At 42.3% G+C, this 144,179-nt stretch overlaps 4 protein-coding genes across 5 annotated transcripts; 2 read left to right on the top strand and 2 right to left on the bottom strand.

The window, feature by feature from the left end:
- The first annotated feature begins 39,601 nt into the window (after positions 1 to 39,601).
- Positions 39,602 to 53,065, top strand: pitx2 (paired-like homeodomain 2). 2 transcript variants are annotated; one of them, XM_079557516.1, is made up of 4 exons: positions 39,602 to 39,981; positions 44,270 to 44,337; positions 49,885 to 50,084; positions 51,779 to 53,065. In XM_079557516.1, exons 2-4 carry the CDS (start codon positions 44,292 to 44,294, stop codon positions 52,334 to 52,336), a joined length of 804 nt encoding a protein of 267 aa, XP_079413642.1. In that variant the 5' UTR covers positions 39,602 to 39,981; positions 44,270 to 44,291; the 3' UTR covers positions 52,337 to 53,065. The 2 variants fall into 2 exon arrangements, with proteins under 2 accessions (XP_079413642.1, XP_079413641.1); XM_079557515.1 differs by lacking the exons at positions 39,602 to 39,981; positions 44,270 to 44,337 and adding an exon at positions 48,756 to 49,213.
- A 22,151-nt stretch (positions 53,066 to 75,216) lies between these two features.
- On the bottom strand, positions 75,217 to 75,774 carry LOC306963174 (histone H2B 1/2). The gene has a single exon (XM_079556658.1). It carries the CDS (start codon positions 75,709 to 75,711, stop codon positions 75,337 to 75,339), a length of 375 nt encoding a protein of 124 aa, XP_079412784.1. The 5' UTR covers positions 75,712 to 75,774; the 3' UTR covers positions 75,217 to 75,336.
- A 6,024-nt stretch (positions 75,775 to 81,798) lies between these two features.
- elovl6 (ELOVL fatty acid elongase 6) lies at positions 81,799 to 114,457 on the top strand. The gene is made up of 4 exons (XM_079557310.1): positions 81,799 to 82,079; positions 112,414 to 112,545; positions 112,721 to 112,872; positions 113,924 to 114,457. Exons 1-4 carry the CDS (start codon positions 81,997 to 81,999, stop codon positions 114,379 to 114,381), a joined length of 825 nt encoding a protein of 274 aa, XP_079413436.1. The 5' UTR covers positions 81,799 to 81,996; the 3' UTR covers positions 114,382 to 114,457.
- A 5,878-nt stretch (positions 114,458 to 120,335) lies between these two features.
- Positions 120,336 to 141,498, bottom strand: egf (epidermal growth factor; the record flags this gene model as incomplete). The annotated part of the gene is made up of 22 exons (XM_079557181.1): positions 141,365 to 141,498; positions 140,137 to 140,333; positions 139,850 to 140,031; positions 136,858 to 137,085; positions 136,578 to 136,747; positions 136,047 to 136,160; positions 135,046 to 135,168; positions 133,199 to 133,318; positions 131,777 to 131,914; positions 131,571 to 131,707; positions 130,311 to 130,459; positions 129,809 to 129,913; positions 129,504 to 129,727; positions 128,177 to 128,344; positions 126,513 to 126,662; positions 126,252 to 126,371; positions 126,063 to 126,179; positions 125,643 to 125,793; positions 123,513 to 123,677; positions 120,753 to 120,849; positions 120,596 to 120,680; positions 120,336 to 120,526 (listed from the first exon to the last, which is right to left on the bottom strand). Exons 1-22 carry the CDS (start codon positions 141,471 to 141,473, stop codon positions 120,336 to 120,338), a joined length of 3,240 nt encoding a protein of 1,079 aa, XP_079413307.1. The 5' UTR covers positions 141,474 to 141,498.
- Positions 141,499 to 144,179: the final 2,681 nt, after the last annotated feature.

Genomic DNA, 144,179 nt, shown 5'->3' with positions numbered 1-144,179 from the left:
ATTTGTGGTTGTGACCCCATAAAACCACTTTGTGTATATCCTGGACACAGCGGCGTGTGTGGTCAGTGTTGACAGCCGTGCCCTATAGTAGTTGCCCAAACAACTGCAACTCCAAAGGGCAGAACCTTCACACCCTCTCACTCCGAGCTGTCTCCATAGCGCTATGGTTCATATCCGGACACTGGGACACAGTCACGCGTCAGCATAGAAGAACCCACAGAGTTTGACTTGACTGAGAAAGTAGATGGGACCACATAATGCCTGGCACATACTGCATGGTAAGGCGGGTAGTCTTGTATATTTCTTTCCTAGACAATCAACCCCCTACATTTTCCTGATAAATCCCTACAATTTGTTGAGGTAACCTACTTGAGTTATGCCTACCCTGGGATCTAACCATCAAGCTTCAGGTTTGGAAAGTTCCACTACTGAACCACTGTGGCGACTGCAATATATTATTGTAACAGCTTGCAAAGTGCAGGCTAAAATGGAAAAGTCTGCAATGCTAAACAACCTAGTACAGATGACCGCTTCAGAAATACAATAAATATTTCTCCCTAAAAGCTGTGAAACATGCATGTATAAACTCATCTCGGTGAAGGATTGAGTTTGGAATGTTTTAGGAAAGTCAGGAACGATCAATCGTTGAGGTTTCAAATATCGTCGACTGGCCTGTTTTGGTTGAATTCGGGCATTCTGCTCTTCCAAAATTTCATCCAATGGGCGGGGGAGCGACTGAATTTTGCGTTGCATTATGGGTAGCATTTGACCTTGCAAATAATCGTCCTTCATTCGGACGTATGGGCTGGATATGTGCTTAAATACTGGGGAGATCCTCGCGTAGACCATGGGTATAGCTATAGTTAAAGATCCATAGGAGATGGACTTAAGCAAAGAGAGACTAGTTAGCCCCAAAACAGCAGTTATTTTTCAGTCAAGAGCTCCTTCGTACGCTTCAGAACACTGTTTTGTATAGCCCAATATCACAACAGGGTTGCACCAAACATTAAGGCAATAAATCAGAACGTTCGTCTGAAGGCAGTGTGCTAGCAACAGGAAGTGCGCAGAACTACAAAATTGTCCAGCAGTGACCAGAGTACAAATGGCTACACCACTAGCATGTGTGCTCATATAGTCCTATATAATGACTGCAAGACAGAAAAGAAGCTTCTGAAGAAAGAAGCAGAACTTCTTAAATTGAACTTATATTAGTTATTATATTAGTTATATTTGAAAATCTCCACTACAAGTATTTTTTTTAATGAAATTGTCCCATGGTGTGTGATGGGTTCTATCCCTGTCCAAGTGGTACAGCTTCGGGACCCACAATGTAGGATAACAAGCTGCAAGCAAATAAAAATGTAACTTGTCATATATCGTGTAAAGTATTGTATTAGTGGATTATGGCTTTAAGACTTAAATAAACAAAAACAACAAAGAAACATTAATTTGAACAGACTGGTAGTGTTTAACTAAATGTTCCCTGGTATAGGCTCGCGATCCTCTGAACATGGTTCTGCGACCCGACCCACCAGTTGACAATCACTGCTCTATACAACTTGTTAGACCTACTAAACCTAGATAATGATAAAACAGACCTGGAGATGTTTTCCGAGCAATTAGCACATGTTTGAGTAATCTTTTAATCTTCTCCAGTGGTTGTTCTCAGCCGTGCGACGTCAGCTCTCAAAAAACCCTCCTGAAGTCATGCCTATATCTAGCAAACACTTTTCTCACCCCTCCATCTCTTACTAAGATTAATCCTCTCATTGCGAAGTCAAGAGACTCGCCATCGCTACACTACAGCCGCACTATAATCAGCAAAAGGAAGTTTTGGATCAATACTGCATTTTATAAGTGTTAGATTGTGATAAAGCTACATAGCATTATTATAAAATACCTGCAAAAAGTATAATACCTGCTCTTTAAAATCAGCTTTTGGCAAATATGGTGTTCCACAAACAGACAGACAGGGATATGCTCCTCTCTGCTTTCATGCGCCTTGTTTTGAATGTTTGTTGAGGTGAACAGGTGGCTGCTTTAGTTCCATTAGGGCCGGGGGGGGGGGCTGTGGTGGGCGATGAGGAGTTGGTGGTGGGGGTGGCTTTGTGTCCCAGCGGGGGCAGCCACATATCAGAGGGGCTGGGGGTCTGAGCGGCGTGCCGACAGCGTATGGAGACACATGAAAGCCTCCTCCGTGACCTTCCGAGACACCAATACATATCTGGCCTTTCATCGCCGCCGCGGTCACATATTGCATTAGTGCCCGGGAAGAGATCGACGCTCCTCCGGCCGGGAATTGTTTCACGAGGTCGTCGGAGAGCTGTATTATATTTAATATCGCAAACATCGCCGTGGGTCGTGTGATGAAATTGCTCCGGAAATTAAGTTGCACATTTGTAAACAGTGAAAAAGGCGGAGGGTCAGCGCACACATATGACTTTGATATGTCGACGCCAGCTTCAATTTTGGTCATACTTGATATTTTACTAAAGCAACTAGGGCTTTATTACTTTCCTCACTGTCCATAACTGATTAAAGTCCTTTCCAACACTTCTCTATGGTTCGGTCGAGCAAGCCCAGTATAGCCTGTACCGCGGGACTCCTTGCTCTATCACTTCGGTTTCGTCTAATCTGGTCGAAAAACACCCAAAACAGACAAACAAAACAGGCCACACGAAAACACTTGATTCAGTCATGAATGAGCACATCTGCACTAAAGCATGGGTCGCTACTCCTCATGGTGCACTCTTGAATCTTCAGGTCAGGGTCTCCTGAAGGTCCCAAAGATTGGTTTTAACAGCCCTGTTTTTTCAGGCGAGTGCCACCAGACTATATGTCCCAGTCCCTCTGACTCTGAAGATACTGCTATTTGAGAAAGGTCTTAGATACCGGATTGTTTGTTGCATGACATTATTGTCAGATTGTTCCGTGCTCCATAGATAACTGACCGACCAGACGCTAGCTCCACTGTCTCCTGCCTGCTGAAGGACCCCATCAGCCCCTGGTCTATCTATCCGTCCATGTGAGTGGATCTCTCCTTCTTGTGGTTCTTCTCGAGGTTTCTCTTTCCTCCCACTTGATTTTTGAGTTTGTCGTTGCCGCTTTGGAGGGTCTAAGGTCGGGGGACATTACATCGGACTGGGCCTTACATGAAGCAACATGGTGTGATGATGGGCTACACAAAAACAACTTGACGTCATCTATTTCACCTCATTTTTTTGTGCGCACTTTGCAGTTTCCATGTGAGTATTATGCACAATTAACTCTTGTATGACGCTTTTTACTATGTTACAATGTTGTTCTTTCATCCAATTTTGAGCCATGTTTGAGTAATCAGTATCGCTTTAGACTAAGGTGTGCTAATTAAGTATTAGTAAGCATTGATAATCTTTTTAGGGTAAGGGTTGAGGAAGTGCTCTCCTTGTCTCCCAATCCGTAGCATAGCTTATCCCAACTTCGTAGCGGAAAACCCCTCCAAGGGGAGCACGGGGAGGAGGGGCTTAGGGCCAGAGTGCAGTTTGAACCCGGATGAAGGGCCAAAAGAAGCTTTGACTAAGCCATTTTAGATCAATATAATAATTTCTAACAAAGACTGTGACAGCGATGTGTTTGAAATTATAATCTACCCCAGAGTGATGATGTAAATACCGTATTTTTAGGTCTGTTACTGATGAATGAGCAAGTGAGCAATTCCTAGGTAGGTTGCCACTGCAGATGAAATAATAAAAGAAATACGCTAGAGATTTACAGAAAGCCATAATGCTGCACCAACTCTGAAATACTCGATTTCTCTCCGTCGTCCCTGCGCCTTTTATGGAGTCGGGAGGTTGATCGATTTGTTTCTCCTAAAGATCCCTGCAGTTGAGCGGGATCGGTGACAAAGCCGCGGTTCTGTTAATATGGGCCCCCTGTGACCCGCGGTATTTGAGCTGCCCTCCGCCGAGATGATCAAGCCGACGCTCCGTGTTGGAGCCCGCGAGGATCCGACGAAGGGCCAAGCCTCCGACACACCCGAGGCTCTGCGCTGTCAACCCCTGTTAAACTCAACCACTCCGCCGGACGATTGGAGATATCAATCAATCATTACCTCGCGCCCGCCGCACAATCAACGCCAAATCCAGCCCGTAAACAGCTTTCGATTCAGAAATGAGAGTGGGAATCTTAAAGGGACACTGCCACTGCTGCTCTGACTTTTCGGGAAACACATAATGTATTACAAGGAAAACCGCCACCTAAAGTGCGATCTTTGTGTCCTTGAGCAAGACATGGGTTCAGACCTGCCCTCAAGCAAACATCACTATAGTCGTCACCAAAACACAGCGTCATGGCTCAAATGTGTCTCCCAAACCAACATCAAACTTGCCCGGAACTCACCGCTGAGTCTGGTGAGCGCGGCATCAACAGAACATACGAAAAGCAAACAGGAAGTGGAGTGAACCAATCGGCGAAAGCAGGGCTTCTGCTGTTGATGCGGCGTTATTAGTTCTATTAGTTCTTCTAGTTATTAGTTAATACAGTTCTTCGTAAATATTCACACAAGATTATGATTCACAAAACTCACCTACTGTTGATGTATTTCATTTAACAGCGATTGGAAAAAAAAGCTCTCTCCCATGTGCCATCCTTAGATTGTTATTGGAGGGACTTCCACAACCCAAGAGTGATGGTGCTCGTGAACACGTGAGCGCAAATAAACAAATCTGATGGCATGCGCTCGTTTGAGTTTTCTATACTTTTACTTAATCAATCAATCATTTGTTTTGTACAGCCCAATATCACAACAGGAGTCACCTCACAGGGCTGTACCAGACATTAAAACAATGACACAAAACAAACAATGCAATGTCCAAGCAAACGTAGTGTCCAAATAAGCGTCAGCTGCAGATGGAACTGATTCAAGGGCATCCTCTGTCCTTAGACTCTCTTACATTGCAAAGAAAAACTCAAAAAGGGAGAGCCACAGAAGGAGAGATCCACTCCCATGGACGGACAGGCTATTGATAGACCCAGGGCTGATGGGAGTCCCTCAGCAGACAGAGCCAGACCATGGAAGACCCTTGTTGGAGCTGAGGAAGGAACAGCGTCTTATATTTTGTGACGGACAAACTGTGCATTTTCCCGCTGTCCAGTAAGTCCTTGTTTACGAAACATTCGCCACTAAAATGCCGTGCATTTTGGTCCAAAAGACGGTCACCACCAGACAAACTTAAAAATTATGGTTTCTCCTTGACACCCAAATAAACATATTCCTTGTGGAGACATTTCAATAATCCAGAAATAAAAAGTAGCTGTTAAACATGTGCACAGTTGCAGCAAAGCAGTTAGTGTTGTTGTAATCCAGCAGCTTGAAGCACGTTTGTTTTCTTGAATGAGCAGTGTGAGAGCAGGCCTGTGCTCTTCCTGGGTACGCAGGGCGGGGACATAGTTAGGTGCAAATGGAAATTTCCAGAGCACCGAACACACAAAGGCAGAGCGGGAGTGAATCACCCATAAAACCACTACAAGTTCTAAACCACCACAATAACTTTAAAGGCTCGGAAAAGTCCTTTTGCCTAATATATCACCTTTGCAATAGAGTATGGATGTGTGTGTGTGAATAGGTGATGAAAACTTCTTTGAGTCATCAATAGAAGTGAGAGGATTTACTGCACTTCAGGTTTGAAGAGCCGCATTTTGTAACAATACCACATTATATATTAACAGTTCTGGAATGAAACCACATTTTGTGAATAATGTGTGGTTCTAAAGCTGATTTTCTAAAGCACCATGGTTCTGATATGCTTACATCCAAGTATTGCATGTCCACACACTTTGAGACTACATGTCCATGGTCAGTTTTCCAAAGCGATACATAAGTCTAAATAAAGCCTACAATTCATTTGTCAATATAAAGTGGTAATGTCGAGATTTTCAAGTTTCACTCTCTGGTACTTGGCTGATGAAGAGGTGTGAGGTTAGTAGTGAACAAAAGATGCCCTGAATCTAATTAAAATGTGAAATAAAACTTACTTACTTTTCATGTGTTGATCAGGATAAAATGATATTGCCTGAATTACATTGGAATGAGTCCAATGAGGTCGCCTTTTCTTGCTTTAGGCACTGCCAGAGAAAACACTTAACATTCAATAAATCTGTCGCTGGACTTGATCTCAAAACAGCCATTTTCCTGTAATAAAGTTTAGTGCCAAAAAAGCACTTAAATGTGTTTGTCATGGTGGATTCAGGCTTGTGTAGTTAAAGGGTAAACTGGTCAACTTTTCTTTCTCGAACTATTTTGGATATTACTAAATATTGCATTTACAGTAATGCAATATTTCAATATTTCATTTACAGTAAAATACTGTAAATGCAATGTTTACAGTATTTTACTGTGTAAATACTGTAAATATTGCATTTGAATGTTTGTTGAGGTGACCCTTTTGCTGGGGCTTTATATGTATTTTATATTGCAGATGGACTTATGTTAGAATGCTCATTGTCCACCGTAAACACCTGCTGTCACTTTGCCTCTGCCCAGGGACTAGAGATCAAAATTAGCTTCTAGCTATCTCTGGTGTGTGCACCACATTTGTTGTGCAATACCCCTGTCAAATTAATAAATAAACAAATATCATCTTGGCCATTTACTGAAATACCAAGTGTCCAGAGTGTACGGCGCAAAAGTCGCTCTCTTTATTATAAATTTAACTCACGACAGCAAAGAACACTTGAGACTCCTGCCTTAACACCTCCTGCAGATATTTTAATGTGTGGAAGTCAAATGTGGGAGTATAACTGCTGAGTAAATAGAAATGCGGCGATGTCATCGAAATCAAACCTATTGGCCGTACGTTTGGCGGGGCAACCAGATATAACACTTTTAATTACTTCTATCAACGGTCAGGGGCTTTCAGCATCGATGCCAATGCTCTTCCTGTTAGCCCGATGGGGTCCGTGACAGCCTGGGCATTAATTGAAACATTAGAGTCGGGGGAGGAATGCTCGGTGGGCTGCTCTGGCCTTGGCTGGCGTCGCGTGCAGCACAGATACCCGGGAGAGCTCGAGCCTCGCGTGCGGTGAGCGAGGTAGCTTTATAGCCACGGCTAACCCTGGACTACAGACGGAAGCAGCCACTCAGCGTTAGCGCGGCCGGGACGATGTGACGAAAAGCTAACAACTATAACCCCTCTCAAGTCAAAGTGCCGGGTGTACCAGACGTGAAGTGAAAGTATCAAATGTTGGGTGTAAATGAGATTTATCGCTTTGTTTATGCTGTGGGTGATATTTCCAGTAATCCCTTGCCCTTCAGATGGGGGCTTCCCCTAAGCGGGCTTGGAAGCGTCCTGGGGTGAGGGACTGGATTGTCCCATAACAGCTTCTAAATAGTCGACAGAAATTAAGCTTTTGAATTAAAAATAAGAAGCAATACTGATACAGGTTTTGTCCTTGGCTTTCAATAGCCAATACTGTCTGACCCAAAACAAGAAAAACGTCAAACGCAGTATTATGAATCTTGTATTGTTATCTTGGGAAGAATAAATCCATTGACTCGGTGAGCTGGTCTTTGTTGTTCAGGTTGTCGGTTGCTCTCATTCTTTGGGCACATAGTGTTGCTGAACCTAAACCTGACCAACTGCAGCGACCCCAGATCAGAACAGTTAGATACATCCAGGTAAAGGACTCTTTGTTCATGCAGCATATGTGCTCTGTGTGTGCAGGTTTTGACAAGAATTGGCAAAAAAAAACAACAACAATCTGTTGATTTGGGAATTTGTGTCTCAGCTCACCCCTATTGTTATGAGGAAAAGAAAAAGATTGGTTTCCTGTTCTGTTGTTGTACTCGAGTGCAGTGATGCTCAACCTTGGGGTCAGGACAACACTTGCCATTCAATAAACATCATATTTGTTCCTCAAAGCTTCTGCGCTGTACTTTGCAAACTATTCTATAATATCAATATGAGCCATTTTCACTATATTGCATGTTTGTCGGTTTGGAAAAGGGTATTGGGGTCACCAATGTATCCGCTGTTAGAAAAGGGTTGGAAGCCATTGTAAGCCTGTTGGTGTTTGCGGACGTTTATTGAACAATGGTCAGAACATTCATTTTAGTAGTAGTTGTAATAAGACCTCACCGTCAGTACCATATGCTGATATCGCAGATTCGTTTTTTTTCTTCCATTGAAACACAGTATCGCCAAAGCATTAGCACGAGGATCAGGGTCACGGGAAGCTGTCACGGAAACGCTTCTTTTTACGACGCGATTATTACTTGGCCGAAGCACTGTTTGGAAGACCTGACACTGAATCTATGAGACGGTGAAATAATCGCGTCTACTTTTGGATGTTCTTATGATTTATTGACTTGTTTATGGCGGCGTCGAGACGGACGGGGCGAAGTTCCGACGAAAGAATAAAGACGCAAACCCTTATAGGCCTGTATACGAACTCCAATGACACACGCGGGGCTTGCGGATAGAGTAAATCTCCCCGTGTCCGCGAGATATTAGATAGATATAAAGATAGCCGTGCGCCGTGTCCCCGTATGTTGATAATAAATTGCCCTTGTCAAGCAGTCATCTTAAACATCTTCTAAATTTAGCTCCTCGCATGTAACATTTGTGTCTTTTCCAAGTTCTTTGTAGTTTGAACATCGCTGTCCCCAATTTAGCCACGCGCCTCATCTTTCCCATTGTGTGCCCCCCCCCCCCCCCCGTCTCTCCGTCCGTAGCATTACAATGGAAAACTGCTGTGTGACATTCGCCGCATGCCAGGGGTCACCAAACTGTCGTGTCACTCAAAAGAGGTACTTGGAAACAATCTTAAGCATTATTTATGAGGTTGGCAGGAGGCGGAACAATGAACTATGACATCACCCCGGCTTAGGCCATTAGGCATTTATTCGCAGCAATGTGGCACCTCACACATCAAAGCTGTCCCGTTTGCGCTGTCCCGACCGCGCCCCGGGCCGGGAAGCTCTCCTCTCGACGGTCGATCGGGACAGGTCGCGGCGGTTGCATGGGGGGGGGAGTTGCCACGGAGACAGTAAAACGTGGCCCGTGCAAGCGATAACAACAGCTGCCTGCGCCCTTGAGCAACGTGCTAAACCTGCAACTGTTTGGGTTGTGCCGGTCATGGGCAACAACTGGGCCACTTTTGCCCCGGGACTACAGTAAGAAGCGTTAAAGTGAATAGGCGGTTAGTAACAGGCAAGAGGGGTTAGTCACATGCTTAAGACTATAAATACAAAACTATAGAGGACAGCACTGGCCGAGCTGAGCAGCAGGGCAGTGGTTCTCAACAGTTGTAGTTTAGGAACATAACTTCAAGCGCAGGAATCAGTTTTATTCAAAAGTAAAACAAACTGTGGCACTCAAATAGTTGGCTTATTTGTAACATTTTTGATATATTTTTATTAGAACAATAGTTTCCTTCAAGAGTTCATCTTGTCCTCTCAATAAGATACCTCAACTGCATGTCTTGTTCTATAATGATCATTTGAAATCCTGAACTGATGAAGAATATGTTTTTTTAGGTGATCTGTCAAAAGTGCGTGATAGGAAACACCAGGACATTCCAATCTTTGCTGCCACTGACACCATCCATCCATCCATCCATTTTCTTCCGCTTTATCCGAGGCAGCAGTCTCAGCAGAGATGCCCAGACTCTGGGAGTTCTGGGGGGACCCCGAGGCGACACCAGGCCAACTCATAGTCCCACCAATCTCGAAGGGTGCGCCCAGCCACCCTGCGAAAGAAACTCATTTTGGCCGCTTGTATCCACGATCTTGTCCTTTCGGTCATTACCCAGATCTCATGATCATAGAGGAACGTAGATCGATCGGTAAATCGAGAGCTTTGCCCCCGACTCAGCTCCATCTTCACCACAACAGTCCAATACAGCGACTGCGTCACTGCTGACGCCGCACCAATCCGTCTATCAATCTCACGCCATTTTCTCACAGAGATCCGCTAACTGAAGCATTGGTCTTTTCCTTTCATTACTTTCGCAAAAATACAGGCTGCATCTAAAAAGTGGCAAAATAGCTCCTTTCTACTTCTCCTTCCTCCTGTTCCTTAACCTTTGAGACATATGTCATGATGTCGACCATGAGAAACCTTTTGCAGTTGGGAACAGGACTTTCAGATGCTGCTGTGGCTCTTATCAATGCCATGACCTGCTGTACACTTTCATATATTTAGGACATACAGTAGCTCATATTTTATTGAATGAAATGTCACGCAGCAAAACTGTCAATCATTTGCCACTTGTGTGGAGATCAGCCGAGCTCGGAAACCTTCGGGAGACAGAGCAGTGGCTTGTGGGATTGTTCTTTGCTCCATATGGGCAGATGAGGAACACCCCACTGTTTCTATGCTATAGGAGGTATTAAATGTCGTAGTCGCAGATGGATGGGAAAGAGCAACACAATTCGATGGAAGAAAGACAGTTTTTGAAAAAATTCCCCCACAAGAAAATTGACAAATGTTGAATTTGATCATTAATTTGAAGTCCTTTCAACTGACGAACATCACGCAAATGTTATTGATTATTGTCACCACTTTGGGACACCATTATGGGACAATAATTTGGCCTTTGTTATACTTTCTGACAGATAAGACATTACACTTTGTGACGTTTTTTGTTTCATGTAGATTGCCCCATTAATTCAAAGTCAAATAAAAGGCCGAGCTTCAAAAGAGTTTTGCAAGCTCAGACCACGTCACAACAGCGCGTAATTGCCTCCACACCACTTCATCATTGCACGTCTTATTTACCCGGCAACCGCTTCACTCATCACTGTTGGTCTCGTTACTACTAGCTTCAGCAGTTTTATAGTTCAACATGTGGGTGTATTGTGACAAATAAAGGATTTTACTACTAGTTGGGTAAATAATTGCTCCCACAATTGTGACGATGACCTTAATCCCTGTTGTTTTCTTTATTTCTCTAACATGGAGAGGATTTCTCGTTTCTAGTCTCACGAACTCTTCTGCATACCCCGTTTCTTTGCAATCGATAACAATGTTCAAAGTTAAGGGGTTTTCCCTATAAAAAAAAATAGTTTGATATAAAGCCTTTAAAGGTATTTCGCAATTTCTTTAGTCATCATGGCAAATGTCTGCATGGCTGCTTACACATAAGAAGAATGGGAAAAGCATCTTGAATTGCCAGACTACATCATGCAAGCCCATACAGTGCCTGACCAAATAAAACAAGTTGCCACCTGAACCTAACTCACTGTTCTGATGTGGGGTGTCTGCAGTTGGTCCAAGTTCGAAGTTCTCTGTTTCTTTATAGGAATAGGCCACCGTTTTTACATACTGAGATATGTTCTTACCTTAGCTTTGACGAGTTCTTTAGGACCTGTCTGGTCCTGGTAATAATACCAGGAGTAGTTCGAAATCCTCGCAGTAATCTTCACTTTACTGTGCGGATAACTCCTGGTATTATTACGCCTTACAATATAGTTCCCCCTTTTATCCGCTTAGAAAATCCATATTGTTTAATTTTGTGTAATTATACTTTGTAGTGGAACACTTCACGTAACCATATTTAAATGGGGAAAACGTGGAAGAGCTTGGTAGCTTCTATCTTGACCAGTTTTGGAGCTATAGAGGAGAGGGGGAGAGGCTAAATGCTAACGCTGTCTGTGCTGTGTTTATGTGACTGAAGGCGCGGGTGAAGACCAGACAGGTCCTAAAGAACTCGTCAAAGCTAAGGTAAGAACATATCTCAGTATGTAAAAACGGTGGCCTATTCCTTTAACAAATGCTGAATTATGAATATTTTCGACTAAATTAAGATACAGAGACACAGAGAGGAGTAAAGTGGTCCAACAGCTCATAAATACTTAAAAATCTTGCAATGCTAACCAGGAAGCTAATGTTAGCTTCATGCTAAATATGCTAATGTTAGTGATGAGGGCTGTTTTTTTTGCTTCTACTGAACCATTTGCTTATTTAAAAAATCCATATGGACTTGATTTTTGTTTCACTTCATTTTTGTGATTAATATGTTTATAGTGCGCCAGAAAACGGCTAAAAAGAGTGAAAAATTGTGATTCTGATCAGAGGTTTTCTTCCACGCCCCCTTGTATGATGCATTGCCGTCTGTGACTATGCACCCAGAGCATGAGATCAGCTGGTTACCTGAACATCCGGAATGACCAGGTTATTCCATCAATGGATTTCTTCTTCCCTGATGGCACAGGCTTATCCGACATGACAATGTCAGGATTCATCGGGCTCACGTTGTGACAGTGGTTCAGGGAGCACAGGACATCATTTCACACCATAGAAACCAGATCTTAACCCCACTGAGAGTCTTTGGGATGTAGGCAAGGCAAGGCAAGTTTATTTGTATGGCACATTTCATGTACAAGACAACTCAATGTGCCTCACAGTAGCACCAAACATAGTAAAAATAGAATAAAAAGCATTAAAAACACAAAAAAGCATTAAAAACACAATGAAAATCAAGAAAACAAATCATTAGTTACAATTTCATAAAATAAAATAAATAAATAAAAAGTTTCAATCGCCATAGGCTGCAGTAAAAAGGTGTCCTTTCAGCCTGGACTTAAAAATGCTCAGGGTTGAGGCCTGTCTCAGATCCTCATTGAGGCTGTTCCAGACTTTTGCTGCATAAACCTGAAATGCAGCCTGACCATGTTTATTATTGACTCGGGGAACCACCAGGAGGCCCCTCCCTGACGATCTCAGGGCCCGAGGTGGTTCATACGGCTGTAACATGTCAGAGATGTACTTTTGTGCTTGACAATGAAGGGACTTATACACAAGCAGAGCTGTTTTAAACTCTATTCTCTGAGCAACAGGAAGCCAGTGCAGAGACCGGAGCACTGGACTAATATGGTCGTATTTCCTGCTTTTGGTCAGGACTCGAGCCGCAGCATTTTGGATGTACTGCAGTTGTCTAACAGCTCGTTTAGAGAGGCCAGTGAACAGGCCGTTACAATAGTCTAACCGGCTAGAGACAAAAGCATGAATTAGTCTCTCCAGGTCTGGTTTGGACACTATGTTTTTTATTTTGGCAATGTTTTTGAGGTGGTAATAGGTCGCTGATGTAATGGACTTGATATGACTGTTCAAATTCAGGTCTGAGTCCATGATTACCCCGAGATTTCTAACTTGACTTTTGGGTGCCAGTGAAAGAGCTTCAAGATGACCAATGACAACCTCTCAGTGTTTTTGTGGCCAAAGACGATTATCTCAGTTTTATCTGTATTCAGCTGGAGGAAGTTATTTTGCATCCACGCACTAATCTGTTTGATACAATGACACAGTGAATCTACAGGCCCATGTTCACCCACTGTCAATGAAACATAGATCTGCGTATCGTCTGCATAATTATGATAAGATACATTGTTACCTGATATTAATTGACCTAGCGGAAGCATGTACAAATTGAACAAGAGGGGCCCCAGAATCGACCCCTGGGGAACACCACAGGTCAATGCTATTAGGTCTGAGACACAGTTTCCGATGGCGACATAGTATGTTCGTTCCTCAAGGTAGGATCTGAACCACTCGAGAGCCTTTCCAGAGATTCCCACCCAGGTTTTTAACCTCTCTACTAAGATCCCGTGGTCCACTGTGTCAAACGCAGCGCTCAGGTCCAGCAGAACTAAGACTGTGACCTTGCCTGCATCTGTATTTAGCCTGATGTACAGTGATCACACTCTCCCGTCAAGATATAAGAGATACAAGATCTTGGTGAAAAATGAATCCAACACTAGAACCTTTGACGTTACAGAAACTCACTGACACAATGCCCCAGTGAATGTGCTGTAATCAAAGCTGACGATGGCCCCAATGAAATATTAGACGGTGACCTTTTTTGTGTGTGTATCAGACTGCCCACAGTACTCCACATCCGTACAAACATTAATCACTGTATGGGTGAGAAGCCATGCCCAAGGACACAACAGCTCTGGACTCTGAGGGAGATGTAACTGCTGGTTGGGTTTCGCCCTCAACAATCTTCCCGACGGTGCTTCGGCTCTCCATAATTGACATGATTAAACTACTTTACATGGCATAGGCAGTTCTTTATGAGATGTTAGCCGCGGGAGCTAACAGATTAACTCGGTGTCAAGCACTTTTTGATATGTTCCGCGAGTGCAGTGTCGCGGAGGGTCGCGCGCAGTCCACATGCCGTCCCCTGAGAGAAGAATCAGATCTGTGTCGGCTTACCAAATATAAGAGCTGTCAAACTGTTCCGTAACCACATAAGACCCCTGTGTGCGGTGCCAAGGCCCATCATTCATTTTGGCGGCTGATGGAGAACAAAAATAAAGCACAATCATTTCTATATCTGTCGGCAGATATGAAAAGTTACTCCTAACGTGTGGCGTGTTGAAAAATTAGCATTCAAACAAAAAGGGTAGGTCTATATTGTCATTACAAAATTAATATTAACATTCTCTCTGAGAGCACTCCCTTGTATAGCAGCATGAAAATCACACAGGCTCAGTCCCTTCCCTTTATTAACAGCAACTCTCACCTGTGGGTAAACATCTTTGTAGTTCTAAGTCCTAAAAACCTAATTCACACCTTTTAGTCTGAACGGCCTTAATATCAGCTGATCACTGCCTATTGGTCTGTCCTGGGCTGAGTTTCAGCCTCATTAACATGACAGAGCTCTCCAGGCATGAGCAGTAAGAGGCTACTGTACAGTGGAGATGGGTGAAATCTGAGTCCGCCATTCCTGTTCATGGATGGATTCTCCTTCACAAAAATTGCTTCTTCGTCCCCTCTTTCAAACAAACGTTTTTCTTTCAATAACATTTTTTGTGGAGGCAGTTTTTACACTTCCTGAAGTCACTAACAAGGTCCTTTGTCTTGTTTGCATTGTATCATCCCCAACCATATTGCTACACGTCAAAATCGCTATTCACGGTCAGAAAAAAACACTATTAGTTTACTGAGAATAATGTAACCAAGGTGACATCAAAAGAGTGTACAATGGCCAGTACAAGTATGAAAAGGCGGCTCGTGTCCACTGGTCTGGAGGTCTGGAACAGATCGCCTCCTCAAAACTTTTCGTCAAGCACTTGGTTTATTTTCATCAACAAAGTTCTGCCACTTCAAAACTCAAAGATCTCCATTGTTAAATTCGGGTCTGTGGTGTCTCAAAAAGAGCTTGAAATTATCATTCACGCGTTGGTGTCCTTGTGGTTGGATTACAGCTACAGCCTATTGAAGGAACAAGCCACCGTTTTTCCATACTGAGATATGTTCTTACCTGAGCTTAGACGAGTTGATACGTACCTGTCTGGTCTTTGTGCGTGTCCGTGGAAGAGCGTGGTAGCTTCTCCCCCGTTTGGAGCCATAGGAATAAGCTGGGAGAGGCCAAATGCTAACAACATCTTCGGTCATTGTGCGTTACTGAACGGGGTTAGAGTTATGATTAAGGTTAGGGATGGCAAATATGATAAGGTGTGATTCACTCACATAGATCACACACATATTTTTGGAAACTAGAAGGTGTGGGCTTTCAAATGAGGTATCACACTGGAATATATCCTCTCAATACGCTTTGAGATTTGGATATGCAAAACTGCGAACCCAGAGCTGGCAGATTACTGGTAAATGGTTCCACAAACCTCCTTTAAAACACAGGGAGTCCGATCCTTTAAAGCTGTCGTACCCCGACTTTGGAGTGAATTTCTTCTCGACCTGCGCTTTCTGGACCTAGCAGATGCCTTAGTATTTGTTTAGGCAAGCATTCTCGCCCACACCGACCGAGCATTGTTGATTGTATTTTGTATATTTTGTAGTATGATGAATTTACTAACTGTAGTCCACAAAGATGTCCACCACAAAAACATCCCAGGGACATTCAGAAACACTGCGATTTATGAGAAAGTAACGAAAAAACACCTTAGTTTTGGGGGAAACGTACTAATATTGGTAAAATTCATTCATGCAATGGTTAGAGCAATTGCAATCTCAGTGGTCGCAAGGGGCAAAAAAATGACCCACCAAAAAATGGCCAGTTAGATATTTCCCACATGGTCCAGCCTTATTATATAGCTGTTTATGTTTTGCCACTTATTGTTAGGCATTACCTCAGGGATCAGTTCAGAGAAGGCGGGCCCAAATATAGGCCGTCTTTGATGTGCCTGTAGAAGGAGGCAGCAGTTTTGAATAGCTGTCTTGTATTGAAAGCCCTCAAAGATGTTATATGGCGCGGGAAATGGATGCTGTTTCACTTATTTACGAGCAGCTGACAAGAGCAAACAGGACGGTTGGAGGTTCGGTAACAGGTGCCTAGAGGGAACTTTCATTGTGCCAAATATAAGTGGATAGACTGAGCTCACAGCACCGCATCGCCCCCATGTCTTTTCATAGCACCAGAACAAAGACTCCGGGCTAAAAATAGAGCTAGAGGCTAACATTGCATAATGTTTGATCAGATTTTCAAAGTCGCAGCTCTGTTATAGTGTAAGAGGAGGAACACTGAAATTGCAAACTTCAGAGTCATTTCTAAAGCCGTAATAAATCAAGCTTACAATGTAAATTTTTTTTTATTTTTTTTTACTCTTCTCTTGTACCACCATGTTTTAGCCAGTGTTGTTGTTGTCAAGGTACATGTTGCCAAGTCATGCTCACGTCCCCTTGCATCTATCAGAGTCAAGTCCACCTTCAAAGGGCTGTTTCATGAACCAGGCTCACTCTGAGTCTGTCTAACTTACTATGGAATCTTAGCTGAACACTGAGGATAAAAAAAACTTTTATTACTGACATTAATGTTTTATCTTCCCTCAGAAAGAAAAGTTTATTTATTTGACATAATGTGTTGTAAATTTTGATTTATTGATGGGCTCATTAATCATTTCATAGTTATGTATATGTCTGTATTTTAGATCAGGTCCATTGTCACTTTGTTCTTAATGTTAAATTATAAAATCAGATTCTTAGATGAGGGGCAATTCATGTCTGGGCCAGAGTGGGTCTTCTCGAAGTGCCTCTGTGCTTCGTAACAGTAAAACACTTGTGTACGGCGAGCTTCCAGTGGTAGTGTTATGAAGTTTTCCCATTCGCTTGTTTCATTTCTCTCTTCACATCTCAAAGAACGAGGTGGGTGTTGGCGGAGGTGGGCGTGTCCTCGCTGTAGGCTTATTGTATCTTGGCTCCTTTCCCAAGGCGGTAGGTAGCATGGCTCATTCAGTCGGACTGGGCTGAGTGCGGCTGGAATGAGCCAGAGCAAGTGTGCGGTGAAATGGACTGAACCTGAACTTGTGTGTTGATGCTCAGTCAAGACAGAAGTCAGGCTGTAAGCGTCGCTTCTCTGAGCCAGTTTTATGAAACAGCCCTCTGGTCTTCAATGTGCAAGTCTGAGTCCAAGTCCTCAATAAAGAAGTCTGATTCAGTTACTTAACCGTGTTGTTTTAGGCATAATGGTATGCCTACATTGAAACAAGACACACACTTACTTCATCAATATAAATGGGGCGAACGTGGCGCAGTTGGTAGAGCAGGTCGTCTCTTGATCGGAATGCGTATGTTGGTGTATGAATGAGAGAGTGAATGAGTGGTTCCTTACTGTAAAGCACTTTGGGCCGGATAAAGGTAGAAAAGTGCGATATAAGTTTGAACTCTAGGTGTTCGGCGACCCACCGACTGCAAAACAATGCACTCTCCCAATGATGAGAAAGACGAGCATAAAGATGTTTCTGCCAGCGTGGCCAACAATCCAACACATGGAGCCATGTGCAAAGTCACCCCATTCTTACAGACAAAGCACAATAAACTGATATGTTCAGATGCTCTGATAAAAAGCCTGCAGTGTTGCATGTTCTCTTTTGTGTGTGAGGAATGGATAACACTGTTCAGCCGTTGACATAATAATGATTTGCTGATAATAAGTTATTGGGTTATTGACTGGTTATTACATAATTGACCTTTCACGCAGAAAATCCCTCGATAATCTAATAACTGCCGCCAATAATGTAATAATACATCACGTTTGAGTCAGTTAAAGCTGGCCTTTCATGTCACTATCAGTGCGTGCGTATAGTTTGACACACGGCTTCACGGCACTGCCCGTCTGAATTCTGATGAGCCCACACACCTCCAGGCCACGGGCCGCGTCGTCATTGTGTTGAGGGAAATCAAAGAATGGCGGCGCAAAAGGGTGAATATGTATAGCTTTAATCCCTCTTATCCTGCTGTTAGGCCTGGGAGTGTCCCCCGCTCGGCTATAATAGTCTGCGATGAGAAGCCTGAGTAAACACAATCAATGGAAGACACCACGGAGACTTCCTTCGCTCTCCCCCCGTTTATTCTGCCTGATTGGATCGTTCCAAATCACACGTGAGACAATGGGACTAATGCCGCGTTACAGGTGGAATGAATGAACAATGGGCTGTGTTCACTGCAAAAAAAGGGGATGCCCAAAGATGTTTGAAATCGTCAATTGAAATCAAGTGGTCTGTGAATGGTCAAGTCAATACTTTAATACTGGATGGAAGGTTGGCCAGAATGTTGCCATGAGGTTTGCGTGTTAGGGCGAGAAACTGCCGGTGAAAGAAAAGTTATAACTAGTGATAACTATTAGAACTTTTGCTGTAGATTACTGATGCATTTCAAGTTCTGCCAAAATGTCCTTTATTTTCAGCGACAAAATCTAAAAAATGGATAGAGCCAGGGTAAAATGTTTTGTTTTATTTTATTCATTAGTTACAATTACTTTTTCAGAGGGGATTTTGTTTCTGGTTTAGTTTTTTTAACAAGCTTGTTATTAATGGGAAAAAAACATCATAAATCAGGCTAGGGATTAGATATATAAAAAAAAATCCACTGAAAAAAAAAACCTTCAAATGATTGTTATGCTAAAGACCGGAGAGTTTGGAGTCTGTAGGAGCTACTAAAGCTATTAAGCTAAGATTGTGAGAAAAACCTAACTACCAAAGATGTCAGTATTTGTAGATGAATGTATGTGGGAAATGCCGTTAATCAGTGACGACGATGCAATTGTTCAGTCGTCCAATTGAAATGATGACACCAATTTCTTGGAGCCAACTTCTTTTTCTTTTTTTGTAGTGCCGTGGAGTGCAGCGGGAGTCGAATGCCAGGGGCTGTGTGCGGACGCTCCTCTCGCCTTGCTCTCGTGCTCCTTGGATTACAATCTCTTCATCCATTATTAATGAAGTTAAACTACTAGTGGCATGCTGAATGTGCTGCATGGGAGATTTGTAGCTAATCCAGCGCAAAACAGCCCCAGTCACATAATGAAGGGAAAAAAAGCACAAATGTCAACAGTTTCACACTGGGACTGGATTAGACCCCCCCACACACACACACCACCGCCCCCTCCTCACACACAGACACACACTTCAGCCCAACACCCGCCTTTCAGTCACAGAACCATCCTAAGCTGGTGTGGCACGAAGGTGTCAGCTATGCACAGTATGTTTTTACTCCCAATACAATAGGGCTGTGCTGAACAAATACCGCATTGCCAATACAATGTGAAGTACATGTGAGACATATCGATATGGAAGTCACGAGAAATAGGAGGAAAATAGGAAAAAATGCAACCATTTTGAGCTCGTTTGACTATTGTCTTAAATGAAAACACATCTAAACACACATCAAATCGTGAGACACTTCACCTACAATGTTTTTTAGAAAGGTAGTTCAAATTGAAAGTCCCAAACAATCTCTTTCGACTTCTCCACCTTTTAGAAAGAGATTGGTCAGGCTGCTAACCTCAGCTCTCGTCATCCGCAAACTTGATGAAGAGGTTTGAGCTTTGCATTGAAGTGAACAGGAGGGGGCTCAGTGTACAACCTTGGGGGACTCCCCTTTTCAGTGTTATGGTTTTTAGTTTAGTTTTAGTTTAGTTTATTTCTTATTTGGTGTCTTGCACCCAAAGGTGCCCAGCCCGCATGGGCTTATAAGACACAAAAATGCAGGCAGACGTCGGAAAAACATTAAACAAAGAGTGTCCTCTTCCGCGTAAGCCAAGCGCTTAACAAAAACTTAGACAAATGAAATGGCTTATACTTGAACAAGAACTTAAGCCTTTCCTCATCGGAGATTTCAAACAAATGTACAGCAACATCAGACAGTTTACAAAATAATTGCCTTCTCGGTTCATAATACAAAGGACAATAAAACACAAAATGTAATTCATTTTCAATATCATTTAACTGACACAAACAACAAGTCCGCTCCTCCTCTGGGACCGAGTGAAATCGTCCCGTCTCCAGTGCCAGGGGCAGAGTCCCGGACCTCAGCTGAGCACAGACTGACCTCTGACCTCTGGATAGGTTCATGGTCACATAGGGCTCAGGACCAAAATTATCTTTAATCAAAATATAAGTTCTCAACTTTGGCTTAAACAAGACGTCGTTTAACCATTTAAGTTTATATTTTTCAAAGTAAACTTTTTTAATTTCTCCAACGTTACATCTTAACTTGTTTCTAAAAATAAATTGGAGATCAGCATCACCAAAAATGTTCTCCATCTGCACACTCCAAATGTATCTATTAGACAGGTCCCATTTAAAGATGTGTTTGGACAGTCTTGTGTCAGACATGTTGATAAACCTATTCCATAACCTTACCATGTCACAAACATGCCTCACTTCACATGGTTCCCAACTCATGTCCCCGTACAGAGCAAGCTTAGGGGTGTTTTTGTGAACACCTAGAAAGTACCTTAGAGCTCTGCATTGAATTTTTTCACTATGGGTTTGTTTACAGTAACCCCAAACCCCAGCGCCATAATCCAATACAGGACAAACACAAGATCTGTACAGCTCAGTGTAGGTCTTATAACCAAGATCACGACACGCCTTCACTTTATTTATAACAGCGCCGAGAGCTCGACCTGCAGATTCAGACAGTGATTTGATCCCTTCGTCAAATGTGAGATGTTCATCTACATTAAATCCAAGATATTTGTACTTTTTAGCAAAAGAAAGAACTGTAGTGCCAAAACAGAATTTAGCGTCTGATAATGCATGGGTACGTGATCTAAAATGCATAACTTGAGTTTTATCACAATTTATCATCAGTCTCATTTTGTTGCACCAAGCATGAACAATATTCAACATTTTCTGAAGATCTGATTCCTTTTCGGCTAATAGTACAATGTCGTCTGCATACAACAGAATACAAAGTTTCAAGTCTCCCACATTAATGCCCACATCTGCCTCTTTAACTTCATTTACTAAATCATTAATGTATATGGCAAATAATGTGGGAGACAGAACATCACCCTGTTTCACGCCGTAAGGTGTCGGGAACCAGTCAGTTAAGTGGTCATTTACTTGAACACAAGAAGTTGGATTTTTATAAATAGCCTTAACTGAGTCATAAAATTTACCGTCAATCCCCATTTTTAATAACATATAGCCAAGTAAATCTCGATTAACAAAGTCAAAAGCTTTCTGAAAGTCTATGAAACAAGCAAAGGTAGACTTTCCCTCTTGTTTTCTAGCATTTGCTATGGTGATAAGAGAATAAACCCGTTCTGTTCGTCGGCCAGTAGGTTAAGGGATTCCAGGTAGCAAGTCAACCTCTCATTAAGAATACTGGTATACAATTTGTATACACAACTAAGGAGACTTATTCCTCTGTAGTTCATCGGCACTCGAGGGTCTGAACCTTGTGACTTTGGAATAGGTTTGATTACAGATTTATGCCAGTCTGAGGGGACCAAGCCCTGCTCAAAGCAAGTAAACAACAAACTATAAAGCACTGGGAACAAACCAGGCTGTTTTAGCAATTCATTAGACAAGTTGTCAAATCCAGTCGCTTTCTTAACTTTGAGTTTATCTATTGCCCCTTTAACTTCCCTTTCTGTAATGTCAAAATTTAAATATGGATTAGATGAAAACTTTGCAGAGAGTTCCATTTGGTCTTTTAGCGCAGATATCATTTCAAAATAAAAATCATCCCACTCAGGGGACACAGAACTACCCGAGAATAACGCTTTAAATTCAGTTCAGCTTTAAATTCAGCTTTAAATTGGTTCTGGAGGTGTTGCTGCTTATGTGATCTTATGTCATCAGTCATTACCAATGGAGGTGCATATTAGCCATTATAATTTAGTCAAAAATAATACAATTTATAGTCAATTTAGGAATAGGAATATTCTGATATATGTATTATGTCCAATGCTCTGGTTTTTGTGCTTTTATATCAGAATAATGGCAAGTGATGTGCTACACCTTCGCCCTTGACTGGGACACACATGCACCATCAACCAAGAGAGTAACGAATGTAATGTTAGTACAGGGACAATACTTGTTTGTGATACAATACGTATCACAATACAATACATTTTATTCTATATTGTGTACAGCACTTTAGTCAACTTTGGTTGTTGTTGATTGATTGATACAAAGTGCTCAATACAATGTGTATTGCGAGTATTACATGTATGATTTGTCATTAAAAGAAACTGCAATAGTTTATCCTGAAGGAATTCAATGAGAAACCACAAGTTGAGTTTCCAAAAGTCATAAATTAAATAGAAATCAGTCAGACATTGAGTAAAACATTTAGAAAAAGTGCAGCATTTTAAAGGTGTGTCTCTGTTGTTTAAACCAAAACTGGTATTAACGATACTGTCTAATAAGTCAAAAATATTTGTATTATTTTATTCTATGCCTGAGTTGATTAGCGTATTGCAATATATAGCAAAACAATATTTTGTCACAGCCCTAGTAAATGTTTATCAAAGAGGCGACCGAAAGCGCGGTTCTATTACACAGTAAAGAGATGAAGGAGCTTTTCCATTTTCCCTGACATCAGTTTGACAGACCTGTCAGGTAGTTGAATATTGGGCCCTTAAGAACTTTGTGACACATGCTACACAGCCATAGTTGCGTTGGGATAACGGTACTTAAACTACAGCATCATAGTCGATTTGTTTTGTCAAATGTGTGTGTTTATTTCGGCCTATATTAAAGTCTTGAGCTACCATACCAATGCAGCAACTCCATGTCAGTGTCACTGTATCACTGCATCCATTTTATCCATGAAAGTGGATTTAACCTTCAACGAGACCCAGTTTACACACCATTTCAGACACATCATGCCGTACGGGTCAGTTATTCTTGAAGACAAGAAGGTTTTCAGGTCACAAAAAGCTTTATATGAATTTAGTTGCTAAGGTTGAAGCACAGTGGAGAGAATTGCACTTTATGAGAAAATGCCTCAGTCCTGTTCAGAGCACTCGTGTGGTAAGGGTTCATGCCACTCACGGTGTTAGCCATGCATTTTGGCAGTGAAGCGGGGAAAAAAGCACAATGTATGATAAACCAGCGGAACTAATCAGAACACGCGGCACGGGGCCAGCATCCTGATGGCAGATTAGACATGGCTCCTCCCTCCCCCGCCCGTCTCAGGCCAGCCACTAGTTTCTTTATTGTATTGTATTGTGTTTGATTACTATTGATTGCCAGTGTCCACACATGCGAACGTCCCAAATGCCAGAGTTTGAAGAAATATTTGCATGACATGTCATGGCGACGTGTAAACAAGCAGCAACCCCCCCTCTCTCTTGGTACAGTGGCGTTTTTGCATTTTTCTGCAAACTGCATTTGTAGTTTCTGTGTCCCACGTTGTTTTACTGGATAATTTTGTACGTCTTTGCTGTGTTTTTGTGAGGTTCAGTGGATTATTTACTGCAGAGAGTTCTTACTAGCCATGAAGCCTTTTTTTAAGTAAACAAAGCGCTAGCTTCTGAGCTAATGACATTTGTGACCTACATGTTTCCTCTTCTGAAACACTGAAGAGGCACCAAGAGCCCCCACACCTGTTGCACAGTGGAGGCATCACAAGAGGTGCAATAGCAAACACAAAAGGGACAAACGAGGAAGTGTCCGGGCAAGACTCACAGCTATGACACAACAAATCCTCTATCCCAACTGATTGTTCTCACTGATTTTCATTCATTGGAGAATAAGATGTGTATGTGGGAGCTGCACAGGAGGAAGGGGAAGGTGGTGGATCTGACCAGTGCAGGACATCACGCTCTGAAACAGGGACAAACCCAGGAGGCGCTGCACCGTTTCTGAGGAGCTCTGAAAGCAGTACTCCAGTTTCCCCAACATCCAAAAACATGCTGGTCTGGTTGGCCCACAATGGCGGCGCACTCAGTCGCAACGGCTCAGGACTAACCCAACACCTGAATGCAATTTGGTTGTACAATTGCACAATGGCAAATAAAGCACTTACTTACTTGGATTCAAAATAGTACAAGTCCAAACACCAAACCACAACATTTATTATTAGTGGAGTAGATTTATCCTATTTTATGACCCGTTCACTTTGTGATATAAGTTTGACAGAATTGTTGAGTTTCAGATAATTATCTTCCTTTTAGGGCAGCTAATGTTTTTTGTTTTTTTTATATTGCCACCATATTAAAAAAGGAACAACATTCCTCATATTTTTTGTTTTGTTTTCTTTTGCTTTATCAACATATTACAATAAGCTACAGTTATGTTGTGGCTCATGTATCCATATCAAAAGCTATTATGTTGCAATACTTAAATCACATCTTGCACGTTCATGAGACTGCAGTGCTACACTGCTTCACTGTCAATAGTGGACATACAGTTTGCACCAGGACGGGAGCGAGCACTGCACATCTATGTAAGTACTTACTCCGCCAAACACAACAAGACATGATAAAATATAAAATGGTGTTTTGTTTTTGGTGACTCAGCTACAGACAAAGCTGGTATTGGTGTCAGTTAATACCAGCTTTGGGGCCGAATGGTTTTAATCCAGGAGCAGGCAACGTCAGGCCTGGAGATAAAGTCTACTGGCCTTGAGCATATATGATCTTGCCTCAACATGATTTTGAGAAATTACACCAAATGGTGATTAGAACACTTGTTGCAGTGCTACAAACATATTACCAAACTATCAATTCCTTTAAAATCAAAAACAGGAACTTTTAAGTCCATTATGATACAACAGTGTAAATGTAAATGTGGTCGCGGTGGGGAAACTTGCCTTGAACTTTTTTTAAAGTGCAAGGCCAATTCACAGTTGTACCAAAACTAAAAATGTAAACACGCACATTACCGTTATATTTATTTACATATATTGTTTTCTTTCAATAATCAAAAAGCCAAAAATAAAAGATAGAAATTTAGAACGACTTAGAATGTAAAACACATTTTGAATTATTTCACCCTTTTCTTACATAATGCCATGTGTTCATTCATAGTTTAATGTCTTCAGTGAGAATCACACAATGTCAATAGCGTACAGTATGTAAAGACTTCATTGTCAGCAATAAAACATGGACTGGTCATGTTTCTGAACAATTTACAAAAAATTGTACTTACACTACCTCTAAATGTTCGCAGCATATTTTCCTCTAAATTGGCCTTTTCCTTTGAGCTTTGAGCGCCTCACCGCTCTCGCCCTCTCGCCCCTGCCCGCCCTCCTGTGCCACGGCCACCCAATTAGCCCCCGATCTGATTCCTGCGCTGACCTCTGGGCGCTCCCGCTCTGCTGACGGGGAGCGTTAGCCCGTTAGCTTGCTGTTTTACATGTTATCGACATCATAGTCATTTCATCACAGCAATTTCATTCTTGGCCGATTTCCCCTCAGGCGGGTTAGTGGCAGCTTCCCATTGATTTTTCATGTAATTGATCAGAGACTGGCTGGCGGCCCCTCTCCCGCACCTGCGATTAAGGCGGCGGTGTTTATGCATGCGGGTGCGACGACTGTGGGTGAGATTAGGAGAGAGAGAGAGCGGGGGCTGTCAAAGTAATGGATGCCTCCAACGGCTTAAGTCCTGGGGATAGTTTTAATCACGGCCGACCAGTGCCCTGCCATGTCCAAAGTCAAAGGTAAGGACACCTGCTCGTCACCACATGCACCGGCTACGCTGCAAGAAAGGAAAATCTGGGTTTAATGACAGCAATCAAAGTGGGTCGTTTCAGAGTCTCGTCATGATGAACACATGACACTTTTCGTCAATGAAAACATAAAACTTACAACTACAGATTATTGAAATTAACAGCATCACATCTAGACGGAAGCCGACATTTCAGGATTAATCAAATTAGCAAAATAATAAATGTATTTTCAAAACCAGAATGGGCTGTTTAATGTTGTTTCATCGGGACACGCATTTTTAAGTGTATAACACGTTATACTGGATTCATTTAGCAGAGGTTTGTATGGCTTGGAGATGCTTAAATGTCTATGAGGTGACAGTGGCACAGATGGTACAGTGGGTCGTTTCATGATCGGATGGTCGGGGGTTCGAAACCGAGCTCCTGTAGGCCCATATTGACCTTTATTTAACCAGGATAGTCCCACTGAGATCAAGAATCTCTTTTTCAGGGGAGTCCTATTGTACATGTTTTTAGTGGTAGGAGAAACCGGAGGAAACCTACGCAGACACGGGGATAACACGCAAACCCCACACAGAAAGGCCCCGTCCAGGTGGGAATCGAACCCGGGACCTTCTAGCTGTGAGGTGTGAGCACTAACCACTGCGCCACCGTGCCGCCCACCTGTACGTAGACACTCGAGGCTACAAACCACACTCTGGACATCAAGTGCCCCCCACACCTGCAGCACAAGGGACAAGCGAGGAGGTATCCAGGTGAGACTCACAGCCAAACCACACATTTATTGTTCTGGCAAATGGACGTTCACTGGAAAATAAAACAGATTAGCTGCTTAGTTCTTCCCAGAAGATGGTGAAAGACTGTTGTGGAGCGGAGTGAGCTGCGCAGGAGGAAGAGGAAGGAGGAGGTGCAGGAGCTGACCAGTGCAGGACACCACGCTCTGAAACAGGGACAAGCCCAGGAGGCAGTGCACCCAGGCAGCCAGCCCAGTTTCTTTTCCGGTCAGGTTGACCCACAGTGGCAGCACAGCTCAGCTGCAGCGGCTAAGGACTAACACCTGAACACTATTGTACTATGTACGCTTGTACAATGACAATAAAGCACTTGCTTACTTACTTATACTGTCGTTGTGTCCTTGGGCAAGATACTTGAACCACCTTGCCTCCAGTGTCTACGAACAGACACTGGAGGCTACAAACCACACACTGGAGGGGGCTCTTGAAGAGTCGTACACCGGTGTATGAATGAGAGTGTGAATGGGTGAGTGGTTCCTTTTCTGTATAGTAAATGCCTAATGAAGGTAGCAAAGCGTTAAATAAGTTGAGAACATTCATCAGTATTGCGAATCAGCCGCTCTTGAACGTGCCCTGATCCTGTTTAAAAACGGGAGGAGATAGGGTTTTTAGTTTGGCAGTCTCTCCCAAAGCATCAGAGGTGCTCGAACCTTAGAAACGTTTAAAACCACTCTTAAAACATCTGTTTCTCTTGGCATCCCATTTAGTTTGAGCTGAATTTGGAGTCTATTGTGTATTTGTACTCCTCTTATTGTTTATATTGTGTTTTTTGTTTTTTTTTACCTTGTATGTGAAGCACCTTTGGCATCTAGCGTTGTTGTAAATGTGCTACACAAATAAAGTTGACACTGACCATTTATATTTGCATAAAATTAAATGTCCCATCTCTGCCAGCGTGTGCCAACTCTGCAAGTAGCCTTAGGGCCAAGGAAAATTGGTCTGAGGGCCACATTTGCCCCCTGGGCCGCACTTTGGTCACCCCTGCTCTAACTATTGTTGTTTTTGTAAAGGTAAAATACAATAAAATTTAGCTTGAGTAAGTTTGTAAAGGCTGTATTCATTTGTTCAGAAAAGGGTGGGCATTTAGTGGGATATTTGCTGCTGATTGGATCACACGTGCCTCGTTTTAGCCAATCACAGCTAAGCCTCAAAACATAGCTAAACAGCAAAGCACAGAAGCACTGTTATTTGTGTTTGTAAGTCTGTCACACCATAATCTGCGCTTTTTTTAAAACTTATCTTGAGAAAAGAGGTTGTTGGTGACGCGCTGTTGTTCTGAACCACCAGTGGCTTTGAGCCCGAAAGAATCCGCTTCCGCCTTTCAAGTTATAAGACACAATGTACAGTAACGCTACTTTGTGCTCACCGTTCCTGCCTCTGCGCCACATGACCGAGACCAGGAGCTGACAGCACTTAACGTCCCTCCCATTAGAAACGCAAACCTTTACTTTAATTCAATTTCTGCCTCGTTCATTTGGAGGCGCTTCATGCACGGGATTAATAGCGGGGGTGGCCAAAACCACAATGACATCAGCTGAGCGTTTTCTTTGGACGCGGGCACGGCGGGTAATTACAGAAAGGCAGACAAAGATGGAGGGCTGAGTGCTTTTTAAGTATACAGCGCGCAGGTCTGGGCAGCGCGAGTGAGGCCGCCCTGTCATGTAAGTCATCCGCTGGCCTGGCACGCGGCTCGGCTACAAACCGCACGCCGGAGGGGGCTCTCGAAGAGTCTTGGCGTTTTCGATCGCGGGTGGAGCTTCAGGTCTGACATCACAGGCTGTAGATTTTCTCGGGGATGGACTATGTAAATGATTCCAATCGCGTTTTGTCGGTGGTGCATTACGCAACTTTTTATGTGAAAAAAAAAAAGTGATATTAGTGCTTGTTTGACCTTTCATTGACCCAGCGCCTGTATGGTTGGTTAGCTTGCCACCTTTACTTTCCATGCCGGTTTAGCCTCTAGGGTGCTCCAGGACCAATTGGTTGCGTTCATGTTCCAGAATTCTATTTCAGTTGAAGGGCAGGCGCCAATGTCCATGTGTTTTCCCGGATCATTATTTGACAAACCTGTCATATTCTTATGGCTGAAAGTCCTTTCTACTGACCATGTATTTGAATGTTGTCACCACGTTAGGACACCTTTATGAGGAACTAATTAGACTATAGTTCATATGTGCTGAAAGAGATGACTTTAAGCGTTGTGACAGTTTTTGTGTCATGTGAATTGGCCCAATAATTACAGAGAAACTAGCAAAAAACTAAGACTAGAAACCCTCATTTTGACAGTTCCCATAGTTACCGGCCATTGTATTTTCAGCTGCCTTCCACCTCAGTTTTTGCACACAAATGCAACCTATTGTTTTTGAGCATTTCTGGTCGGTTTTCCCTGCTGATGTATCTGTCCCTATGGTTACCTATACATTACATCCTGAAAACCTACCAGAAACTTTACAAAACCTGAATTAAAATATAATCCTGAAGGATCACCGGCCGCTGAGAACATTTGTGCAATGCAGAATCTGATACATATTTCTGTGTCAGGTCAGGTTTATGTGTCCAGTGGGTTTCTCGGAGGATTTCTAACTTACGACACCAAATCATTAAAGTGTCTTTCATTCAAAATTGTCACCCACACAACTGCGAGCACAGCTGCTTTGTGTTCCAACATATTTGCACAAATGCAAATTATGTTACAACCAACTGTGGACAGACGTCGCCAGGACGGAAGACATTATAAAGACAACACCCTTCGACAAAATTTGGGAAAAAGATTTACCTGATTTTTAGATTCAGCACATCAAAATTCTTCTACTTCAGCTTAAAAAACAACTTTTGGAGGCATAGGAATGTATTGGGAGAGGCCAAATGCTAACAACATCTTTGGTTGTTTTGCGTGACTGAGCGCATGCACAAAGACCAGACAGGTACGTATCAACTCGTCTAAGCTCAGGTAAGGACATATCTCAGCATGGAAAAAACGGTGGCCTGTTCCTTTAAAGAAAACAAGCTTAAAGGTGCATTGTGCAACTTAACTTTTTGTGGGGAAAATAAACCTTGATGTCAGTGCATGTCTACAATGTGGGTGGTTAGCATGGCTTCTCTGCGTTCACTGTGGCCTCTATGACGCACCAGGATCAATTGTTTTCAGGTGTCCTAGGGTTTCTAGTAGGTTTTCTGGAGGAAATGTATGTGTAACTATAGAGATGGTTCCATCAGCAGTGAAAACGTAGTGGTGACCACTCAAAGGTCACATACACATGAACATCAACATTATCTTTGCAAAAAATGTTCCATAATGCACCTTTCACATTTATAGAAATAAACCATTGGTAATATTAGAACTTTTTGACCTTGACCTTATTTCCATTTGATGAGAAAACAGAGATGACGGCTGAAGAAATGCTGTCTACGATAGCACAGCTTGGCCTGCTGCCAAATACAGATCATTAGTGCTGACGAAGCGTTTTGGAAAACCTAAAACTATCGAGTAAGGGGAGACCGGGGCTGACTGACACTGTGCTCATCAACAGAACATCCCACAGGAGTCACACGTGCATTAAATGGAGGTTTACAGACTCCTATTGCAATTAATAGTCAAAAACAGATTGTTCGGTTTAATGGGTAAGTCTGGTTTACTCATGAACTCGAGGGTCAGCGGTACAAAGTGCAAAAGTACCATCGTGTCCTTCTGTAAATACTTCTGGCTTTGTTTGTGTGACTGTGTGATTGATGCCGATGCACAGATTGGTAGCTCCTTTTCACACCACTCCTATCCACGCCCGCGCTCGATCCGAAAAGCCCACAACGCAGTGAAGTCTCCAGGTCTTGGTAGTGCTTATCCGCCTGCACTTCCTCCGCCACTGTGACCGAACCCGGAACAGAGAGGATCAGGCGCAAAGCCGCTCAACGAGCTCAAGAACCATCCAAGAGCCTGCCTTTTAATTTGCTTCATTTACAACCGGCTTCGGCGCTAATAACGCGGCGGGAGAGGCACTTGGCTAAAACCTAAACACACACGGGATCATAGTCTTAACCAGATAATGTTATGTTCTGCGTCTTTCTTACCCCAAATGTTTCTTCAAAGGGATTAATGCGCGTAGGAGAGGTTAAACTATTACACAACAGGGACTCAACACAATGGATTGGATTTAAGATTTTGCTGGAAACCTTTACATTTTTATTGGACATTTGTTTCGGTTTGACATCTTCAGCAATGTGACCATGACAACCACTGTACATACACACGGCATCTTCAGGAATCGTATTTTCTATCTTATAAAGATACAGAGACACGGCGAGGAGCAAAGTGGTCCAACAGATCATAGATACTCAAGTAACAGAGAATGCTAACCATAATGCTAATTTTAGCTTAATTTTCTTGATTTTTTTTACTTCTATATTTATTACTTATTTATTACTTCTGTATTTATAAGGACCGCATTTTCCACAGACTTTATGTGTGTGAGCTAAATATGCTCAGAGTTAACCATAAAACATCTAAAAAGAGTGGAAAAATAATAATTTCCATAACTGACTTCCTTACCCCTTACTAGGCCACGCCCCCTCCGGTTTGACACATTGGCGTCTACAAGAGTGAGTCCCAGTTCTGTCTTTGGAATGAGGAATTCTCCCTCTTCGCATATAGATACAGACTCTGGACTCGTCCATATATGGTCATGTTTGAAAACAGATAAGGGGGGAAACTATTTGGTGAAAAATGTAAACTTTCGTTATTATTCCAAAACTACTTTATGCTGAAGTATGATTATAGTGTTAGAAATAAAGAAAGACATGGAGAGGAGTAAAGTGGTTCAACAGACCATAAATACATAAATGAATGCTAACATGATGCTTCATGTTAGCATCGTGCTAAAGCTAGTGCTAGCTACAACTGCTGTTTTTCACTTCTACTGAACAATCTGCTGTGAATAAACATCCACATGGACCCCTTCTATGACATGCCACGCCCCCTTCCATGACGCGATGCCGTCTGGATCTATAGAGCTCCATAGTCCCACCCACTCCCGGTCACGTGTCGGGGTCCGACACAAAAAATCCCATGTATTTTTAGCCATGTGCTAACTACTGACCATTGCGGGTATTTTACAAGAAAGAAGCAAACAATACTTGAAAATAAGACGAAAATACTTTTAGAATTTTGCAGCTCATAACGTTTTAGACAAATCTTCAATTTTACCTTGTTTGTTTCATGTCCGTGAGTTAGCACATAGCTGATTAGCCGAAGCCGTGATGTAAACTCTTAATAGTTGACTTTTTCGAAAAGTCAATGCTAATAATACATGGGATTTTTTATGTTGGACCCCGACACATGACCGGGAGTGGGTGTGACTGTAGGTTTCACACTGTAAATCACCCCAGCCCTAGCATTCCATTAGCAAAAACAACCTTCATGTCATGCCATCTGCCACCTGTAGAGGGCACTCCAGGCCAATTTGAAATCCAGATCAACACTGTCTCCACTCCTAAAGTGTCTGTTCCATATTTATGACGAAAAATATAAATTCTGACACACGGTTTGTTCAAAATGAGACTTATAATTCAGAACAGTAGGTGGTGCTGCACAGGTGTACTGGTAATGTCACTGTCTGAAAACACGGAGGGTTTGTCCCTGTAGTTTTTCTGTACAGGTGGTCAGTTTGGGCGTAATCTTTTGAATCCGCACATTTTTTATTCACACACTTACAGTATCTACGGGTTTCTACTTATTACACGGTGACTGAATATTTTAATATATTTTACTGCAAATACTACTACAGTACTTTCACTTAAGTAAAAATGTAGCCTGTGATGTTTGACCAGTTGCATCTGTAGCTTTACGCAAATAAAAAAAACAAGCACTTTGAATTGACTTTTTTAGAGCTTTTTACCATGTTACAATGTTGTTCTCTCATCCTAAACAGACGTGGCGCTGTGTTTCAAGCCACTCGCGCATATTTGAGTCATCTTTGATTCTTCTCTAGCTATTCTTGGATTTGCGGCAGCAGCTCTGACAATTCATTTTTGTTTCCTCATTATTGAAGGAGACCAAGAGGAGGTGGGTGGGAGGGGCTTATGGGTGGATAGTGTGAAAACCAGGAAGTGAAACCACTGTATATTTGCTGTTTTAGATCAATGTTGCATTTCCCAAAGAACGAAAAGTAAGATAGAAAATGGATGTGTTTGAGTTGATTGGAGGCGACTCTATGGCGCAGATAGTAGAGCGGGTTGTCTTGTGAGTTAAGGGTCAGGGGTTCGATTCCCACAGACTGTCGTTGTGTCCATGGGCAAGACACTGTGTCTGCGTACACTGTGGTATGAATGAGAGTGTAAATGGGTGAGTAGTTCCTTGATGTAAAGAGCTTTGACCATTACCAAATACCTTCAAAAAGCGCAAGTAACCTTACTTCTGGACACTTCTATCATCACTAAGTGTTCCTAGACAGACACCCACATACATACAGTTAAATCTTTGAAATCTTGTACGTTTATTTCCACTCATCTTGTGCTCTTTGACATTTCCAGATGCCTGTGCTCCTCCCGTCTCCATGTATCTGCATATTACATCGCAAAAGGCCTCACGCCGACACATCCAAAGGGAATGAGCCGCGTTCGCTTGCATTTTTTATTATTCCGGCATCCTTTGGGGAAATCAACCCTAAGTCTATATTATGAGACCGATATTCAGATATGAAAATACGGCCGTCCTTAAACGCACCACGAGGGACGCACTTTGCATGTAGTTATGTTTTCTGCTCGAGCGATGGAGCGGAGGAGGAGAGCGGTTCGGAGAGTCTTTCTTTTCCATCTTGAAATAACTTCAGAGTGAACGAATGTCTGGGAAACGGCTTGTAAGGCGAGACGCTGCAGGTTGAATAGGGGAAAATAATTGAATTTAGTGATATCAATTGGTAACTGTAGCTGTGGATTGCTGACGTTAATATGAGGGGGAGAAAGCAGTTCAGGCTCTCTGTCGTTTTATCTTTTTCAAAAAGAAATGAAGGCATTTTACACATTAAGGCGAGACACTGCAGGCGAATAGGGAAAAAATGTATATTTACAGATATCAATTTGAAACTTTTGATGTTGATCACTGGCATAAACGTAAGAAAAAAATGCATTGCAAGTTTTCTGTCATTTTATCTTTTCATATAAGAACAAGGTGTTTTATGCCTAAAAATGCCCCAAATTTCCCATCTTTTCGGCGACAAAATCTGAATAATGGATAGAGCTACATTCAAATGTATGGTTTCATTTTATTGATAAATGAGTTACCAAGACTTTTTCAGAGGGGATTTAGGATTTCTTGTCTAGTTTTAAAATAAGCTGTTTTTAGTGGAAAAAATGGTAAACATTTAATTTTCGCCTTCTTTTTTGACATTCAAAACTCAATAAATGGGGCTTAGGGATTAGATCAGGGGTGTCAAACTCAAATACACAGTGGGCCAAAATGTAAAACTTGAACAAAGTCGTGGGCCACCATTGAACAAATAAACCTTTTAATATGGACCCAAACAAGATTTGCTTTAACATTGAATATGGAACAAGCAACACTTATTACAATACAATATATAGGCCTAACTTAATAGTCCAGATATGCAAAATCTGAAAAAATAAAATGTATAATACCGGTGGGCCAGCTCGAGTAGTCATTTGGTATAGCCTCGCGGGCCAAATATAATTATATTGCCGCGGGCCAGAGTTTGACACCTATGGATTAGATCATAAAAAATCCCTCTGAAAAAATCTTCCAAATATTGTTCAGTCCAAGGCTGGAAAATGTGAAGTCTTTAGGTCCGACTGACGTGAACATAGTGCCGCCACAATGTATATTGTATGTATGTTTTGAGAAAAAGGCCCTTGAAATTGCATTGTCCCATATAAGTCTATGGGGGAACATTGAATCAGCGCAATATTTAAACATGTTATTGTGAAGATTAGGCATATTTTCTGTTTCCGGGTGAAAGCTTATATGATCAGAGACCAATTTGGCCCAAAACCTGAAAACTGAAAAAATTGAGTTTTGCCTGTAGTGTCTCCCCTTAAATGGACAAAAGCGGCTTTATTTTCAGCGACGAAATCTAAATATTGGGTAGAGCCAGGTGAAACATTCTCGTTTTTCTCATCAGGAATCAGAACAACCCTGGAAAGTTTGGAGTCTGTAGGAACTAAAGTGGAAAAGTCTTTGCAAGTATTGAAAGTGACCTAAACTTTTGTGGTCTCTTTTTTATTCTGCCATTAAAACTAAAATGTAAGGGAGAAAACTCTACTTTTTTGTCCGGCGGGTGGTCCGGTGGGGCACAGACCACCTCTGTAACCTGATGTGCTGGTTCAGCTCCACTCAAGACGGTCTGAGGTAGACTGAAGGTTGAGCTTTTTGGTTCAAGAAAATTTGTCACATTATGACACCAAATATTTATAAATACGTGCATTAAGAAATCTCCATTGAAAAAAGCACAAGTTATAGGTGACATGGGGATAAAATCAAAAACCCCTATAGGGCCTTTGGACAAAGCCAAGTAGTTCTTTACTTCTTGCCTTTGGTCATAAAGTATTGTAAACAAGTGCCAAGTGTATGTTCTGACACGGTTATATAATCTCCGTTCTATATATGCACTCAAATCAAGCGTAAGTCAAAGCAAAATATGTGTAATGTGTAAGTATTATTTTTCTGCCATTTTGTTTAAAGTGATAGTCTGTAAGTTTGCAATGTCCTCCCCTCTTGGACCAGAAAGCGACTCCTATAGTTTGGAAAATGAGGAGAGCAGGAAAATAATTTTCTAAAGTAAACCATCAAGCTCCTCCCCTGTCCCTCCTGATTGGACCTCACAGGCCGGTTCATGGTGAGAGCTCGTCTCATTGGTCAGAGTGGCATCCCGGGGTTTGTGATTAGTGTCTGAAATCAGAAAACGGAGAGACTTTAGCATCTTACTCACGTTACCTCAAATTCCAGACCCATGCGGTCAATTATGCACAGTACATTAAGTTTGTAAAACATTTAAATTTACAGACTATCACTTTAATTTCATAAGTGGCCTCCTAGAATCTGTGCAAAACCATTTGGTCCTCTTGCAAATATTGGTCGGCCTTGGTGCCACCCAACAGCCACCCTAGTTAGAGAGATCCGGACACGCCCCTGGGTTCGCACTTAAAAAAGAAAGAAAGAAAAAATGGCATTGCTGTTTGTAGCCTTTTTTTCTGTTTACACAATACGTTTAAAAACAGTTCTGCTTCAAGATTGATTTTTCAATAAAAAAAACAAAAAAACAAAACAAAATCAACCTAATAACGACTCAGCCTTTCAAACGTCTTTTTACCATAAACAATACCCAAAGATTCGGCTCCCAAAAGAGCCACAAATCCCATCGCTATGCAGCAGTAGCGCGAGCGGGAGCAGAATAAAAGAAAGGAGGAAGAAAAAAAAAAAAAAGTTGATGTGTCCATGTCCAAGTGCGCGCGCGCCGCTGCTGTCTGCTGCTGCCTGACGGGCTCGTTAAGAAGCTGCGCAGGTCACCCCTCGTTTCTCACATCACAGCCCCATCACAAATTTCTTTCAAGTGTCCTTCTGCGTCGCCGAAGATGACAACGGCGAATCGATAAGCGCTTGAAATGAAAAGAAGCCGTCGGTTTGGCCCCCGAGGCGAGAGATTTCACAGCAGCCGCCAGTCTCTCCCCCCTCTCCCTCTCCTCTCCTCTCCCCTCTCCCTCTCCTCTCTGAACTCCTGTCGTTCGTCTTGCACCTTTTACGCGTGAGAAAAGCGAGACTCCATTCTCTCTTTTTTTTTCTTTGTATAAGAAGAAGAAGAAGAAGTTAAGGGTGGAATATATAGCTGCCTTCATGCCTCCCTCCCCCCTTGTGTCAGTGAGGGCTGGGGACGGACGATGGAGACGTAGCGTGCGCGTAATGGGGCGCGTAATTACCAATGAATGCGTAATTGGACGCGTAATTCCTGTCATTTGCGCGCGAAGGCAACAGCAGAGTTAGCCATTGGACAAGTGATGGCAGAGATACTGAAATTACCATTCATTTGTGGGCGATGCATCCACACAATTGAATTTAGCAAGTTATTCGCTTAATTATTCATTAGGGCGAGCAGGGGTTGGTTTAAACATGAGCAAACGTACTAAACACTGGCTGACCTCTGTTTTTGGGGCCGCCTCATGGATACTATTTGATTGACGCTATGGCCACTTCGGTCTGTTGAGTTTATTCATACAGATTGTGTGTACAGTAAGAAAATGAACACGGCGCGCGAGTTTTACAATCATAAAAAAACATCAATACATAAGCTTTTATTATGTCATAAACATATGCCATCAATAAGTCGTGTCTACTAAAATCACGACGTGGCTTGTCATATTTGGGAAACGTTTAGCTGCAGTGGACTGTGAGCAAAAAGGTGAGTAACAATATATATAAACCAGATTACCGTTTCAGCCACAACACGTTTGTAGCTGATGCTTTGTCAAAAAGAGTGCACAGTTTATGCAGCCATTTAGACCTTTGTCCCCCCCGTCCCACTTATAATGTCCCACTTTTTAAATATGGTTAGATTTACACAGAGAATGACAAATGATCCTCCCGTTTTCGGAGTCATTAAAGGTATTGTGCCAAAATGAAGGCCTTAAATGCCACTGAAAATCACTGTACAGTTGTTTCGTCAATCCAAATGTCTTTTTCTTTTGCGCCATAAATTCATGAACGATGCAAAACTGAGTTCCAGGCACATTCTGCTGCATGTTTTGATGATATTTTCAGAATTTTCTTTGGTCTATTTTACACAATTATTTTGCCCAGTTTGTTGAATATCCAAATTTGACTCAATTCCTTTGAACTGATAGATGCATTTTTTAAGGCATTAAAAAGAAAGATAAAAACAATAATAATAATTTGTATTATGATATGCAATATTATGTCCTAGCTGTCCGGATTTGAATATTGTGTGCCCTGTCTCTATGTGTATGTGTGATTTTGGGTATAAAATAGCAAAGGAAACGCTTCAAAGCTCCATGTCCCACCATCACACAACCTGTCCCACTTTTACTACGATTTGAAGTGGTCACCCCGTGAACAGCTCGTACTAATTACCCTCCCTTGGCTGGGATTTTCTACGCTACATTGGGGATACTTCATAATACAAACCCCTCCTAAATCTAACTTATTTACCTATATACTGTAAATTGGATGGAGCAGTGACACTAGATCCTTTCACACCATGTGCCAAGTCACTAAATATTCGACCTTCCCAAAACCATGAGGCCTATCCAGAAAAAAAAATTGTGTCTAAAGTGTCTAAACACGCTCATTATTTGTCATGCGCTTGTATTACTAGTATTTCCCATCGTGTATTGTGGTGAAAACAATCAATAATCGATTGGCCCGCGAGGTTAGCAATTGCACACAACCACCCGCACACCTTTTTTTTTTTTTTTTTTTTTACAACTATTTCCATTTTACTCCCCGATATGTCTTGAAACGTATATGTGCGCGCAGAATGCGGTTAAACAAACATGGCCTTTATGCCAGGCCTTACGCTTAATGCCGTGGCATCCGTGGCGCTCACCAAAAACGCGTAAAAACCCGTGCCATTTTTACGCACGGCTTTGCTCTGCGGGTTTGTAGTGCCTCCCCTGGATGCGCCCCCTCCCTCCCTCCCTCCCTCTCTCTCTCTCTCTCTCCCTCTCCCTCTCCCTCTCCCACGCGCGGAGGAAATTCCCACGTGGACGCCCGCATTAATTAGCGCTTTAATGGGAGTATGACTAAAAATGTAAAACGCGGATTACGCAGGGCCCCCGTGCAGTTTGGGGACCGGTCCACACGTGCGCGCTGAATTGGGATCCAATGAAGAGCATTTGCATGGGAGCCAGCTGTGCACTTTAACCCCCAGCGAAGACATTATGGGCTACATTATGGTCCTGTATCTGTAATTATTGAGCGTGTCGATAAGTGGATTATCATTAGGCGCGCGCTACAGTGTTCATATAGGCCAATACAGCAATAGATAGGCTATATATATATATTTAAAAAAGGCATTCCCGAGGCCACACCTTTCGATACATTTTGAAACAGCGATTGTGAGTGTGAGGGCTTTCGATGTGGCCCAGTTCGCATCCATGTTCATCTTCATCCGCTGCTGTTGTAATGTAAAACGTTTCTTTTTCCCCCCCCACTTGGCTTGATTTATGAACGGGTTTTAAGCCCACAAACATCCAACATATTACACATGTTGTCATTACAAATAGTGTTATCTAGCCCTATATCATTATTCAACGCGTGGAATTGGAATAGCAGGCATGACAGGACTTAATATGATCTCTGTAGCATCGTGTTCTTTCGCTATAGTGAAAGGTCGTTTTGCGAGGTCTCCGGTTGTGTTCACGTTTCAGCGCCGGTCCAAGCAGGTGTCAGTCCTCATCTTTAGTCCCGGTTTAGTGCTGGTTTGCCCTGGTTCAGTCTTCATATTCAAACACAAGCAAAACAAAACCCACAATGGTTTAAACGTGGCCTTGGGAATTTTGTATTTGCGGAAGGAATAGGCTCTTCGGATGCAAACCTCTGGCATAATCAGTAATCTTTCCTCTTCAGTGCTCCAAAACGTGCCCCCCAATGGAGCGAGGCTTCTTTTATCACAAAGAACGTGCCTCTGTAGCGTAACCTTGCATTGAGAATTAGGTTAAAACACCATTTGCGCGTCGGCCTCCACTGAACGCCTATGGCCCTATATCCTTCCCCCTCCTATGTGCTTTTCCTCTTTAGATGTCACTTTGTTTATTTGGTTGCCTGCTGAAAGTTGAGCCCCACTCGGAGCTCCGCGGCCACGCTCACTCGCTCAGTCACTCGCGCACGCGCACGTCCGCACGCACACGCGGGCGCACACGGCGGCAGCAGCAGCAGCGGCGCGCGTAGACAACAAACACACCCCCTTTTAGCAGCCCGGCGTCCCCCTCTCTCTTCTTCTTAGCCGCTGCGCGCTCTAAAAGACAGCGAGGGGCGGAAAAAATGCGCCTCTTCTCTTGGAGCGTCTTTCAAGAAGGGAAAAGTTAACGGGGGCGAGAGATAGAAAAGAAAAAAAAAAGACACCACGGCTTCGAAAAAGTGAGCGGTTTAGATTTTGGTTTTTGTTTTTTCTTTTTTAAACGCGGCGTGGAGTCCCGTGTGCGATCTCTTCTCCCCCCCGCGGACTTTGATGCGTTTTGTGCCCCTAAAAAGTGGTCTCCTTTTGGATTTAACATTTCAACCTGAGCGTAAAGCGGCGTTGACAAGGGGGGGAGAAACGGGAGGAGAAGAAGAAGAAGAAGAAGAAAAAAAAAAGTCAAGGCGCCGCGTTTGGAGAGACTGTGTGGTAAGTTCAGTTCAGCGCTTTTGACAAAGTGAGATGTGACTTTATGCCAGTGGGAGAATTGGTTACGCTTGAGTTTTTTTTCTTCTTCTTCTTCTCCTCTCTCCCCCTCTCTCCGTGACTTTCAAAGCGGCTGAGAGCATAAAAAGGGGAGCGTGGAGAGATGTTAAAGGGGAAGGGTTCGGCCCAATAATGATGTATGTGTAGTTACATGGCAGAGAGGGGGGGACGGATAGAGCGGGGGGGAAAGCGGTTGTCTGGTGTGTGGGAACAAGTGGGCTTTGGAGTGCGTTTTGAGTTTGGAAATAAAAAAGGATATCCCGTGCGTAACAGAGATGAGACCCGTTTGCTTTGTATATTTATTTTTTGGGCGATGCAGCGTCCTCCATATCCAAATATACGAAGCGCCATCGTAACCGCTTTACGCGTTAGGGTGAACTCGCTATTTCTTTGCATTTAAAGCCCTCGGTTCAGCGATTCTCCAACATTTCTCACCAGTCAAGTCACAGCGTAACCTTTTAAGTACCACCGGGGTCCAAATCGAGATCAAATAAGGACGAAACCTGGTCTGAATTATGCCCAAACTGGGTACAGCAGCACCTGCACAAACGCGTAAATAAGAATATTTCAAATTAAAATGAGTGAAGGAAAAAAAAAGTGCAGATGATAGTGACGCACCACCGTTTGAGCACCACTGCTTAAGGTCTATTTTAAATCCACCGCAAAAATATCATCCCCACGCGGTTTATTTGAACCCTGAGCGAGTTATCCCCGTGCGTAAAGTTCGTGCCAACGCACTCCTGACGCGATTTAAAGCGACCACTCACTTTCTGACCTTAAAAACTTGTCGAGTGTCAAAGTGCTGTAAGTTCCACGCTCTATGAAAGAGAAGAAAAAAGGGAGAATAAGAAGTCCACGGCGTCATGAATACAGAGAGCATATGGCGGAGGTTAGCGGGCTCGACTGTGTTAATTTCCAAAAGCGCGTCCCGTGCCAGCTTTCTGTCGGCGCTGGGCCCGGTGCCATAATACGACTGGCTGAACTGCTCCCGCGCTGCCTGCGCCTGCCTTGCTCCACAAGTGAGGGCGCATGGACGGGCAGGATTAGCAGAAAGAAAGGAAAAGCGGCGAGCCTCTCAGACTTTAGGGTTTCTTCTGTTTTTTCTCTGAGGGGCTTTAGAATTTAAAAAAAAAAATGAGAGGCGGTTGTGCGCGTCCACCCGGTTCGGTTACAGCGCGCTCTGGAAATGGCGTGTGATCGGTGATTATTGTGGCGATTGCAAGTGTGAATATGGCAAGGCCCGCGTTATTCCTTTAGGCCTACAATTTGATCCTCGCGTGATTTACGGTGAGCCCCCTTCAGCCGCACTGTATGGATTTGGGGGAGATGGCCATTTTAGTTGCCTTCGGGCAAAAATGTGCGAAAAGCTAAGACCCATTTGTCAAAATATATGCTAGGTCTACGTTTTCTCACTACATTTTATGTATATTTTAATCTGTATTTGAACTGGCCTGGACGCACGGTTTGACAAATGCCTTAAATTCATTCACTTTTGCGCAAGGCTTTTTTTTTTATGATTTATTGCTGTCTACACGTACATACTGCGCTTTAGTCGCAATTATTATGCCATATTAGTTTTCACATATGTGTGCTACGACTACTACTACTACTACTACTACTACTACTACTACTACTAGGCTACTACCACTGTACAACAACCACTAGCCTACTATTTCTACAATACTTTAGTTTTTTTTTTAATCGTTTTATTGCTATCTAAACTTCTGCGACCTTGCCATATTAATTGTCCACAAATTTTTACAACTACTACTACTGCTACTACTATTTTCATTATCATTATTACTACAACTATTACTACAACTATTAGCCTAGCATTTTTACTTTTGAAATGATTGTTCCTTGAGTTTCACGGGCAAAATGACTTGCTATAATAGTTTTCCACATATTTTTAGTACTACTATATCGACTGCTGCTATTTCTTCTATTACTACTATTACGACAACTACTACTGCTGCTACTGCTACTACTACTACTACTATTACTATTACTACTACTACTACTACTACTAATACTACTAGTACTACTATACTACTACTACTACTACTGCTATTACTACTACAATAGGTCTACTTGCGCATAGCGTTTTAGCAGCAAATTGCCTTGCTAAATTAGTTTTGACATATTTATTCTGCTACTTCTTCTACTATCACTACGGCTGTACCACAACTACTACTGCAATACTTTTGAATGTATTCAATGGCCATTGCGATTTACCTAAATGTAAACAACTCAAAATAGTTGTAATCAACTTAATTTGCAAACACCACTGTAATTATTTCTAATGACTTGAATAACCTCTGGAGTCCATGTATCTCAGGAGCTGCACAATTTTCTGCCTTATCTATTTATTTTGATTACATTTTATTTGTATTATTTGTATATTGTAATTGATTTATTCGCGCATGTTTATCGTCCGGGCTCATGCGCACATGGCACCAGGAGAGCTTCATCTCCAAACACACGGCAGCACGGGCGTAAAAAAAACAAAAACCTACATATCCTATACTCGAGTGACCAGTGAAAGTCCAAATAGCTCCCATCACTCCGGCTCGCGCTCATAACGCCCAAGGTCCGCACTAATATTGCGTCGGGAGCTGTACAGGCCCCCCAACCCCCCCACCCCCCACCACCCCCCGTTGAGTTATATCGAAGAGCTCTGCCCCCCCCTCGTTAAAGCGCGGTGATTAGATAACACGCCGTAACCTTCCGCCCCCCTGCGCCTTGACCCCGCACTATTTCACCCAGGTACCGGCCCGTGTTTTAACTTAACCTTCCTCCCCGAAACGAGCTCCGCGGCATAAGCGAGTGCGCGTCTCCTCCATCTTCATAAAGGAGAAGACTGAAGGGGGGGGGGACGAAAAAAAAAAAAAAGAAGCAATGTAGAGCAGGTGAAGGGAAGAAGGGAAAGTGGTTAACAGCGCTGCCGACTGCATGCAAATTCGCCTTTACCCCCCCCCCCCCCCCCTCCCTCCCTCCAGCTCCCCCGACTTTTTGAATTATCATAAGCAAACAGTGTGAGCCTCGGCTAATAAAACCCCCCATCTGTGTAACTTCATATCGGAGGCGCTGTGATAATGAATTTTGTAATATCCCACCGACAGACATCTCAATCAGACGCTAATCCCCGTGATTTTACTCGGGGAATCAAGCGAGCTGCCTTCGCCTTCGCCTCCTCGCCTTCCGCCTCTTCTCCCCTTTTCTTTCTTTCTGTCTTTTTTTTCTCTTCTTCTTCCCCTTACACCCCCCCCCCCCCCCCCCCTTCTCCTCGCTCTTCCCGAACCCCGGATCAGTTGATTCCAATGAACACGGCGCTATAGTCTCGCTTCTAAACAACACGAACAGCGAATATTAAGATGCTGTAGGTGACGCGGGTGTAACGCGGCGTCGTAACAAAGCGCGCGGCATCTCAATGACAAGAGTGCTATTTTTACGCGCGATTGGAGACCGGGGTTTTCTCTCTCTCTCTCTCTCTCTCTCTCTCTCTCTCTCTCTCTCTCTTTTATTTTCATATATTAACGCAGGCCATGGGGGATTCAGGTGACAGAACAGCAGCCTATACGCGTAATAATAACTATTGATGTTGCGCAATGTAGTCGTTTTGTGGTGTTGGTGCGTAAACACTGGACTTCAATCATCAGGAATGACTTCTCTGAATAACAATTTCCGTTTTTTTTTCTCACTATACGTCACTCAGTTATTTCCAGCGTCAAATCGAATTCACTAACTCAGCGCTGACAACATCTGCATACCCTCTGCCACGCTCTAGAACTCGAAAACTGTAGGATGCGCCGGTAATAACAAAGCACAGCGTCAATCACGATGCCTATTTTACGCACCGCTGGTCATTTATTATAAATATCAGCCCAGCAGCAGATCACAGGGCGACTTCTTATATGATGTATCGATATTAGGGAGCATCAGTATATCAGTGTGTGAAAGTAAGCGCATGGCAACGCTGTGCTGGGATTAAACGCAGAGTTAGTCGCATTATTAGCGGGATTACAAATGTACGCGGCCCTTTCACGCACGAGCAACACGCAGTTTTGATGATGCACCACCGTTTGCGAATTAAAATATGATCATACAACACACTCACGAAGGCTGATAATCAGTAATCATGACTGAGAAATGCTTATTAAAATGTGCACGACTATATGTATATATTTTTTAAAAACTACCCAACATTATATGTATTTTCCTCTCTTTTCAGATTTCCAAACAACACCGCATTGATGGAGTCCCACTGCCGCAAATTGGCGTCAACGTGCGCACAGATAGGTGAGTAAATGATGCGCAGAATCACCAAAAAATACTATTTTTTGTATGTTTTTTTGGCCTGTTTTAATAATGATAATTTAGATGAGGCGTAATTAGGACAATGCACAGTATATGCCTTGTAAATGATGGGGTATTTTGTATTTTTATTTTGGATATGTATTACTGGCCGTTTGGTGATTCCTTCTCCATGTCTTTATCCGTGGATTATGAGGACATTATTTCATATTGCAACACAAAATCCAGCTCGACTTTGACGCAGACAAAGGAGCACGTATTTGGGAATTAGGGAGATGTGTGGTAAAATAGGCAATTGGATGACACACCAACTGCAACAAAATAGGGGAAAGATCGTGAACAAATTGCGACATTTGACCAATTAGGATAAAAGGTGACCAGCGCTGGCTTGTTTTGTTGCGGGTTTGTCTTTTTTTCTCCCATATTTATAGGCATCTTTTTCTGGATTATTAGACATCTTCGAATATAAATGCTTTCAAACAAATGTGTCTGGTTATTATTTTTGCTTTGTTGCCGCGTGGACAATTCCATTAACTCCATTTACAAGCCGAATCCCGTGCTTTCACTCGGAACAGGCCCTAAATCAAGCGCCTCCGGTTCTTGGTGCTGGAGAGACCCCTGCTGGCCGGTGTGGTAACTGCACCTTTACGCACCGAGCACTAGCTTTCCAAACCAATATATTCCATTATCTTCCCATTAACATTAATTCGACTATTCTCTTGACATCAACATGTTTTCCCCCCCTTTTCCCACCCAAACATTTTTGCGCCATTCTGCTTCGTCCTTATTCCGACGGGGAGTTTTGAAACCTTTAAATTACGCACACAGAGACCCCCCCAAAAATAATGCGGCAAATAGCCTAAATTCTTCCTCCTGCTGAGTCCAGATTGATGTTAATTGCGCCTCTGGAGCGCGTCTGTGGAAACCCCTGCATCTCCTTTTATTAGACTCCGAACGAATTACCAATTTGGGCTCATTTGCTTCCATTAAGTCGCCATTGACTGAATTACATCGCCGCATCCACGCGTAACAGCGGCACGTATCGATTCAAAATAAACCAAACTTAAAATGACACGGGACGTTACGCGCTGTCTTCCCTCTCTCACTCTCTCTCACCCTTTTTTTTTTTTCTTTGCTTGTAATCTTTGGGGAACGACTTAAAAACGCGTAATGGATGCCTCTCTCAGTGAGCTGGAATACATCCTAATGGAGGAATGCACTGCTTGGCTTTAATCCTATGTAAGAAGAAGAGGAAAAAAAGGAAAGAAAAAAAAAAGCTTTGTGTCGCCGCTGCTGTATTGACTGAATTGCTAATTAATGGCCCTCTATGGCGGGAGGAGGCCTATTGCGCCGGGTAATCCGCGTAAGAGAGATAAAGCATTCAAGAAATGAAGAGGGGAAGCGCGTAATCCACTTCAAGTTTGGTTTAATGCGGGGGGAAAGGAGCAGCGCGGGGTTAGGGGCCGCGCAATGCAGCCGTGGGGGGGTTAGAGGAGGCGGTGCGTGTGGATTTATTATTTGTGGGGCGAGAGACTGTTTGGGTGTTGTCTTCATTAGGGTGTTTATTCAATATCCATTCGTAAATATGGACGAATGCGCCGCGCAGTTCGGGTTTGTCTGTGTTTGGGGTCACGGATCATTGGGCTACACGTATGTTTTTTGCAGGTTTTCGGAAGACATTCGAGCGTGCAGGTCTATACCGAAATTGTTCATTGACAAATATATGAGGGTAAGGAACCTACCTAAACCTGGAACCTTGGAACCTACAAAATAGATGACAAGAGCATTGTTAAAGGGACAATACTTTTATATTTGTATCCCTTTTAGTCAAAATGTGACAAAATGGGTATGTTTTACCATCGCACCGTCCTTCAGAGTCAATATGTGACAACAAAGGTAAACCCAAATAGTCACATATTGACAATTGGGTTTGACCATACACAACATCAGCAAATCATAATACAGAGCAAACTTCATGCATCAGGCTGTTTTTCCCCCCCCCACAAATGACTACGTTTACAATGTACTTTCACGGGTCAAAATTCATTTTTACCCTACAAAAAGAAAATATGTATATATCGGGTATGGCTCCTCTAAGAAAAAGTACAAAGACCCTAGATTTTATTGGTCTTTACTTTGTTGGTGATGTTTAATATTGATCCTTGGGCACAGGAAGTGACCTACGAAGAGATAGAATTTCTGAAAGTGTATTCAACTCAACTGCTCTTCTACATTTTACTTTAAAATAAGTACTAATCATTGGTTTTATCTGGTCAAGCTATGTAAAGGTTATATTTAAAAAAAAAATGAATTGTACGAAGGCTATGTATAGAAAACCAACACGATTACAAATATTTCAATGTAAAGTATAAGCACCGAAATGAATAAGGCAATATGGCTTACAATCAGTCGACAAATAGCGGTATGTATGTTTACTTGAGTACAAAGTTAAGATTTTTTCTTTAAATCTTGAGCAACCATCCCACTATCAGTCATTTATCTATGGCCGTGTTCCCAAATAGATGTCAACTTTTGTGACATTTGGAGCAAAATGCGATGCGCAGCTTGCGTCTAAAGTCGTGCGTAATTTGACATTTTACGCACCGATTACGCGCCGCTCAATCCAGCTGCATTTCCCCCCCCACACACACACTTTTGGCGGACTGCGGGATGGATGGACCTCCGGCGTGTTGACTCTCGGTGCTTTACGCGTGCACGCTGTATGATGTCCCACGCAGTCGTGTTAGTATTTATAAATGAGGGGCTTTAACTGCGGTGCGATAAGCGCAGTCACTTCTGCACTGTGCCAAATCCTCCAAAAATGCGCTCCTCCACGACCCACGTGCACCAGAGTCGATTCCAACTTATTTTTTGTGTTTATAAGAGGTGTTCTGCCTGTGGTGTGTTGATAAAATATAGCATTTTCTGGAAAACGTGTCCCAAAATGGCTTTTCCAGCACCATAAAAGCCGTCTCCCCTGCCCTGTGCTGTTCCAAGTCCTTGTTCAATCAAGTGTTATACCAGGTTTAGTCCTGCTTTTACCTGACTGAGCCACGGTTAAGTCATTAAATGAGTGAGTCACTAATCAAGTCCTCTTATAACCCCAGCTCAACCTTCGAAAATCCAACCTGTTTGCGCGTACTTTGGATATCAACGGGGGAAGAATGAAAGACGTGGCAAATTGGCTCAAATTCTGATTAAAAAGGAGGCCCCCCCTTCAGGAAAATTCTCAGGCAAATGAGAGACTTATCAGATTAAAAATAACGCCAGATGAGTGGATGGGGTTGGCGGAGAGGGTTTGCGCGCAAGAGGGCGCCCAGGCGGCAGCGGCAGCGGCGGCTGAGCGCTCGGATAAACTAATTCCGTCGTCAACAAACCAAAGTGTCCGCGTTCAAGCGACTCCGGTGGGGGGGGGGGGGGGTGGGGGGGGGGGGGGGGGGGGGGGGGTGGGTTCGTTTTAACGGCCACTTGAAGCGTGTCCACAGGGGTCACGGGGAGCGCGCGGCATTTGACAAGAGGCAAGACCAAGGAGTTTTTTCTTTCCTCCTCTGGACATTGGAGTATGGATGAAAACATGAATCATTTTTACCTTCAAAATGCGTTATTACGGATAATGGGCGTGATAAGACTTGAGGTGCCAAATGGCCAAGCATTAATTGAATTGGAACTGTTGCAAAAATGCCCAAAGATATATTTTATTAAGCTATACCACCCGGTTACAAAAGAATATGCGTTAGGCTAACTTCATTCGGAATTAATGCAACAAGGCTTCAAACTGATCAGAGACCGTTCTTGTGACAATCTCAAATCGAGGTGTGTGGGTAATCACTCCTGAATTCTCATACAGAAACAATAATTGATCATGTGGTTTTCAGTCTCGCCTGTCCTGTGTTTGACAAGCACACTCCCTCGCCTTTTTTACGCGTTTGGAAAACAGTCCGCTTTATTTTCCGCCTTATTTGTTTTCATGGGAGCATCGCCGCCGCAGTGTTTGATATTCAGACTTCTTCAATAAAAGCCTTTATCCTCGCGGAGCCCCTGTGTAAACTGCGGCGACAGCGAACGCGTACGTATCAATAGACGCGCCCGGGCCGCTGGACGCAGCTCATAAAAGCGAGGCCAAACTGTGTTATTTTCATTTTTATTTGGTCTTGGGCTGCTGCTGCTGCTGCTGCCTCCTCTGCCGCCGTGCCATCTCTCTTTACATGCTTTTATTTGGAGACCGAGCGTCGGGGAGGCATCGGTGGACACGGTTAGCGCGCTGCGGTTGGCTGGACGCGGTGTCATCTCCGCACACGCACGGAGGGGGCTGTGAGAGAGGAGAGGTGCGCGGGGGCTGCGAGAGAGGAGGGAGGAAAGGGGGGCGGGCGCAGGGCTGTGACGTGGAGCTGCGGTGGAGAGGCGCGGTGGGGCACGGGCGGCAGCAGTGTGTGGACGCCTCTGGATCTAATATCACCTACCTGCCCTTGTCACTCTCTCCAGCGGCATGGAAGCGCTCAATGGCCCGCTCTGAGCGACCTCTCTTCTTTTTCTTTTCTTTTTTTTTTACGCACAAAGGGACTTCAATCTCCGCGCGTTCCACCCAAGGACTTCCTTTTCTTTCCGCTTCTAAAGGGAACTTACGCTCGCTGTTTCTGGTCTGACAGCCCGCTACTCGTGCGCGATCTTCTCCTCATGAACTCTTTGAGGGAGCCGATCAGCCTAGAGCCGCAGCACGTAGCCGGGAATAAACTGGGCTCATCGTCTCACCACGCGGCTCTGGCCATGGCCTCGAGCCTGCAGCCGCTGCAGCGCGCGGTGGATGTCAAGCACCGGCTTGAGGTGCACACGGTGTCGGACACATCCAGCCCGGAGTCCGTGGGTAAGAGCAGCAGAGTGCGCGCTCCCATCTGGACAGCATCTGGCAACACACCGAGAGTTCTTTCGGCGGTGTTTTGTCATGTCCAATGCAGTTTTTTTTTTTTTTTTTTATGGGATAGAGACAATTTTTGCGCAGAAACACGCGAGGCAAAAGTGTTGTTTTAGGTGTTTGAAATGCAACATGTTTATGCAAATGTGCTGCTATTCAAATGCTTCTGGTTTGGCAAAGGGCGCTTCTTGACAGTTCATTAAGAAAAACAACAATCTAAATATGTATGACTGCAATTATAGCGTGCGTAATGTAAACACATACGCACTGGCTTTTTTGAATAACAATTTGCCTTGTGCGTAAAATCTAAATTCCTTTGACCTAGTACTTAATAATAATGATAAATAACACACAGCTCACCCATATTTAATAGGCCTATTAAAATACAAACACAAACACGAGTTTTTGTTAAAATATTCGTTTATTGTAATGAAGACTTTACAAACAAAATTCAAAGTTGTTTCCAGATAAACGAAACATAAATGTACTATCAAACATGCAGCCCACTCCACACACATTCCCAACATTCCTTAAATTCCACACGTTTCTTTTCATTTATTCCCATCAAAAAATGTCCTCCACGCAGACTTTTACTAAACGTGTGTGCCCTCGCCCCCCAACAGAAAAGGAGAAGGGCCTGAGCAAAGCCGACGACTCCTCGGACGACCCGTCCAAGAAGAAGCGTCAGCGGCGGCAGAGGACGCACTTCACCAGCCAGCAGCTGCAGGAGCTGGAGGCCACTTTCCAGCGGAACCGCTACCCGGACATGAGCACGCGGGAGGAGATCGCCGTGTGGACCAACCTCACCGAAGCCCGCGTCAGGGTAAGGACGATGGGGGTCCCTGAAGAGCAAATAAAATATAGTTTTCTTCTTCTTTTTTTTTAGGGTCCCAGGGGTGTTTTGGATTTTACGCGCTGACGTCAAACAAGGATACGCATTCAGATTAACATAATAAAGGACAGCTAATTTATCTGTTACGCAAATAACCACGCTCCTGCATAAATATACACTCACGAGAGCCCATTTATAAAGGCCCTGTATTTGCTTTTTTTTTTTTTTTTTTTTTGTCTGGTGTTGGAAAAAAATGTGTTTTGTCCTAGTTTTGCAAAAGCAGACATTTGTAGGGAAACTTTATGGTGACAGTAATCTCCCTGAAACTTGTGAAACGTGCTTTTAGTCTCGTGTCTGTGAGGAATTAGGATGTGGGAAACGTGTGAGGAAGCTGGAAATGAGCTTGGACCACATCTAACAATTAAACAACTTTACTGCGCTCCTTCTTTTCGTTGTTCGTAAACAGACACAAAACACGGACACGGGGCCTTTAACACGACACGGGACATGCTTTTTATTTTATTTGTCACACTCCTGCGTAAACGTGCGCTCCCCGTGACCCACATTTAACTTCGCAACAACATTCGAAACGCAGCGTAAACGCATCTGACAAACTCTCGGCAAACTGTGCTGTTTTGCTTGTTGTTCGCGTGCAGCCGGGAGGGGCGTAATTGCGCATTAATGAGCTCGTTAACATTACGGGCGATTGACATGTGTCGGTGACAGATACCAGGCGCGCTCCCGTGCTCGTGTGAAAGAGGTGCAAAGCTTGTATTTTGCGATTGTCGCCCCGGCGTTGCGTTTGCGTGTGTGTGTGTGTGTGTGTATGTGTGTGCGTGTGTGCGTGTGTGTGTGTGTGATTCTGAGGTCAGTCGCTGTTTGTGGAGCCCCCCCCCTCTTCACACACAATACACATCCAGCCCTGATGCAGCGGCCCGTGTCACGGAGCGCACGCCGGGACAGAGCGTGTGTATTCGGGGGATGATAAGAATAATCAAAAGCCAGCTAATTATCAGGGAGATTAGCGCGTGTTTGTTGGCGAGTGAATTCAGGGTGTGCGCATGAATTGAGGAAACGGCCATTTGTAGCCATTTTACGCATCGGATTCATCGCCATTGCATTTTTTTTTTTTTACGCTAAAATATTTTTGACTACATTTTTTTTTTTCCGGACGGGAAATAGAATCACTGTTGTGCCCTACCAACACGAAACAACGTCACCACAATTTCAGGCACAAACTGACCATGCGTAATTAGAACAATACTCGCTATATGTGTGACAATCGCTTTCCAACAGGGATTCGGCCACGCTTTTGTTGCCATTATTTCTTGTGTTGTCGGTATAAAATGTTTAATGCTTATACAAAAGTACAGGTGACATAAATATACGTTACACTTTGAATAGTTGTTACTTAAAGAGTTTGTATTCGCGCAAATGTAGCCACATTGGACAAAAGCAGACGTGCGTAAATACTGGACGTATGGATTTAGAGACAGTTTTTGCGTTGTCAGCATACAACGGCATTGTTGGATTTGTGTGCGTTCCAGTTGTAACCGAAGTTGCAGCTTAATTAGACAAGAGCAGACCGTGCGTAAAGCCGAGTTACACAACGACGCGACTTAGGTTTGTTATTATGAATCATGCCGAAACTCACCAGAAACACTGTTGCCTTTGCCTCCCTATAGGTGTGGTTCAAAAACAGGCGAGCCAAGTGGAGGAAGCGGGAGCGAAACCAGCAGGCCGAGCTGTGCAAGAACGGCTTCGGCCCGCAGTTCAACGGACTCATGCAGCCCTACGACGACATGTACCCGAGCTACACGTACAACAACTGGGCCGCCAAGGGCCTCACGTCGGCCTCGCTCTCCACCAAGAGCTTCCCCTTCTTCAACTCCATGAACGTCAACCCGCTCTCGTCCCAGACCATGTTCTCCCCGCCCAACTCCATCTCCTCCATGACCTCCGGCATGGTGCCCTCGGCGGTGACGGGGGTGCCCGGCTCGAGTCTGAACAGCCTGAACAACTTGAACAACCTCAGCAACCCGTCGCTAAACTCCGGGGTGCCCACGTCCGCCTGCCCCTACGCGCCGCCCACGCCCCCCTACGTGTACCGGGACACTTGTAACTCCAGCCTGGCCAGTCTGAGACTCAAAGCCAAGCAGCACTCGAGCTTTGGATACGCCAGCGTGCAGAACCCGGCCGGCAATCTGAGCGCGTGCCAGTACGCCGTGGACAGACCGGTCTAATGGAGAGCCGCACTGCAGAAAGTGACCCCGCACACACACACGCGCGAGTGCCGCGTAAAACAAAACAAAAAAAGGCGTGGAGCGAGTGAAGGGATAGCTTGAAGGGAGTTTTTTTTGTGTGTGTGTGTGTACAAATGTGGTTTAACAGGCACGCTTTGAACGGTGAGGATCCTACAGGTGTAAAATGAAGTTACGAAATTTGCCTTGTTTAAACGAACTTGGTGGAAAATTTGCTAAAATAGCGCACAATATGGAAACGTAACATGTCGACAACGGGTAAACACTTGACGGTGTGCGTGTTTGCCATACTTTTCAGGACAGTGTCATTTCACAAAAAGTTAGTTCAAAGTGTGGAAAGTCTTTTATTCCCCCGTGTGCCTTTACGCACGTCTGATTCTGAGCCTTCCCATAACCGCGTCTCCATCTTAGAGAAACGAGCACGACTTAGGCGGGCTATACCCTACCCCTATTTATCTGCTAATCACGATATCATTTCACCAAAAGCCAACATAAGACGCCGGTGGTTGCTGCTGCTGCACTTGTACAGACACATTTCCCCCCCACACACACACAAAGTGCCACGTCTTGAGCGCGCGTTAATTATACTTTAAAAAACAAAACGTAATCCACTCGCCTTGCGCATTCTGGTTCTAAAGTTACACGCCTTGTTAATAATCAAAAGTCTAAACTGTAGCACTCAAATTCATCCACACGCAGTGACACAGTTGTACGTTTGACTCACCCAGTGGAAAAAAAAAAAAAAACTGCGCAAAAAGACGAAAAAAATCCCCTTCAAAGCTTTGAAATCCCGCTATGGCGAAGTTTAAACGACGCCTCTCTTCTCTGTTGTCTCTGTTTGGGACGATCTGGCGGCGAAGGCTGTGCGCGTTCAGTCGTGGTGGCTAATCCTGAGTTGGACCTTCTTTTTTTTTTTTTTTTTTTAAATGAATACTGGAGCTAAAGATTTAGGCAGCTTTGTGTTGCCGCGTGGAGATCCTTTTTTGTTGTTGTTGCCTATAACACTAAAGCAAGCGAGCACTTTTAGAGAAGCACTCTTATCTCTCTCTCTTTTTTTTTTTAAACGGCCATTACGATTTTCCACGCGCAGCCCTGCTTAACAAAAGCAAAACAAAACAAAAAAACGCTGAACTAGGGGCGGACTGTGGCGTCGATAAGGCATTGGCGGGTCACTTTATTGCAGTGTGCGCTCCATTACGCGGCCACAGGAACAAAGAGACTACTACCACTACTTTTTGTGTTCGTTTTTTTTGTTTTTTTGTTGTTGTTTTTTGCAAAAAAGGGGGAAAGCGCACTGGCAAAAGCAAAGCAGAGTGAACCCTGTTGTTGCGTGGATTGGGACAAACAATTGTTTATGGAGATTTTTTTTTTTTAATGCCTGTTGGACACTATGAACCGGTCCGAGCAACAGGCAGGTTTTTTTTTTTTCTGTTCCCCTGTTGTTACTGTCCCAAACATGGCGCCGGACTGTGGACTATAATATTGACTCCAAGAAAGAAAGAGAGAAAGAAAGAAAGAAGAAGAAGAAAAAAAGGTTGTATATATATATTTGGAAAAAATCTCATCTCCTGTTTGAATGCCTCTCCGTCTGTCTCCTCTCTATTCCTCCGACTTTATAGACGCATGTGGATTTAAAAACAAAACAAACAACAAAAAAAGTGGATTTTTGCTTGCCAACAAAGGGAATGTATATACTAAAACGCACCGCCCGCGTGTGTTTCTAACATATAAATTTATTATTAATGTCTGTGTGACTCTAGACTAGCCATTCTGGATTTAAAGAAAAAAAAAAAAAAACGAAACAAAAAATGATCCTGCGATTATTATTTTTTCCTGTGTATACTATTTGGTACAGAGCTGTTTTGTTCCCCCTCCATTTTTTTTTTTTTTTTCCAAGAACCTCCTCCCCCCCAAAAAACAATTGTGTTTTATTTAATGGAAGTAAATATATTGTTCCCAAAAAAACAGCGTGCGTTATTGAATCTTTGTCCAGAGGAGAAGTGTGTATATGTGTGTGTGTGTGTGACAGCGGTCCTTTTGAGTGTGTCTGCGCCCTCCCTCCCCAATCTATAGAGACAAAACAAAAGGAGCGGCTCCAATACACATACCGCCGGGATGCTCCGTCAGATTAACTGCTGAATACACGGCGCTGCCAAAACACTGGGCTGCTCAGTGGGGCTTGAAATAACATGGGAATCAACAAACAGCTCCTTTGGACCGCACAACAATGGCGACGCTCCATTACAGGGGGGCGTTTGAAGTCGGCACTTTCAGGTAGAAGTGTTTTCTTTACGCGCGCATAGTTTGTTTTTGTTGTCCTTTACGCGTTTACCGGCAGTTCGTTTTACGCACGATTTCCCCACACAGAGAGTTGGGATACTTTTAATTAATACTTTTAATTTATTTTTGAAAAGTAAAACTTTCTGCATCAGGATATTTGCACGCTCAGCAATTGCGCGCACATACTTTGTTTACATTGATGTGCGTAAATGCGACGTTACGCACAAAAACTGAGATTAGGTGCGTTTCTTGTATCATAATGTCAAACTGTCTTGGATTTCACATCTTTGCTTATTCCTCAACAATGGGAAATAGTAGTCAAAGTTGTTTTCTAGTTTGCGTCAATTACGCACGCCGGTCTGTACGTAATTATTATTATTATTTAAATAGCGTATATAGAAACATATGAGAACACTATTGTTTTAGGCACCGCCCTGCAAAGCTACACACGTTTCTCTAAAGACTCTACTCTGACATGAGGTAATCACACCCGAGCCCTCGTGCGCCGCTGCAGTTCGTCCGTCTCTGTTTGCATTTCGGTGCCACGTCTTCGCCCCGATTGTGCCGCGTCCAAACATATACAGTGCAGTGACATTGTTGTATCTGTGGCTCAGACAGGCGTGAACAAACAAGCCGTGTACTGGAGGTATGCGCGGCGAGACCTGCCCTGGTGCTGCTATTAGCTACTCCTTGAGATGAGTGAGTGTGGGGCCCAGGAGAATGCAGGTAAAGCAGCACGCCGACTGCAGCGAGCGGCTCCTGGGGTTCTGAAGGACCTTAAAGGTACACTGTGTAACATTTTGAACTATACTGTTGCCGGTAAAACAAAACATGCTCCTAATGACCAGCTCGACACAGAAAATGCTATTACTGCACTGGGTAATCAAAAGAATGGATTTGGATGAGGAACTAACCTGTTTAAATCTCAAATTCTTCTGGATCTTCACATCTCCATGGAAACGAGCTGGAGACGTGCCCACAGTTTACAGTCATATTCTAGGGGCGGTGAGCCTCATAGATGTTTGTTTGTACATTTATGAGGTCTTTTTCAATCGTGAAAATATCTGTCCTTAAATAAATGCTTGTATTTCAATTTTATTTATTGGGTAAAATTCTACGCGGTGTGGCTTTAACTTATAACTTAACTTGACTTAGTTTGGGAGTGAGTAGGTATGGTATTATAGTAACGTTTTGTTAGTTATTCATATGGTTCTACATGTCTTGTGTGCATGTAAATTAGTTATATCACGTTTCACGAAAGATATACCGAGGCTACATCATGTGGCATAAGAGAATTTACATTCACGCTTTTTCAACTTAAAGCTGCATTATATAACTTCAATGTGAAAAAACAACCTTGATAGTTGTGCATATTTGACCTTTTAGTGACTCAGTGGCGTTATGGGTGCAGCCTGGCACTTTTGATTTCCACAATCAATTGTTTTGGGGGTTCTGGTCAGTTTCTGGTACGATCCCAAAAAACAATTGATCCTGGAGCATCATAGAGGCCACTGTGAGGGAAAGCAAAGGTGCCACCCATAACGCCACTGAGTCATTAAAAGGTCAAATATGCACAGATATTAAGATTATTACATTTTTCCACATAAAAAGTTGCATAGTGCAGCTTTAAAGTGCATGCGACACAAGAGATAACATTAAATATCACAAGAACATTGGCGAGCTACATCCTTTTTCCCCCCCCCTGGTTAGACGCTTTTTGTGACGCTGATTTTTTAACACGCAGGAAGTAGAACAGAAAATCCATACCATAACTGTGACTGCGCAATCGTCTTATTGAACTAATGAACCTGAAATGATCCTTCCTATTTTCTAACTTCTCTACAAATTGCCACTTCAATGGTGTAAAACCATGTGCAACAGGTTTAATCACGTGAAACTATGAGAAATGATTGTGAAAAGGCCTGTCACTTAAAATAAACAAAGAATAGGGTACATTCTGTGAATTAACTTGAAACAATAGCTACCAGAAACATCTAGACCTACCAACTAAATGACGTGAGAATGAGGCAAAAGTACAAATAAACACTCCTAACTGAAATCATCTTATGTTGTTAAACTACATAAGCAAACAGTAATCGATCCCTTAACACTGTATCCCGTAAAAGTCTTGCTACCTTTGAGGAACAAAAGTCCAAATAAACTCCTCGACACAGTAATGGGGCCTGATTTAGCATGTTCCGTTTGAGCGGGGGTCACCTCTCGGGGGAGCCTTATTGCAAAGGGAAATAAATCACAGCGAGCCCTAATGCTGTTTTCACCTCCTTGGCTAAATATATAGCGGCAGGAAAAACCCGAGGCAGCCCCTCTATTTATCCCACAGCTCTTTGAAGGATTCCCAATTGTCTAAAAGAAAAAAGGGGGGGAAAGAAAAAAAAATGAGTGTGGAGAGATGATGTGGTCTCTTGCGCACAGCAGTAATAATCAGCTGACGACGAGGAGGAGGAGGAGGAGGAGGAGGAGGGGGATAAGCCAAGAGGGGGTTGATGCTGCTGCCACTGCTGCCGCTGTAAGAGGCCAATACGCACGTCTGCGCCTCAATACACATCCAATCCACAAGTGCGTGCATGGCCTGGTGAGGGGCGGGACGGGGGAAGACTTCATCTGGAGCTAACGAAGCGGAGGAGTGCTGTCTGGCTTCTTCTCCACGGCAGGCACGAGGTAAGACGTATGGTGCATGCAGAGGGTTTTTTTATTCTGTGTTTTCTACTCAGACCGGGGTGGAGATAAACCAAGTAAAAGACTAAGGACTGTGAGAATAAAATCAAGTCTAAATTGGCAAACTATAACCTGTAGGACTAAACTGGGACTAAATCATGCATTAGAAATCGGTCAACAAAGAAGACTAAGCACTGACTAACCAAAAAAGAAAAAGTAATGTGGGCCCACGCCTGACCCAGAAGTAGCAATGTGCATGATACAAACTCTACTTTACTTTACCAAGCTTCACCCAAACCTAAAAACTTCTTGACTTGTGGGCTTACAGTCTCATTTGAAAGCTAAGACCCACAAAAGTCATCTAAGCTTCTTCCTTGTCATAATTGTCGCTTTTAGTTGTGTTCTCATCGTGATTTGGGGGCTTATTCGGTCACACTTTTGAGGCTACATTACAGTAAAAACAATGAAAACATGAGAAAAACAAAAAACAAAACAAATGAAAAGGCGTCAAATCTGTGGCAAAAAAATCGAATGGAAACGTCACAAAAACGTAAAAAAAAAAAAGGCAGTGAAAACGTGATAACAAAAACAACGATGTTAAGCTTAGAAGAGTTTTGCAGGTCTTAGCTTTCAAATGAGGCGCTACACTGGCCTGTAGGCTGTAAGCTCTCCAGTCCAGAAGCGTTTAGATTTGGATAAAGCTGGAGAAAACATGCTTGGTTAAGGCGGGGGTTAAGAGGTTAAAGGCACACTGCGTAACATTTTGGATTTTACTGTTGCAGATACAAAACATGCTCCTCATGACCAGAGAGGCACCGAAAATACTACTATTTTTATTTACAGTGGGTGATCAGAGAATGGACTCGGTTGATGACAAAATTCCTAACTGGCTGCCTTTAGTCGGCATCTCCATGGAGACGAGCTGGAGACGTCCCGCTCCCAGTAAAGTTACAGTCAGGAGTCGCTCATTTGCTTCTTCACTGTGTTAGATATTTTTTCAAAGATAAAAACATTTGTAATAAAATAAGTATTGTAAGTTTTGTATTATATTCCATTTTTGGGTTGAAAAGTTACGCAGTGTCACTTTAAATGAAATCATCTTACATTTATTTATCAGTTGGGAACTTTACTCACAGAGACAGTGGCTCTGAAAACATGGGCCACATACAACACACACATTAAAATTATAAACATGTCTTAAACATGCTTAAACATACATGCAAGAAATTGACTGAAAAAATAAACAAGGATAAAACTCGCTCTGAAGTTGTTCAAAAGCAAATCAGTGGGACTAAACCAACTGAACTCGGGCTAAAACATTGATAAGAAAAATATACTTTAAACCCAGTTTCAAAACTAAATAAATTCTGAACTGGGACTAAACCGGAATCTGAGCCAGGACTAAAACGTGCATTTAACCTCTTACCCCCCACCTGAACCAAGCACATTTTCTCCAGTTTGGCTTCTTGAAAAAAGTTTCAAAATAGCAACAAAAATGAGACAAAAACAAGGGTGAAAATGCATCAAAAGAGCGACAAAAATGTGACATAAAAAGCCGAGAAAAAGTGACAAAAATGTGTGACGAAAATGCAAAAAAAAAAGCCAAATAAAGAGCAAGAAAAAGTGATGGGAAAAACGTGAGGTTTGTAGGTCTTTGCTTTCAAATGAGGCATTACTCTGGCTTATAGGCTGTGACCTTACAGATTTGGGTAAAGCTGAACTAAAGGAAATGCACTCGGTTAAGGCGGGTGTTAACACGTTAACATGGAATAACAGAGGACCAAAAACAAGTCCTTGGGGATTAAATCAAGTCGAAAAGTAATTGAGAACGAAAGAGAATCCAAGCCTAAACCTAGAACTAAATCATTTCTAAACCGGGTTAAGAACCGGATTTAAAACCAAATTCAAGAATAAACCGCAACTAAACCTATAACCCCCCGACTCAACCGGGATTACACCGGGGTAAATGAAATGAAACGGGGACTCTAGATCGTCACTGCTAAGCCTACACTAAACCTATGTTGGAACTGTTCAGAGCTTTTGGGTCAGAACTCGGACCGCACTGGGAGTAAACCGAGGCCGACACCAAGATGATGGACCTCGAGTTCTCCCAAATTCTCCGGCCTGTTCCTAAAATATCGGAAACCAGTGTTAACCAGCTCTAAACCAGGGTTAAATCGGGACCGCACTGGGATTACATCAGGATCCGTGAATAACATCTGATAGGAGTGCGTTAGTCGAGTTTCTGAGTGAGAGTGAGACACAAACGGTGGATAAATTTCAGATTTTTTTAAATATAGGCCTGGATGCACCGTATTCCTAACACCACATCAATCAAAATACAAGACGTCATGTAAGGCTCCGGAGAAGATCTGCCAGTCAGTATTACAGAACTGTATTATACACTTGATTTACTATTTGTGAAAGTCTGCTAATCTGGCCATAATATTAAAGGAGTATTATGCAAAATCAACTTATTATTTCTAGAGCTTTTGACCATGTTACAATGTCGTTCTCTCATCAAAAACATACCTGGAGTTGCGCAATGACCCACTCGGGGCACGCAATCTTTGAGTCATTTTCGAATCTTCGGCTATTCTTCTCTCAAGGTCTTAGGTCTCACCTATCGATGTGAAACCATTGCATTTTGTTCCACCTGACGCACACACATTTTCTCCAGTTTGGCATTACCCAAATCTAAAAGCTTCTTGAACAAAGCACCAAAATAGCAACGTGACGAAAAACACGACAAAAAAAAGCATAACAAAGCGAGGAAAAAGTGATGAAGAAAGCAACAAAAAACGACAAAAACAAAGCAAACAAGAGGGAAAAAACGAGACGAAAACGCAGCATTAAAGTCACAGTCAGTTTTGTAGGTCTTTGCTTTCAAATGGGCCGTTACACTGGCCTATAGGCTGCAAGCTCCATCGGGAAGCCTTCAGATTTGGGTCAAGCTGAACTGGGGTAAACATGCTGCGCCCCTTTTAGCTGGTGCCGTTCCTGCACCCTGTGAACGCAATCCACACCGGTGACTGATGATGACAATGGTATTATGCTAATCGACGAGTTCAAATAATAACAGGAGTTGTTCATATTAAAATTCTTGATCCGAAGTGCGAGCGAGTTCTTCGGGGACATCTTTACGCGCGCGGTTTACATGGTAATGCCGGATTCGTTCCACTTTTTTCTTTTTTTTCCTTTTTGATGAAACGGGAGCTGAGGGAGGCAGGATTCGCGGGACCCGGGAGCTCCTCTCTCCGCCGGGAATTCAAATAGAGAGCGCAGCAGAAGAGCAAATATCCAAACATGTATCTAACAGGCTGCGCGCTAAATCATTAACTAGGCTCCTCAATATTCATAGAGGGCGACGAGAGGTGCGGGGAGGAGAGGGGCTGCATGGGGAAAAAGCCAGGGTGTAGAAAATAATTTAACCATTTAGGCCTCTGTTCACCCTGTCCCAGACGATGTCCCACTTCTTCCACTGTTGTCAGACTTGTTTCAAAGTTAGGCGTGCAGAAGAAATAACAAAATAACTATACACTTTCAACAGTGTATAGATACAGACGGCATCTCTGGAATCGCCCATATATGGTCATTTTTGAAAACAGTTAAGGGGGAAAACAGTTTTGAATTTTTTTTAAATTTTCTCTAATTATTCAAAAACTACCGTAACAAATGCTGAAATATGAATATAGTTTTCTACTAAATAATGATACAAAGACATGGGGAGGAGCAAAGTGGTTCAACAGCCCATAAATACATGAATAACGGACAATGCTAACTTGATACTACATGTTAGCATCGGGCTAATGCTAACGGTTAGCTAGCGCTTGCTATAACTGCCATTTTTTCACTTCTACTGAACAATCTGCTGTGAGAAAATATCCATATGGGCCCGATTTACACTTGACTTTATTTATGTGTGATAAATAAGTTGATATTCCACCAGAAAATGGCTAAAAAGAGTGGAAAATTGTGTTTCTCTAAAGATTCTATAGAGTTTGGGAAAGTCTACAGTTACCATGGAGATCGGCCATCTTTGCAGCTGTTGGCATACATTTCCATTGACTAACATTAGCTAAAAACAGTTTATAAAGTGGAGAAAATAGCCGTGGAACAGCTCTGTTAGCTGCTGAGTTACTGCTGGTAAACACATCTAACTCACTGTGGTGTCCAAGTGTTTTAATGTGAACAATAACTCCAGTATTTCAGCTTTTAAAATCTCCATTAGTTTACAATTGTTGCTAATCCCATAATGCTTAGCGGTATGACGTCACATTCCCGAACTCTATTTTCCCACTCGGCGAAGCCACGCCCCCTTCTATGACGAGATGCCGTCTGTATCTTTTCAAGGTTTCTCTCTCTTTCTAAGCCTAATACTGCACCACTACTTTAACACATGCTGCCAAATAAAGATATAGAGACTTGGAGAGGAGCAAAGTAGTTCAACAGCCCCTTTACTTCTACTCAGGCCCGGTTCTAACCCTACCCTGGATTCCCATTGCATCAGTGTATTTTAATGACAGGGCTCTGTATTTGCATCCCTTTGAAACTCAAACGCACCCTCGGTCAGGTTGACAGACATAATGACCCGATTTTGAACATGACTTTATTTGTGTGTGCTTGGGATGTCAGGATTAACCAGTTTTACAGTTACCGCGGTTGCAAAAGCTTGCGGTAGGTTCATCGTAAAAATGTTAGGACCCGGGCTTAATTCGCTGCCACGTCTCATGAGCCGCAGTGTTTTTTTGTGTGACCGAGTTAAATCCACCCCAAAACACACAAAGTCAGCGGCCGGTTTAAGGATCAGGAAGCGTATTGTCAAAGGAAGAGTCCCAAAAGAACCATGTGCAGCGCGGCATTTGTTATGTCACATACAAACAGTTCAGTTTTAGTATTCTCCTTTATAAGAATCATTTTGTCTTGGAATCTGCTGAAAAAAGCAAATTACTTTGAATTTGTGTTAAAATTGAATGGATACACCGCATTGGAACACTTTTATCCTGTATGTATACATTAACTTGTTTGCTCATTGCCCGTCATTTACGTTGTCTTTTTCTTCGTAGGCTGACTCCTTGATTCATCCTCCATGAGCAGCTGGATTCCCCTGTCAGGAGCAGTGGGCGACTGCAGTTCAACGACGAGGAATCCATCTACAGATTCAAATCAGGATCTTAGCTACGAGAAACACCTCTATCTGAAGGATTCACATAATGTAAATGTTGTTTGCTGATGTTAGCCATTCAAAGAAAATACCTCTGTACAGAAGGTGCATCATTTCATTACAAACAGTAGCAGTAATGTATCAGACTGGCTTTCAAGACACATTATAACTCATGTAGCTTCTCTTAACGTGCTGTGACCTCATCTACATTTTTAAAAAGAAAATGAAAACAAAAAATGTGTTCTGATCATGATTTCCATTGTCCCATATCGGCACCCAGAACTAGTGCATACATTACATCCAGTACTGTGCATACATTTTGGGATCGACATTGAATGTTACAATAGAAAGCCGTCATTTTGTGTGGAACTATATTCAGTGAATTTTGCAGCGTTAATGAACACTTGAAGAGTAAAAGTTAACTCTACGTGCGAGTCGATATGGTTCTTATCTGTACAGTGGTGTCCTCAATTTAAAGCAAATTCTAGACAGAGTAAAAAAAACAACAACTTGGAACAGTGTAGAATATTAAACTCTGGAAGTATATTTACTCTCTGCAGTCTCTCTAAAATGAGTGTTAAGTTATTTCCTCAGTGCTTTTTCTTATTAGTGAGATTTCAGGAATGTGTACAACATTGTATAGAGCGAACACATAATTTAAAGGGACTATATGGAGTTTAAAAATGTTAAAATTAAGTATTTTCCTCCTCCTATATGTTCCAGCCATGTCTCAAGGTGTAGTATGAACCCAGACCTGTTCACCACAACTGCCTCTAAAATCCTGCTCTGTCACTCAAAAAATTGTTGCTTCAGTTCCGAATTGCCGTCATGCACGAGCTTAATATAGAAGGTGCAGTTGCAAGTATGACCTGAGGGGGCAGTAGTGAGTATAAAATGGCCAACTTGCATCTAGCCCCTTTAAGGGAACTGTACAAGTTAAGAGAAGAGAAGAGATTTTATATTATTGTGCAGTGTAAATTATTACCCTCAAAACAGTTACTTTCAACAAAAACAACAAAATCAATTCTTTTGAACAAAAACAATTAAACACATATCAATGGGAGTATGGTACAACATAAACTTTAGGGTTAGGGTTATGATCACTGGTTAGAGATACAGACGGCACTACAAGGGGGCGTGGCCTAGCCGAGGGGGATGAACACATTTTAGCAGTTTTCTGGCAGACCATAAACATATTCATCACACACCAATAACGTCAAGCCAAAATCGGGTCCTCGTGGATGTTTTTTCACAGCAAATTGTTCAGTAGAAGCGAAAAACATGACTCGTTAGCATCGCTTCGCTAACATTATCACACTTCCTGGTTAGCATTTTTTAGTATTCATGGGCTGTGGAACCACTTTGTTCCCCTCCATGTCTCTGTATCTTTATTTGGTAGGAAAATATTTTCATAATTCAGTTAAAGTAGTGGTGGAGAAATGGGAGAAAGTTAAGTTTTTCTTCTTCTTTGTTTTCACCCCTCTGACTGCTTCAAATTATGACCATATACAGGGATTTGCAAAGATGCCGTCTTTTTCTATAACTTACAACAGTGCCTTTACTCTAAATGCTTTTAGGTTAATAATAACTTCAGAATTTGAAATCTCATAATCTCCATTGGGTTATTAATATTACAGAATGCACCCCTTCCCTGGCGTGCTCAGCGGTTTTGTCGACACAATCCCGACCTCTATAGAAAACAATGACTTAATAAATATCATCCTGACTTTCCTTTCAGTGGATCTGGAGAACAAAAAAAAAAGGTCCATCCTAAGCCGTTGTACAAACACTACCTTGGACCAATGGCAGAGCAGCAGCTCCAGCCTGAGGTCACTCGGGGCGACCTCCCACATTCTCACCCTCACCTCAGACCCACAGCCCACACCGACCGGAGGAAGCTTGTCTAATGGAAGTCTGATTATAGAGTTATTTAGTGTTCATGAGTCTGATTATAGAGTTATTTAGTGTTCATGAGTCTGATTATAGAGTTATTTAGTGTTCATGAGTCTGATTATAGAGTTATTTAGTGCTCATGAGTCTGATTATAGAGTTATTTAGTGTTCATGAGTCTGATTATAGAGTTATTTAGTGTTCATGAGTCTGATTATAGAGTTATTTAGTGTTCATGAGTCTGATTATAGAGTTATTTAGTGCTCATGAGTCTGATTATAGAGTTATTTAGTGCTCATGAGTCTGATTATAGAGTTATTTAGTGTTCATGAGTCTGATTATAGAGTTATTTAGTGTTCATGAGTCTGATTATAGAGTTATTTAGTGTTCATGAGTCTGATTATAGAGTTATTTAGTGTTCATGAGTCTGATTATAGAGTTATTTAGTGTTCATGAGTCTGATTATAGAGTTATTTAGTGTTCATGAGTCTGATTATAGAGTTATTTAGTGTTCATGAGTCTGATTATAGAGTTATTTAGTGTTCATGAGTCTGATTATAGAGTTATTTAGTGTTCATGAGTCTGATTATAGAGTTATTTAGTGTTCATGAGTCTGATTATAGAGTTATTTAGTGTTCATGAGTCTGATTATAGAGTTATTTAGTGCTCATGAGTCTGATTATAGAGTTATTTAGTGCTCATGAGTCTGATTATAGAGTTATTTAGTGTTCATGAGTCTGATTATAGAGTTATTTAGTGTTCATGAGTCTGATTATAGAGTTATTTAGTGTTCATGAGTCTGATTATAGAGTTATTTAGTGTTCATGAGTCTGATTATAGAGTTATTTAGTGTTCATGAGTCTGATTATAGAGTTATTTAGTGTTCATGAGTCTGATTATAGAGTTATTTAGTGTTCATGAGTCTGATTATAGAGTTATTTAGTGTTCATGAGTCTGATTATAGAGTTATTTAGTGTTCATGAGTCTGATTATAGAGTTATTTAAGATAAGATAAGATGATACTTTATTGATCTCACAGATGGAGAAATTGCATTCGATGAGAGAGCATCCGGCAGCAGCACCCATTCAATGCGCACCACTCTTTTTTTTCCTTTGGTGAAAGATGGTTGTGTCGCGGCCGCCATCTTCACTGTTTTGGTCACAGGAGGAGCACTGGTTGATGGGAAATCCGTAGACGATGACCACGGCAGTGGAGCTCTTGCGCTTGGCCACGATGTTCTTGGCCACACAGGTGTAGTTGGCCGTGTGGGACAGACGCGCCTGCTTGATGATCAGGTTGTGTCCACGGTGATGTAGAAGTTCCTGTCCTCGGCCGGGTCCATGATCTCGTTGTCCACCCGCATGACCTTGGAGGATGGAGAAACTGTAGCTGCCCTCTGTCTCCTCTGATCATCTGAAACGGTGCACCGCCTCCTGGGCTTGTCCCCGTCTCAGAGCGTGGTGTCCTGCACTGGTCAGCTCCACCTCGTCCTTCCTCTTCCTCCTGCACAGCTCCCTCCACAGTCTATCACCATCTCCTCGTTGGTCCCTTTTGTTGTTTCCTGTAGCTCCTCTTGTGACGCATCCTCCGTGCTGCAGGTGTGGGGGCTCTTGGTGCCTCTTCACTGTTCAGTGTCTCAGAAGAAGATGTTTGTAGATCTCAAATGGGTTTAGCTGATAAGCTAGCAGTTTGTTTACCTTCAAAAAGCTGCTTTCTTCAGGACCATTTTGGACTCTCAAAGTAAACAAATCCACCAAACCTCCACAGAAACACAGTAAAGACGCACAAAAGTATCCAGAAAAACAACGTGGTTCGCTGAAAAAGGCAAACAATTCACTGAAAAAGGCAAACAATTCAGCTGCACCAGGAGAGAGGGAGGTCACTTCCTGTTTTCACGTCGCCATGACGTACATTTAGTGTTCATGAGTCTGATTATAGGGTTACTTAGTGTTCATGAGTCTGATTATAGAGTTATTTAGTGTTCATGAGTCTGATTATAGGGTTATTTAGTGTTCATGAGTCTGATTATAGAGTTATTTAGTGTTCATGAGTCTGTAGTACTCTAAAGCAGTGGTTCTCAACCTTTTGGAGCCGTGACCCCCATAATAACAGGTAAAAGGGTTCGTGACCACCACCCGGGTCACACCGTGTGAAATAGGAACACTAGCCTACATAATTCTTAAAAAATAAAGAAAAAAAACAAATGGTTGAAATAATTCATCAAACTACGAACAAATAATGGCCCTCTGGTAAAATAGCAAACACATGCAACAATACAACATCCGATTATATGCTAATGACAATATGTATATTTTATCTAAATGATATGGCGATCCCCAAATTTGTCTGGCGACCACCTTGGGGGTTGAGAACCACTGCTCTAAAGGGTAAGCCATCCTTTTAACTAAACATTTGCTCTTCTCATTGTGCATTTGCTACAGTAAGCTATAACAGCCTGTGTGAGTCCAGACCCCCTTCAGTTTACAGAGCGAAGCATTCCTCAGCTTGTTTTTCTTACCCCTGTTACTTCTACAGTTATCAACTCTATCAGCTCCGTTCTGCCGGCGCTCTGATTTCCCAGGCTGCGTGTGGACCCTGAAGTACACCTGAGGGCTGGTTGGTTTTAATGTTCTCTTCACAAATGGGCTGCCGGGGCACTGGTGACTGCTGCACGCGCTCACTTCCCCATGAGGAAGTTCTCACTTGACTTCAGAGCACAAAGCAGATAACAGGGCGGCTATGAGGCGCAGGCCAGCCCTTGACTGGCTTTGGGAAATACAAGAGACATTGTTCCTGAGATATCGTAGCATTTCAAAGACATTGAACATGAATGTGATCTCTTGTAAGGCTCTAAACATACAGAGAGTAAAATTGGCCAAACCACTGTCAAAACCTGTACTTGCCTATAGGTTCAGCACAAATACTCAGTTAGGAAGGAGTTAAGAAAAGAAGCCTCAATGCTAACTATCATAGCCACTTTAGCATAGGGACCTCTGATGCTAACTAACTGGTGATTAGTATGTGCCATCCCATAAGCCACTGCGTTGTGGAGAGAGCCTTTAAATTACATAAAATAATGCGGCTACTTTCATAGTTTATACTTTTGAGCTTTAGAGAAATGTATCGGAGTAGAAAGTATCATATTTATCTTCAAATGTAGTGGAGTAAAACTAATAAGTTCTCAGCAAATATGTTCAAATATAGATCCTCCAACAAGTCAGAATTCCATGCCTTTGCCTTTTCACTGTCCAAATGCTGTCGTTCTGGCTTGGCTCTGTCCCATGAAACAAAAACTGGCATATCATTTGTCTCTCTCTGCGAATGAAGGTGATTTTATTTTTTCCTCTCATCGCGTCAAACAGTTGTAACTAAGACACAAAGCCACATGTTTTTTTTTTCCGTTCCGAGATGTATTTTAAAAACTATTGGCCCTCCCTTTTTCAGAAGTTTGGAGTGAACAGGCCTTACTTGGCTGCTCGCTCATGTCATTGTTGTCTTTACCTCGAGATGAACTGTGTGTGTGTGTGTTTTGTTTGTTGCAGATGGAGGGAGATCATAGGCCCAACAGTGGCTTCTCTGGGGCACGCTGCTGTGTACAGACTGTGCTATGACTGACACACGGCAGACTGGATATACACTAGGCCTAAAGGGGTTCAATTGCAAATAACCTTTTCTTTTTTTTTTTAAAGCTTATGTTAAAAATGTCATTCCCTAACTTTGGCGCCCCCTATTTGTGTCATTGGAGAGGGAACAGCTCTAATGATTTAACCCCTTAACTCCCACCTGAACCGAGCACATTTTCTCCAGCTTTACCCCAATCCAAAAGCTTCTGGAAAAAAGGTGTGAAAATAGCAACAAAACTGTAAAAAAAATGTACCAAAAAATGTCAAAAATGGACAAAAATTTGACGAAAAATTGAGAAAAAATGGACGAAAAAGTGACAAAAAATGGACAAAAAAGTGATAAGAATTTGACAAAAAAATGTGAATAATTTGACGAAAAAGTGACAAAAAAGTGACAAAAAAATGGACCAAAAAAATTGAAAAAGTGATGGAAAAAAAATCTGATGATGTGAGGAAAAAGATCTATTTAGTTTTGTACGTCTTAGCTTTCAAATGAGGTGTTACGCTGGCCTACAGGATTTGGGTAAAGCTGAACTGGAGAAAATGCTCTCGGTTCAGTTAAGAGGTTAATAAAAAGAGTTATTAGTTTTTTGTACCCAGGTCAGCAGCAAACTGGGATAAAGTGCCTTTAAAAATCCAAATCACAGTTCCCTGTTTAGCCATGAGGGGCAGCACACACAGAGGTTTAAAACCACAAACATGGTTTAATCTCACACATTGTTTTAGAATAATGAGGTGTCACACTGGCATAATAGGGTGCAAGCTCTCCAGTCAATACACTTTGGGATTTGGATATGCACAATTGACTCTGTGCATAACAACGTTGCCCAACAAGTGACGTCCTGTTTCAGTCCAGCGCGCCAAAATAAAAGCACAAAGCTCATCTCATTGATTAGTTCAGCAGGTACTTGCTACATTACAAGAATATGATTAAATACACATATTTTAACTGTTTTGTTTGTTAATAGTTAGGCAGAAAGAAAGGTGAACTAATGAACTGCTGAACTAATGAATAAGATGGTGCTTTTATTATGGTGTGCTGGATCGAAACAGGAAGTCACCTCTTGGGCGGCGTTGTTATGATTTGAGGTCAATTGCTAAGCTGGCAGATAACAGGTTAAAAGTGTACTACAATTTGGGTTGCTGACCTGCTCATGAGGACACAAGCGCTAAAAAATATAAAGAAAATAAGATATATTGTCAACAGGTTGCATTCACAGGCATTAGGAATCTCTTTTTCAGGGGAATCCTGGCCCCAGAGGGGAACCTATTCACCTTTTTCCTCCCCGTCCACTTTAGCCACTTTTCGCTTTGCCTCTGCACTTCCGTTGTCCTGACACTTCTGGTCGAGCGCAAAGGCCGTTCATTTAAATGGGGAAAAAAGAGGAAAATATTCTCCGCTTAAATCTGATGTTTAGTAGATTGATTTGTGTAAAATGGCCACTCACACACTGCACCAGCGCGGACGAAATACGGCTTTGTTTTCGTGTTGTAACTGATTTTACATGGACTTCTCCAGTCCCATGTTAACTGAGAGGAGAAAAGGGGCGGGCACAATTCATGGCGGCGCCCATGCGAACTTCCCGAATAAGTTGTATAGTACTAGTTTTTAGTGGTATGGGAAACTGGAGTACCCGGAGGAAGCCTTCACAGACACGGGGAGAACATGCAAACTCATCATAGAAAAGCCCCGTCCAGGAGGGAGTCGAACCCAGAACCTTCTTGCTGTGAAGCACTAGCGCAAACCGCTGCGCCACCATTTATGTAGCCACAGAAACTATAGAAATGCCTATGTTAGCTATCTGCATTACATTCTGCTAGCTAACAGCTGCCCGGACCTGTTTGAACTGAGCGCTCTAGCCCCTTGCAAATGAATGGTGAAGCCAGTCCCTATATTCAAGTATGTCAAGGTATGGTTTGTCTGTTTAATGGCATTTATACATATATATTTGCAGTTTCTTTAGCATTAGCATATTATATGATAATGTTTAGTGGCCATTGGGCGTGTTTCCGACCCCACAAAAAGCAGAAACTTCACAGAATATGATTTAGCATTCAGCTCAGAGGCCATAGCAGCTAATTGTTATCTACAGTAAAATCTCAAAAGGCCTGTACTTTCATAAATGAAGGAACTTGGCTTTCACCTCACTTATATACAGTTCATGGGTTGACAAAAGCGAAAAACTTCTGGATTGTTCATATTTTACGATGGCTAATGCTAACGGCTATAGGAAAAATACATTGACCAGGCTAACGGACTCTGAAGATCGAACACAAAACAGTTTCCCTCCCAACTGAAAATTATGAAGTGAAATTATGACACTACTCACGAATATGAACTTCTTATATAAAAGACAATACGACACAAACAATCCTGAAACACTGGCTCCTGTCGTCACCACACTACCAACTCGGATCCACTTCCCTGTGTGTGTTGTGATTGTATCTGCTCCCATACCTGCACTCTCCCCCAGCCCCACAGAGGACAGACGGAGGGGGCTTATTGGATTGGAACACCCACCCCCCCAGCAGTAACATATATACTGCACCTATATGTCACAGATGGTGGGTATAGGAAGTACACACAGGGATATCGATCTGACACGATTCTGCCATACAGCCTGCAACAACGGAGATCTGGCAAGGATGATTTGCTGATATAAAAAAACAGCAACAAAGAAGACAAACTCTCAGGCCAGTAGGGCAGAAGGGAAGTGCTTATCTCAGGACAATCTGCACTGAGCGAGCACTTCTTGATGTCCTTTCAATTAATCTTAGTTCATTTTTCACATTAGACGAAGAACCAAAACTCTTTTCATTGCTTTTGGTACCTTACTTTACGCATATGTTAAATAAACTTGAACTTGAACACAGGAGCTCTTTCAAAAACCACAAGCGATATTCTGTGTTTCAGTAATCCTGCATATTTCATCTGTTCTCAAAACGCCAGCCCGCACTCTGATATACGGACGTCACATGGAGATTCCAGGACCTTTTTTTCCCCACTCGCATAAATAAGAAGATGCGTTGATTTCTGCGTGGAGTTTAGAACAGGGTCCGCTGTGGCGCCAGGACTCCCCTGTAAAAGAGATTCTGAATTTCAGCACCATTCGTCAGGGTAAATAAAGGTGAAATAAATAACATGATGGTAGAAAAGACCTCTTTTTTTGCCGGAGCGGGCACGCACACATTGATCCCCTCCGTTTATGGCACATTTGAGGGAGCCAATGGAGCAGAAAGGTGGGCGAAATGTAGTTTTTTTTTTTCACCATCTATATAACCCCCCAAAAAGAAATTCCATTCAAGCACTGCGAGGCTTACTGCCCAATACAATAGGCTACATTCATGCATCACAGTCCAGCGGTCACCTCTTATTGCCAATGTCACAGCGGCTGGACATGACCAAATAGACTTACCCCCGGAGGCCAGCTGAGCTCCTTATGTGATCAACTGCATGTAATGTAAGCCATGTAATATGTATGGGATTTATTTGGCTAATGGCAGGTACACAAAACGTCCGAGAGAGCAGTCCCGGGGGGACTCCAGCAGAGGGCAGTGTGGTGCTGCGGAAAGAGACAGAGCCAAAACTGGAAACTTAAAACTGGGGAGAAAAAGAGTCACCCACAGCTAAATTAGACAGAGGATTTTCTCGAGGCCTGTTTAGGACAGAGTCAGAACTAGGATGAACCCTTTTGGCAACATTTCTTCCTTTTAGAGGTAATATGTTTGTTTATTTGACAAAGGTCTGCTTTTTAATGTATTTAAAGGTATCAAGCAATACAGCCATTGCTAAATGTTGCTTTTTATTTTAGTAGTGAAATAAAATAAATTCTTTTGAACAGAGTAAATATTATTGGGGGTCTCCAAGAGATTTTTGATCAACAAGATAAGATAACGTTTATTGTTGTTATTTTACTCTCCAGATTTCATTCAAGGTGGCATTTTGCATTTCAGTTTTGTGGAACTAATTGCGAGTATGAGACACTCATTTAAATAGATCTACACAATCCAAGGGACGTAATACAGCATTTGACTGTAGTGAAAATATACAGATTATTTCAGAGAACATTTTTGTATAGTACCACAGCTTTTTAAAAGCATTTGTTTGTGAGTGTTCATTTATACCACACTGAGTTATTGGCTCTGGAGTGTAGGTTTACAGGGCGTGATGGGCGAGTGAAGCCTTGTAACACTTCAAGGCTTTCCTGGCAAAAAAAGTCTCTTAAGGTTCGAAGTCTCTGAGCTGTTTCATTCTGTTTGAACACTGACCTCTTGTGGACAAACTTTATTATTGTGACTTTTCAAACATGATTGAAGCACCAACACAATCATGTGGTTTTATTATTTGCAGCCTGATATTGATGTTTGATTGATCAAATCAATCATAGGCCGATAAATAACAGTAATTTTCTTGGTAACGTGGGTCTGTGCTTCCCGGAGCTCCAGTGGGCGGAGCCTCAGTCACCTGTGGCTCTGCTGCTCAAAGGCAGGACATCAATGCCCAATGTTTTCACTTCATTCAGAGCTAATTTAGCCACTATTTGCTGTAGATGGCCTGGTCAGCCATGCCTGCTTTTGTATCTTTTCAAAAGCAGCAAAAGCGTTTATTCTGACACACCACGTGAACGCGGTTTAATGGGAAATGGGGGAACTGCAGATACAAGCTCCAGAGCGCCGTGGGTTTTTTTGCCCATTACTACAGAAACGGCTTTAAGATGCTGAGGATAATGTTTAAAATAAGAACATTCATTTCTGATTTAAAGGAGCATTGTGGAACTTTTTCCACAATGCACAATGACAGAAAAACTTTTTATAAGACCGTAGGAGACCTTTCAATGACCCAGCTGTATGAGCGATTAGCATGGTGCCTTTATTTTCCATCACAGAGACTGCAGGAGCGAATGAGCCTCCCGACTTCTGCAACTGAATGCAGAAATCAGCTGATTTGTTCTTTCATCCTCTAATGTGAGCTTTATTGCTACTTTGCTTTCTTGAGTTTAGTGTGAGCTGGTGTCATCCGCAGAGAAACAAAACAGCAAATGAAATGCCCAACATCAGTGCTGGGAAAAAGTACATTTATGTGATATTTTTTAATACTCACAAACCACTGTTTAGCTTTCGAGACGCTAACAACACATTTAAATGTTTAGCTGTAAAAGACCGTTTATATTTGATGACATCAAAATACCCACTTTCCCACATGAAAACCACGTGAACACAATCCACTGGGGCAATGATGAAAAAAAAAAATCTCCTCAGTCCACATGCATATGTCAGTAGCTTAACAATTCAAATAAAAATAACATTAAATGGCTGCTTCACTGAAATAAAAGTAATTACTGTTTGCAACTGATGTAATTCATCCAAATACGCCATATTTGAAAAAAAAACCTATGAATCTGTGCGCTTTAAATAAAGAGAAGCCAGAAAGTTTGTCTGCTGTTCTTCCTTTGACTCTGCTGTTGAATCTGTTGTTCATAGTGATGGCCACCAGAGGGCAGTGTGAAATAGCACTGTTCGTGCCTCATGCACATATACTAACACGGTATTGGAGGAGTCTCACACATCTCAGATTTATTTGTGTGAATGATAATGGTTTCCTTGGCAGTACGAGTGTAAACCTTTGAGGCTACTCTTACCCTCAAATCCTACTTTGTTTTTGTTTTCAGTTTTATACACAGTTGTATTCTGTTCACTAGACAAAAAAAGAATGAAGGACTGGGCTAAGACTGAAAGGTGGACATGAGGGACATTTCAATGGTCCTCTGCCATTTGACTAAACATCTAAACATTTAGACTTGCAGTGCTCACACAATGCCAAAGGGACAAAGCACTTTGGGGCCACTGGCTGTTTAAATGAGAAGGAAATGTAGTTTTGAAGCATGAGTGAACTGTTTTGAGAGAGATCTTTTGCAGGTGTGCTGAACTCTAAGACTGTTTCGCCAAAAAATGTTAGAGTTTTAAGAATGTCATTTCTGTTTCAAGAAATAAGCCAAACCAATGGAGAAAAACGGTAGATTGCACTGTTGTCGTGCACTCTCATGAACCGGCCATTTGTCTGGAGTCTATAGCCTCAGAAATGTCACAGAATAACTCATCGTGCAGCTTTGGGCCCGTTCAACATAAAACGACCGCATCAGAGGTTGTACTTAAGATAAATACTTTACATCCAGACAGTTTGGCCTTACAGAAGCCTGTTCTCCACATTGTTCAAATTTGAGCAGAAAAAACGCAGACAAGGAGTCAGACATTTTTTATTCATACAACACATTTCAATGAACTGTAAAGGTCACATCAGGTTACCTTTACAAATGACACCATTATAATCACACAATGATAAGGAATGGTTGGTTTGACATGTTTTATGATTACGTTTTATGTCACAGGTTGCAAAAAGTTTGAGAACCTCTGCTTTTATTATAAAAATACGAAAACCGTGTATGATCGCAATGTTTGGATTTGACTTTTTTTTTTGAATGAATGGTGTTTTAGGGAGTAAAAGGATTGGTCATTATTTCACAAAGGCCAGAAGGTTTACCCACTGTTGATATAAAGACATGTAAAGCTTTTCTTATCACTTTGAGTCATCGTTGCAGATCGCCTTCATTTTCAATCAAATTTAAGATTCATGGACTAACTGTTCCACCATGTTGTGGGTTGTCGGCTCATAATGTGCGGCTAAATAGAGCAACAAAAGAAGCGTTTATATTGTTTGGCAAACCCATGGCTGGAGCTCTCCCTGGTGCTGATATCTTGCAGGAGCAGGAGAATTTCTTGGTTTTGGTGAATAAGAGAAAGATGTTGCACATGAGCGCCTATGTGCACAGACTCGTATTATTGTGCTATTATTTGTATAGTTTTTTGGTTATTTGGCGCTTGTAAGAGAGATTTGTTAGAGTTTAATGAAGCACTGTTTGAATGGAACGGGTGCACCAATCAGCTTCGAGAGTCCACATCCCGCTCTTTCTATGCGCTTGTGTGATTCAAACCAGCTCCAGTCCACCCCCCACACACAGCTGCACTAAAGCAGATTGACTGATGCACAAAATCACCCTAACATACGGAATATAATAATCAAAAATGCCCTATAGCAATCACAACGGAATAAAGCTTTTGAAGAGCGCTAATGGACAGAGTGCAAAGCAGTGGTCCACACTTCATCTGTCGGCCGACCAAGAACCAGCCTTTGTGTCAATCAGTTATGAACATTTCCAAACATAACCTATACAAATGTCAGTCTAAATGTAGCTGATTCTGATCACAGTGTTGAGGTTCTGAAGTTTGCTCCTTTTCAACAGTGGGCGGCTCTTAAAAGAGCCTTTGAATGGATCATGAGCAGAGGCCGTTTTTACTTGGAGCTGGTGTACTTGGTGACGGCCTTGGTGCCCTCGGACACGGCGTGTTTGGCCAGCTCTCCGGGCAGCAGGAGGCGCACGGCGGTCTGGATCTCCCTGGAGGTGATGGTGGAGCGCTTGTTGTAGTGCGCCAGGCGGGAGGCCTCTCCTCCGATGCGCTCAAAGATGTCGTTCACAAAGGAGTTCATGATGCTCATGGCCTTGGAGGAGATGCCGGTGTCGGGGTGCACCTGCTTCAGCACCTTGTACACGTAGATGGCGTAGCTCTCCTTCCTGGTCTTCCTCTTCTTCTTGCCACCCTTCCCGGCGGTCTTGGTGACGGCTTTCTTGGAGCCCTTCTTGGGCGCGGACTTGGCGGGTTCAGGCATGTCGATCAGTCGTACTTGACAGTCGGCTAAATGCGGCAAACTGGCGCGGAGCCGCTTTATACCCTCCTCATGCAGACACAGGTGGGCCAGTCCTCTTCTCTGATTGGTTTACTGCAGGAGGGGGGAGGGGAATGAGCACTGGTTTCCATGGTAACCCCTTCTGCCTGGATGGGTCTGCATCTGCCACAGTATGGTCTGAGGTGGACTAGATACTGTAGGCCAGGGGTGTCCAAACTTTTTTCATGGGGGGGCCGCATACTGAAGCGTACACAGGGTGAAGGGCCATAGATCGGTGGTTAGTGCCGCAAAACCTTCGACTAGCAGAGGTTTAAATTGCGCCCCACACCTTTATTTATGCTCAAAACCTTCATGCCAGCTCTGTCTCACAGTACAAGGTTAGTTGTTTGGTTAGAATTGTGTGGAATTATTACATTTCAAATGAAAAAGGACTATCTCTGATGATGTGTCCCGATTCAGCAAAAAGGACAGAGGGCCACCAAAAATTGGTCTGAGGGCCGCATTTGGCCCCCGGGCCGCACTTTGGACACCCCTGCTATAGGCTATAACTGTTTTAATCCCAGATGTCTCAATTAGTTTGTGCCTTTCTTTTCTTGATGGGTCAGATTTAGGGTGGCGTCGAAATAGATCCTAAGCTTATGTTATCCTTTAAACTACCACTAGAGAGCGCTGTAGGACTTCCCAACCAGTTCAAACTCTCAGCAATCAACCCCTGCAATGCACGCTGTGGTGGTCAAAAATGTATGATCAAATATGTTTGGAATATGAGCCCCTAATATCTGCACATACGACGCTGGGACTCTCTGCTGACACTGAGAGTGAAGTTTAAACTAGCTTTACACAAGTCCTGTCAGCTTTTGCAATAACATTTCACTAACTTATGGGGGAAAAGATAAAATCCCCTGACCCAGGACTGTTAGTTAGAGTCTCTCCAATGAAGCAGGTATACCATTTTTTTTTCTAGTTGTACATTTCTACCATCCTTTTGGTTTTTAACTGGTGTAGCGTTGGGACTCACCATCACCCTCAGATGACCCACTTTATGTATAATGTGAAATACAGTATTGTTCATTCAGTAAACACCAAATACGTGTTTAAAGCTAAAAAGAGCAACTAAACTGTCATAAAACGGCATTATGTGACTCTTAATCTGGAGAACAAGTGTTATATTTGACCTTTCCGTGACCCAGCAGTATGAGCGTTGGTGCCTTTGCTTTCTATCACGGTCCCCCTCTATGATGCTCCAGGATTGTTCTTAGGGTTTCTGGTAGGTTTTCAGAATCAAAGTCATGATCATTTTGGAAGCTTGTGCATCTACACGTCACGTCAGGCTGCGTGTACTCAAAACAAAGCAACAATATCTCTTGGGAGACAAGCCGGTGATGCCCCTTTCCCCATCGCTCTTAGTCCTTTTCCACCAAGCTGGTGCCGGTGCCAGTTCCAGTTTCAGAACCGGTTCTTTCGTTTTCCACTGAAAAAACGCTGGCTCTTGGTTCCAAAATCTGGGGCCGGTTGGGAACCAATTAAAAGCTGGACCAAGAAACGAGCACCAGTGATGTCAGCGGCTGGGGGCGTGGCTCTCTCCTCCAACAAACCATCAATATTAGTTAGTTTTTGCTTAGAACTTCCTGGAGAAGCCAAAACAGTCTCTGTGGAGGAAACTGTTGTTTTGCTTTATGCTCTTTAGCTAAAACAAGAGTTATAAAGAAGAAATCAAAATGTTAACGGCTGCTGTGACTGAAACATAAACATATTTTTCTGTATTTTATAACCAGAAGTGGCTGTAGTAAGATGTTACTATCCATTTTTGATGTTGACTTCCCAAAGCGTTGCTATGACAATAGGCACAGCTTCCATTTTGGTGAAAAACCAAGTCAGTATGGAACCAACCCGGCACCAGAAGCAGCTCTGAACCAGCCCAGAATCAACACCTTGGTGGAAAAGCCCTATCTTGTGATTGGCTCTGTCCGCGGAGTTCCTAACGGTCCTGCTTCAGAAAAGAAACAAAAAGCAGGAGCGGCTGTATCTCCCCGGACACTATCTCCAGTCGAATCAACTCATCTTTATACAACTCCTGTCTGTGAGGACTCGTCCCGCTGCGCCTCGTCTGTGCTCATATTATATTTGCACACTCCAGTTGACCTTGGCGGAGAGATAAAACTGTCTCGTATCAGTCGAACGATTACATAGACACGAGGCAAATAGGCGAAAGGCGATTTGGTGATGTGGTTTGTGCCCTTTGACTTTTTGTCCCCTTTTGCAACAAATACTGAACACATATGAGCTCATTTGTCAAGTTTTAAAGCCCCAAATTGGATATGTAAATGAGAGAATGATGGATGAGTAGGAAAAGCTCAAATGACTCTGATCCACTTCTGCACATGCTACTCGTTTTGCACATGAGCAAACTGGGAAAATGACCCCCTAAATATGCTTCAATTATTACTACATGCTACTTGTTTTCATTTTGTACTGTTTTGCTTTACTGTCTAACATTTAACCCATTATTTAGAATAAAATGCAAGAACTGAAAAACAGATTTGTAGCGCGCTCGCCGGGACATCTCCAGCTCGTTTCCATGGAGATGATGCTACTTTGCTTTGACCTCAGGCAGCCAAACGTCATTAGGAAGTAGTCTCTTTACACAACACTGGCCAAACGGGAAATAGACAGAAACAGAGCCTTTCGTCAGGTATGTGAAAATCCTGGGCCAATGCCAAAGTTGTCGGGGTTAGGCTGATTGGCTGTAACATTTGTCCTGGGCAAACAACTTTACATTGGCCCTGGAGTCTTCATTACTTGGTGATATCAGATCCACCAAAAATCACATCCATTTCAAGGATCAAAAATGGGCTTCCAGTGGCATCATGGTTGGAACAACAGAAGCATTAGGTCACTGTCCCATTATCACCGGGAGTCAGACATTCATACTCTGTGTCTGACTTGAATTGGGAAACAGGGCTAACTGGTTATTGCCATTTCAACTACAGCTACAACTCAAATCAAACGTCATTCCAATGATGTTGAAACTATCCCCAAGGCAGCAGCAACAGGGGCGGGTCCAGAGGTGTGGCACCCCTAGTAACGGTCTTACCACCTAAGCTACCGCGTCATTGATTTCAGCCAGGTTTTGTCTGGAAATGTCTAAATTCATCAACCTGGTACTTTATAAATGCAATGTTTCAAGGACTATAGTTGCAATCCAGATCTTCGAAGCCTGATTCATTTCATAGTTTTTTTGGTGAGCAAAAAAATAAGGAGCCATGTGCCAACATATATAAATAAATATATATTATTATTCTTTTTTTAACAAAAGTTTACATTTAACCTGAGTTAGAAAATCCCCCACTTACAGTACATTATGGACAATGCTGCTATTTGAATATAATTTTGGTAGATTCAGCCTACAGCCTACAATGGGAAAAAAAAAGCCTTGCAATCAAGCAAAACTTGCGTAAGACCACTATAAACATTCAACATTGTAAAAATGATCCCTGACTCTGCTTGCCACCCCGTGGGATCCGCCCCTGAGTTAGCCTGGCCTGAACCATCCGTAAACACCGGTCAATTATAATTTCCCTACATGAACGTCTGCGTCTGATGACTTTAACCTACCATTCAGTGAACAATGTTTTCCTTGAAATTTGACTTGCAACTGAGGGATTTAGGCATTTAGCCTTTTCCTATAATGTTTTTGCCTGTCCAGAGTATGAATATGTTTTATTTATGTTGGAAATAGATATACTTACTAATAGTCAAAATAGTACAATTTAGGCCATTGGTGCCGCTGGTTCCTCACCAGCCTGGGCTAAAACAAGGATCCAAAAGGTTAGCTCTTTTCACATGAGACGACATTAGGGTTATAATGTAGACACAACAAAGGATGCAGCGTACTGTGGGAATTGTCCATTTGGTGACTTTGTTTATATCCTGGCAGTTTATTCTCTCTTCTATTTTGGAGAGGCGCAAATATTATAACAAAGTTTAAAAGATGTATATTGCATTGTGTCAGAGAGTAAACAATGGTGTCCGAGAGGGTAGATGACCAATGGGCAGGAGTCTGGATGTCTTTTGTAGGAGAAGTTTATGTACCATCGGTGCAGGACCCTGAGACATGAACTCGAGACATTGTGCTAGTCCTACCACTCAAGTCTGTCTATGCTTCCACAGAACAGAGATAAATACTCTGTCGAGCGTCATACTGATACGCAAACAAAACATTTTGTGGCTGAGGGCAGTTGCCTGAGCGCCACAGTCAAGGCTACGACAGAGAGAGCACAACTGTACAGCATGACCCAACATGATAAATAGTGATTTCATTTTATTCTTTAACACATTGCAGTCTGTTTTTACAAATCTTCACAGTTTCCAGAGTCTGGCCACTGGTAGAAATGATCTAATGATGAAAAGCTGCCCCTCTCTGAAATACATAGTTAAATACATAAATAAACAATCTTTGTGGAACATCACACAAATTCAGCGCACCACAAATAGGTTTGGTGTGTCTGGAAGAGTGGAGCAGAGCCTGTAGTCTCTCTGACAGGCTATCCAGACTATCTGTTCTTCCAGGTGTAATCATTTACTCAGTATAGGCTTGGAGCAAATGAGTAAATTGTGTCATTCACAAAAGCCCAGACTTGTTTTTACAAGCATGTAAAGATGATGGATCTTACCTGCATTTCTCGTTCTCTTGTCTCAGATTTCTATGAGGATGACTCATGATGTATTGAGATAGATAGATAGATAGATCTCTCTCTCCGCACATACGACTTTACCGTAATATAAATAAACAGCAATAAGTGAAGTTACTTCACGATGCAGTTATACGGAGTTGACATCTGCAACACAGCTAAATGGCTAACACACATGCTAATATGCTAACACACAAGCTAACACGCGCTTGGATTGACTCACCCTCTGCTCCATCGCTGTTTACATTATGGGACTCGCGTTGGTTATAAAAGTTAATCCACTTTGATTCTGGCGAAGGTTCACCAAACATCCATCAGTGACAGTCACAGAAAAACATAATTTTGGTGATAGTCGCTGAATCCCGGAGAAAAAAACAACTTCAAGTGGCCTCTTCTTTAAAAAGGTTGAATAAACTCCCGTCCTCGTAGCCAAATGCGCTTCTTTTTCTCCGTCCGTGACATTATCGTTAGTTAAGAATAAAGAACAGGTGTGTCCAGATATAACGAGCTCCATCTTCACAGCTGCAGCGCAAACATGACTGATCTGTTCAGACGCTCGAGGCGATGTGTTTGTTTTGGCCACAGCTGACCTGGAAGCACCTCGGGCACATCCTTTTTTTTTTTCTCTTTGCATCTCTGTTACGACAGAAATAATGAAAACGCTGTTTTACAAATTAAAATCAGGCCGTAAGCATAGAATTAAGACATTACATTACAGACGTCGAGCACTTCCGTTCCGCTGTTACGACACAACTGAACACTCAGTCGTTCACCAGGAGAGGGAGGAGCAGCTGCTCAGAGAGCAGGATTCAGGAGGATTACTGAGAGCTGCGTGAATGAAGCCACAAACCACTCTGGGGGTGTTTTTGATAAGGAAATAGCAAAACAACATGGCTAAAAGCAACACAAAGTCGACTTTGCATGATATAGGACCTTTAAAATGAAGTACCACGTAGCCTACCACTGTGAGTGAATGTGATAAAAAAGATGCATTTCTTTACTTCAAAATAATTTGCTAATTCTTATGTTTTTATGGCATTTTCTCTGAAAATATTGCAATTTTCACATTATTTCATGCTTTGTTTTTCATTATTTATGAAATGTGTGTCACTACTGAATGAATCAGACTTTTAAGCTCAAACAGTTACTCAGTCACACAGTACTCTCCAGGTACTTTTGAACTCTTACTTGAGTATTTGGCTACTCTATCCACCTCTGACAAAAACAACATATGTAATAAGATAATGGTTGTATTTTGCGTGGCTTTAATAAGATTATAAACTCGGTTTAATACTTGATATTGACTAGTCCTGCGTGCGGCTGGCGCTAGGACCCGGGGCCTTGAGGAGGGCGTAGTCTCGCGCCGGTAGAGGAGGAAACCCTGTGCTCCGCGCGCACATCCCCGCGGGCACCTCATAACACGAGCGGCAGCAGCACGAGCGATGCGAGCAGGAGGCTGCGAGGAGGAAACCGCCTGATCGCAACTCTCACACAACCCCCCCCTCCCACACCTACTACGAACCCCGCTGCTACTGCCCCGTGTCCGCGCAGCTCAGCCACCCACACGCAGCCAGCCATGTCGGTGCTCGCCCTCCAGGAGTACGAGTTCGAGCGGCAGTTCAACGAGGACGAGGCTATCCGATGGATGCAGGAGAACTGGTGAGCCACACTCGCTTCCTCCTCAGCGATTCCCGATAAAACCCCCGTGCGTAAAGGGAGAGAGAGGGGAGGGGGGGAGACATGCGTGCGGCGCGACCTGGCTGTGACTCGCCTCGCACATGTAGCAGTCATCGGGATTAAAGCGATCCCATTATATCATCCTCCGTGTCATCATCGCGGAATTTTCTCCCACTGACACACAAATGATCAGAAAATGCGTAGGCCTGTTTAGCCCTCTGACTGCCCAACGCCGCGTTAAAGTGAACAGCCCCCTTCATCGTTCACTTTCACGTTACGATTTGCCCTTGAAACGTTGTAGATGTAGCCGATGCATCGAATCATCTGCTACAAGTTCGTCACAATGTGTCATTATTGTTGTTGTAAAAAGTCCCCGGTCCTGGCACCTGCCCCTGCTCCGAGAATGGAAAATCAGCCTGTACTGGTAGAGCGATCACATTCCGTAGGGTGAACGACAGGGCTGGGAAGCTTTCAGTTTGTACAGTAGCCTTGTAGTAACTGGATAAATCACGCTTAACCTGAACATAATAAACATAACATCAGCATAATGTCATAAACATGAGGTACAAGAAAACTAAACACAATAATACATGTATGTTAAGAAATTCTGTTGGAGTTTGAGGTCCCAGCATGCATCTGAATTAGAAAGACACTCCATATGAATTGTAAGATTGATGTAGCTGGCATGCTGTGCAGTGTTCATTTTTTATTTTAGTTTTAGTCTTAGTCTTTTTACTAAAATGTAATTTAATTTTAGTCGAGATTTAGTGAAAAAAAAACGTTTAAATTTTAGTCTAGTTTTAGTCGACTAAAATGGCATGTCAGTTTAGTCGACTAAAATTAAGACTAATTTAGTCGACTTTGCATTGATGATATTCATTATAATCATATTTAATCGTGGTCCTCGACTTCATGGAGCTGCTCCCACATGAACAAAGCTCAGAGCTGTTCATTTGGCAGAGAATTTAAATGATATGAGGCTTTTTCAGACGGTCAATAAAAGTTTGGATGATTTTAGTCTCTCCCTTTCATTTTTATTAAGTCTTATTTTAGTCGACTAAAGTATCTGGACATTTTAGTCATAGTTTTAGTCTCATGAGGAACGTTTAATTTAGTTTTAGTCCAAAAATATCACTTTGACTAAAATTAAGACTAAATATGTTAGTCGACGAAATTAACACTGATGCTGTGATGTATAACATTTCATATCTTCATTCACATGCACTTTCATGCACTTTTATCTTTATTGTGGTCTGGAAACGTTTTTTGCTTATGTGATACCTTGAGTTTTTCCTTATATTTTATACCGGTAAAACAGAATCTCGTTGGATTGGTCACAAACCCTTGTATTGTGATGGTGACAGCAGGGTGCTGTTGTTTTTGTTTTTGAACTGTAAGTGTTGCAGGATGTGCCCCACACGTCCACAGGTGGCATGTCGGCTGACATTCAGTGAAAGGATTGGCTGTTATTCCAGATGTTCTGGTTTTGTTTTGTTGATGTACAATTTGGCATGGGACGATACTGAAATTTCGACTCATGATTACCTTGGCTGAAGTACTTTAGATTAGTGATGTTATAGTTATTGTAGTAGATTGCTAGCTTGCTTTAGTTGATTCAATATTTGCAGATATAGGGTAAAGCAGAGGTAAAGGCGGCAATGTTGCAACATAAATCACAAATCTCATCCCAATACGAGAATTCTCGATTGCATTTCAGTTTAGGGCGTGGGTATTATCCTAAATCAGCCTTTTTTAGAGCTTCTCACTATGTTACAATGCTGTTCTCAAATCAAAACCATACCTGGAGCTGTGTTTTGACCCACTCGCACATTTGTGACTAAGCTCTGAGTAATATTTGAATTTTCTCCAGTGGCTTTTCTCAGCATTGCAGTGGCAGCTTCCATAAAGCTCCTCCTGTTTCCAAAAAGCTCCTTCTGAGGTCCGACATATCCAGGAAATGCTTTCCTCAGCTCTCATGCTGCTTTCCAGGCAACTGGTAACTGAGTCATTCCCCACCTCCGACCAGGAAAATGCCCTGGGACGCCGCTCGAACTGGTAATCACAACAACTAAACTCGGAGATGATCACAGTGGTCCGAGTTCAGATACGAGAGGATGATGAAGACCGCAATCCCAGAAGTGTAGCTAAACTTTAACAAAACAGTGATGTGAACGTTGCTTTTGGTGAATACGATATTTAGCGTGTTTAGAATTGGAGAAACGTTAGCATCTTATTAGCTCACTGTTGTTGCGTTAGCCGTTTTGTTTACATACGAGTTTATTCAACTGGAACGCTCGGAGGTCGCGTCGGATCTTGTCATTTTCAAGTGCGAAAAATCCCAGTGAATTTGCTTGAAATGTAGTGTCAGCTTAATCCTTTCACCGCAGAGTAAAACACTCGCCATAGCTTCACATTGAAACGTGCGTGCAGTGAAGGGGGCAAAAGAGTGGGCGTCGTGGGAGGGGCTTACAGTGAGATTGAGCACAAAACAGGAAGTGAATCTACTTGATATTTAGTTTCAGCCGCTTTAGATCAACATTGCATTTTCGAACCAACAAAGTGTCGCCTTGTCTTGGCCGTCGCACGTCGCGTTATGACATCACCGGGCCTCCAATCGAGAACTGTATTTACCCAAGGGTGGCAGCCTCGGGGCATTGCGCAAGTGGAAAAAGACTCGCCCAGCCAGGTCGACCTCGTCTGCCTCTGCTATGAGCTAACCATTATTGCCTGACTTAACGTTGTGTGCTGCCGCTGCTGTGTTTTTTGAATGTAGGTCAGGTGCACCGGCAGGACGACGGCAGCGTCTCTGTAGGTCAGCGGGGCCGGGCTCGTGCCAGGTTGGACAAGGATTAGTCAGAACATTGAGTTAGCTTATTGCGATATCTGTCACTGCAATATTTATAATGCAATAACTCCCCGGTCTACCACATTGATGATGATAATGGATTAGCAAGCAAATAAGCAAATCTACTTGCCTGGGCTTTCCATTGTAAACACTCTAATTTGGTCTTTGTGATCTAAATTTAAATGGATATTGCTTTTTCTCCACTCTAGGGGAAGACGGCTGAAATGCACAAGCACGTACACAGATGTTACAAAACTTTAGCACCCGTTTCCTCAAAATTAGCTTATTTTTACACTCTTGCAACAACATCCCTTCTTTAGTAGCTCCTACAGACTCCAAACTTTCCAGTCTTGCACCTAAGTATCAAATTCCTAGCCTAATTTATTGAGTTTTGAATCGCAAAACACTAGAATTGAAAAATCCCCTCTGAAAAAATGATGTATATACAGTATATATATATCAACAAAATTAACCCATACATTTAAACTTGGCTCGATCCATTATCTAAATTATGTTGCTGAAATTAAAGGCAATTTTGTCCTCAATAGTCTTATTTTTATATGAAAACATGAACTGACAGAACTTATGATACATATTTTGTATTCTCTATCAAACTGATATCGCTAAATTATTATGATTTTTTCGTCCCACCCATTCACCAGCAGCGTCTTGCCATAACTTAAATTCTTTATTTGTTATTGTACATTGCGTTCAGGTGTTGGGTTAGGCCTGAGCCGTTGTGACTGAGTGCACCTTCATTGTGGGCCAACCTGAAGAGCATGTTTTTGGAGGTAGGGGAAACTGGAGTGAAACTGAAGTGCACCTCTGAGTATGTTCATGACAAATCTTCTCGAGCAACAAAGCAATTTCGATGCACATTTTTGCATATTTCTGAGGGTTTGCAAAAAAAAAATATCACTTCCTCATCGTTGTAGAGAAAGTCCTCCAAAATCGCGTTGACTTGGTTTACTCTCTATCATCTATTGCGATATTCAGCCTACAGCGGACACATTTCCCCTTCATAATCTGCAGCGCCAACAGCGAGTCTCGAAGCTTTGCATGTCAAATTAGCCGGGTCTGCCCCATTTCCATGGTGAGCTGAAAGTTTTCATACGACTGAAGCAGTAGGAAAAACATTCGCAGAGTGTGTGGGGAGCTGTCCAGTCCCCTAGTACTGACAAGCGGCCAATCATATTCGGATGTTCTGATGTCTGCTGACGGCGCGCTGACCAATCAGGGGCCGGCCGCTCTGTGCCCACTAACCCCCCTCCCGTCTGTGTTGGCGGCAGAGCTCGCCACATGCAGACTGGGGCCAGAGGAGAGGGACTGCTTGGAACTGGCCTGGAACGGAAAAGGAAGTGTTAAATGCAGCGGCTTTGAAGAAGAGTAGAGTACAGGTGAAAAAATGGTGGAGTTGAGGAGTTCATGGTTTGCATAAATCACACATGGACTGAGCCACCACTACTGTATTTGCAAAAACGTTCCTGTCATTTGACTAAACCGTAGACTTGTTTTGTTGTAGCTTTAATTCGTCCAGAAAAGACATTGGTTAGACGTACAGTTTTAACATACAGTTCATACTTTACATTTGGATCTGAACTTTTTGATCTTTAGCTTGCTCCTTATGGGATGTCAAATGTTTCGTACCTGATGTTGAAGAGTTTGCACAGTTCAGCCTCAACCAACATTCGACAGACTATGTACGAGCGCTGATTTCTGAGCAACTGCTCCCACACTTCCTGCGTATTCCTCGGCCCCATTAGACAGATGCATTTCCGTCAGATCGTGAAAGCAGACGGGCGCTCCGCGCTCTGTGAGGCATTGTTTCTGCTGCGTTTGAATGGAGACTGGTACATCGATCTAATGTATTCCCCTGACTGTAGCGGGCGCACGGCAAATGGCTCATTGTAAATCAGCCCGGACTATTAAGGAACATGAACACGCCCGAGGTAATAAGTCTGGGAAGAAGGAGCGGGCTGTAGATGACGGGGATGTGCTGTTATTTAGTTGGGCTGCAAAGTTTCAGTTCGCATTGTGCATTTGTAAACACGACAGGGAGCCTTGGGATTTGAGAGACTGAAATATGGACAGCCAAGCCTGGCCTCCTTATTGGTCAAAAGTTTAAGTGCTTTTAAAAAACATAATTTTGGCATCATTTTACTTGTAATAATTTCTCTTAACTTTCATTTCTTTCTTTTTTCTTTTCAAATATCTTGTATCGAGATACACTTGAATCACGATTCCTATCACGAGCTCCGTATGGAATCGTGAAGTTGTTGGCATTACCCAGGCCTACAGTTAAACTTTGCAATATCTGAAAAGTCTTGATTATCACAAAAGCAATAGTATTGAAATATTTCACCAGACCCTTTTGATGCAGTATGTTCCATTAAAGGGGAATCAACTTATCAAAACCATTTGTGCTTTTCACTGATCAAAAGTACAATCGCCGTGTACTGTGTGTACGTAGGGCGACTTGGGCTGGAGAAATCCGGAGATTGCTGTGAGCTGGTTGTTTGCTGTGGAAGGCTGCGTGATATTGTATTCAGTGCGTTAGCGATGGCACACGTTCTGCACGGAGAACCCTGTTAACAAGTGCCTCTCCTGGGCAGGATGAATGTGAAAAAGACTGAGCTGACCGCTGACACCGCTGCTTGGCTGCCTCTAGGTTTGTTTATGGTGGAGGTGTGAGAGGGATTTAACACAAGAAACTCTGCTTTGCGCTCAGCAGATGTTTAACAAGCTACATGTGCTGTGTGTAACTACTCGGGGAAACTATCAAGTGAGCTGATCTTGCATTGGTGAACTTAGATTAGAGAAATAGTGCAGGGCTGCACTTTTTATCGCAAAATCACAACTGGAATTGAATCACAAAAACTATTATCTCATCAATACAATATCCTTTCCAAAACTGAAAATATTGTCCATGGAGCTTACCTACTAATAATTATAATAATGCATTAGTCTTCTATAGCGCTTTTCCAGGCGCTCAAAGACACTTTACAATTTTTCATGGATTATTTATTGACACCATACTCGCTCGTGGTAAGCTACTATTGTAGCCACAGCTGCCCTGGGACTGATGGAAGCGAGGCTGCAAATATGCACCATCGGCCTGTCCGACCACCAACCATTCACTCGCACACTGCATTTACCCAGGTTTCCTGGTGTTTCCAAACAGTCTCCCATCCAAGTACCAACCAGGCCCTAACCTGGTCTGACGAGATCGGGCAGAGCAAAGGCGGTATGTCCTTAAATGACTACAACTAACTCTAGGCTATACTACAAGTTCTTTTAATTCTAATACTCGTACTGCATACTGATACCGAAGGACAATGCAGGAGGGATTTTTTTTTCCTTCAAGTGCGCCGCCATGTTCGATTGTGTTGCTCTGCCTTCGTCACGCCCTCTGATTGGCTACTAGTCATAAGTCCCGCCTCCGTTTGAAGCTGCTTCACCTGGCTGCGTGTCCAGGCTACTCTCCTGTTAAGAATGAATAGAGGAGAGTAGTATGGAAGTTTGATCAGAATTTCATTGAACATAATTTTAAAAAGTGTATTTGTTATCCGCTGTTTTCACCTATTCCCCACTTTATGATCCTCCCATCAGAAGCTGCTGACTCACTGTACGGCTGAGCTCATTGCTATGCAGGTTGCTTAGAATCAGAGTTCTTGTCTGAAAGAGAAGCACCGCCTCAGGGGTGAACGTCATCCTTCAGGTTGTGTGTTGTCTCTAATTATTTATCCCCACGGACATGATATTTGACATCTGATGCACTTTTAAGTCCTTTTCACACATGCCCCCCTCCTCTGGGGAATGGTCTGCTAATGCTGGGAGATTTACAGATGAGGTTCATTATTTGGAAAACACTGTCGTGATGCGCGATGAACTGCCTTCAAATCAACAATTCTTTTACACAACACTCAAGCACCATCACTGCAACGTCCTACAAAAGCACAATCTTTTTAAGTATTCAAACCTCTGTCTCTTACATAAAACTATCCACAATCAGTCATCTCCTCCACTCAGTTTGTCAGCGACAGAAACACACGCTCACAGCAGGTGAGGGGTTGCTCGAGGAGACTGGAAATAAAAGTGTCTTTAGTCAGAGCACCTTTTTGTGTAACTGTGTCCAAAGACTAGAACTCCATCCCTGCAAATATCAGAGAGCTGTCCATATACACTGTTTAAAGAAAAAAAAAAACATCTGAAGAACTGGTTTATTACACAACAGACATGTATCATTGTAGTGCCACAGATAAACCCCTCACCTACTATGTAGTAGGGATGCACTGATACCACTTTTTCTAAAATTAACACGAGTACGAGTTCTTTTGATTTGAGTACTTGCCGATACTGATATCAGTACAAGGCATTTTTTTCAACATACTTTTTGAAATGTACACTTAGGAATTTTCACAGCAAATTGGTTAGAAAGTGTATAGTGTTTTTAGAAATGTTATCATTTGCGACAATTTATTGTTTGATATGATACATATTTCATTCAGTTTAATTAACTGTAAAGCATTTTGATGTAGTTTTAGAAAGTCTAAGAATGCAGCCAAATATATTATTATTATTAGATTGATGTAGGCTGCCATTATTTAATTTTCCCATGGATGTTTGGATTTTCCTCATATTCATGAGTTCCACAGTTTAGGATCTAATAGGACACATGTAACAGGTTTATGTTCTGTTTAAAACAGGAGGAGCCAAAATCAGCATTTAAGGCTAAGTTCAGGACATAATCCCAGCAGAGCTCACTTCAGTGACTGGTGTGAAACAGATAATGCTAACAGCTTCATACATCACCCAAACTCAACTGTTATGTGTACCTTGGGTTAGATTTCCTTATTTACAAAGTGCCAAAGGGCTTTTAATGTAGATGTTATTGTCATCTAATCGCTCTAGTTAAATTTACTTGCGCTGTAACGGCAGCTCTCTGTTTCTCCGATGTTTTCACCAAATAAACCTCATGGTCTGGGCCACTGAGCGCAAAAAACACACTCTGAATCTGTAAAAAACATACTCGGACTGCATTGAGCAGGCATAGTATTTCATAAAACACAAACCGGAATAGATTAGCGGAACAAATTTGCTAAAGACGCTCGTCTTAATGATTGGTGATTAGTGCATAATAAAAGGCTATCGTCCTGACAGGGCAGGGGGTGCTGATGCCAAAATAATGGTAAAAAAAAATGTTGGCTGCTTACCTTTAGCTCGAGCTGTTAAATGACCGATAGCTTCCTCTCTGACAAAAAGGCAAAAATCCAAGTTTTCTTTATTCATTTAAAATCCATGTGAAATAAAACCGATCTGACTCATATTTAGCCATAAATATTCCACTGTCTCGCGAGTTTGGCTGGTTTTTATCGCAGTAATATATAATTCCCGGAGTTTAGTGAACTTCTAGCAGCTGTAGTGCTCACTCTGCAGGTGTCAGGACACCGGGCTGACCTACCTTCTGCAACGTCTGTAAAAGTACCTAAACTGTTGTTCTGTTTCATAAAATAAACGTGGTTCATTCATGAAATAATACGCAACACGTGACAAAAAACGCTGTCTTCATTAATTTGTGTTGCATTTAGTTCAAAGACCTGTCGCTGTCAGCTGTTCTCCGACCGACTCTCGTAATGCATTGTTGTCTATATTGATCTGTTGAGTGACCGTCGCTATTCAATATTTTTCAGAATGCATGGTGGAAAATTTTCAGTGCACTACTTTCTCTCTCTCTGGACATTCTGACACCACTACAAAATGGTGTGACCTCCAATGGACTACTGTATATAGAGAGCAGTGTGGACATTGGACATTAGACTGTTAATGTATTGCATGTGATTTCGGGGTTATCGAGGCAACCAAGAAAGAAGACGAGGTCAGTATAGCGTTCATTGATCAATGTTCTTCTCCTGGTGGGTTTTAAATTAGTGTTACGAGTTTCTGTCTGTCTGATTTTGTTAGCAATTTTCAATTCCGAGGGCATTATTTCACCACGACAGCTACGTGATTCTACGTGATTTTCTCTGCTCCCCTGAGGCCTAAGAAGTTGAGGGGGGGCTCATGTTAAAGCTCTGACAGAGACTTCCTGTTTTTTGCATTGGAAAGAGCAATCACTTTCTGTGCCGGCGATATCGGGCTTAAAATACCCAAATCATGTCAAAATACATTTCTTCCATTCTAATCTGACAAGAGCAAGATTGATTTTACAGCGTTAATATCATTAGCTCTGTCTGATGATAATCTAGAATGGTTCCAGACTGATTAAATAGGAAATGGGCATAATTTGTCTCTGATTAGATCAGAAACATGCTTTGCTTTAGAACATCACAGCCGAGTTTTAAAAATACGGTCATAAAGAAATTTGGTAATTGAAACGAGAAACTGAATGAAATCTGAGGCATTTTGACTTGTGGAGGAGTCTTTGTCAAGGCAGTCCAAGTTAGTCATTTGCTTAAGTCTTTCAACAACATACAGTAGCTTATTGCCGTGCAAAGTTTATAGTTGTCCTCCATTTAATCATCTCAATCCATCGCTAATTCTGGAGCGTGCTGTTTGTAATAGTTTTATTCGCTCTCGCTGTGTAGCCTGGAGGATCAGGTGACGGCACAAGATTTAATCAACTGACTGAACAGTCCCTGCCAAGTTTCACGTTACTCAATTTGTGTTTACCCTGGAAGCTACTACACAAACAACAAATGGCTGCCTATGTATTTTAAGACTTATTTTGTTTGCATACTGTCTGGCCAGCATAAGAGTTCACTTGGAGGGTGTCCGAACAAGCGGGACACGTGTGTCTTTGAATGTATCCAAATTAATGCCAAGCCAGCTAATGCTTTGTTGTGTTAGACTTTTTTTTGTTTGATTTTGTAACCTTGAAATGCAATATGTGCTGTCCTGAAGTGTCGGCACTTTGCTTAAGAAATGTTGAGGTGAAAGTCTTGAAGGCACACATGAGCCACTGTATTAGTCTTTAGGACCAGCGGGACACAATTAAACATAACATGACATACAAATATTTACATGTGGAGCTTTTTTTCCCTAAAGGATCTTGGCCCCGAGGTAGGGCTGGGCGATATGGACCAAAAGTCATATCCCAATATATTTAAGTTGAATATTGATATACGATATATATATATACATTGATATAGATATGTATATTGATATCAATGTACGATATATATCCCGATATTTTTTTCCGCAAAGTGAGAGCTGTGAAATAAAATGTTAATGTCAAAGTCACAGCTAAATACAAGTGGTTGTAATATTTAGTATTGCAATTTCGATTTTATTTCAAATTTTTTTTTACCCCATTTACTGTTGCTGCATATAACTAAACTATAGCTTAAACTGAGATGATGAAATAGGACTTATTAAAGTATTACTTACTTTTTAGTCCTTAATTATCATATGGAATATAATTCAAAATAGTCCACATGCACATTTCCATAATTTACAATAAGCTTATATGGATTTTTTTTTTTTTGCAAATAGCCCAAATCATTTCTTGATATTTTCTCTTGATTTAATTGTGTTTTGATCAGTGTTTTTTTGTTCTCTTTACCCAAAACATTCCCAAACACAATCATCCTAAACAGAGCACAGGCTCACCTTCATCTCTGTGGAGGCACATACGTGTGAACCCGGAGGCGAGGGAGTTTATGATCAGTGCATCAGAGCCGGCAGCAGCGAGGGAATGGACTGATTAGCGCTGCGGCTAACGCAATGCTAACAGGGGAAAAGCAATAGTCCTTCGGGGTGGCTGCATTATAAACGCTGATATTTTCACAGTACATCCACGATCTACTGCAAACCTACTACTCATTTCACTCCATTAAACAGTGGAATGAGCTTCCAGACTGTCTGAAATTGTCTGTAGATCTTAATAGTTTTAGTTTTTGAAAAAGTACATTTTCGATCATCAATCGTGTCAGCATTGATGAATGTATTGTAAATTTTAGAGATTGTTTTGTTTTTTTGTGTACACTTTTAGAAAAAGCATATTGTGTATTTTATATAGTGATTTTAATGTAGATTAGATTTATACATTATAATTGTAATGCTTTGTGTACTCACAAGTCCAGGGACTGCGGATGGAAAATAGCTGCTTAGCTAAATCTGGTGCAAATCATCTCCTCTTTTGTAAAGACTAAAGGTAACCAAAAAACTAACTAACAAAAGCACATGGCGCAGCACACGTCGCCACTATATCTCGCCGCTACATTCACTTCTATGTGTCGTGGCTCTATCAGCTGCATGGGCCAAAATCGCGTGCCTCCCCACATGTAGCGTGGTTTTGTTGCTCATCTGATCATTTGTATCTGAACCATCTCCAAATGATTGAGCCACTGTTTTTTCTTTAACCAACCAAGAGGCTCTCCTCCGCACGCTCCACAGACGTTGTTGTTTTCCCCGTGCTTGTTGAAGGAGGAGGAGGTGCGGGGCAGGGGGGGGAAGTGCAGAGAGTTCCGATCTGCGGCTTGCCTGAAGCAAGTATTACAGCGCAAATTTGGACTATATTGATATATGCAATATGGTCTAATTCCATATCACTTTTAAAAATATATCAATATATCTTAAATATCAGTGTATCGCCCAGCCCCCCAGGACCGTTCAGGGTGAAAGGGGGTCAAAAGTGGCAGTGTTCGGCCATATGTGCAGGCCAGGGGTAGCATTTGTCCTCTTGCCTGGCCAGCCCGTTTGTACATCGTTAAAATCTGAGTTGCTCACTGCTCCATATCACCTTATGTTTTTGTGGCAAAGTGACATAAGTGGTTCACATTTGTCTCCGCTCTTCTGGATTTAATGCATCGTAAAACCGCTAAAATGTCCTTGTTTACAAAATACGCCGCAGATTATTTGTCGTATTAATATTCTTGTCAATCACACCCATCGGGAACTTAAAAAATCACTCCCGATCCCAGACCAGTACAAGTCTTTGTAAAGAATAGAAAAATTGTAATCTGGCTGGCCAGGTTATTTATTAATTTAGTTAAATTACTCCAAAAGTACTTGTCAGTTCAGCTGAAATTGTCCCTGGGAGAGGACCCTCAGACCTCCCTTTTGTGTTTAAAGTACAATACTAGCATAAGTTCAAAGTGGTCCTTAAGTTTCAGTCGCCATGAAGACGCTCAGCCCTATTGATTAAGAAAGTTACATCTATTGACAAAGAAAAAAAAGCATAACCTTACCTGCTTTACTTACTTGCATAGACAAAAGTATAGTCAAAATTGACAGTAAAAATTGTGCACAATATATTTTAACTTTCCGATGATGACCGTAGGAAGGTCTTGATGGCGCGATCGCAGTCAGACAGCGCTAAGTGGTCTTTTACCATTGTTTTCATGGATGGGTACGATTTGGATTGCGCACTGCAGGCATGTTATCTGGGTCGTCTCATTGTGATGCTGATTGTTCTAGACCAGGCCAACCCTCCCCAGGCCAAATGTTTGCCAGAACACTCTTCTTGTCGAGAATATTGAGGCTGCGAAGAAGGATGTGGGCCAGGGCCATAGAAATGAGATATCCACAGGGTCCTTGATACACAGTGCAAATCTGAAGGTTTGACGAGGGAACACATGATATAGATTTTATGTTACTATGTACAATTGTTCTAGTGATTTTAACACAACATCATTGGCATTATATTCAAGACACTTCGTTGAATATCGCACTTACGTCTCGTCCGATCGTTCAGCCCTATGCATGACCTTTATTGTCTGTTTAAAAAGTGTAATCAGGTTCATACACAATAGAAATGTTGGCTTTGGCTTGCTCTGTCTATATGGCTGTTCTCCGAGTTGGTCCTGTTGTCCCGTACGTCACTGCTGATGTCTGACGCCGAGTGAGTTTGACTGCGTGGCTCACACATGGGGACTGCTCTTTGTCCTTCACTGCCTGCTCGGATCCCATCACTAGATTCCGTTGGTGGCCTGTTCCTGCCCTTATCATTGTGAAATGAAAGCAAAACAAAAGTTGGTCGCAGCAGGTGCACGTTGTTCTATTGTCCAAGTGTTTGTTTGTAGGAAGCTGCTCCTAGCAACACAGCAGGCTAAATACACGCCGTAGACGTTTCTGCTGTTTGTAATGTCCAGAGAAAGGAGTCCAGTTACCTTTGCTTTGTTGTTTGTTGCAAATGTCTGTAACGGCCTTGTGTTTGCCTTCATGGAATAGTTATTTTCAGTATTCAGTATAAGCACTATCCTCTTGCCCGATGTAGTATGTGAACATCTGGGCTTTGCAATGTTGGCAATTTTTTCTAAGATTGCGATTATTATGGCAGAACAAAATATAAATATCTTGTCTCCATTGGGTCGTAGACATTCTTGTATTAGTTTAGCAGTTCTTATTTTAGTCTCAAAACGCTCCTCGACGTGTACTCGGTGAGCTAAATCTTGATTTTAAAAGTTGTTCAGGGGATTATCCATCGCTGTAGAGAATTTCAAATATCATTAACTGGATTGATTGTGTTGGGGACGTTTTGCTTCTGTCTTTAGAGCGAACAAGAGCCTCTGAACAAAGAAGCCCTCAATTCAATCAGCCCAGTTTCGTGGCAAGAGCCAGACTGATATTAAAGAGGGGGTATTATGCTTTTTTCAATCACATAGCACCAGTCTATATCACACTAAAATGATGACAAAACCTTCTGTTGGTCTGTAAATGCAGTAAATTAGAAAAACTGCCCTGTATAAAATTGCTCTCTCAAAATGGCTGTAGCGAATGTCTTGAAATAGGCCTCTGTCTCTTTAAGAACCTCTGACGCTTTCAGACACGCCCCCTCCACACGCTGTCTGTGGCATCAGTGGGGAGAGGGTTCTGCTGAGGAGCAGTGGTTGGTTACTCGGCTGGTGACGAAAGCTCGGAGGCGTCTCCAGGAGGTGGGGGCGTTCCTAGGAGGACTCAGGCAAAGCTATCCCTAAAATGGCCGCCATCAGAGTTTTTACAGATTACTCAAAAATACGTGAATGTGCCAAGGCAACACTTCAGGCATGTTTTTAATGAGGGAATGACATAATAACATGATGTAAAGCTTGAAAAATTCGATTTTGCATAATACCCCCCCTTTAACATTAGCACTGATATCAATCTTGGATCGCTTTGGTTTAAATTGTTTAGGAGGGGACACACTTTTTGACACAAAATCTGCTGCTAATTGGATCACAGCACATTTTGTTTCAGCCAATCATTGCCAAGTTGCAAAATGACTTTTATCACAATTGCTTGACAGAAGAAATACACACACTGATATTTTTTCAAAATGTTCAAGTTTTCCAAAATTGTAATGGTCAACGTTGCGACTTGATTGCAACTCTTTGAATTGCAATTTTGATTCAGTTACAAATAGTACAACCTTTATACCATCAAATGCAGGTACTGGTATTTTAAAACAATTTTTATTTTAGTGAAAACATTGAAATCTGCTAAGCTCAAGCAAGATGTTCTGTTCCGACCCTGTCCCTGCAGATGCTTGTGTGTTGTCACTGGACACGCGTGTGGAGACTGGGCCTGTCTGCTGTCAGTAGTAGTTGCACGTCCGCACTCTGGCGAGGCATTAGACGGCACCTTGCTCCGCTTTGCAGACTCATCCTTCCCGTTGCGTAACAGGTGAGGTCTAGAGAAGCAGTTAATACAAATCCTCCCCTGGCAGCCTGGGGGGGAGGGGCGTGGCTGGAACACCAACATCCTCTGCACGTTTTTGTATGTTATCGGCGACTAGCGTGGCAGTGACATTAGTAAATATTAGCTGCTGTTGACAAAAGGAGTGGAGGCTGGTAAGATATCGGGGTGAATACAAGTTGGCATTGAGTGGGAAACAGCAGGAGTCCATATGGAGCCTCCGCCCACTTGGGGTAATGTAATTTACGCTGCTTTGATTGTGTTATAGAAGAGCATTATTTTATTAAAGAACAACTAAACACCAAATCAACTTTTTTTTGCTGATAAACTATCTATATGGGTCATTAACACAGTTATCTACATGTTCTTAAAATTATTTTGACATTTTAGTGCAAACTTGTTCAAAATCCAATTTTTGTGTACAAAACTGCCTGTCCAGCGCCACTCACGTTAGAACAGCACTTACTACATTTGAATTTAGGGGTTGGCTGATGACGTACCATCCTTCGTCACCGTACCATCGTTCGTCATCAAGTCTGCCGCTGTGGTATAAAAGCTGACCCCTCCCCTAAAGGCTCTGTAGCGAGTTGGAGTTGGAACAGAGCGAGCGAGTTTTTTCACAGCGATTATCAGGTTTGCGTTATTAGTATAATACTTAGTCAGTTAGCTTATCTAAATTTAATATAGTTTATCCCTAGTAGTAGGCCTAGTTGTTTTATAGTATTAGTTAGTCTTTAGCTTTATTGTCAGTGTTAGAATAGCTTCCGTTTAGCATAGCCATTAGCATTTAGCTTTAGTTGTATTGTTTAGTGAGCATTAGTGTAGTGTAGTGTTTTGTATAGTTAAATTGTAAGTATGGGGAGGAGGTGTATTGTAGTGGGGTGCTGTAGTTCTACAGGTTTACATGGTGTCCCTGTAGACTTAGAGATTAGGCGCCAGTGGTTGCGCGCAATTGGCTTGGGCGAAGGTGAACTCCCTTTCCGTGCCGGAGTTTGTGATATACATTTTTCGCGGGATTCCTACTCCAACGCAATGGCGTTTGAAATGGGCTTCTCCAAGCAGCTGTTCTTGAAGAGTGAGGCAGTCCCCACCCTGGCTCTCCCCACCCTGGCTCTCCAAACACTGCAGCCACGCCATGCCGGACACTCCTCGGGCCATTTGGAGGTAAAAGTCCAAAAAAAGGATCGATATGTTGTCTGTATATATGTATTTACAGCTTTGATTTGATTTTGGGGTTGAACTTGATAGTTAAAGTTTCTATGTATGTGTTGTTATAATATAGTTACTGCATAGAGCAGTGTAGTAGCCTACATCCGCTAATTTTATCACTGTACCGAGTCCCAGTACACTGACGTGTGCTGTGTACTGGGACTCGGTAGCCTGTTGCTGCGCAAAAGGCTTGTTGTTGGAGCAGCGTGCTGAGCTAATCCTCTTTGGTTATTGTGGTTTGTTGCATACGGTGCAGTGTGTAATGGGGCGTTTTACATCACCACTGATGATCCGCATGTTACACCGCTGTAACGACATGATAACTTTTCTGCCGCTCAGATTCATAATTTAGCTAGTGGCAGCGCGCTAATGCATCAGTCTGCACAACAACAACAACATTACGCTGACATAGTGCGCAACTGTGCATGAGACCGGGTACAAGTTTTACGATGACTATAGCTTTCATATTTCACAATATCAAGCTAACCTAAAAGCTAATGTATAAAGCTAGCGTATGACTAGAAATAACTATGAGGCCAGACTGACCGTGCTCTGCGCGCTCTGCGCTCGTTTTACGCGCCATCGTGGTCAGTGAGGAGAGGGCTGACCACTCCGGGTGGACCGTGCGGCTTTTGGGCGCTCACAGATATCAGCGGTTCAGTCGTGGTGTCTGTTGATCATGCTAATGTCGCCAAGTTTACTGAAACTTATCTGAAGTTCAAAGTCCTATTTGGACTTGCAGCTATTCAAATCTAAGAACCTATTTGGAAGCTTTTAGTCGTCCACTGTGGCCAGACTGAACATGATATCAATTTTGGGTTTGTATGCTATTGGGTAGCTCCAAGAACTATCACCTTATTCAGCATGTATGTGTTTGCGTGTCTTTCATAAGAGTTACACAATATGCATGATCAAATGTTACTGTGTTTTTAGCCAAAACCCACCCGAGAAATTGGCTGTCAGACTGATGCACCCCTTAGCATGCATGAATCTGTCCAGGCCAATTTGAAACCTGCTAGGAGAAGCAAAGGTGATTATTGTCGGGAGCTTTTGCTGATTATTTTGTGTTGTAACTCTTGCGTAGTGCATTATTAACCTTTTTGTTTTGTTTTTTACACAGCCATCCAGGTACAACCTCATTGCAGGAGCATGTCTTCCAATACGGAGACCTTGCTGGAGGTTCAGTTTCCTGAAGCTCCCATGGCAACCTCTACACCGGTCAAAAGACCAAGGTGCGAGGTGTCAGCCTCTGACCCCACCTACCATCTGGATGGAAGTGCGAGCTCCCTGAACTGTACTGGGTAAAATATAAATGAACTTATGGATGTAGCCTCTCTTTAAAATATGTCACCTAAGGTTTTCAAGTTTTCTGTCTAAGTTATAATATACATTTTTCAGATATGAAGGTCTACATTTATTTTTGTTGTTGTTATTTTGCCATACAGAACCCCCATACAAGTCCCTCCACATAAACAAAAAAAGTACATCGTTTATGAGGACCAACTGTTGGGGCTATTCCGGAGCTGTCCTGTTTGCACCCGACATTGTGTTATCGACACAGTGACAGTTGGCACACTGCTCCGGGTGAAGCAGCAATGTCCTCATTGCGAGTACTTTAACCAGTGGTCCAGCCAGCCACTGGTGAACAACATTCCTGCTGGAAACCTTCAGCTTTGTGCAGCAGTATTGTTTACTGGCTCATCTATTCGTCAGGTTTCAAAGGTAGAGCAATAATATTTTTTATTTTTTTATCATAGTTCCATATCTTTTCAGTTGATGACATGTGTTCACGTTTTATAGTTCCTCAGGGCCTTCAATGTTCAGGGACTGTCTGAGCAGTGCTTTTATAAGCATCAAGCCAAGCTCCTCATCCCAACAGTCAATTGGCAGTGGAAGCTTGAGCAGGATGAACGTGTCATGGAGGCTGTTGCTGGTGGGGCTATGACACTGGGTGGCGATATGCGAGCCGATTCACCTGGTAATTCTTTATCTAAAAGCTTTTGACAGATTTGAATGAAAGTTGGGTTAAGTGTATATTTTGTTATTGTAGGACACTCTGCAAAATACGGGAGCTATACAATGATGAATCTTAAAGCTAACCGGGTAATTGACATTCAGCTTGTTCAGGTAAGTCGCATAACATGTTTCGTTCACAGGACATCACAACATTATTAACAATATTGTGGCTAAAAGTTGTGGCACTATTCAAAATGATGTGCTTTATGGCAGGTTTATTAATACTAATTTACAAATCAATCTGTCAATATATTTGTTGATTTTCAGTTTGGAGATTCCTTTAATTAAAAAAAATGACATCACAACATACTTTGTGACTTGTTACCTATAAAAACTATTATTTGCCCAACAATTACACTGAAGACTGTTTACAATGTAGTGACGTCATTTGAACACAACTAGTTACCTGCTAACATGTAGATTGGAATAAATCTTTTTGCTTTGGCAGAGTAATGAAGTGGGGAACAGTGTCCGTATGGAGAAGGAGGGATTTGTCCGTAGTCTGACAATGCTTGAAGAGAGGGGTGTTGAGGTGCAAGCGATTGTTACGGACCGACACTCAGGCGTCCAGAAGTTTTTACGGGAACAAAGACCGGATATCAATCACTACTTTGATCCTTGGCACATGGGGAAGGGTATGTATTTCAGTAATTGTAAATTGTAATGTGTAGTTTTGTGTGTGTTTCTATTTGTGTACCTCGTTTAAAAAATACATTTAATTTTCTTTGGTGGGGCGTCCCAGGAATTGGAAAAAACAAGAACCACAAGTTTTTTAGGTAAGAATAAAATGACCTCACTCACTACTTTTACCCTTGGCACATTGGAGGGGGTATGCATTTTTTTTGTAAATGCTGCCATAGTATGGTTATTGTACAGTTGTCTTATATTACTTAATGTATTGCTCATGTTCCAGTTGGTAAAAGAAGAGACTCTGCTATTATGTTGGCTCCGTGGTTCTGAAGGATGTTGAGAAAAAGCCATAACATTCAAAATATCCCCCAAAACTGGGCTCCTCGTCGGAAAGAATGTTGGCCAGGTAGTGAGTAAAAGATTTTGTGTAATTTGTAAATTTTACTTTAATATTTAAAAATGATGTTACAACATTTTGTGTTTGTCATTTTTAGGTCAAAATTGTGATACTGCAACAGAAATCCATGGTCACACACTGCACATGCTTGGGAGCTGAGGTACTCCATCGATTTCCCAAAGTTCAAACATGGCCAGTGCACACTGTGAACCGGGAAGACCAAGTCTATCATACTGTAAATGGCACATTTTGGGGGGGGGGGGGTATGTTGCTTGAGTGACAAAACAATCTTGCTTTGCTTACAGTCAAGCTGATGGCACTGCACAAACGAGGATGTGAGCAACGTAGGTCATGATTCTTCAAGAGCTCATAAGGTGGGAAATGTTAGAAGTTTGACAAAAAATGTACTGTACAGCAAGACCTTCCAGAATGAAATTATGTGTTGTCTTACATATGTTGCATGACAATATTACTTACTACATAATTTAGATGACTGTATTATTAAAATTAATACATTTGGGATTTTTTTTCTTTTATTTTCTCTCTCTCCCAGATTTATCTGGCATAGTCTATGGCAATGAGGACCAACAGTGTTTCAGAAGCAAAAGATGTCAGCCAAGTGCTGCCGCTAACCATGAACTAAAATCTCATGTGTGGTCACAGGTATATCCAGTGTAGATTTGCTGCATCCCACATAGCAATAGGTGGCGTTCACAATTCAGAATTCTATTTCAGTTGGAGGGCAGGTGCTAATACAACTCTATGGGAGAGAAACAGTTTTTGAAAGAAATTCCCAAAATTGTAGTATCCAAATGTTTTCCCCGATAATTTTTTAATAGCCATTGGATTCACAAACCTGCCACATTATTTTCATGGCTGCAAGTCCTTTCTACTGACCAACATCACACTCATGTTTTTGAATTTTGTCACCACTTTTGGATGCCTTTATGAGGAAATAATTAGACCATAGTTCATATGTGCTGGAAGAGACGACTTAGAACTTTGTGGCAGTTTTTGTTTCATGTGACTTTGTGTGGGAATTACTGAAAAATTAGCAATAAAATAGTTGCCCTTCCGTCTCAATTTTAAACTATGGGCTCTTTAGAATGTTGTGATGTCACGTGAACGCAGCCTATTGTAACAAAACTGGTAGTCTAGGAGTATAATTTTAATTCATTGTCTCCCACTCTCAAACACTCCATTCATCCTGGCCTATTGTACATGTTTTTAGTGGTGAAGTATAAGTGCTAACCAATGCGCCGCTCAGTGCAATCTATTAGCCTGTCTTGTAGTTCCGAGTTTACACCACCAGATGGGGAAATATTTTTCAGTATTGATTGGCAAACTAACTATATATAATATGTGTAATATTTATTTCTAGACAATGCTTCAAACTCACAACAACTGTCTTGAAAAATTGTGCAGACACAAACATCGCATTGCATCTTTTAGATATGTAATTTTATTTTATTTGTTGTCCATGTAGAGTCCGGGTGGAACTCACCTCTGGCTACATTTTTATTTGGCTCTGCCTTTCACCTTTCTTGAAATGGACTCATAGACCGGTAACCAACCACATATATAACAATGTAGTGTGGTCATTCAATCCATCATGAACATGTAATTCAGATGTATCAAGTTTTGATTCATAGTGTGCAGGCCTTTGCTGAGGATGACTGATTACTCTGATTGCCTCCGCTGTTTATGCTGTGGACTGTTGGAATAGGAGACCAGGGCAACACAAAGCTCCTTCATGGATCCATCAGAGGATCTTCATCGACACTGCTGTCAGACTTACAGGAACTACGTGCAGTACATTCTGTATTTACACATACATGTCATCAGTGTCACTGTATCAGCTACAGTCACCTTCACTATGACTGTCATTTGTAAGTTGTTTTATTTTTTCATTTTTTTTGTGTCTATTCAAGTTATATAAACTATTTTTTTGCTTTGTTTGTTAATGTTTTATTCATTGTACATAAAGGACTTTTATTCTAAGTACCTGTTTTAAAATTTACTTTCACTGACTGCTCAAAAAAGTGTGAATATTTGTAGAGGTGCAGCCTGTCTTACAAAAGCTGTCTGCATAGATATTGAGAGTAAAAGTGAATCATAAAAGCATGATTTCAAATTTAAATTGGAATTTAATAAAACAAAAATATAATGTTGAACAAATGAACAAAACATAAAATAAACTAAAACTCCAGTGGAGGGAGAAACCCAATGTACTCCCCATCTTCAGGGAACTCCTGGCGGATCCTGCTCACGGCGCAGGAGGGGATGACCACGCGTATGTGCTCACCCAAATACCCCCAGCACCACCGGACTAAATTTCTGTAGGCCAGGTGCCTATAAGAGCTGAAAGAAAGGTGGTGCATGCGTTTTAAACAAAGTCACAAATTACTGAATAGATACTATAATCTACCTATAAACTAACCTGTTCACCATTGACTCCGGCATGTCTCCAAACAGTTGTACGTATGTGGCGTACACTGCCTGGAGAACATACGGGTTCAGAGCCACTGGCTCAAATCCGGGGTGCTGGGTAATGCAGGTGTCCACACCCACCTGCTGACATCTGCGCATTACCTATGACAGCCATCATGTCAGTCATAATTTGAATAATGAAGTAGTGCAGTCAAAAGGTTTGAGTGTGTTAATTGCGTGTTTTGTGCACATTACTTAACATATTTGTATAATTATGTTGGGGTATAATTTCTATCAAAAATACCTTCGGGGTCTCCCTACAGCACACATTTTCTCGTGGAGACAAGAAGGTGCAGTGGCCGCAGGTGCACCTATTGAGGCAGAGTCAACAATATTATAACTATATTATAACACAATATATAGTCTTAGGTCTGACTGGGGTCATTAATTACATTTACAGTGGTTAAATTTGACAAAAAGGCCAAGCAAAGGGCCGCAACATAAGGAGTTTGTTTATGATTATATGAGAATGTGTTATATTATTGCTCCCCCTGTGTCAAAGATTCGATTCAGCAGGTTAGCATTTGGAATACGGATCCCTACAGGATTGCTCTTCAAGACCTGTGACCTACATGCAGAATGTACTTTTTATGCAACTATACCATTGGGAAACCGGCCCCATTCGGTGGCACTCTGCTGCCACTGCCGCCTCCGCTAGCTCCGCAGCCTCGGCTCCCCCGGTGGCGCCGGCTAGCTCGCGAGCTAGCGGCTCAAACTGATAGGGCTGAGGGCCTGTGTCGGCCTCCGCCGCTCCCTCGTCTCTCTCAGCCTCCGGAGAGGAAGGTGGAGAAAAGTCCTCCACCTCCCAAGACCGATCGGTCGCAAACGAGCTAGCGTCGCTGTGGTCACTCATTTTTATTTATTTTTCCAGTGAATGCCAAGGCCACTGTCAATCACAGCCTAGACCCGCCCAACATTCACCCCCCCGCCTGTCCCCTTTAGTCCTCCAGGCTACGCCCCTTTTGGAGGGAGATTTGAACAGAGAATGTGAGTGACGTAAGCCTCAAGTAGCGGGGGTGAGAATCTCTTTAAGGAGGAGGAAAAAGACGGGAAGAGATCATGTGGAAGTGGTTTGGACGTGACCTGTGAAAAGCTTCAGTCACTTCAATCAATCATGATGAAGAAATAAACATGAATACAAATAATAAGGTCCTTTCAACTTAGTTTAACCCTGTAAAACTCCCACATTTTCCAAGAGTTCTGTTTATTCCAGCATTGATGTGATCAATAAAGTCTGATCTTTTCTTGCAAATGAGATGATCAATCTCGTCTATTAATAACCTAATGGTAAACATTACACAAGGATCACCAGAGTTTTCTACACTAAATACCTTTGGCTACATGATTGGCTTGGGTTGCATTAATATAAACAACTCACATAAAGTGATCTAAACGTGTGCATTACAAATGTGTTAGATCACAAAACTGCACACTTACTCCAAAAAGACTGCATTTATTTACGTTTCCATCCAAATGACCTGAGGAAGATCCATTTGAATTGAAACGTCTGAATAAGTGCAGTGTTTTTCTTCATTCACCGTACTAGCCTTGCACCTGGGGATGTGAGTATATTTTTTGCTGTTGGATCACAAAACTAAAATACAAACTCTTGCCCACTCCAGCAGTGGCTATCACATTTTATGATCCAATCATAATTTTGCTTTGATTAGTTGACGTTAGCATTAGCATGCTGCCGCTAGCTTTAACATACTGTTGTTGTTTCAGAGGTTGCAACTAAGTCAGTGATTGAGTTTTCCAGTTTCTAAGCTGTAAAATGACATGCGTACAGCATGGCCATATCGGTTCAGTGTCAGATATTTGCAATTAATACCCAATATCGTGTTTATTAAAGTATCAGCTCCATTACTGCCTAACAAATACATGAGAATCGTATTGTTGATTTCTTTCAGTCTGCACCAACTCGTCACGTGGCAGTATTGCCGGACCATTTCTGTCAACAAGCTTTTTTATCAGTACTTGTTAACAACAAAACACGGAAAGAAAAAAAAAAAAGTGCATTTTATTTATTTATTTATTTGATAGGGACAAGTGTGAACAATCAACATGTACCTCACCACAACAGTTATAGCCAAGGCTAATTTGCAATGTCCGTCCCAAGAAAACCTTTTCAAATGCACACAAAAAATACATAAAAAACCTTTACAGCAACATTAATCCTGGCATTACTCAAAGGAAGTGTGCAATCTAAAAATGATGGTCTCTTTTTAAAACACGCTTTTAAAAGCCCCCAGATCTAAATCCTGTTTCAGCTCAAGAGACGAGGAGTTCCGGAGTTTAAGGCCCTGGACAGTAAAGGCCAAGGCCAAAGGTCTTGTTTCTGTTTGCCTTGGCTGTTTTTGTGATCTTTTGATGAGACTTTCAAACTATAAATGTGAGTCCAAGATTAGGCCCAGATATTTAACTTCTTTGACCTGGGTGATGTCTTGACTATTAATTGTCAGATGCAGTTCTTCCAGGGGATGAAATCTGGAACAAACTGACAGTGTCTTCTTCACATTTAGGATTAGTCCTGAGTTTTGAAACCATACTGACTCAGAGTTAAGGTGTTGCTGCAGCTGCATCTATACACTAAAAGCCTAAGTAATAATTGAGTGTCTGGCTGTTGTTTTGAGACCTTTTTGTGATTGGAGCCAATCAGCAGTGAAATGCCACGTCCTCCTCACAGTTAAGTTAAGCCTGTTTGTCACTGCAACAACCTTTTCAAGTTCATTGCAATGAGGCAGGAAAATGTCACAATAAACGTCAACGATGATGTTGAAGACCATCATAAAGCCAGCGGGAATCTTTTGAGTGTGATGGAGAGGGCTTTGCGCAGGGGTCACACTCTCCCATCATCGATGCAAGATCCTAGTGAAGTATTTTTGCAACACTGTATGGAAATGATCATTGCAGAACATTTCCGATGGCTTATTGAAACAACACTAGCTGTAATCAAAGCTAAAGGCGGTCCAACGCAATAGTAGAACGTGTGACCTTTTTTTTGTGTGTGGTTGATTTAGTAATTTTTCTGACGGGTGGAAAACCCCCTCCGGCTCCACCACTGCTCACAGGCCATGGCACTGGCTAAAAATAATATTGCCACGGCCTGTTATTCGGAGCAAATCTCAGCAGGACTAATCTATTCCCCCGCTGTGGCACGGACACAGAGAACCGCACCGCCGCAACGTTAAAGTCGTACTCTGGATGAAATGCATCAGGAGATAAAGCTGCATCGTGGCTGTGGGAGAAGACTGCGAGTTCACACCTACGTCTCAAATGGATTCCTGGACTGTTGGCTGCACACGGCCCCTCCCTCTGGCACCGCTGTGACCGTGCCCTTGGCTCTCCCCAGCCTGCCGTTATTATTATTAGTATTATTATTCCAGCAGCAGGATAATCCATCTTCTGAAGCGCCGCTATATATCTTCGAGGCTCGGAACGTTTGTGGAAACGGGAGGACGGTCGATTTTTAGTATGCGTTTGTCAGCTTAGGGGCGCTCAGATATTCTGCAACATTAAGTTAGTGTATCTGTGTTTGCAGGTTCCATGGCACCGGCTTATGAGCTCAAGGGAATCACTGTGGAAACGAGCTTAGGAACCAGGCCTGGCTTAGCTTTTCATTTTTAATGCTTTCTGCATTTGACTAAAACTTTACCCCACGTTCTATTAGGCCTGGGATGCTTTTTCTTGCTCTTCCTTTTCCCTCCACTCATTCTTCATGTTTTTTTTCCTCTTGTTGCTCTTGTGCTTCCTCATTTTTCTTTCTCTTCTTCTTCTTCCTCCTCTCCTTGTCGTCCTCCTACTTTTTCTTTCTACTTCTTTGTCTCATATTGTTGTTCATGACATTCTTTATTATTTTTCGTATTTTCCTTCCTATTCATTTTGTTCTTCTTCTATTCCATTACTTTTTTCTCACTCCTTTTTCTTCTTCTTTGTTATTTTATTTATTTATTTATTCATTTTACACCAGTTAGTAATAGATTGTTTTCATTATATTTTAAGTTAACTTTTTTGCCCCAAGTATTATCGATTTGATACCGAAAGTAGTTTTTTTTGTTGCTGTTATTTTACACAAAACAACCCCGGTCTTCCATTAACTTGCTCATCCAAACATCATTGCGATTTTACCGTCTCACTCATTATTAGCTGATGAATGGTCAGACCCAGTGGAGTTGATCCATCTGGAGCTCCTTAATGATTCCGCATGATCCCTAATGGACCTACAGTGAGGACTCGACTGTTTATAGATGTGTGATCATAACAAACCTATGTAGCAATGGAAAAAAACTACTGCTTTCAAAAACTACGAAAGATTCAGACTCCCTAATCATCAATAGCCGGCAATGAATTGGATACTGCAGACGTTTGTATCCAGAAAAAGAAAATAAATATTACAGAGAAGGAAAACGATTTAATTGAACTTGGCGACATTTTAGCTTGAGAATCGATCAATGAAGTGAATAAATGATTCCTAAATGGGCATATAGATCTGTGAGTGGCATCACTGCCTTTACATATAAATAAACAAGAAACCATGGTCCTATTTCAAAAGGAAGTAATCAACCACAAATTAATCTTATTCATAATTTTAGAAGTTAAAAGTATTATATTTGTGACGGTGTTTACAATTGTAATGCTGCCCTCTACTGTCCTGACTGAACTCTTGATCATTATTGGCCTCTATTGACAGAAAACTGTGGAGCACTGCGACCTCATCAATATGCATGATGTCTGTCATTAATATAAGGGCCGACAAATATGGACTTTTGGGGTCCGATACCGATATGAAGGGGGTTGGGCATGGCTGATAGCCAATATATAGGCCGATATTTTGAGTAATTTTACTATTTATTAATTGAATCTCTTAAATAGCCTATAGTGAAGCATTTATTGATATAGTACAGGGTTCAATCAGAGAATAGAGGTCGACTTTGCTTTTTTTGAACACCGATGCCAATCTGCTCCGCTGATATTGTTAAAGCAGTACTAAGTAACACGTTTACCTTAATAAATCCTTTCCGTAGTCCCTGTGGGGGTAATACAAGTGTTTATGGGAGGATTGGAGGGTCTTTCATCTCCCCCTGGTGTGTCTGGACAGAAAACCATGTTTGCAACTTGACTGCCACCGGTGCGGAGAAAGCAATACACACTAATGGAACCACGAAGAAGAAGCTAACATGCTAACGGGCAAAGCTAACTGCGGGCTAACGTCACTTTAAACAGTATTTACTGCCAAGTTTGAGTGAAAAAAAATATTTCCGTTGTATAATTGGATGCACAGTAACCCTCTCTCCCTTCGCCTTTCCTGTCCGCGTAGTATTTACTCTCCAAGACAATTAATAAGTTAAAAAATCGTAACTTGCTACGACACCTGCAGTTGCGCTTATGGCCTCTAGGGGGAAGAGTTACTTAGTACTGCTTTAAGAATATTGAGTCTATAATCCTGTGTATGAAGCTATATTTACTTCAGATAAATGTACTTTAGAGGTTTGAAAGACAGTCATCGGTAGATTCCAAAACATAAAACAGTCAGTCTCTCTTATTGTTCCGAAATTATATGCAAAAGTCTACAACAAGAAATACGTAATAGGTGTGCAAACTTGTGACCGATTTTCACCGCAATGTTTTGTACAAATCAACACGGCACAATATGTAGAAATAAACACTGAAGTTTAACGGTGCTTCACACAGTGCAGGAACATTAACCTTACTAGCATCTCAAGCAAATGTTTTGACCTCCAAGGATGTCACATGAACAATATACATGGAGAACTATTTTGCTCTCATTGTGTCTGGCCTCGTCTCGCACTCCTCTGCTCTGCTGTAGCCCCCCGGCCCCGGGTCGAGCAGCGTCTTGGTAACAGAGTGTGGGACCTTTTGACCTTCAGGATGAGCGGGTGCTGTATTGTCCCGCGGCCGTCCTGTCTCCGCTTTATAGGCCACAGTCTGTTCTGTCCTGCCGTCTCCGTGCGGACACTACACTGATGTCATTGTGCAGTGTGAGGCTTTGTCCTTACAGGAGAGAGGAGGAGGAGGAGGAGGTGGCCTCGTTCTGGGGCTGCTTCAAACATCTGTTATTCTGACACATGAGAAGACCAGTGTCACTGAACTTGTCATAAGCCATCAGTGCATGGTTTTGTTCGTAGATGTAAAAATAGCAGTCGCAATAATGCTTTATCTTGGTATGAATAGACAAAAAGTGCAAAAGATTGAATTCCTTTTTGTGTGGAAGCTGTAAAAGCTGATGTGCTAAACTGCAACTTGTAAGTCTTTTTTTTTTTTTTTGGGGGCATTTACGACACATTTAGTTTACAATGCAGAACTTTTTCCCCCTGCAACCCCTGAACGTCTCACTGACTCAACCAACACAGTGGCAGAACTCGCCTACAAAAAACAATGTAATCATGAGGAGAAATAAGCCCTGACGCCTCCTGTAGATATTTGATTATTAAACAAACGTACATTTTCTGAAGATTTCAGCTGCATCAGAGCAGGTCAGTCAGATGTTTGTCAGTTCACCATCTTTTGTAAACTGAAACTCTGTGTTAGTCGCTAACTGTTGTGGTATCTGCTGCTTCAAACATGTGCGATCTCTCCACGTGTTTGTGTTTACATGGTGGGGGGCAGGTGAGCCGTGTGGTGCGGGGTGTCCTGTGAGGCAGGGTAGGTGCGGCGCCGGTCTCCTGCGGTACGAAGTTCGCTCATTGTTTGTGAATGCGGCGCATCTAGCGATGCAATGTGAGATCGCAACTATGCCGGTCCGGCAAAACGGGGTTGCTCATAGTAGCTTAAAAGAATACCAGGCTTTTAGTAAGCTGCTGTTTATGTGGGTTTAGATCACTGTTTCCTCCTGCATACATGGACACGGATGTACATTATACATCACACTGTTCGCCAACACAATATCCATGTGGCAGGACACTGCAATGTTGTCACACTTTTGGGACGGACCACTGCTTTGTTCTGTGTTGGTGCATTTCTCCCAATCTGTTTTCGTACAGCCTCTAAGACTATGCTCAGACTGCAGGCTCAAATGACCCAATTCCGATGTATTTATTTTTTTATTGCCAGCCTGAACAGCGCAGATTCAGATGTTTTCAAATCTGACCCAGGCCACTTATTTATGTGCTCATAAATCTATACGTATCTGCACGTGAGTAAAGCCATAGGTTCTTAATAACACATTCAAGTCGTATCACGTTCAGACAGTGGATCACAAACTGGGTGCATTTGGCAGCAATATGAACATCCTTGCAAATCAGAATTGAGCCTGAAGAACGTGGTCTGACAGTGACTCTGCTCTCTGATCAAAGGCACTTTTTCGCGGTTGCTTATCAAAGCCGCACCCTCCAGTGTTCAGTTGGTGCTTATTCAGCATCCGCTCTGTCAAGTCAGGCCACCTGCACTTTTTAATTGGGCTCAGCACTGGGGAAATCGTGTTCTTCGGATTCTGTAGGGCCAGCTGGTGTTTCAGCACAAGTCCTCTGCTTTATGTGGTCCAGTGGTCGAGTCTGACAGAGCAATTAAAGCCGCGCTGCACACTACGCCGTGGGCTGTCAGCTGAAAATGGGACGATTACTGCTCGCTTACACCGTGAAACACAAACAAGAGACATTAAAGTGTTTTGTGTGGCGAGCTTGTTTACTAATCAACGTTTTATGACTGTTTAGTTGCTCGAAACAAAACATACCTTTAAAGTTAAAACATGCCATGCCTAGGCTCGCTTCTTCAAAATGCATGATATCGTCTGTGCGTAAACCCGGAAGTGCTACTTGGCATTGTGATGTGTGTCAAACTGAACATTTCAGATAGGACTTTTATTGTGGCCAGCCTAAGGCGCACCATCTTGATATGCCACACCTGTGAGGGGGGATGAATTGTCTCTTCAAAGGAGAAGTGTTCACTTACATAGATTTAGACAGTTTTGGGGACAATATCTGAGAGAAATTGCTCTATTGTGTAAAGATTATGGCGTCAGCATCAGAAAAACCCATATCAGTCGATCTCTAATTGTATCTAGGGCTGGGCGTCCGCTGCTCCATGCCCACCTGATGTGCGCCATGCTGCCAATTCAGCAGCGTTTCAGACGCTCTGTAGCGACTGCTTTGGGGAATGACGCCAGTGGAGAACTCAGCGACTTTCTGACGATCTTACAGAGGCCGTGTTTTCGAACTGCGCGAAGGCGTTTTCTGTCGCTAAAACAAAGTTTCATCCTCTTTTCCCTTCTCCCACTCGGAGAGCGGAGACAAACATGGCAGAGCCACAGCACCATTAACTCCGCCCCTTTCCCCTTGAGTCTCCATGGAAACGGTTGTCAATCACAGTAGAGCTCGAGGCATGAGGATGATAAACTGAATCGCTTTTGAAAACTCCATGGCTTATTAAGAAGTTTTACTTTTGCGAGTAGACAAGGAAAATTTTAAAAGAAATAGTACTTTTCAATGGCCTTAATTGTAGACTATGTTGTGAATCCAAATATTAATGAGCAGGACTAAGAAAGAACAGGAGACCTTTTTAAGTTTATTTCCAATAAAATCGATAATCGTAATCGTCCAAACTGGGGGGGAAAAATCAAGATTTTGGCCATATCGCCCACCCCTATTTGTATATTTTCTGCACTCAAAGCAAGGGCTGTTAAATTAAAAATAGGCTTATTGTGGCCCGTAAGAAAATGGCGGCTGGCCCTGGAAATTCCTGACTCCTACGGACTTTCCATTGAAACCTTTTTGCCCACAGGCTTGTCATACCTTCACATGTTTGTAAACGCTGTAGGGGAAGCCTCGCCCCCTCAGTGCATTCTTATTTTTAAAGTCTATGGCTCAAAGTGTGTTCATCACAGCCATGAAGTTGCTAACCATGCTGTACCATGAAACTGCAAGTTTGGTTGTACAGAGTCATTCCCACTGCTGCCTGCAGAGGGAGCTCTCTGCAAACTTCTGACCAGCGCTGGTCCCTGTGTTTCACCGTCACCGTCCTATCCATTATTTCAATTTAAAAAACTTGAAATGTGTAATGTTGTTTTTTGTGTGATAATAACTTAAAGAGAAGAGTAATCTACCTTTGGAAAATCGGTTCTAAAATAGCACTAATTGTATGTTATTTCTTTGTGTTTACAGGAAGAAGTCGTTTCTGTTCTCTGCGCTGTACGCTGCCTGTATCCTGGGGGGCCGCCATGTCATGAAACAAAGGGAAAAGTTTGAGTTGAGGAAACCTTTGGTGCTGTGGTCTCTCACTCTCGCTGCTTTCAGGTCAGACTCTTACGTCACTAATTAAACCTTTGTGAGCTTCTAACCATGTTTTACGTTGCTCCCCCGAAACACCAGCACTTGTTAGTGATTTTACGTATTGAGCCATATTATGCCAAGATATACAAATATTGTCTTAATCTTAATCATGTGCGTCCTGTGTTTTCTCTTTGTGCAGTATATTTGGTGCCATTCGTACAGGGAGTTACATGACCTTCATCCTGATGAGTAAAGGGCTAAAACAGTCAGTTTGTGACCAAAGCTTCTATAACGGACCAGTCAGCAAGTTCTGGGCTTATGCCTTTGTACTTAGTAAAGCCCCAGAGCTCGGTAAGTCCACAATGAAAAGTATTACACGCTTTTTATCGTTATGGTTCTACTTGTCAGCTTATGAAAAAAAAAAGACATCTAAAATTACTATTTCTGCAAATTATTATTATTTTTTTTAGAGGCTTTTGTGTGGATTTGGCCGCTGATACCTGGATGATAAACGACATATTGGGTCATGCAAATTGTGTGGCTTTGAGTTGCCAGTATGTTGTGGCTACTTATTTTGTCAAAATAAAAAGGGGACTCAAATTTTTGAGTTTTTGGTAGACATCAAAATCAATAATTCAATAAAAGGTTTTAATAAATCTGAACATGAATGGAATAAGAAACATGATGTGCTTTGTTGTCTCTCGAAGCGCATCATGGCTGCACAACAAACATTTTCTTTTCTCCGTCCCTCGACTTTCACCAAAGAAAAGGCCAACTTCTGAAAACTTCTAGTTCTAAAAATGAAGAAAATAGGCTCTGTGCAAAACTACTTCCTATCCACACGAATGAAACACTTTGAAAGAATAAATAAACATAAATAAATATCAAGTCGAGTGTGTTTCATAAAAATGATAGTGGTGCCGTTTTTACATTTGTTGGTGATAAATTAACGTAAGCCTTTAGCTTCAAGGCTCAACACTTGGTTATAATCACAGAAGTCTCCTCTTGTGTAAAGCTTTTAATGTTATAAGTAATTAATGTATTATAGGTATTAGAACAGCTGCATGTTTTCAGCTGCCATGTACAGAGTACTGTGAATCAATAAGAGACGGCTAACTCTCCATAAGAATAAAAAAACTGACAGGAAACAGGAAATTAGCATCATGTTCCTATGTAAATATTAAAAAAAAATTCACTGAGGTCTAAATTGGGGCCAGATTCCGTGACCTCTGCTCTGTGTAAAGTGCTTATGAATCACGATACTATCAAAAATTGCGATAGGCTTTAAGAAATCATGTAAAGAATGTAGCATTCCGGCCACCCTCATCCTCAACGCTGACTACAATGAATGACTTTAACTATCGTACACTTTAGGATGAAGCTTTATCCTGTCTGTCTGCAGGAGACACCCTCTTCATCGTCCTACGCAAGCAGAAGCTGATCTTCCTGCACTGGTACCACCACATCACCGTGCTGCTGTACTCGTGGTACTCCTACAAGGACATGGTGGCGGGCGGCGGCTGGTTCATGACCATGAACTACCTGGTGCACGCGGTCATGTACTCGTACTACGCCCTGCGCGCCGCCGGCTTCAAGGTCTCCCGCAAGTTCGCCATGTTCATCACCATCACCCAGATCACCCAGATGCTGATGGGCTGCGTGGTCAACTACCTGGTCTACTCCTGGATGCAGCAGGGCCAGGAGTGCCCCTCGCACATGCAGAACATCGTGTGGTCCTCGCTCATGTACCTCAGCTACTTTGTGCTCTTCGTGCAGTTCTTCTACGAGGCCTACATCACCAAGTCCAGGCAGATGGCAGCTGCTGCCGCCGCCGCAGCTGCCGCCAAGAAGCGAGAGTGAAAACATGATGCCATAACTTAACAATAGGGATAAGGGATTTTTGCATAGGGACCAGTGACTTGAATACTTTGAAAAATGAAGCGGTTCTAAGAATATGAAGAATAAGTTTACTGGGCTGCACCATGGGAGAAAAAGTTGCGATAGTCGATAACAAAACCATTTCAAAAAAGTGTGTTTCGTTAGCACTAAACCAAGACTAAAATGGGAGTAAATGAGGGAAATCTTTTAGAATTGCCATACGTTTTGATTTTAGGGGGGGGGGGAAATTGTGTAAATCCCTGTCGTGATGGAAGACCTATCGCAATAACGACAATTTGGCCGTATGTCGTGCAGCCCTAGAGTGTACGTTTGACAAGACTAGAGTTGTGCTTGAGCTATCAATGTGCAGATGAACAGCCTTCCAAACGGCGGAGACTTTACAGATTGGTGAAAACAAGCCATTGTGGCCGGAGATGGATCGGGTAATTGTGCGAGTTTAGCGGATACTGGCCCAGATCCTTACACTAGTTTTAGCAGCACATTCCTAGTTTTCAAACAGCCTTTCATTAACTCCATATTTAGGGATGGAACTACGGCTCTACGTGCAAGTACGTTGACAGAATTTTTGCCCCAAATCCGGTTAGTAATCTACACATGTTAGTATAGTTATTGATAATATCTGCAGCGCTGCCTCTTGGGGAAAACGTCTACACTCAAATCTCCCCGTATCACCCAACCGTTAACTTTTTTACCTTCTCTCGGCGCTAATTATAAGCGTTTAGTGCTCTGTCTGTCGAGTTGGGAAGAACATTACACAGTTGTTTCCCCAGTCTTTAGTGTCATTCACTTTAAAACACGTTTGTCGGCTTCTTCAAACTGGGCATGTGATCACGACCTATTGTAAGGATTAAATGAGCAAGGACCACAATTGCTAAAGAACTGTGTTATTATCATACTTAAAAACAATCATTTTTAATAGGTTTCAACGTTCAAAAAAGAGAAATCAAGAGATTTGTTAGATGAGTGTCCTTCATCTGCGGCCATCTTTTAAAAACACTCACTTGTACATGTGAAAAAGAAGCACTCTGTAGCGTCGTCCGTCTTGTCTTTTTGTCTACGTGTTTTTAATAATCTGTCAGTGGAACAGCTTGAGGCACTGTCAAACCAGTTAAAGGCCCTATTTTATGCCAAATCGCCCTTTTAATTTTTCACCTTTTGGTCCCATTTACGCTCTCGAAACACACGCCCACTCCTATAGCTGTCCGCGAGAAACGCCAGATCCTGTCCGTGCTCAAATTGTCTTCCCTGCACAGTTCACCGTGTTCAATAGTAGCTACAAGGGCTGCACAGTTTAGGACAATGCCGAGGACTGAAACACAACATTAGTGCCACTTTGATAGTTATCATAGCGACGTTGTTTTACAATCTAAGGGAAACAATGGCGGCTCCAGCTGTGCTAATAATGCGTCAGATTTGCTCAGGCGTGTGATAATGACCATAACGTTCGAATTAACGCCCAACTAGCCACTCAGAAAAGCTATTTCTGCCAAAAACAACAAAACAAAACTGATGGCGCTACCAAAAATGATCACGTTATTGGTTATTATTACATTAACAACGGCGAAACTTCAAATAAAACCCCATAAATCTAGCATTTTGACACAGACTTTGCGCCAAAAATAGTCGCAACAGTTTTTATTCCAATTGTGATGAGTTGTGCCGCCCCTGTACCTACTCGTTTTTTAGCCATCTTGCGCCCTCTTCTGGCGATTTTCATATGTAATATCCCTAACCTGGTCTTGGAGGTATAGACATCACAGCTGTAGTGTCCAAATCGAGCATAATTTAAGACCTTTAACTCGCGCTGATGTGGGTGAACGGCACTGCGTTTTCTGTGTCTTACATTGCGAAGAAAGCAATGTTTTCTCAGGTCTTAGGTTCTAAGAATTAAATATAATATGCATATCAAGAAAATGAAGGTACGTTGAACACCTAGGCTAGTTTACACGGTGGCTTACCCGTCCTGATTAGGTTGTGTCGTGGCAACTTGCGTGAAGGATGAGGTAAGCCACGCCGCTTTGCTTTGAGGGCCTGACGTGGGAAACGACGCTCGATGTCCTCCCTCCATTCGTCGGGAAAGTGCTGATGTTGCCAACTGTACAGAAGGTTCTTATTCGGTGCGTTTACCTGCGCTTGGGTATTATTGGTTTAGTCCTGATATCATCCGTTTCTTGATCTAGATCTGGTGGTGCTTGGAACTTGGTGAAATATGTGTTTTGTGAGGTGGTACTCTTAAGGCGAGACGCTGGTCATTGTTGAGATTTTTACCTAGTTTTTCCCCTTTACGTCTTTGTTTTATTTCTAAAGTAAAAATCTCTCCCGTCGTTCTCGAACGTAATCCGAATATAGTCATTTCCTTTGTGGGAGACCGCCGTGGCTAAAGCATGGTCTCAGAATTAGCTAAATATACCGGCGTATTCACAAAAGTTTCATTCCTCCACTTTAGTAGCTCCTTCAGAGTCCAAACTTTCCAGTCATACACTCAATATTTTATAGCTTTTTTCCAGACAGATTTTTTCATGTTTAATTTTTGCCTAATTCATTGGCGTAAACGGGGCATAATTAAGATTTTTACAGATGTTTTTAACTTCTAAACTGCTTATTCAAAAACTAAACAAACAATGCCCAAAATGCCTTTGTTACACAAAAACATGAAATGAGTTTTTTTTTTCATATTTATGTCAGTAATCTGCAAAGGTTTATCTGTATTTATTTTGTCTCTATTCACCTTCAGTGTCTTGCCTTAAGATCCCATTTTGCCTCAACATTTCTTGACAATGGTGGATTTTTTTTTTTCTACCCAGGAACATTAGAAACCCGTCATTACCACATCATGTCTCAAAACTAAAATGCCCGAGTTCATGTAAACGCACTCTATTGTGACTTCTGAATGCTTTTGAGGTGCTCATCAGTAAATAGACTAGTCTGTAGATGCTTAGGACAGAAATGATCGACTCCAAGGTTTAAAAAAAAAAGAAGAAATAAAACCAAACAATGCTATTGTCAGAAGTAGCTGTATTGAAAATAGTGTGTCCTTATTTGTCTGTTGTGCTATTGTGCATTTGCACTGTATTACTGTAAAAACACTGAAAAACCTAAATGTATGAACAAAAGTGCAGAATTGTGACATTGTGGTTTTCATTTTATCTATGAACTTGACATTGCGTACTCATGTTCTGTTGGTGCTCTCAGATTTTGCTTGCAGCAATATTTGGAAAGGCCCGAACGTCACGTGTCGTGGAGGACATAAACGGCTTCAGAAAGTGTCCTTGCATGAACCTGTATGTGCAAATGTCCACCGCCGAGAACAAAAGGAAGGGCTTTTAGGCTTTACTCAATCATAACGTACACAATATTTCCTATATTTCTATATGAAGTACAATAATCGTGTGTGTGCATACACCAGATGTGCTAAATGATGTACCTGGCCTCCACCTAGAAGAGCAGATGTGCAATAAATGTCATTGTTGTTAAATTAAATAAATTTCTTACAAAATGATAAGATCATTGTCTTTGTTTTTAGAGGATTTTTACAGGATGCTCAATTATAATGTCGTTGTCCGTTAATTTGAATAATCAAGTTCATTACTTAAAGGCCCTATACCTGATTTTATGATTGCAAACAATGAAAGGGGACGCTACTAAATTTAAATGTTAGTTGTGGTTCAAACTCATTCACAACTTTCCTAATATATTTGTAGCATCCGAATTCTTTACAGCAGGGGTAGGCAACGTCAGGCCCGGGAGCCAAATTCGGCCCTCCAGCATAAAACCTTTGGCCCCCCAAGAGAATTTTTGAAGAAACATTTATTCATAAATCAGAGACCAAATTTGTGAAAAGGACTCTAAAATGTGGAAAACACTCATTATTTTCACATTTCCCAGCAAAACTCCCCATTAGGTCATATATTATGTGCAAAACCTATATTTGTAGAAAAAAGGTGCTTTACTTTGGGCTACAATAGTGAGTTTCGGCCCTTGGTGTTTTGGCGTTGAAGAAAATCGGCCCTCCATGACACAAACTTGCCTACTCTTGTTTTACAGGGACTACTTGCAGGATCACTTTCACAAAAATGCTGGAAAAATAGCCTGAAAGTTCATAAAATTGATACAAATGTTTTATAATATGGTGGACGCTGTTTCCCCCACAAACGTTTGAATCTACAATATGCTAAAGGAGGACAAAATGAATTGAATTCCAGTTCCAGAAGTAAAATCCGGTAGCTCCATAACAATCGCCAAAAACCGCCTCTCCAAACCAATCCACCAATCAGAATCGAGTATGTGGTGTGGGGCTCGTGAAAGATGGAATCTCTTCCCCGAGTCTGGTTTTTGCAGGTATTCTACAATGTAATTGGACTTTTTCTACAAATGCAAACTGCCTAACCCTTGGAATCTAACACCTTACAACAGTAGTCGAGTTTTTGTTCTCCTAAAGTTTTTTTTTTTTACTTTACAGCCTCAAAGCTAAGCTAGATGAAGCATGAGCGCTTGCTAATTTACAGCACTGCACAAGGTGTGTAGCACGGGATAACTAATCAATAATATAAACTTGTCTAACCTTTTGGTGTGGTGCTAGTAACTTAAGAGAAGTAGAGAATAAGCTATTTTCATTCAGGAGCTTTTTTATTCTAACCATATTTCTTTGCAATTTTTTTAAGCAAATTCCTTGACTTTTAAATATGCATTTTGTTGTTTAGGCAAAGCTTGCGTGTGATTTCTCGGCTTTTGTCGCCATCTGCTGGTGTCTGGTAAGTATTACAGCTAAAGGCATTTACTAATGAATATAGCTTTATTCACTGATGGTAAATTCTTCAAAGAACAGACGTAAACCGCACAGGGGTGTGTAACAGGCCAGAGTATATCCCCCGTCTGGACTGTGCCTGGGGTTAAAGGGGCCCAGGTCAGAATATACCTCTGTAGTGTGGAGTGAAATAGGCCTACACAAGAATCATTGACATTTTTTTTTTTTAACAAATGTATTTGCATTGCTGTTGCACTGTTTTTAGGCATCTTACGTCACTTGGTGGTGCAAACCTCGACAAACCTTTTGCTGCATTTGAGAAAGGCCTCAGGTGGTTTACTGTTTCTGAACCTTGTCGTTTTACTCATCAGAACATCCTGACCTCTAATGTGCCTCTAGTATTTTAATCAAACCATTTCCTCTATTCATGTTCTGCCTTTGTATAGACTCTTCCACCATTTTCCACTCTGTAGTCCGCCTGACATCCCATCTCTGTGTCCAACGTTCATGAATGAAGCAGAGCAGAGGAAACACGAGGCTCACTAACGTCAGAGTAGTATTTGATGGGTTTGGGGATTACAACCCGGGTCCATTTTTGACCGGCTTTGCTATGAAAATAAACCTCGCAAAACATGTCCTTGTGCTCAAAAGAGTAATGCGTTCCCAAATTGCATTCGTCGTCGGACACCGGGTATGACCTGGCTCACACTTTCCTTATTTTCTATGGGCGATTTTTATTTTATTAACACGTGATAAAACATTTTCTCGCAGCGCAAAACACACCGTTTCCGGGATCAAATATTGTTTTAGTTTCGAATAATGTACACACAGAACTGCATTAGGCGTTTACATTCCCTTTCTTCATTTGAACCGATCCCTCTGAGTTGAACAATCTTGGATTCGCTGGAGACATTAAGCCCTTGAGCTTTTGAGTTAATACTGTCATTAACGTTTCACTCAATAAATAAAGCAAACAATACAAGCATCCGTTATATTCTTGGTGTATGTTTTAAAACCTGTGTAAAATGTTGTGTATTGCTGTTTGCATGTTTTTCGATTTGCGACAGTTTAGTTGTGACGTAGCGACGTACGATCTGGAATGAGCCGCAAGTGTAGCTATTTGTGTTTTAGCGACAAAATAATACTCTAATTTAGTGGTTTTTATCTCCGACTATGAAGAGACGGCCTCTTGACTCTGGGGTTGCTCTCGAGGCTTGAAGGTGGTGAACGTCGACACGGGACTTGACTGATGGACGGGGAGTAGATCCGTTTCCAGGGCAACAGCCGACCACATGGAGCACTCGTACCCTCTGTTGCTTCTCGCCGGCGTCGCCGAGTCGTCTGAGTCGTCCGAGTTGTCACCTGACCGTAGACCAGAGGGGAACGCTCAGTGTCGAATGAGTGAGGTAGTAAAAAACTAACATGGCGTACCTGGCTCTGAGGAGCAGGAGGGGCAGGCGGCTCTCCTGGGGCAGCCCGTCGGCGGTGGGACTTCTCTCTCTGCTGTCATGGAAAACTGGAAATTCAAGCATTAGATTATGTGGTGTTGTATTCGATATGTGAAATAAAATAAACGTAGTGGCTTTACCGGTGGCGCACTGGCCGTGGTGGACATGCTCTCCACCGTCACACTGGTCTCGCTCATGCTGTCGTCAGGACGCTTCTTATCAAACAGGCGTCTTGTTCTATTCAGACACAAATCAACTACTAGTGTTAGCCGACTGTGTGATGGACAGAATCACAGAGTGGGTTGGCTTGGGAGTCTTTCAGTCGTTATGTTTACATGCAAAGTTTAGTCCTATTATGCTTAAGATTCATCTCCAAAACGCGTTGATGAGAAAACCGGTCACACCAGCCTAGATAAACATGACTGAATTAACTGAATTTCCCCTGGGAGCAGCGCCACACCTGGCCAGCAGGGGGTGGTGGATCATGCCCATATTTTCTGGTTGACGTCTGCTTACTTGTGTTTATTGTGACACTTAGGCTGCGTCCGAAACGAGCAGATTGGTAAGAGCTCTTACGCCAAACCGTATGTGCGTCAGCGTCTGCCATGACAAGATGCTTCCGAATTGGTCTGTCAGTTAGGAAGGAGTTAGGAAAAGGAGCCTCGATGCTAACTATCATGGCCACTTTAGCATAGGGACTTCTGGTGCTAACTAACCGGTGATTAGGAGCTATGTGCCATCCCATAAGCCACTGCGCCAATCCCCCCACCCCCTCGGCCCCACCGTCGAGTGATTCATGCGCAACCACTGTTGATTGACAGGTGCACATTTAATAATAAAATAAAAATAATAAAAAAATAAGATTCTGCACAAGCCAAACTTTATAAAAGTGACAAAATCCATGTTGTCGTCTCCACAGCTCAGTCACATGTCAGTGTTAAAGAGTAAACTCAGTAAACGGATTAAATGCTTTTGTTTTCATTTAGTAGAAACTAAAGCCACATGGATCATTTGCTGCTGTAGCTTTATGAAACAGCTGTTGAAATAAAATGACACTAATGGGAAATGTTTGGATCATTTGGATTTTTTTTTCTCCTTTAATGTTTGTTTGGACACTATGTTGTTGTTGGACACAATACAGTAGGGGGCGACATGCACTTTTGTTTGACCTGCACTCCACCAATAACTTTAAAGAAGAAGAAAAACAGCTGTTGGTGATGTCACTTCCCCTTCCCCTGGGTAAGGACGGACGGATTGTTCAAAATGCTGCTGAAGCTCTAGTTCACTAACTGCATAGAGGTCTAACAGTCGACCCCATGAAAGGTTAAGGAGTTAGTTGCTAGTGTTAGTGCTTAGAGGCTATAATTTCATGGTTTCAGACGCAGCCTTAGCCCCAATTAGCCCTAGGTGCATTCAGACCAAACTGCTGCATTGGGGCTAACTCCAATGGCCTACGGAGCTTTAGCACTATGGTCTCCCCCAGTGATTAAACTCAAATGCACCTAAAACTCTTAAACAGAGGACGATTATTTGAGTTTTGGCGCAAAGCCTGGTGTAGCCTATTGAAGCATAGTATCCTAGCCTTTAGCCACCAGCCATGGCTAGGATACTATGCTACGATAGGCTACTCCAGACTTTTTGTTGACGAGATGCGTGTTATAAAGCTAGCTATCGGTTTTATGTTTACATGGGGACTGGAGGCGAGTCTTAAATCGCAAGTCTGCATATGATCAATAACTCCGATGGGAATCTTCTGCCTGTCTCATGACCCCAGCCACACTCTCAGTCGCTAAGGTTAGCGCCTGTCATCTTCGCTGGACTAGTAGTGAATGGACTTGGCTGTTGAGTGCTGCTCTAGTCTGACTACAATTGTCCCAGGTCGTTGGGAACGTCAAATGACTCCCCCAATCGATCTTTTCGGACACAAGTTTTGGTAATCCATTCCTAATCAGACTAGACCGGAAATCCGACTTTCCCCTCGTTCATGCAGCTGCAGTGAGTGTGAGTGTTGGGTATCCTATGTCCTGCATTTGAAGCACATTTTTCACATTATATTATTTGATGTGTTCTTGGCTTTTATATTTTTGCTGAAACTAACCTGTGCACTTGCCGTGAAGCGCAAAAAGGCCATTTGGTGTAACGGTACCGACGACCGTGTAGTGTTTCCCTGAGGTCATGCCCCAGCAGATCCCTTTTATTGCTTTGAAATGACATATTTTTGTCATGTAATGGCTGGAGAACAAACAAAGCCAAGCATGTCATTGAGGCAAACCGAGGCTGCAGAGGTTTGCCGCAGGTGAGGAAGCCGCTTCGGGAGTGAACAGCCGACATAACAAGTGTCAAACAAATCAGCTGCTCAAGGCCGTCTTGTGTGGAACCAGACAGGCAGGACTGAAGGTGATCTTCTCCCTGTTTTCTGTCAGGCTACAACGGCTGGATCACACGCCCACATGCTCCTGTAGCTTTTGATGGACATCTCCACACGTCAGCCGCTCTGTGTGCTGAAGGAGCCCTGTGTGCTCTTTAGGACCTCCCTGCCCGCTTTGTCTACGCTGCCCTGGAGATTTATGCTCCAGAAGACAAGCTTGCACTACCAGCTGGAGTGCCATTTCAGAGTGATAATGGAGTGATTATGTGAGGTTTGTTTCATTTATGCCCATCTAAAGTGATCTTTGCCTCTCCAGGACGGTCTTGTATATTTGACAACCTTAAAAACAGGAGTTTTCTGTGGAATTTCCTCAAAAGAGTGGAAATACAAAAATACTTACTAAAATGTACCCCTTATGTTTATGAGGGAAGTTATAAAGTACTAATTTCCATTCATATTTTACACAAGACCACAAAAACAGATAAAAAATTCAGTTACTTTTGTGAAAACGATCCTTGTGTGTCTTTCTCACCCGTAGCAGTAGGTGACGCAGGCAGCAGTGCAGAGCAGGGAGATGAGTCCCACCATGCAGACCGCTAAGGTGACGTTCCTCTTCTTCTGCTCCTCGGCCTGCTGCAGTTCCCACCACTCCAGGTCGCTGAACTGGCAGCGCTCTCCCATGTATCCTTGCACACAGCTTCCACACACGAGACAACCAATACAGGTCAGTTCAATCACTTACAGGAAAGTCACTTCACATGTGTTTATGACTAAAATCAGTGGTTGACATGAACAACATGGATTCAGCGCCACCTGAGGTTGATGGCTGATCTAGATTGTTTTTCACTGTGTAACAGATTTTGTTTTATATTGCTTTTATTTGCCTTCATTTTAAAATAGGTCTTCTATACTCCCTGAATGTTGTGTGTAGTAGGTAAAATTAGTCGGTGGGGTTCTGAGTGTCCTCCCCTGGAAAATTTTAAAGATGCACTATGCGACTTTTATGTTAAAAAAAAAGTGAATATTTGTGCTTATTACACCCTTCAGTGCCGCTGTTAGCTTAGTACCTTTACTTTTGATTCCGGTGGCTCCTATGATACTTCAGCATCAATTTTTATCTCATGTTCTTTAGGATTTCTGGTAGGTTTTTGGAATGGAATGCCTATGTAACCATAGATGCCATAGTGAACTTCCAAAAAAATAATTGATCCTACAGGATTTACCCTGAGGATGGTAAGTAAAGGCGCAATGGCCCAAGCATCTGCTGGGTCGCTGAAAATTCAAATATGTATTAATATCAACTCTTTTTTTAAAATATGAAGTTGCATAGTGCACCTTTAATTAAGCACTTTATACTGTACTGTATATAAGATAAGATAAGATTAACCTTTATTGATCTCACAAAGGAGAAAGTCACTTGTTACAGATATAGTTGGGCATATCTTAGTTGGCCATATCCTGTTTTACTGTTACACAGTGAAAATCTGATCACAGTCTACAATATGATTGCTTTTCTTTAGAAGTAAAATATGTATCAACTTTTATTCTATATTCTGTTTTATACTGATTTATGCCATCAATTTTCGATCAAAAACCTGTGTTTCCCAGTGGGGCCCCAGTCCCTCTGCTGTAGCCTCACACTGCTGAAGAGAGGACACAGACTCCAGATAACACAAATGTCAAACCTTTAGCCAGGACCTGACCTTCTGTTGTTGCTTTTCTAATCGACTGACAGAGAAGATATTTTGTGGAAAAACAGCCGACATCGTGACTCATCATCTCATCATGTGTGATTGCTTCGTTACATTTCACTTCGGCTATTAAATGCAGCCTAATTTGATCGGCTGAAACCATGTACCGTGTAAATTTCGGCCAATTTAGCGCACCTCACTTTAAGCCTTGTACACATACAGGAAGCGAGGAGGAAGAGACACCTCATCCCGGAGAAAGGTGCAGTTGTGGGCAGAGGGAGGGCGGCAGGCTAGCAAAGTCCTTTGACATTTAGGCTAAAGTGAGCCTTCATCATTTTAAAAGTTACTTATCTACCGTTCCTCAGACAAAAGCAGCGTTGATTAGAAATTCAGCCGTAATCTTTCGCCAAGCCCGTCTCACTTTTGCGTTTACTGCTAGAGACGCCTCTAGTGCCTGTTGGCGGCTATATATTGGCCACAGGGTTCAAAGCATGGGAAATAATTAGCGGCTTATAGGCCGGAATTACGGTATACGAGGCAGATTGTTGTCAAATAAAAAGTGGCTAACAGCTTGAAAAGGTAGACTGCCTTTTTGGATTAGTTTCTGTTTGTAGAGTTCTTTATTTAGGGATAAATGCTGAAATCAAGGAAGCGCATTAAACCGGTTTCTTTCCTCACAGTGCACACAGGGACTGCTCATTTCATACGATCATTCCTCCAGCCTTACTCTTTAGAGTGGACAATAAGCTCGGTGTGCTCTTCTTCTTCTGTTTGTTTGGTGTCGTTATTGTCTGCTCGATGCAAAAGATTTAACCCCTGACTATAACCCCCACAAAAAATATTCAGTAACGTGTGAATGTGTGCAAACTGAACTTCAACCTGAGGGGATCTTCTCTAGTGACACCTATTGGTTGGCTGCAGAAATGGCGTTCAAATCTTCAGATCTAATGACCAGCTGGGTTTGTATTTACTTGCATGCGTAGGACTTCATCTCTGGGAAGTAGAAGCAGACCCCCTGGTACAGACAGTAGGAGTCGTGGCTCGGTGGGCACTTCTCCACCACGTTATTGTTGTGGTATCCATGAGTTGCGTTACTGATCAGAGGGGGGACCGTCACCATCTCTAAAAAAAAAAAAAAAAGACAAATATTGTTCCAGTACTACTAATTTTCACCTTTTTAAATCTCAAATCATTCCATGTACCCCCTGCTCAGTGCTTGTGTACCTCCAGGGGTCCTGTACCATTTAAATTGATTGTGAGATTGTGTCATTTTACTAGTAGATATTTCAGTCTTCTCTCATATGTTAATACTAAACTCATTTTAAATGCTAAACTAAATCTCTTGTCGGAAATTCGTACATTAATGTGAACATAATGGACAAAATACTGACCCAAACATGAGTGCCCGTCTCCCGTGAAACCCTCAGGGCAGACACACGCCGGGCTGCCTGCCGTCCGCACACACTGAGCCTTTCCCCCACAGCCGAGCGAGGAACAGTCCTGCTCATCTACAGAGAAACCACCAAAGGAATCAAGTACACACGCCTGCTTTTGAGGACGGCTTTTGTCCACACGTTTACCTGCCACCATCTTGTCCGAGAGAGTGGACGTGGTGCCCATGTTGGCGTCTAAATGGTTGCTCTCTGTAGTAGCAGTAACTCCACCCATCAAAGTTGTGGCTTCTCTTAACGGAATGTTTTCTGCAAGTAAAGCATTCGGCGATTCTTATTTGTAAGACTGACTTAATGCAAAGGTTTGCTGAAAAGAGAATGAAACAAAACTACTCCAGACACTACGTTTTTTGCTGAGAAAACGGCATCGTAGCTCATGAAATAACAAACCTGTGGAGCTGGTGGCGGTCTCCAGGGGGCTGCAGGTTCTCCCATCGGCCGACAGACGGAAGTGTGGCAGGCAGGAGCAGGAGGCCGACCCCAGTTTACTCTCACACAGCTGGGCACACCCTCCGTTCTTATGCAGGCACAAGTCCGCCCCTGAACACAGCCAATGGGTCACACTCCCAACTCCAGAGATGACCCTCACATTTCCACCGTTTCTAGACTTATGGAACCAATATGTAACAAGTGCACTGGTTTGTAACTTAATGAATGCACTGTTTTGTTTTCCTCATCATAATCGATGTGAATTTTGTCGTCGGAAATATTTTGGCATAATTTAGTTCATTTCAGACCTGTATGTAACAGTTGAAGAAGCTACAAATCCCCACTGAACACCATTCACCACAGAACAAAACAACAATAAAATACAGAATTTACAGTGACAGTCAAGACAAGACAAAGACACACTAAACTAGACCCCACCAATAAACCAAGATAACAGGAGGACAAGAAACAAGAAAAGGCTGAAACAAAAACCTAGAAAACAACAAAATGAATGAACATTCAGCCCACCGCCTCATGACAGGAAGGATTTCTTGAATATAGAAGAATTGCAACAGGATATCAAAATGCAATTTGGGACATTTAAATAGGAATTCAAGACTGAAAAAAGAGAGACTTTACATCATTTAAGGAGGAGATTGATAAAAAGTTCTTAGACAATAACAAGGAACTTCGAGATCAAAAGGAGACATTGAAAGACACTGAAATGAGCATCAGAGACTTGGACGATTGGAACATAGACGCGAAAGAAGCAATGCTTGCTGTCCTCAAAGAACAAGGATAACTAAAGGAGAAGCTAAAAGATATAGAATCAAGATCGCGCAGGAACAATGTGTGGATCTTTTGGAGTCCCACAGAAATACGTACATAAGCCTGCTGCGGAAGGAACTTGAGCTGCCAGTGGAATCTGATCTTAGGGCCTTTAGCTTTGAATACAGCGCACATTCACTGTGGGAGTTTCCCAGATAATATCAGGAGTTTTTAATATTCCGGTTTTGTCCTTGATCATATAAACATAGTTTCCTGATTATAGAAACTCAAAAATAGCAGTTTCGTGAAAATGAGAAACCCGGAGTCGCGGGCTGGGATTCTCCAACAGTAAACGATATATAACAGCATGTATACACTATTTTCCAGTTTTAAGCAACTTCCCATTTCTTCCTTTCAAGAAAGGATACGCTGTCTAATATTTGGTTGTAGCGCCTTGAGCTTTGATTAAGCACATTTGCTGTGGCCTTGTTTCTAAAAGCTTCAGCAATGTCAAAATATCCAGTGTTGCATTCAATTTTCACCAATATCTTCTATCGATGTTGGGAGAGTGTGACCACTGCACAAAGTCTTCTTCAGCACATCCCAAAGATCTCAATGGGGTAAAGATCTGGACTCTGTGGCGGCCAATCCATGTTTGAAAATGATTTCTTACCCACCCTGAACCACTCTTTCACAATGTGAGCCAGATGAATCCTGGAAATTACATCTTTGAATAAGCCCTGTGCCATCAGGAAAGAAGAAATCCATTGATGAAATAACCTGGATAGAACTTAGACCTAACCAACGGCAGCAACCCCAGATCATAACAGTAAGGTACATCCAGCCTAATCAATCACCTGGCTTTGCGAGCGGGTGGACCACCACGATGGCGGCCGGTTGGACCATGTTGCTGTGGAGCCGCTGCAGTTCTTTCCCCGTGCGCTTGTGGAAGCTCCTCAGTGTGTGGCTCTCCTGCTCGGACACCCACAGCTGCTGCTCGAACACTGCCAGACCAAACCCTTGTGCTGGACATTTGCCACAATTAAATACAGGAGCAAAGTCATTACATGAATTGTGTCAAAATGAAGAATATCATGACTTTGCCTGATCTTTTATGCCAAACATTAAGCAAAATTACAAACAATATGGTTAAAAACACATGCATCTGTGTGTTTTGCTGAAATTTTGTACATTTTTCATCCATTTTACATTTACATTTACATTTTTTACCTTATTTCACCCAAAAAGTTGCCCAATATCTCAAATTACTTAAAAATACCCAAGGTTTTCTTTCTCTGCTTAATTTACTGTTTCCAAATGATAAATACATTGATGTAGCCTCACAATTTTCTTGCTGGATAAAGCTTAAAATTTGAGAAGAGTTATTTACAAAAGACTTTATTTGACATCTTACTTGATATAGTTTAGGGATCTCTTTTTCAAGGGAATCCTAGACCCAGGTGTGACCCTAGTGTACATGTTTTAGAGGGAATATCAAATGTTCAAATTACAGATGCGTACCTTAAATGCAGAGGTGATCAAAGTACTTGATTTCATTACTGGAGTAAAAGTACAGATACTACTGGTCAAATATGAACAAAATTAAAAAAAGAAGAAAAAAGAAAAGAAAAAGGCTCTGCAACGGTACTACAGTATTTGGCGTAGAGAATACTTCAATAAAGTATTTCAATCAGACTATAAACATACAATAAAAATAGCTTCTAAAACACGACAATTGAGGCCTAATTCACGCTCTGTACGGCAACACGACGGGGACAAATCTTCTTCCTTGTTATAAGTCAGTGGCATTACATCTGCACAGTGCCACCTTCTGTTCTGGAGTGTGCAAATTTTAAGGCTTATAATGAGAACAAAAACACATGGCCAAATTGACTTAGGACTTTGGAACCTTTGCAGAAATATAGTTGAGTAGAAAGCATTATATTTGACTTTCAAATTTAGTGAAGTCAAAGTAAGTAAGTAGGTAGTAAAAAATCTCTGCTTGAGGACAATGCTTAAGTCACTAGATTTGCTTAGCTACTGATCACCTCACAGAGCAATCTTCCGAGAAAGGCAATCGGATAAGAGTGTTGAGTGGTTTGTTAAGTGATTGGTAACTATTAAGAAGGCCTGACTTCCTTCCCATCTTATTGGGCATGTGGAGCCTGTCGACAGAAGCCTCACCTACTTGCTTCTCTAACAGGGTGCGTCTCTGCGAGCCGTCCAGCAGCGCCGTTTCCACTCGCCCAGTGCCGACGTCGCACCAGAACAGCCGCTCCTCCGCGAAGTCTATGCACAGGCCGCTCGGAGACACCAGGTCAGTGCTAGCTACCACCGCCCGACTCTGGCCCTCTAAAGATGCGCTCTCCACCGCAGGCCGGGGCCCCACGTCAGTCCAGAACAACCTCCTTCACAAAACACACAGTAAACACCTCTATTTGATTGTAAACCTGCCAAAAAAGCATACAGTAGTAGTTGGTTGCACATACTTCTCTAAAGGATGAACTGCGATTGCTTTGGGTTGTTGGAGACCTTCGCTTATGACAGTTTCTCGGTTCAGTCCCGTCAAAAAACTGCGGTCAACTGACGATGAGCTGGAAAAGAATATACACAAACGGTATCCTTGATTGAATTCACAGAGTAAATATGAAAAATAACAAACATGATGCATCTAACTATCGAATCACACTCATACATGAAAATAGATGGATAGTCAGGAAGACAAAAAGGTTTATTGGTTGGTTGGTTGGTTGGTTGGTTGGTAGGTCGAAAGGTAGATAAGTAGAAAGGTCCCGCATACTATGTAAAAAGTATTGTTCAGGAACCAATATTGTGAACTAGATATTATTGCTTGCCAATGAAACGTATCCAACCTTAGTTGCGTTGTCCTTCGCAGTGCGTTAGAGGAGTAGTTTTCTCAGGGAAATCCAGCTCCGTGTCATATTACCTCAACTAATCTAACAAAATCAAAATTCGAGTCAAAATGGTCACCTTTGGTCTGTCCAGTAGATCCTGCGGTGGACCCAGTCCACAGCCAGTCCGTGTATTGACTCGACGCTGTCTGAAATCACAGTTTCCCTGGAGCGTTCCCCCAAACTCACTCGCTCTATGGTTCTGTGACTTGTGCAGGTGAAGTACATCTACCAATATAGAGAGGTTACACACACAGTAAAGGTTAGTTTGGAAGAAATGCTGTTGGGTATTACTGCAGTGGGTAATTAAAGGAGGGATTTGGATAAGGACCTAACCTATTCAAATCTCAAATTTTGCTGACTTTATTCAACATCTCCATGGAGACCAGCTGGAGACGTACCCACTCCTGGTAAAGCTACAGTCATGTCTCAGAAGAGCTGAGTCGCTCACAGCAAAGGCTCATGTTTGTTTCTACATTTATGAGGTATTATTTTCAATGATGAAAATATCTCATAAAATAAATGCTTGTATTTCAATTTTATTTATTGGTTCAACTTGTATGCAATGTGGCTTCAAGTTCGGTACTTGTGTATAGTTTTTGAGGATCTGTACTTGAGTTGTATTTTGGTTGAGAACTTGCTTTTCTCCACAACATTTGAAAGGTACATATGATACTTTCAACTCTATTGATACCTTGTATATATTTTGTCTGTTGTTGACTATATTTTAAATGTGCTGTATAAATATATTTTGACCTTTGACCTACTGCACTACATTTCGACAAAAGCTCCAAAGTAAAAAGGTACTTTTGGCCATGCGTATTGGCCAAATAACAATGCACACTCTATGAACAGTAAGTGGTGCTGAGCAGATGTACTGCCAATGCCATAGACCCATTACAAAGGCAGTCGTGTTGCCATACTGGTAGTGAATTTGGGCATAATTTATGTACTTTTAAAATCGCAGAGCGTTTATTCACTCATTCAATCTGATTTGTCCTTTCTATTTTAAAGCATTTTTCGACAGCAAGTACTTCACTACTTTGACAGAGCAACTTTATAACCTATTGTAACTTAAAATAGTGATGTAATCAACCACCTGTGAATATAAGATATAGCAAAGATACTGGTGAGGCTATAACATGTTATGTCCACTAGGTGTCATCGTTGCTCAGGGTTAAAATACTGGTATTAGTGTTTGTAGTACAACTGCGCTGAGTGCGCTCCTAATACAAGTTGATCTTAGGCAACAAAAAATGTTTTTGTTGTTTATTTAGCATGTTGTAAATGTTGGTGTTGTCTACAAATATGGTCACAAAAAGAAGGTCTTAGTATTTACCTCCTTTCGGACTGGATCAAAGTCCAGAGCCGTGATTCTCCCTGTGGACTCAGACAGGAGGATTTCTTCTCCTGATCCATCAGGGCGGACTCTCCGTACGTCCATCAAAGTTTGCACCAGGAGGAACGGAGCTGGGCCTGCAAAAGCATCACATCAGACTGCAGACATGACAGTCTTTATATCACACACCTACTGGTGAAATTTACCGGCTGCGGTGCACTGTTTCCCATCGGGCTGAAGCTCGTATCCAGGCAAACAGCCACACTGCCACTGCCCAGAGGTTCCACTGGAGTCCAGGGGAGAGCAGAGCTGACTGCAGCCGCCTCTGTCTGCAGACGAGCAGCCTTCAAACAACAACAGGGCCAACATTAACATTATATCACGCCTGAAGGTCTATTTAAAAAGACAATTTCAATTAGGGATGCATCTATTTCACTTTTTCTAAAACCGATTTGAGTATTTGTTGATGCCGAATACTGATACAAGGTATTTTCTCTAAGCATACTTATGTATGTATGTAAGGCAAGGCAAGGTAAGGCAACTTTATTTATACCGTGCATTTTGGACAGGTTATAGGTTATAAACTGACTTGTAGGTTATAAACTAACTTGTAGGTTATAACCTGACCTGTAGGTTATAAACTAACTTGTAAGTTATAGACTGACTTGTAGGTTATAGACTGACTTGTAGGTTATAGACTGACTTGTAGGTTATAGACTAACTTGTAGGTTATAGACTGACTTGTAGGTTATAGACTGACTTGTAGGTTATAGACTGACTTGTAGGTTATAGACTGACTTGTAGGTTATAGACTGACTTGTACATAGCAGATTAGTAACTTTCTAGTATAGTTGTAAGAGAAGTTGTATGTTTTAGTCACTCGATTTGTTGTACAGATGCATTAAGTCCCTAATGAAAAGCAGCTAGTTTTCAAAAATAGCCAGCTCGTGTTGTAAACACTGCAGACCCAGCGCTGTAGTACAACTACGGCAACATTGAGCACTGGTTGAATTCAGCACAGACTCTGATTTCGGGAGACTAGTCCGTAATAAAGTCAGATCAGGTGGAGTATTGTATTTTCACACTTGAGAATTCTCCAGTTTGTAGCTCTTTGCTCGCTTCTGCTTAAAGCCACACGTCTCGTGGTATCGGTTTCTGGTATTGGGACCACATTAATCCGTATGAGAACGACCATGTGGTATGAAGCTGTTACCTGATACTGGCGTCAGTATCGGTGCATTCACGCTTTAAACATAAGTTCTATTTTTCCTCACAACTCATTACAATCACAACAAAGAAACCTATTTTTCCCCACGATTTCCTTCCCTCTGACTCGGAACTGATTTGACATATACTATGCAACTGATTTATGCAGTTATTTTCAGACGGTAGATGCTTCTGCCTCAAAAATAATCTATTTAAAAACAAGGACAATGCGTCGACAAACGTTAAATGCGGAAAGATGTGCTACACCAGATTTAGCTACCGACTCATCTCCACCTGCAGACACATACAGACCAACAGAAATCCATCTATCCAGACCACAATGAAATAACTAAATCCCAACAACCAGTACAATGGGCGCTATTGTTATTATCACGACTTTCTTATTACTAATTTGCTCATACCAGTGCAGCCCTGTCCATCCTCCGTGAGCACTGACCCCTCTGGACACACGCAGACCACACTGCCCTCCACCAGCAGGCAGCCACTCCCACACTGTGTGCTGCTGTCACACTCTATGATCTCTGGAAGGGAGAAAAAAAACACTGTGAAATACTTACTTCAATAATAACTTGAGTATTGAGTACTTAGCCTGAGTAGAACGTATGAGTGTACACTCACAGACACATGGTAATCCCACACGTGTGAACTGACAGTTGGGTCATAATCTGGTGTGAAAGAGTCTAAACACCTTGTACTGGATCGTGTGCATTTCAAGTGTACACACAAGAGTACACAAATCATTCGACTATTTCACAGCAGCACAGCAACAACTTCTCATTAGGGCTGCATGGCATAGAACAGCATGGTGGCCTGGGATAAAGGGGATAATGTGTTTTCAGAAAGTAACACTAAGAAAGGTGTAACGTTTGACCTTGTGTTCAGAGTTGGGTGTTTGATCTTTTTCAAAGTCACATTCATTAAGCTGTAATTTTAATATGTTGCCTCAGCATGATTGTGTTTATAGGTGCTCAAGAACGTGTATGTATATGTTCAAGGCCTTTCAGGATGTTCTATGATCGTAGCAGCAGCAGAACCTTCGGCACTGAATATATTTTGAACTTTAGACACTTCAGGAGAAGAATTGGATTTTTAATTACTTACTTACTTTGCTTACTTTACTTCTTCCTGTGCCATAGTTTTCTATATGATTAAATGCATGCTGTGAAAATAATCTTAATCCAAGTTTTTGTTTTCTATTCGTACAGCCATAGTTACAAGTTTGCAGTCAGTTTCTCTCTTAGTGAGATTGCTCTTCTGAGACAAAAGGCTGTGATCCCTTTAAGAAAAGTTTCAGTTTATCTCGTGGTAACTGCTTGGTTATTTGTTTTGACGCTTGGCAGAGGCTTATGCAGACAAAGCTGCTGACCAGATACTGTATGTCCCCGACGGAAATTATCACCTCATGGTTTAATCTCATCGAGCCCGTTTCCAACTGTGGTGTCTGCCCGCAGCCGGATTACAAAAGGAGAGATTAGAGCACTGTGTAATGTTCAATATCAGATTAATTCCTCCGTAAATAACACCAATTCACAGTTAGAATGTCCGTGGCTGAGCTCTAGTTTTGACAGAAATAGTTTAGAATTAACAATAAAACATCACTCAAATGTTCCCCAATGTGGACTAAATGTACCAAAGTCTACAATCAAGGGTCTCCAACCTCCTCATCTTGGCTACTAACAGGCTCACGTCCAATATGAATCCTGCTTTTTTGGTTGTATGTATTCAATTATGTGTGGGGAAAAAAAAGGTTGGAGTCCCCATGTATAAACTTTTGAAGAATGACCATGTTGAGAAGATTTTCCCCACAACATACAAGTATGAAACAATTTGCTGATGAGTCATGTCACAACAAGATTACTGTTTTTGTTGTGACATGACTTTTGTTTGGCTTGGAGTCTAGACAACAGCAGCACATTGTCTTGCAGGGGCACCAGCTCAGCGCACGATGAGAATAGAACAACATAACTTGAGTTGTTTAGACAGGACATTCTGTTTGGCAAAGACCTCCAAAAACCCTGTTAGAGCTTCCAACAGTCCGGTCTGTGTGGACGACTGTGACCTGCTTTTACACAACACCCCTGAGGTCAAGTGTCCAGGGGCAAAAGTCACCTTTCATATCCCCACAACAGAAAGTTTAGAGCAGCATCTGAAGCATAGACCTGTGCCTGATTCCTCTAGGAAATTTTCCAAGTCCTGTATTCTTTTGTAAATTCATGACAAATTTGAAAGCAGTTAACAAACCACTTACCTTGGCACATCTTCTTGTCAGGCAGGAGTGTGTAGCCTTCAGGGCATGTGCAGAAATACGAACCCGGGGCGTTCTCACAGCCAAGAGAGCAGCCATGATTCCAGTGGGCACACTCATTAACATCTGCAGTACACACAGATATACTGATTAGGGATGGGTATCGGATTTATCCATACTGCTACTCTTATCAATACTCCTTATCAATCCGGTACTTTAACAGTACTCTTATCAGTACTTTAAAAGGAAAAACAATAGTTAGATAGCCTATATGCGGTATATACACATGTAGAGGCTTATATAAGCAATATAGCCTAGGCCTATATTTATTTTTTATTGCTCTACATTTGGACCCCATTTATTTCCAATTTGCGCATACATTTAATGTATGGGAGGTAAAATGCAAACATAGACCAAAATGTAAAACATATACTTTTATAATAATCTGTTAAATAAAAGATTAAGTCTCATTATAAGTGTTTTGTTAATCACATGCTGTTGGTTAGATTTGGCTGTAGCTGTGGGACTGAGCCCAAATGAAAACTTCTGAACTAGAGCCACAGCCTGTTTTCTCCTCGTTGTCACTCTCAGCTTGTGTCCAGTGGGTCAACACTGGCTTGCGCTGACGTGCATGTGGGAGCGCGCACGGCATATGTGGAAATAGAAAATCCTCCCGAAACTCTTTTAGTTCGAGCATTTGTGAATGAAGAAAAGTGCACTCATCTGTCTGTTCAATATAAAGTTGCTACATTTCGCTTTTTACGGCGGGTTTGAGTAGAATACGCAAGTTTACAGTTTCGGTGCCCATCCTTAATACTGATTGACTTTTTTTGGAGGAAAAAGTGCCAGCCAACACAGGGCAACAATAAAATATACAGTTAGTTTTTGTGTATAAATATCAGATCACATTTTGTTCAAAGTTGATGCAACAACTGCCTTAGTTAAAACCATCCTAGACCATAAACTCAAATACAACATTGGTACAGTGTTGAAAAAAGTCTTACCTTCACAGTATGTGCCTTGTTTACTGAGAACAAATCCGTGGCGGCACTGGCAGACCTCGCCATCATTCGCAGTGGAGCACACATTCACGCAATTCCCACTCAGTTCATCACAACCTACGAGAACACAGCAAACAGTTTTAGAGACTCCACATTCTCATTACAATGATATTAGGATTGTTGCCCTAAAGTTTGTGTCAAATGTACGCATGCGCCTGTACATTTTCTGTCTCCCAGAAAGGAAACGACTATATTTGGATTACAGCGTCATCTCGGTCGCCTTTCGTGCTACACGTGGCTGCCAAACATGTCAATTTTTATGAATGATTATGCATGTAAAGACAAGGGAGCGCTGTTGTAGTGATATCCTGAAAAATCCACCAAATAAGCATTGTGTAAAGGGTGAGTTTGGTCTATTTTTAATTAAATAAGACATTAAATAAGAAAACAATCTACACATTGACTACTGCATGAAAAGTCGATCCGTTTTCACCTACTGTGTCCCGCCTTAAAGTGTTACCTCCAGAGCCTTACTTGAAAACTGAAGTGTCGTGTCCGCCGTGGGTTGGTTTAGAAGATGGACCACTTTAATGTCGACTGGAGGTTTGGCCAGAAGTTTTTTGTTTACGGTCTGATATTCTCCACCATATTTTTGAATGCTTTTTACATCGTGGGACTCATAATCATTGTAAAATAAAGTGTTCCTGAAAATCGAGATTCCTAGAGAGAATGAACTGGAAAAAAGCGAAAGCTGCGTTACAAACTCTTGAAGGGTCAGAAACTGGATGGTCGTATTGTGAGGTTGAGTTCTTACCAAAGCTGGTGGTCGATGATGTGCACCGCTTTCCCGTTGTAATCGCACGAGCCAATGGCGCCTTCTCCTTGCAGGCCAAACTGGACCCAGAAGAGCCTTTTGTCCTTATAATCTATGGTTAATGCCTTGAGCTGTCCGTTTATTTTGATCAGCGTTGTTTTTGTGTGGCCTGTTGAGTTAGAGCGCTGAATGCTGGAGCTCATCCCACCACTCAGCCAAAAGAGAAACCTGCAAAGCATTGACTTTACTGTGGGTGTAGTTCAACTGACTTTAAAGCTCTGTCATCTGTTAGCGTGACAGAGAAATCCTTTGCATTGTTTTAGTACTTAAAATTATCTCAGGGTCTTGTTCATAGGGGAGGCACTGGGGGTTTGAGTATCTGCTTTCTTAAAAATGGCTCCTGTGAGTGAAAAGTGAATGGTCTCTTTCCTCCATTGTGAGATCAATAAAGTCTTTTCTCCAACAGTGGCCAATGTTATTTTATTAGGCTACTTTAGGTGATCCGATAATAGTTTCATAGCACATTTAGTGTCTATTTTGCACACCCTGAGTGGAACAAGTGAATTTCTTCATTGTGAGATCAATAAAGGCTATCTTATCTTCTGTCCCAGCCTTGATTAGTTGCTGCTAACATTATTAGCATGCTGCCTCTAGCATTAAGATAAGATAAGATAAGATGGTACTTTATTGATCTCACAGATGGAGAAATTGCATTCGATGAGAGAGCATCCGGCAGCAGCACCCATTCAGTGCGCACCACTCTTTTTTTTTCTTTGGTGAAAGAACTCTTTTTCCACTCTTTTTTTTTCTTTGGTGAAAGATCGTTGTGTCGCGGCCGCCATCTTCACTGTTTTGGTCACAGAAGGAGCACTGGTTGATGGGAAATCCGTAGACGATGACCACGGCGGTGGAGCTCTTGTGCTTGGCCACGATGTTCTTGGCCACACAGGTGTAGTTGGCCGTGTGGGACAGACGCGCCTGCTTGATGATCAGGTTGTGTCCACGGTGATGTAGAAGTTCCTGTCCTCGGCCGGGTCGATGATCTCGTTGTCCTTCAGCCACTCCACCCGCATGACCTTGGAGGATGGAGAAACTGTAGCTGCCCTCTGTCTCCTCTGATCATCTGAAACGGTCCCCGTCTCAGAGCGTGGTGTCCTGCACTGGTCAGCTCCACCTTGTCCTTCCTCTTCCTCCTGCACAGCTCCCTCCACAGTCTATCACCATCTCCTCGTTGGTCCCTTTTGTTGTTTCCTGTAGCTCCTCTTGTGACGCCTCCTCCGTGCTGCAGGTGTGGGGGCTCTTGGTGCCTCTTCACTGTTCAGTGTCTCAGAAGAAGATGTTTGTAGATCTCAAATGGGTTTAGCTGATTCAGTTTGTTTACCTTCAAAAAGCTGCTTTCTTCAGGTACACTTTGGACTCTCAAAGTAAACAAATCCACCAAACCTCCACAAAAACACGGTAAAGACGTACAAAAGAATCCAGAAAAACAACGTGGTTCGCTGAAAAAGGCAAACAATTCACTGAAAAAGGCAAACAATTCAGCTGCACCAGGAGAGAGGGAGGCCACTTCCTGTTTTCACGTCGCCATGACGACGACATTAGCACACTGTTGCTAGCATTTTGCGATGTTAAAACTAGCTCAGTGATTGAATTTTCTTCAAAATGAGGTGCAGCATGTCCATATTCACTTAGATTGTGAAAGGTGTGTGTTTTTTGTTTGTTTTGTGACTGCTGTGGTAAATAGGGAGTTGAGATGAAAGGCAAGACTCTTGATTTATTGGTCGATCCACGTTCCTACACTCACACAAGATCATGGACACAAGCGGCAAATATTAGTTTTCTTCCCCGGGTGGCTGGGCGCACCCTCAGACATATGGGTGTCTCTGCTCAGACTGCTGCCTCCGTGACCCGGCTCCGGCTACAGATCTCGTTATGCGAAGAAAATTATTACAGACACAAAGCCATGGGTTGAGCGGCAGATTAGGGAATGACATGGCCACAGACGCATCTCCTCTTTCCTCTCGCTCCACGGATCAGAATGAAAGGAAAACTTGTTTTGCAAATCAGTCTCCAATTTGTCCAACGGTGCGCACTGGCTCTCTTTTACTGAGATATGTTCTTACCTTAGCTTTGACGAGTTCTTTAGGACCTGTCTGAACTTCACCCGTGCCTTCAATCACACAGGATGTGGATTTTCTAAGCGGATAAAAGGGGGAATTATATTGTAAGGCGTAATAATACCAGGAGTAGTTCGAAATCCACGCTGTAATCTTCACTTTACTGCGCAGTAATCTTCACTTTACTGTGCGGATGCCAAATTACTCCTGGTATTATTACGCCTTACAATTAAGTACGTGGAAGAGCTTGGTGGCTTCTATCTTGACCTGTTTTGGAGCTATAGTGGAGAGGGGGAGAGGCTAAATGCTAACGCCGTCTGCGCTGTGTTTACGTGACTGAAGGCACGGGTGAAGATCAGACAGGTCCTAAAGAACTCGTCAAAGCTAAGGTAAGAACATATCTCAGTATGTAAAAACGGTGGCCTATTCCTTTAAGACAAATTGTATAGACATTACGTCGCGCTCAAACTTGCTCAAACTTCCGCACTGTATAGCAGGCTCAGCTGCACTCCCAGTGTCCATGGAGGTTTACGCACTTGAGGGCCCAAAGCTCGGCTCTTGAGGCTTGGTTCTGAGTGAACATCATTTAGGCCCAGAACAAGCAAATCCACGTCTGAATTAGAAGGCACGTCCTCCTCTACAAGCACGTTTACTGTGTGGAGGTTTTAACCGGTCAATTTTGATAGATGCGATTTCAACGCATACTCCCCGGGGGTTTGGGAACCACTGATCTAGACACATCCATGACTCACTCAAAAGGGAGCTGGCCTGTTTTCATATCTAAACTCAGGAGCCACCTTGTATTGACACAATTTCAATTTATGATGGATGCAAGAGGGTTACAAAACGATTCAGCAAAAATATCCACTCTTTACCTCTTGGTGGGGTCGACCGCTATTGAAGACGGCTGCGTTAAATGTCGTAAAACTGTCTTCTCGTTTTTCCCGCTTGTGTCGACTCTCCGGATTCTTCCCTTCTCTCCACTCGTCCAGTAGATGCGGTTCCAAAGCCAGTCCACCGCTAGGCCCGAAATATGTTTGTCTGAGGAGAACACTTTCTGCAACAAAAACAAATCATCATGGCAATTTCCCTCTGCAAGCGGATGTGTTCGTGGTGTCGGGTATTTCTCTATTGGAATCACAAGTCTGTCTTACATAATCACCTGTTTGTGCGCTCCATTGCGTGCCTTGTAGATGACCCCGCTGTGCCTGTCTGCCCAGAACACACTCTCCTCTCTATAGTCAAAGTCTACAATGATGGAGCTCCCCACGCCAGCCACCAGCCGCCTTTGCCTCCTCCCGTCCAGGTCCATTCGGTGGATCGCTTTGCCGTGGCCGAAGATCACAAAAGGCGGTGGTGCTGATGAGCAGATACAAACAAAAAATTCTAAATGTATGAATTCATAATTATGGCTCGTAAACGTACCTTCGGCCTCTAGTGCCCTGTCGTTTATTTTCAAGCTTAAAATTACGCCTATGGAAAATACACTTCATCAGCAAGGACTATGTTGGTTCGCTTCTCATTGTGAAGTTGAAGCACCCTCTGCATGCGTTTAAGATTATACAAGCTTCCATTTCAGCTAATGGCATGCTAGCACATTTGTGGCATGGTTTGAGCGCAGTACCACCAACAATGTGTCCAATGAGGGTTTACGAATTGCTTTTTACAATGAAGAGGACACTTCCAGGTTTTACCAATCACACAACAAAGTCAAACAAGGAAAAGCAGATCAGAGCGCTTCAGCAGAAGAAGAAGAAACAACCAAAGTAAATAGGGTTTGTCAAAGCTGAATGATGCAAAATACTACTGCAGGACTCCGCCGGGTGAAAGCGGGTGAAGAGCAGGAAAGGAAAGTAGGGGAGATAAGGGAACAATGCTGGTTAAAAGTGCAAAAAAGTTGGTCATTCATGGTAAGCCTCCATTGAATGTACATTTTACACTGAGGGCAGACAATAAAGAGCGGTCTGTGTTAACCATAAGCAGGGCCATAGATACAATTGCCATGACTGTGGAATGAAGATGCAGTGATGGGCAGACAAAACATGATTAAATGTGCGCTCTGACGCTCAAGTGTTCAGACGCTGATGCTTCGTTGCCAGGATGCAGTCATTGAATCACAGGTTCACGCAGTGGTCAATGATGATCATTTGTCTAGTCTAGGTTTCGGGGGGAATAGTTTTTCATTTAAATACTGTATTAGAAAAGCATCATTATAGTGACCCAACAATCTGAAGTACACATCTTTAGAACTTTGCAATTATGTATACCATATGATGGAAAGCTGGCTATATGTCCAAGGAGATTCTTTGGTTTGTTCTCGAAATGTCTTGGACTCCGTGTTTATTTTGCCGACATTTACTTCGATTTAGTCTGGGAGATGTTTAACTCACCCGCGCAGCTGCCGTTCCTTCCTTTGGGTGACGTGATTTCATCCCAGCAGGTCGATCCATCGGCCAGAAAGGTTAGCGGTACCAAACAGATCAGCGTAATGATCAACATAATCCTGTACTGGTGGTGGAGACGCTCTTTGTCACTTTTTCCTCATCGCCGGGATGTAAAAATGAGTGATCCACACATGCCTATGGAGCGCTGGCATCTTGGTCCGAGAGACTTCAGTATGGAATGACAGCGGAGTTGCTCTCACGAGTGAATGTCATGCCAGAGAATGGGGCTAAATCAAATCAAGCACTAGAGGTCACAGACTAGAGGGCAGTAGCAATGCTTAACACAAAAAAAAAAGAAATCCCAGCCCTGGACCTGAGGCTGGCAGACTGTTTTGGAAGTAAAGATTGAAATTCCTAACACCCTCGTGGTAAATTTTGCACATGCCGGCTTTGGATCTTTAAACTGCACCAGAATATGCAACTAGATGCGGAAAGGCCTTGCCACACCCCTTGGCCTTTTGTTTCGCCTGGAGGTTGCAGCTTGCATGAGTTTGTGAATTTTTAACACATCGAGATTGCCTGCAGCGGTTTTAGTGTGGCTGCAGTTCAAGACTCAGCTCACAATGCGCATGTCCAGGAGCGTTACATTTCAGAGAGGACTGAAATATGAACTGCTAAATAAACTCTTGTCAGAATAACATGCAATTCATGCATTTTCCCCAATTTTTGAAAACAATTTTTTTTTTCCAACTTTTTATTTCAAAAAGTTCAAAAAGTTTCAAAATTTTATTTTTATTTCATTTCAAATTTTGATGACCAACAGCATCAAAACTTAGAAAGATTTAATATTTCTTTTCGGTACCTGATTTTGATACTTTTATTATTTTCGACACCAGTTGTACCTAAACTTTTTTTTCCTCTCGATACCATACTGTTGTTGTTTAACAGTACTCAGCCCTAATGGAGACTGATATTTTTCTAGTTTGAAGAGGACATATTATAACTTGGACTATTATTTAAGCAACTATGGACATCCTGACAGAACTTCCCACTAACTGGGCAGGAGAAGAATAAATGTTCTGTTTGTTCTGAGTTTTTATGACAAAAGTCGAAAGGGTCAACTTCAAAACCAAATCTACCCCTTAGTGTCTCTGTCCTAGATAGTAATTATTAAGAATTTTAAATTGCGTTTCTTTTACTTTGGGTGTTTGGCCATTTTATAAATATCCAATGTTTTTTCTGAAATGATTGGATTGTCTAATATTTTAAGTTTTATTTTCCTATCAAAATCATGATACACATGTCCTTCGAAAGCTTTATTTAAATGTTTGTTTTTGTCTTAATTCTGTTATTTTTAAATTTCGGAGTTTGATTTGGACATTAGAAAAACTTATGTTTTTTATCAGCTGTATCAAAGCCACTGGGATGGATTTATAGATGTTCCTATATCCTGTGAGAGAACATTGAAAATTAAATTTATTTTTTAATAGCTTCAAGGCTTAAACAGCCACAGAAGTCTCCTGTGTGTTTACATCCAGCGTTAAGTTAACTTGACCTTGTTTTTAGTAATATATCCAACAGCTGCATGCTTTCTGCCACATACTGTTTGAATTTATATTCCTTTCAGAAAGGCATGGCTAACTCTCCATAGGACTAAACAAGGACAGGAAGCAGACGTCACCCTAGCATCATGTTTCTATGCTGATACTGTATGTTGCCTGATGACAACATATCATTCTTGGTTATTCGTTAATTTACTGACATTTCTGATTGGTTATAGACTTTATTGTAATTTTTCGTCCATCCTTCCACAAAGCACCTCAGGGCAACCTGTGCGAAACAGTGGGCAGCCGTATTGCAGCGTCTGGGGACCCATCTCCAGATCTTGAGTCAGTATCTTAGTCAGGATTGAGTTGACGAGGCAGACGAGAAGAAACAGCCGACACCGTGGAAACATACAAACTCAACAAAGAAAGAAAGACCTCAAGAACCCAGGGATTGTCTCGGTTTTGTGGGCAAAATGTGTTTTCTTGGGTTTTGGTTAATATTCATAACCATCTGTTACAAAGGTTATTTTTCCCTCTGTCAGGATCCATTTCCATCTGAAAGTATGGCATCAAATGCAGGCAGTGGTGACCTTAAAGCTTGCCATTTTAATTCTCTTGTGAGCAAATTCCAGCCCCATCTTACAGTAAGAGAATATTTCATTAAGACATTTGCCTCCATACAATTGTCTCCTGTTGGGGGATGAGAATTTAGACTCCTGGTAGTCTCCTGCTGAACTGGTTCCCTGGAATGACTAACATACTGGGAATGGGGGATGGGTAAATTTATTCCCAAGATTGTTTGTCCACTCTTTACCCGGGAGAACAACTAACAGACAGGAGGAACTAAACCTCTATTCATGGCCAGTATGACTGCGACATTGTCAGAGTCACATTAGCCTCATAGATAGGTGCTGATTTATATGGCTGAGAAAATGACTGTGTCTCCAGACGTTAGTGCGGAGGGCGATGACCTTTTCCCATCATTTCACCCTGTGTGGATAAAAATGTGGCTTTGTGAATTTATATAGTTTAAAGAACTAGTTATTTTAGTTCTGAAAGTTTCTTTACAAGGAGCTTTGGATGTAGCAATATTGGGGAAAATTCTGATTTAGTTCACCGTGAATATTTAAACACATATAACACTAAGAAAAGACTGAAATGTTCAGGTCTCTCAGGATGTTTGTAATGACGAGTGATGAGGTGATGTGTGTTGTTTTTATGCTGCTCTGAAACAGAAAAATCATGGTGAATGTAGTTGATGTTGTTAAAAACTG

Source organism: Gobius niger (assembly GCF_951799975.1).
Source record: "Gobius niger genome assembly, chromosome: 5".
NCBI lineage: Eukaryota > Metazoa > Chordata > Actinopteri > Gobiiformes > Gobiidae > Gobius > Gobius niger.
The sequence above is the reverse complement of the archived record's forward strand: the minus strand, read 5'-3'. Positions and strand labels throughout refer to the sequence as shown.

Excerpts from the sequence above, each read along its gene's own strand:
- elovl6 (XM_079557310.1), top strand. The coding sequence starts at position 81,997 with ATGTCGGTGCTCGCCCTCCAGGAGTACGAGTTCGAGCGGCAGTTCAAC. Across the intron at positions 82,080-112,413 it reads CGATGGATGCAGGAGAACTG|GAAGAAGTCGTTTCTGTTCT; the intron begins GTGAGCCACACT and ends TTGTGTTTACAG. Across the intron at positions 112,546-112,720 it reads CTCACTCTCGCTGCTTTCAG|TATATTTGGTGCCATTCGTA; the intron begins GTCAGACTCTTA and ends CTCTTTGTGCAG.
- LOC306963174 (XM_079556658.1), bottom strand. The coding sequence starts at position 75,711 with ATGCCTGAACCCGCCAAGTCCGCGCCCAAGAAGGGCTCCAAGAAAGCC.
- pitx2 (XM_079557515.1), top strand. The coding sequence starts at position 49,027 with ATGAACTCTTTGAGGGAGCCGATCAGCCTAGAGCCGCAGCACGTAGCC. Across the intron at positions 49,214-49,884 it reads ATCCAGCCCGGAGTCCGTGG|AAAAGGAGAAGGGCCTGAGC; the intron begins GTAAGAGCAGCA and ends GCCCCCCAACAG. Across the intron at positions 50,085-51,778 it reads TCACCGAAGCCCGCGTCAGG|GTGTGGTTCAAAAACAGGCG; the intron begins GTAAGGACGATG and ends GCCTCCCTATAG.